Source organism: Protopterus annectens, chromosome 2.part2, assembly GCF_019279795.1.
Source record: "Protopterus annectens isolate FY-2018-M chromosome 2.part2, PAN1.0, whole genome shotgun sequence".
NCBI lineage: Eukaryota > Metazoa > Chordata > Ceratodontiformes > Protopteridae > Protopterus > Protopterus annectens.
The window spans coordinates 357,736,227-357,880,405 of NC_056730.1; positions in this window are offsets into that span (position 1 = coordinate 357,736,227).

Sequence of the window (144,179 nt, forward strand, 5' to 3'; positions counted from 1 at the left end):
GTGTCAGTACTGGGGTACATTGCTGCAGGTGGTCATAGCTGTGTACCTGGCTATTGTCCACAGAGAGATGGGTTGTGTAGGGATGTGTGTACAGTGGTATCCTGCCACCTGCCATGTGTCAGCAGGCAATCTATTGACAGACACCACTGTGGTGACCCTCAGGGTGAGAATGACATGCATCAGCCAATCCTCTGGGTGCCTCCTGCACATGGCCACTGAGGTGATCCAGTTGACATATAAGCAACATGTATTACAGCACATGGTTAGTGCCTATGATGGAGACCTGTACCCAAGCATGTTCTGTTGACTGTGGTAGTGTAGTGGAGGTATCCGTGGCATGTGGTGCATACAGGGTGTTGTCTCCTATATGTTCGAGTTATTACACAGCTGGGCAGGCATGTCAGTGTCAATCAAGCATAGGTTGCCTGTACATATCCCAGCTGGATACCTGCCATCTGCATATCTATACAGGGACTGACAGTCATCAGCTTGGCAAGTAGCTATGCAGTAGGATGAATGTGTTGACAGATAGGCGTTTGACAACAATATGCATTCCATAACTACATATTGGAAGCCCTCACTAACATGTGCTGTACAGACGGTAGTCTACGGTTACATTCTACATGTCGGATCATTATCCAGTAGGGGATATATACTGTGACACATCTCACACACCAGGAACACAACAGGGAGGCCACAGAGTCCAGCTATGCCTGCAGGTGTGCTTGTTGTCAGTATTATATATAGTACTCTACTCTTGCCTGGGAAAGCACTGTCAACAATAGTACCACCATGATATACTACATGCCAGTGTGACAGCACATACCCTGGGTTACTACCCATGTATGTATCACATTCACACAGACAGTGCTGTACAGGTCTCATATACTTGTGCGTCCCAGACATAACACTCACACCCCTTGATACTGTAATAACAGCACATAGACGCATGTATTGTACATGGCGTTATATACACTAATTACAGATGTCATTAACCTGCTATGTTATCAGACTGGGTGGTGATAACTGGCTACCAGGGCTAAGCCATGCTTAGCAGGTGTCAGCATTGCTCCAATATAACAGCTTAGCAGATTTGCGCACTGGTAAGCGAAGCCCACACACTGTAAGTGTACATATGTTTAACCGTACATTAGCACTGCTTAGCTTCATGCAAACCTGTGCAAACCTGCTTAAAGCTGTTCAAAACTGCCTTAACCACTTTGTATCTGACAGCCCTTGCTCTGCTCAGCAACAAAATAAACAGCCATTGCAGAACTTGAACCCAGGACCCTGTAAACTATAGTCACAACAGTTAACGACTACACCAAGCCCACTGTGAAGAAAGTTGTTGTTTTTCCAATATATCTGTCAGTACACATGTTGATTACTATTGAACAATTGCTTTTACTTCCACAATTGTGTTGTACTTGCTATTGATATTACTGTTGCATCACATATGTTGTTATATCATAATGTACACATATCAGATGCATACAGTGAGATGCATTTGGGAAGGTATACACAACCATGATGTTTACACATGACAGGAATATGGATATATACATATGTTGATATATGTCTACGTGTACATACACATGTATATTCATACATATATCTGTCTACAATATATAGAGAGAGATATGTATATATAGATATATATGTATGCGCATCCTATGTGTACAGATATACCTATTTATGTTGATATATATGTAGATATCTATAACAATATGTGCATACATATCTATTCAGATATATATCATCGATATATATGTAGATATCCATAAGTATATGTGCATATGAATCTATATCTGTGTATTTGTAGACATATATTGCTGTGTATATGTATATATTTGAGTGTATATATATATATATATATATATATATATATATACACACATATATATATATATATATATATATATATATATGTATCCATCTATGTATGTCGATATGTATATATTTATATAGATATATGGATAAAGAAATATACATATATGTTCACAATATGTCCAGAACATGGAGTGGAGTCCTACCTCAGCATCAATAGTCCCAAGCTTTTAGTACAAGGGGATGTCATTCATGTATTATAGGTATATATGTAGATTGTTGCTACTATAATAGGGTTGTCTTAACAGACATGTGTGTGGGAGGTCACATCTGCTTTTGACATGTGTGTGGGAGGTCACATCTGCTTTTGACATGTGCGCCATTGGCTACTGACAGACATCCTAAGGACATCATAGTACAGTGACACTTCTAGCACAGTAATGATCCTGTGGACTACAGCAGAGATATGACCAATATATGTGGACAGTCTGGCACTCTGTGATCAATCCAGAGGTGTACACATATCCCCTTCATGCAAGACATGTGGACCACGCCTCCCAATGTGGATGTTAATAGCCATGTACATGGGTATATCTTGTAAATACTGGACTTCCTATGCCCACACAGTTTATGCATGCACACACGCCAGTCTGTCCTGACACATAATACCTGGTGGTGCAGAGGTCACATGGCAACATACTACCCAGTAGTTAGTGACTTGCATCTGTACAGAATCCCACTGCTTTGTCAGAAATACACAACAGTTATGGTGGCCTGGCAGCAGTATGTCTTGCAAATAACTGGACATATCAGCACACTGGGTAATTACACTAGGCTGCTAGGTATGTCACAATGCACTGCACAATCTACAGGCAGACTGCCACAACAGTGGACTACATTTTGTATGGGGGAATACACATGTACCTGTGATTATAGTGGGCTCTGCATGCATATCACAACACAGATAACAGACACCTGTGTGAAACTGCATACCCACAACCAATGTAAACACAGCCACAGCCACATATGGTACACAAGCTTAATATGACACTATATAGACTGTCTGATAAACACCATCCTCATATGTGCCACTCACACACTGACCCTACATACACTGGGTCATGGCACTGTGTGGTGCGATGGCTGTCTGTGGTATGGGACACGTGCATGTCTGGCTCTTCAGACATGTGAGCCAATAGAGTACAATATACTGGAGCAGCATGTAACATCAGATAGAACAGGACCGACAACAATGGCATCTACCACAGTCTTGCACATGCGTACCTTGGGCTGTGCACATACACATACTATCGACAATCACCCTAAGTACACAGATACCAGTACTGTGCACACAACCACAAATGACCAAGCTATGTCCTCAGAAACAACCCCTACTATACATAACATGTCTAGCAGTCTGATATCTGACTGGCTTGTTATCAGGTTTGATGTCAATAAATAATAATGTACAGGACATATGCACCTCTTACTGCATGACATATGTACAAAGGTTGACAGACTTGTGGCTGGAGCTACAAACACTGACCCAACATTGGCATGTTGCTGTGATAACTTCATACATTTACTGTCGTCCCCGGATTTGTTGTGACATATGTCCTATGAGGGATATAGAGTCAGTAACTCTCATGGCTGTCACCATGTACTGACTGCAGTCCTCAAACTATACATCTGCAGTTCTCAGATAGGTATTCTGTGAGTAATACAAGAAACAAAAGGCTCCACACACTGCCCAGTCTGCAAATGACCCTAGAGATGGGAGTTTCCTCAAAAACATAGCACTGTTATGACAGGTATTAAAACATGTAGACCAGCCATATCCACACACAGCCTGTTAAACTGACACTACTCCAAATGCAGAATCGCAACTTACATTCTGTAGTCATGTCAGGCACATCCCCCTCCCATGTGTTGGCCTGTTTCCACAGTGTCTGTTGTTAGAGGTAAATCCCAAATCCATCTGTGATTCTGTTTGCCAAACACCAGATCTAGGTCCTGCTCACAAAAAATGAAAAGGCCCGACACCAACATGATGTCCCTAGATATTGCAGTGTGTTTCCATGCAATTGGCTATGGGAATGTTACCACAGCTGTTCCACATGCAATCAGCTAGAGGAGGGCTGCAATTGATGCAAAGGCCATCAGCTGATCATGAGCATCACTTACAAAATGCAAGCTGCTGCTTAAGCAAAGCAGGTGTAATTCTCCACTTCCACCAGAGAGGGAGTGAGAGAGACAAAGTAAGTCAGCGAGGGAGTGGGAGAGTAAAACCTAAGCATGTTTGTGTCACACATCTACCAGTACAAGGTTTCAAACCCCTGACTGACTATGTATTGCTATCACATGTCTATGCAGTTATTGCATGCACCACATAGCCTACATGAGAAGGAGCTGTCCAAATGTATATGTGATGGTGAGTGACATCTGCAACAGTGATATGGTAGCAATATGGTAGGTGTAGTACATGTGCCTGTCCACATGAACAGGTGTCAGTGTCAACACAGCCACACTCTCTCAGGGACTCACACACATTGACGCACTTGGCAGGATCAGGGATATACTTCCTAACTAGTTAGTTTGCCACAATACAGTAATGCGAAGGTATCACATGCACAACAGGGATTATCTGGAGGTTATATGGGCAAAGGGTATATGAAGGTGTATGACATCAGATATCATGCTTCTGTACACCAGTGGGAGTTGTAGTGAGTGTGAATGTGGTCAAAAGCATCATACACCGCACACACAGACACACGGTGCCAGTACTGCACAGACAGACACATACACACATACACACACACGCACACTGTTGCCATGTTAGAACTCCTTCCTAACTAGTTTATCACACTACAGCATTATGCAGTTATAGGGTGCACCACAGAGATTACTGGTATAATTTTTTCCAAAAAGTGTATTTCAAAGTGAATTACATCAGCAGGCTTGCCAAAGTAAGGCATTTGAAATGTAGTGAATGTGACTAGCCTAAAAAGCATTGCTCCCTACACAGCCAGACATACACACACAGTTTCCATGTCTGGGATTAGAACTCCTACCTAACTAGTTTATCACACTACAGCATTAAGCAGTTATAGGATGCGCCACAGAGATTACAGGGCTATTTTTTATCAAAGTGTCATGACATCAGGAGGCTTACCAAAGAAAGGCATTTAAAATGCTGTGAGTGTGACCAGCCTAAAAAGGCATTTCTCCCTACACAGACAGGGGCACACACACACACACATACACACACTTGCCATGTTTGGGATTAGAACTCCTGCCTAACTAGTTTATCACATTACAGCATTATACAGTTATAGGACACACCACAGAGATTACTGGACTACTTTTTTCCCAAAGGTGTATTTCAAAGTGAATGACATCAGCAGGCTTGTCAAAGTAGGGCTATGGGGAGGGCAGTGTGTATCCATGAGCCATAACCCATTCATCTAGAGGTAGACACACCACACTCAGGCACACGCAGGTTTATATTCCGCTGGTACGTGTCTACAACAGCTAGATGACTACGCCTTGTACAGTCATGTTGCACAGCAACACTTGCACCACAGAGTCTTTAACGCTGAGGGATACCAGTGGCTAATTTCTACAGTGAGTGACATTTACACATCATGTAATTGTAGCCATTTGGCTGTGTGCTGGGTGGGGCAGGCCTCATGATGGAAGGCTCTTTATCACGGTCACTCTCTTCCACACATCTATGTATGTCTACTTTTGGCATATTATAGTGTGCTGTCCTTGGATATATGTGTGCATTACTATCCAATGTGTGTGCAAAGTATGACTGGTGCATACTGAGGGGTGTATGCACTAACATCTGCAACTGTCAGATATGTATGGTCCACTGTTGTTGGCAGACATGGGCTTCATTTGTTTAAGTGTGTGAGCATGCCCAGTATGACCTTTCAGTATGTTGTCTGACATTGCCTTCATTTCTTTAAGTGTGTGAGCATGCCCAGTATGTCCTTCTGTGTTGAATGTGTGGGTCCATTCCAGGTAATTTGTACTCCAGTGCAGACCATTGTGTTCTACACCTACAGCTAGTAAATTGTGTTGGCAGAATATCTGTAGATCAGTTGGCAATATGGGGTCAAACTGTGCAAGAGATAGTGTGTACTGTAGGTGATTATGTATGTGCTGCTTCTGCTACATGGTACTGGTGTCAGCAAAGATATTCAGACATCTGTACTGTTCTACATTGTGATATTTTATGTCCTTAAGTACTGCCAGGTGGACATTTTTGCTCGCCGTGATGTCCTGGGGAATACGGGGTGAATGCAGCTGTGTTCAGTATTGTCGTTAAATGCCTACATATTCATGGAATGTTATGCCATACTGGAGGGGGAGCTCAGACACTTGCTGCTGGGTCTGTGTATCCAGTTCAGCACCTTGGTACAGTGATGGCAGAGGATCCCATACTTGTACATCCATCAATGTGACAGTATGAACTTATCTTGCTAAGGCAATACCTCATAGCTGTAAAGATTCACACAGGTTATCCAATAGCAAGGATCATAAGTCAGGACATTACCCCTTTATGGTGTACTGGCAGGTTTGCAGCCAGGGATAGTATGTGCACACAGCTGTGTGTCAGACTTTGCACATTCCGTGCTGCCCATGCTCCCACCCCCACCTCTATTATTCTACCCTCCTTCATACATTATGCATACATTCTCTGATACTTTCCCTATAGTATCACCTCATCACAGCTGTGTTTTGGTGTTGGTCCACAGTTCATGCAGTGGAACATGGTGGACATGTTACTGTGGTTTGTCCACATGGCCTTGCATATGGCTTATGTGGAGTATGTTATGTTATTTGGGTGTGCATGACATAACATATATTGGCAGTACAGGTGGGATGCAGGCCTTTGGCAGAGGCCTGTAGGGCATTTGGTGGTGATGCAGGCCAGCTGTAGCAGGCCTTTGCATTCTGTCAGTCCTACAGTCCCAGACTACCATACAGTATATTCCCCTGTGTGACAGGGTAGGTGTGCTAGGTGTTCATGCCAATACTTTCTGTCAGTATCAATCACATGGTGTTGATGCTGGCAGGGTGCTGTTTACAGCTAAGGGCACACCTGCATGGGACACCTGCACTGCTTGCTGCATTCTTTCACTATTGCCATACACAGGTAGGGGTCATATTGTACCCATTCCCAACAGCAGGGATAAGACTGGAGAGGTACCTGTGGGTGGTGTTTTGGTGAGCTGAGTGCATGTCTGCTATGTACACTGCTTGCATCTGACTCACAGATATGCAGATATGCATGGAGAATTCCAGTTATGCTGACTTGTACAGGGACATCAGCTGTTTCCCAATACATCAGTCCTATCACCTTTGTAATCTGCAAGTATTTGGCCAGACAACATCAGTATTCCCTACTACAAGCCCAGATAATGTGATGCATACCTGTATGTACAGTTCCACAGATGTGTTCATTTCATGGTTACACATTATATACTGTATGTCTAGGGTACTTTTCTCTGTGTACTGCTTGTATATCTAGCCCAACAGTCATGCCATGTCCCTTTTTCAGATGGTGACACATATTACCACCATACATTTACAATGGCTTACTGCTATCATGTGTTATACTGGGGAGCATTGTCTTTGGCACTGTAGTTGTGCGGACTTGGCCCTGTCATCGGCAGTAGTGGACAATGGGCATCAGGTCAAACCTCAACATGCATACATATTGACCACTCTCATACAATATGAAACACACACCAACCTAACACACGCATACCTGCATATTGTACAAATGCTACAATCTATCCTGCTACCTTGGCCACCTCAGGTCATCTGTGCTCCACTGGTAATATACCCACACATACATGTTACTACATGTCTACATCGGACTGGAGGGGGGGCACAACTGACTGTTACTACATTTCTACATAGAATAGGGGCACACGTGACTGTTACAATGTGTCTACATCAGATTGGGGGGGCACACCCGACTGTTACGACATTTCTACATAGGATGGGAGGCACACCTGAGTGTTTCTACATAGGATTGGTGGGGCACACCTGACTGTTTCTACATTTTTACATAGGATTGGGGGGGCACACCTAACACTTGTACACATTTGCTATGACTGGTATGTCAGGTACTCCATTTCATTCTGTATTCGAACCTATCATGCTGACTAGAGGCATATCAGTGTACTATAGCTCTTAGGTCTGATTGACATGCATATCAGTTTTTGACTTCCTACCTTTCATAACTAACATCCCACTGCCTGACCTGCTCTAGTCTGTCTGTGTAGCATGGGGGGGGGATTAACCATAGCCATCATTCAGAGGCCTTAGCACAGCCTTTGTTTGTATTTGTCTATACCTGTCCTGCTGTCTGAGACTGTTGTTGGGTACGTGAACCTCCCTGACTAGCATGTGTGTGTCATATGGACACATGTGGCCCAGCACATTTCCTGCAGTGGGATTTCTCACCATGTGCAGTACTGGCTACTATGGTGACACCAGTATTTGTTACAGATCTCATGCTGCCACTATAGGTGTCTACTATCTGCTGGCATCCCATTCAGCCACCCAATTCCCTTACATGCTCACATCCATACCATAGATACAAGTAACAACACATACTACTCCATTCTGCAATTGATAAGAAGAGTGACTTACCTTGTGGGTGTGCCAGTATTGAGAATGGTGCTGGAGGGCTGCCTATGTCAGATGCATGTAGTACACTCCCTATACATGGTTGAGCACAGGTAGTGTCATGTTTGGCATCCCTTTTACTGTATGTGCAAGTCAGAGACAGGTGTCATTCCCTGTGTCCCTCCTATGTCAGTGTATGTGCTATGCATTGCCTCGTTGCCAAGGCCAGGGAATATTGGGCACGCCTCCTTCTGCCTACTGGGGGAGGCTTAGGTTGTACCTCCTCTGAGTCACTCTGTGCCTGTGCAGGCCTTGGCAATTGTGGGGGGCTGTGTGGTCCTGCCCCGTGTTTATCTGCTACAGCTGTTTCCACAGGATCATATTGTGCAGCATGGCACATACGATGACAATTTGAGTACATGTAGCTAGGGAGTACTGCAAGGCTCCACCGGATGTGTCCAGGCACTGGAACTGTGACTTGTGCATCCCAAACACATGCTCTATTACAATTCTGGTCTGTGTGTGTGTGCGCATTTCTGATGGGTGTCATCAGCCATGGTTCTAGTGTGTTACCAGCATCCCCCACTAGGTGACCGTAAGGGATGTCCCCACTGGCAAATCTCTGGTACAGCTGCATCAGATGCCAGATGTGGGAATTGTGATAGCTTCCAGGGCAGCCAGCATACACATTCATTATTATGCCCTGGGCATCATACATGACCTGGCAGTTGATGGAGGGGAAGCCCTTGTGGTTAATGTAGACCATACCTTGCTCAACTGGTGGTTATTTGATGCATATGTGCATGCAGTCTATAGCACACACTACCTCAGGGTATTCTGCTATTTGGTGGAAGAGATACATATTGCTGGCCAATGCCTCATGGGTGTTGAGGAAATATACGTACTCACTGGCATGTGCTGACATGTCATGCAGGAACTGGTGGAGTACCCTGGATGCTGATGCATGTGAGATCCCCATGATATCCCCAGTTGGCCTTTGGAAGGTACCTGGGATGCCTACACATACCTTGGGATCCACTGGGATGGGTTCCCCGCTGTTATTTCTGTGTGTCAGGCGTGGCCGGCACAGCTCAACAATTTGCTGTAGGAGGTCCCTCTCCACACTATAGTGCTCCACTATCTCCAGCTCATGTAGCCTCTGGTAGGTTACCCTAGGTCTGTCCACTTTTCTCCGTCTCCAAACTGTGGCTTGGTCAACAGCATTCTCATCCTCACCACTCTCAGCCTCTTCCACATGTTGATGTATGATAGCTTTTGCAGCTCCTATCATTTTGTTGTTTTTGTTTGTTAAAATTCCCCCACTTGTATACACCAGTGGTGTAGAGTATGTGGGAAAAACCAGAGAGAAAGGTGTTTGCATAGTTTATAGGAGTGTTCTGGGCTGGGCTGGTCTGCTGCCTGTGTAACTGGCTGATTCTGATACATTTCACCTGCCAGCTATGCTAGTTCTCCTAGATTACCTTCCTACTGCTGTTTTCCCTTCTCATTGCCTTCCTGTTTAAGCCTGGGGGTGCGCCACAGAAACACAGTGCTCAAATGTGAACAGAGCTGCTATTTCCTGATTTACCTTTTTTTTTTTTTTTTTTTTTATGTTTAAAACCCGGTGCGCGACGCGCACACCCACTTAAGCAATGTTATGAGTACTAGGCAGCCTCCGACACACCCCCTTGCTTAGCTCTGCTAAGCTAAGGGCAAACACGAGCCACAGGGCTCCAATCCTCTTACAGTATGCATGACACCTCCCCATGATGTCAGCTAACTCCTAGGCTTGCACCAAATTATTCCTGCTTTTACACTGTTGGGTGCTGACTAGCACTGAGGGGAAATCTGGGATTCAGTATCATTCCCATCATTTGCATAGGATTGCCTGCTGATGCATAGTTACAGGTCCCACACTGAGCCTCCCCCCTTAGCAACCAGTATTCACTGGCCATGTTGTCTTCTGTCTGCCATTGAGTATAATGGCAAAATAGTGATTTTGGTTAGAATGCTTATTTTAGTTTTTTTTTTTTTTTCACCCGATCCCATTTGCGTGCCACTGCCCTACAACAGCCGAAATCAGCTAAAAAAAATAATTTTTTTTTTTTTGCAACTGTTTTCCATGCCAATGGCCATATATTTGGCCATTGGCATTCTTTCAACATAATATCCACCCTTTATTTGGAGCTGTCATGGCTCCATTTTGTAGTTACTAACCGAGTACATTTCTGCAGATTACACTAGTCCTGCACGGCCGGCTGCCAACTTCCTGGATTGCAAATTCACCTCATTTGCATGGATTTCATCTGTAAATGAGGTAATTTGCATACAGGAGCTGAGTCCATGCAGGACTAGTGCAGGAGCACTCGTGCACATCCCTACAGCTTATTCCTGGATCGCACGGCAGACATATTGTCTGCTGGAGCTTCTGCACTAGTCCTGCACACCATGCAGAGCTTGCTGAATCCAGGGGATACACTTTGCATGTAAAAAATCAATTGTAAAAATCATCTTCTATTTTCATAACCTATTGTTAACAAAGATTGCTTTCGTCCTTCTAGACCTCTTCAGGTCAGTGTACAAGAACCCTAAAACTATCTATAAAAATATATATAATTGTATAATTAGTTAGTATTGTTATTACACATAATTTTGAATAAAGTGGAAAAAAGAGAACCATAAAAAGAAAAAATAATAAGAAAAAAATGTATGATGATGGAAACAAAATATACACTTAAATTACAACTGATTTAAAATGGTATTTAAAACTAACTGATAGAATAAAATAAATTAATTTAAAATTAGTCATGTAAACAAAGGGATATGAATTTAACATGTGTACCAATAACACTTTTGTTTTACAGCAAAATAAACCACTCCCTTGTCTGATAAAAAGTATATATTTATTTAGAAAGCTTGTGAGGAAACTATTACTCTATTTTTGTTTTACTTGGATCGCTTGTCTGTGCACTTAAAGGATTTTCAACTGGAAACAGACTGCCTGCCTTGCTTGGATTACTTTTGAACACTTAGTAGTTCTGTATAATTTGTTATATATATATATATATATATATATATATATATATATATATATATATATATATATATATATATATATATATTTTTTTTTTTATTTTATTTATTTTTTTTTACTTAAGACGAGTTTAAGTTCGCTACTTCTACTACTTTTGGCTGATCTGATTAGTATACAGTGATTAACTACAGATATATGGACTGAAAATCTTCCACACATAGAAGTTTCTTACACTGTTTATTTTTGGACCCACTTCACTTGTTTAGTTAGTTGTTATGAGACTTCGGGGATACCACAGAGATTACTTGTTTTTTTTTTCCAACACAAAACATTCAAACATTACTAACATTAGATAATAACATCCATACCTGGAGGTGCTGAAAGATATGCCTTCCCTGAGGTCACATGGCTAGTCACAGACTCTGTCCATTATGTTTGAAATGTAGCCATACACTTCTTCCTTCCTTCTTCTCAGAAGTACCCAAGAGTCTAATATTTTTGCATCTGTTCTGATCCTCCAAATCGAATAGCTTGGCTTCCAAATTTTCACTGCGGGCTTCCTCAAACTCCATTCTCTGTTTCACGTAATTTGTATCAGAGGTCATTTCATTTAGCTGATCTGAATTAGCGGTTACCAGACATTCAACATACTTTAGTCTAGTGTAAGATGTTGCCATGTAGTACATAAGCATGACATTAATCATCTAAAGCTATGATATTAATTGTTCAGATTTTTTTAATCTACTCTAGCCATTAAATTTGTAAAAAGGGGTCAATGTACCTCTGAATGGAATAGATGGAGAAAGCCCTGGCTACATCCCACCTGACTTGAGTTCACTTTATTTATTTATTTATTTATTTATTCATTCATTCATTCAAGGTTTGTTTATTGGTAAAGTATAACTGGGCATGGATCCCATTTTCAGTGGAGGCCCAGGGAGAAAAGCTCCACAATCATGCCTAGGGTGACTGATGACGTAGCAGAGAGGGATGGACATGCCAATTCCAGAGAGAAGGAGAATTATGTGGGTGTCTGCCATCAACAATCTCTGGTGGGAGGCCAGAAAAGATGAAATTGGGAGAGTAGTCCTAAGAGGGGACAGGCTGGGGGCATGGCTGAGCTGCTGCGGAAACATGACAAAATGCCACACAACCCAATTACATGCCTACCCCTCAGGTGCACCATGTAGTCCAATGGTGGGTGGAAGGGGAAACAATTAGGCCATAAGTGAAAAAATCCCCCCAGCAGAAGGTAGCTGCAAGACCTCCCCCCAATAATGGCCTTAGGTTCTTCAACTGGATCCAACTCATTGAGTAAACCAGGTAAACTGGTAGAGTCCTTGAAGGAGTTGGTAGATCCTGTGTGGCTAGGAGCACAGGTATAGAAGACTGCAGGATGATGTAAGTGCAAAAAGAACTCAAAACAATGGGTCAGTATTATAGACTGTGCTTTTCTACCCCTATTTAGGAAAAGTTTCATACAACATTTCACTAAATCAGTAGAGTGACACTGCTTTCCACCGCTATTTGACTTAATTGTAACAACCGGTGTGAACTCAGTTCCACAGCTCAACTTCTCCATTCTGACTCCTCTGAATTTTATCTCCTTCTCCGCCCACAGATCACCTCACTCTTCCTCTTATCATAACCTTGTTTCACCACCCTTCTGCACCCACACATTGCCACATTCTTCCTCATAACATGACCTTATTTCACAATCTTTCTACACCCATATATTGTCTCACTTTTCATCTTACCATAACATTACTTCACCATCCTTCTGCACCCACAGATTCCCTCACTCATCTTCTTACCCAGAACTGGATCATGGTCAAATGAGGCCCTAGGCTGGGTTATGTACCAGGGACACCCTTCTCTGCAGCCATTCCAGTGTCCCATTACTTGGCTGTCTCTCCTCAGTTGCTATAAACACAGTTCAAACCTGTCATCATGCACACTATTTTCTTCCTTACTTCTACAGTGACTACCGAGATTTAGATTTAATTTAAAACTTTAATTTTGAGTGTTATAGCATAAACACTGATGACCACTTGCTAAACAAAACAAAATGGTCCCACAATGAAAACAGACTCAGCATGAACAGCAGTAAACTTTTCTTCCTTTGAAACTTACATTCATTGAAATGCACTGAAACTAACATAGGTGATCAGTTTGAAGATTATTAGAAGCCAAGCTCAATAACCTGAGGTCAGAATGAAACCCTGTACCTTGTGTCTATGAGGTGAAGACCTTAGCTATTATACAAAACTCACACCCATTGAAAATGCATCTGGACAGTGGAGGCTTAAGTACCTTGGGCTCTGGGCTGTTTTCAAACTATAGGCCCCCTGCACACATTTTTTAGGACCATACACAAATGCATGCTTTCTTTAATTCACCTTCCTAATTATTTAAAATATTTCTTGTTTAATACAGCCTGATAAGGAATCCAAACACAAAAAACAAACTAGAAAAAGAACTGAGACAAATGAACACACCCTCACTGCACCACTTCTGTTAAAACAATCCAAATGGTATCGATATCCACCTTCAATGGACCAAGCAAAACATAAAAGTTTTAAAAGGTAAAGCCTTCAGTTTTAATTTCCGCTTTTTGTCCTGCTCCTAGCAGGACTTCTTCAGACAAACAACAAGAATCAACAAATTTCCACTTTTTAAAGTAAAATCACATTTCAATTACAGTTGAAATCACATTTCAATTAATATGCTTAGTTTCCTGTAACGAGATTTAAAAAGGCCAACCCCCCAAAAAATAAAAGACACAGCACATTTTGTAACTTTCAATAGTATTTGACTTTGTAAACATGTAAAACATGAAAGTAAGAAATGAAAAATAGTAAAAACAAAAAGCAAAAGAAATAAATATTCCCTTCTATATTGACAAGTTACCAGCAGTACCGTTCAAACATACAAAAAGTGCAAAAACAACACACAGTGCCTGACTGTGTGTTTGTTTACCTCCTTTTTTCACTTATGCCTGACATGTTGACTAAACTTACTTCTTCACCTAAAATGGCTCTTCGGCAATCCTTACTTATAAAGTTACCCTAAGCAACTTCTCCTATTTGTATGAATACTGAGAAACATTGCTCATACAGCTGCTTTATATACCAATACATAAAGGTTCCGTGACTCATGTCTGCATTTGAATCTGTATCTTTATATTTCCAGAACTCACCTTATGTTGCTACATATTAATGTGACCCAAAGTTGTTCAAGGTATTTCACCTCCCTCTTGTTGCCACATTAAAGACACCAGTGTGGTGGAGATGAATCACTAAACGTCCAATAAAGCTCCATGCTTTAAACAATTTCCAAAGTTGTTTGCTAGTTCATCTTATTCAAGCCTCCATAGCTCTTTGCTTGTGTAGTTACCCTAAATCACCACCTAGTGGTGTTTGTTGGTATATACCTTCACAAGCTGCAATGGTTTAACATGTTATATAGGTTCATAGGTTCATAGGTTCATACTAGGCTATCTGCCCAAGGGCATTTATAAGCCTAGCCCATAGTTATGTGGCTTTCGCCACCCCTTTAGTTTGAATAAAAACTATGCCTATCATTTTGCTGTGCCTCTGTCAAGCAATGACACTGAAGTAATCCCTGGGGTATATCTGCAATCTCCCATCCATTGGTCAAGATTCCTCTTGAACAAGGCCAGAGAGGTGCTCTGCCTCACATGTACCGGGATTTTGTTCCACAGCATAGGGAGTCTCTGGGTGATGAATCTGTCCCTCCAGCACGTTCTATTTATAACCGTGTCAAGGTTTAAGTCTCCCGCCCTTGTGGTTCTGAGGGATCTAGATTTTTTGAGGTGAAGCATATTCATCAAATCTGGGTTTGACATGGCCTTATATGTCAGGCACAGGTCACCTCTGAGCAAGCGGTATGAGACTGAATAGAGCTGGAGTTCTTTCAGTCGGGCAGCATAAGACATATTTTTGAGACCCTTTATCCTATTGGTGAGGAACTTTTGGGGCCTTTCAAGCTGCAGCAGGTGTCTGGTCAGATACATTCGAACGGGCATTGTACTCAATCATAGGTCTAATAAGTGATGAGTACAGGGGGACGATGACCTCCCTTGATCTAGATGTGAATCCCTTCATGATCAGGTGGGTGATATAGAAGGTTTTCCTAACTACTTTAGCAACATGAGTGTCAAACGAAAGGCTACTGTCAACCTGGGTCCCCAGATCTCTGATGACTTTTTCTGTGCTCAGTGGATTGCCACCTATATGGTAGCTAGGGGTAACCTTGTTTTTCCCAAAGGGTATGACTATGCATTTTTTGGCGTTTAACTTCAGGCCATGGCTCTGGCACCAGTTATCCGTTTCTGTGAGGCCCTTCTGGAGGATATCTGTGTCAGATGTGTTTTCGACTATGGTGCCCAGTTTGCAGTCATCTGCAAACTTTGTCAGCCATCACACAAATAAACTTCCAAAGGGAAATTTTATGAGTGGGGGGGGGGCATGCCCAACCATATGCAAAATGACCTGGTCTATGAGGCCATACTGTTGTATATATATGAATGACTGGACATTTTTCCTAAAATAATAATAAAAAATATATATAATATTATAAATAAAAAGTAAAGGAACACGGTAATTTACCTTGTGAGGCTTTTGAGCTTCAGTATACAAGAAATAGAATAAATTTCATTCAAGCCCGGATGACAACAGGCTCTAGTTTGGAGTTGCCATAACAACTCCCTTTTCTCCAACAATAAAGAAGTTGGACCACCCCTCAAGTCACAAATTTGATTGTCTATGGCTTTAAATTTAAAGGAATGCTGTGGGAAACTTTCCACATGCCTGGCCAATGCGTTTTCCTTTTTTAACTTTCTAATACTGTATAAGTGTTCATAGATTCTCTCCCTCAGTTTCCTGTCTGTTTTGCCTATATAAAAGGCAGGACAGGTATTACACTGAGCAGGATAGACCACTCCCTTTGAATTACAGTCAAACTTCTTGTTGATTTTATAACTGACATCTCTAATTGTAAAATTTTGGCCAGCATCTACCTGTGGACAATATGAACACATGTTGCATTTCCACATTCCATTTCTACTCGTTGGATTTAAAGATTTCCAGCTTTTTTGTAGTATACTTTTTAAATTGGCACCTCTTCTAAAGGTGACCCTGGGCACATCTCTCCATATAGAGGACAGGCTATAGTCAGATTTTACTAGTTCCCAATTTTTATAAATAAAAAAATTAAAAAAAAGAATTTTGACTTGAAGCTTATGAAATATAAAAAATTGCAATTAGAAATAACATACTTCAAAGAGTGTGTCAACGAAGGAATTGTGCCGAAGGGCCTCAGTTCGTGGCAATACCCCACTGGTCTTATTGAGAATTCTTTGTTCCATAAAGACCTTCTCAGTTTGTTTAACAAACATGGACTGGAACTATTGGATATTATAATTAAACACTACCAATTGGCAGCCGATATCCTAATAAAAGAAATTACTGTGTTGGATGAAAAATTAAAGGTGACTTGAACTTTAACCGGTACAAATATGAATATGATAGATGCTTTTCTAGCATTAATTCATACTTGGCTAAATTGAAGAGCACTAAAGTGAAGAAGCTAAATAGAGACAGGGAGGCATACCAAACAGAAACAGCATATCCTAAACCTCCTGTCTCCCAAACTGGAATATCAGACCAATGGAAGGAACCAGTTAATAGAAGAGATTACCAGCCAGCCATCCAAACGGATTATGAGATCATGGCAGCCATCAGGAAAGCCAACGTAATGAACATTCTGAGGGGGGTAACAACAATCAATCATCTAACAGAGACAGTGAAAATGATCACCAATTATGGTGGAATGGAGCAAAATTTAACCAGAATTTTCGAAAACAAGCCTCAGGAGACAACCTGAGGCAAGGTCTACCACATGTCTCATACAAGACACCTGTGCAGATGTACCAGTAGATGAAACAACGGAGTACAGACCTGAAGTGGTGAGACTCATTTATAATTCTAAAGGTGACTTTAAAATTTTTAATTTTTCTTCATTAATTATTGACACCTTGTTGGCAGACTTATTAGCAAAAGGACAAACTTTTGTACCATTGAGAAGGGCGTCCTTTGCCGAAACAATTCTGGACCTGAAGTTGTTTACTAGAAAACTTAATCTTGGCTATATTTTTGGCTCATATAATCCAACAAATGATCCATTTCATGTTTCCAGTACATATTGTCCACTAATGCACCATACTTTGGGTTTGTTTGAACGTGTTTGTGAGCTAGATTTGTTTCAACTTCTGTCACAAAGACAAACTAGGAATAATATATATAATATCACTAGTGAAGAAAAACAGGCCCTACTCCTTGTCAGGGAGTCTCATGTTAGAGTTATGCAACCAGACAAGGGGGGGGTGGATTAGTCATCATGGACGTTGATGACTATATGGAAAGAATGAAAAAAATAGTCATGTCCGTAACTTATGAGGAAGTATCAAGAAATCAATTAAATATAGCATATAGTAGAATTTGTTCCCACCTTGAAGAACTGTTTATTGAAGCCAGAATAGACTCACCTAGGCTCCCAATATTATTTGGGATACCTAAGATACATAAATCGATTGAAGACCCCCCCCCCGTGAGACCATTGGTAGATGCTAGGAATAGTATAACATACCCCCTAGCGAAATTCATAGATTTTTACCGTAAAAAAATATGTACAACAGCAGACCCAAAAATGTAAGGATTCTTGGTCATTTCTAGCAAACATGCAAAAAATAGGCTTTAGAAATGACCTTAATTTCCTTACAATCAATGTCAAGGATTTATATACTTCCATTCCACAGGATGAAGAAATAGAATGGATTAGGTTATTGTTGGGTGAATTGCCCCCCCCCCCAAATCACTTTACTATGTGAACTTTTGGACATAGTGTTAACTAACAACTATCTTATACTGAACAACAAGTTGTATATACAGAAAACAGGGGTGGCGATGGGGTCCCCCTGTGGAGCCAGTGTTGCTAACTTAGTGATGGCATATTGGGAGAGGGAGTCTATTTTAAGGAAACCTGACATCCAAGGGAAAATATCCTTTTACACGTGCTTCTTGGATGACATATTTATGTTAGTGGATGGTGAAGAAAAGAGGCATCCAAGTTAGTAACTTATTTGAATAACACTACTAATTTCTTAATTTATTACACATGTGTTTGAAAAGGAAAGAATAGCATACCTAGATGTAGACCTTAGTAAAGACCATATAAACAAACGTTATATTGCAAAGATCTATAGAAAAGAGACCTACTCCAATGCCTTACTTCACTTTACTAGCAACCATCCACTTTTCCAGAAACGATCAGTGGTTAAGGATCAACAGGTCAGAGCAGCCTGTATGGTGACCACTGACGTGGACTTCAACATGGAGTGTAGTAGGTTGGAAGATATGTTTGTTAAGAGAGGTTATCCATCCACCTTAGTATTAGACCTTATAAGTGAAGTGAAAGAAAAGAGAACAAGAGGGGTTTACCAACCTATTTTGGGAGGCTCAGTAGGAGCAGATAGCCTCTACAGTTATTCTACTGAGGTTCAACCTAGCACTAACATGGAGAGGGATATCCATTCATCAAATTTCATAACTACTTTTAGTATGGATAGATATGGAATTAGGTCTATTATTTATAAAAATTGGGAACTAGTAAAATCTGACTATAGCCTGTCCTCTATATGGAGAGGTGTGCCCAGGGTCACCTTTAGAAGAGGTGCCAATTTAAAAAGTATACTACAAAAAAGCTGGAAATCTTTAAATCCAACAAGTAGAAATGGAATGTGGAAATGCAACATGTAAACAAAGTAACGAAGCTGGATACTGCTCAGATAAAAAGTGTGATTTATTTCCAACTAACAAACAGTACAAAATGAGCGCTTTTTGATGTAGTCCCCCTTAAGCCAACATTAAGTAAAAGGCGGGTCTTTTATTGAGTTTTGATTGGTTAACAGTTATTTAAATAGATGTTTTATCAGTAAAGTTTTTATCTGATGAAGGGCAACCGCCCGAAAGCGCTCATTTTGTACTGTTTGTTAGTTGGAAATAAATCACACTTTTTATCTGAGCAGTATCCAGCTTCGTTACTTTGTTTGCTTGCTTTGGTTTTTACGTTTGCTGGGTTTTGGCAGAGCAACACCCTTCATTCTTTGGAAATGCAACATGTGTTCATATTGTCCACAGGTGGATACTGGCCAAAATTTTACAATTAGAGATGTCAGTTATAAAATCAACAAGAAGTTCAACTGTAATTCAAAGGGAGTGGTCTATCTTGCTCAGTGTAATACCTGTCCTGCCTTTTATATAGGCAAAATGGACAGGAAACTGAGGGAGAGAATCTATGAACACTTATACAGTATTAGAACGTTAAAAAAGGAAAACGCATTGGCCAGGCATGTGGAAAGTTTCCCACAGCATTCCTTTAAATTTAAAGCCATAGACGATCAAATTTGTGACTTGAGGGGTGGTCCAACTTCTTTATTGTTGGAGAAAAGGGAGTTGTTATGGCAACTCCAAACTAGAGCCTGTTGTTATCTGGGCTTGAATGGAATTTATTCTATTTCTTGTATACTGAAGCTCAAAACCTCATGAGGTAAATTACCGTGTTCCTTTACTTTTTATTTATAATATTATATATATTTTTTATTATTATTTTAGGGAAAATGTCCAGTCATTCATATATATACAACAGTATGGCCTCATAAACCAGGTCATTTTGCATATGGTTGGGCATGGCTTCCATCCCTTCCCCCCTCTCACTCATAAAATTTCCCTTTGGAAGTTTATTTGTGTGATATAACATGTTAAACCACTGCAGCTTGTGTAGGTATATACCAACAAACACCACTAGGTGGTGTTTTAGGGTAACTACACAAGCAAAGAGCTATGGAGGCTTGAATAAGATGAACTAGCAGACAACTTTGGAAATTGTTTAACGCATGGAGTAACAGTGGAGCTTTATTGGACGTTTAGTGATTCATCTCCACCATACTGGTGTTTTTAATGTGGCAACAAGACGGAGGTGAAATACCTTGAACAACTTTGGGTCACATTAATATGTAGCAACATAAGGTGAGTTCTGGAAATATAAAAATACAGATTCAAATGCAGACATGAGTCACGGAACCTTTATGTATTGGTATATAAAGCAGCTGTCTGAGCAATGTTTCTCAGTATTCATACAAATAGGAGAAGTTGCTTAGGGTAACTTTATAAGTAAGGATTGCTGAAGAGCCATTTTAGGTGAGGAAGTAAGTTTAGTCAACATGTCAGGCATAAGTGAAAAAAGGAGGTAAACAAACACACAGTCAGGCACTGTGTGTTGTTTTTGCACTTTTTGTATGTTTGAACGGTACTGCTGGTAACTTGTCAATATAGAAGGGAATATTTATTTATTTTGCTTTTTGTTTTTACTATTTTTCATTTCTTACTTTCATGTTTTACTTGTTTACAAAGTCAAATACTATTGAAAGTACAAAATGTGCTGTGTCTTTTATTTTTTGGGGGTTGGCCTTTTTAAATCTCTTTACAGGGAACTCAGCATTTTAATTGAAATGTGATTTCAACTGTAACTGACATGTGATTTTACTTTAAAAAGTGGAAATTAGTTGATTCTTGTTGTTTGTCTGAAGAAGTCCTGCTAGGAGCAGGACGAAAAGCGGAAATTAAAACTAAAGGCTTTACTTTTAAAAACTTTTATGTTTTGCTTGGTCCATTGAAGGTGGATATCGATACCATTTGGATTGTTTTAACAGAAGTCGTGCAGTGAGGGCGTGTTCATTTGTCTCAGTTCTTTTTCTAGTTTGTTTAATACAGCCACATTTGTTAGAGTGCACTTTAACTTTGTAATTTAATGTGTTTCCGGAAATCAGTGAAACAAAATGTACAGACGATAATGACAAAAGTACTCATGTCAAAACATGTCAACCATAAAAATCCACTCAGACTGTTGTTATTATAATCCACTAGTATCCATACTCAACAATTACCTCCACTTTATCGACTGTGTGCACAGCATGTCTGATTCTGATAAAAGTGGCCAGAATAAAGTATTCCAATTTGCTTTATACAACTACACACTAGTCCTACATAGACAGAATAATAACCTTTTCACTTCATCAGTAAAATCAGTCATTTTTATCCACATACATCCACCAAACCCAGCAATCAGAGCTACACTGTTGACTGCATCCTTCTCAGATGTCTGTGTAAAAAAAAAAAATTAATGGCAATAATAATTACCAAAGTCCCATTTCAAATTTGTTTCACACAAACGCATAATAACCAAGGTATTCCAACTTAATTCACGCACACACATATGCACAATAGCCTAGCAATGCCAGATTAAAGACTTTAAAATGACCAGATGAAAAGAGCATAAGGTGCTTCATCCACATAAAGACCTTCATCCCCACCAACAGTTATAGCCACTTTGTTGACACTGTACACCCCTTATTTTTATGATGAAATAAATTAACTGTACTTTATCATATTTATACCATAAGATCCATCCGTGTTTAGCATAGTCTAAATAGAAGAGTATTTATGAGAGCATAAGAACATATGCTAAGTCAATACGCACAATCTCTATGGAAGTAAAAGCTATCTGAATAATTCCACATTAAAGTGAACTGTTACTAAAGCACAGGTTATTAAGCATTTCATTGCTTCATCCAGAAATGCAGGGATCACAGCCCTTGTGAATAAATTGCCTATGTTGCTTTAAAAATGGTGTGCTGTGATATTGCCATAACAATTTATAGACTAGATCAGCTATCCCATACAGAATCCCTGGCAAACAATAGCAGGTTCATAGTTACTAGGCATACAGGCCTGATTAACATTAAGGAGCCTAACACAAATTGCTTCAAAGCATTATCTGGTTAAGTGACTTGCTCAATGTCACAGAGTAAGTAAATGAAGGCGGAAATATTCAAATCCTGTACCCTTGCCATGGGAAGCAGCTCATTCACAAGTCAGAGCTTCAGTCCTTTACACTAACTGCCAGAGTAACAGTGGCAGTGCAGTGGTGCAGCAGTTAATGTTGTTGCCTTACAGCAAGAGGCTCTCCAGTTTGATTCTCTGCTGGGGTGCCTTCTGTATAAAGTCTGCATGTCTTCCCTGTGTTTGTGTGAGTTTCCTCCCACATTCCAAAGACATGCATCTGGAGTGTTTTTCCCCAGGCCTCTGCTGAAAATAGGCTCTGTCCTAGTTGTACTTTCCCGGTCAACAAATGTTAAATAAAGGCAGGGACCCTTAACAATCCAATTTTGTAGAGAAGATTATATCATGATACTATCCAACAATGTCTACATAATAGATGCTGAAGATCAGATGGTTTTGATCATTACTCCCAACTATTGCAGACTATATGACCTGACAAATGTCAACTCCATTGCAGGTGCTGGAGGCTGTAAAGAAGGTACTGCAAACATATATTACTAAAATGCAATGTGCTTAGACTATTAACATGGAACATGTTTAGAGTATATTATTCAATCCAGGCCTGTTAATTCATTCTTTGGTGCAACTAATAAAAAAAAAAAAAAAAAAAAAAAAAAAACAGACAATATAAACTGTGCAGCAACTTTTGTTCAGCAACCCACAAGTCACACAAAAATCAGAAATATTACTGCATATAGCATATTTTGGTTTTGTTGTTTTTGTGGGGGGAGCTTACATCACATTTTTTGAACTCTCTACATCTTGTCTATCATCAAAAATAGCTATCCCCTCTGATATAATTCAGTACAGGTTGATCATACTTGAATGGCTAATAATTTTTTATTGTTGCAACATGCACCTCTAGAGTCAACACTGCCAGAAAATTGACAAATGAGGCCCTGTGCAGGCTAATGAAACAGGTCTCCGCCATCCATACCAATAGCTCATTGTTTGGCTGTCTCTTCTCAATTACAAATAAACATTGGGGGGAACTTAATAAAGCCTACATGGTCTTTTTTACTGTGCAGGCATTGTAGCACGCTGCTTACATGAAAGTAAGCAAGTTTGCCAACTAGTAAACATTGCTGAGAAGCGAGCATGAGCATGCCAACAGTAGAAGTTCTGTGGAATCCAAATGACCTCATAAAGAGCTGAATCTCATGCGAATGAAGCAAGTAGAGTGATCCAGAAAGCAGATAGGTAGCCCTGAAGACCCCTTGTCGATGTCCTTAGTGTACATGGAAAAATTCCATGTACAAGATTTCAGACAGACAACAGGAGTTGTAAAAATGCAGGTAGATGGACATAAATGGCATAGCACATACAAATATGACCAAAGCTATCCATTGTGTGTCAAAAACTTAAGGGAAATAATTTAAAATAATGTTATTTTTTTAATGATCTGGGTATGTTTGCACAGCATGGACCAGTGAGCAAACATGCTTTTATGAAAAAAAAAATAAACACAATTAATAGTATGTGACAGAAATGTATTATAAGACCCTGTATGGAGTATCTACAATGGTGGAATGGTGCTGTTGCTAATGAGATAGGGCTTGGAACCGTGTAGTTTGCAGGTTGTGTGCACGGATCCCTATGCAAATGAGGTGGGGTTACTAAATATCAAAAATGGGTATCTGTGTTGACATATCCCTTTCGTGTAGGCACAGAACCATGTTGGTATTCACAGAAAAGGTAGCTGACATCAAGAGGGGGGCATCTGAGGACTTGTAAGCTCACTGGAGCTCAGCTGTGCCTGTTTGCATGGCACACCACTGTGCTCAGCAGAGGGGTGTGTACACTGGCTGCTAAGCTCTATTTAACTTCAGGGTGTGTGTTACTGTATGTTTGTGTAGCGCACCACCATGCTGAATGTGACCTTTCAAGGGGTGTGTACAGTGGCTGCTGAGGTTTGTTTATCTTTGTACCTCTTGTTTCCATGTGTTTGAGTGGCAAGCCACTGTGCTGAGCGTATCTAAAAGCCAATGATATATAATTAGTAATGACCCCTGTTTCATTTAAACTAGGGCCATTAAATCTTCTTAATGATGTAATTGGCAGGTGGAATGCATCATAAGTAGCCAATCACACAGTCAGCACCTACAGCAGAGCACTATAAAGTATGCATCCACCCTACATTCTGTTTTTCACCCATACTCTGCACTAGTAGAGTACACACTTGGCAATTTTAAGTGAATTAATGCTAGGGGCTGCTGCAGGTCTGCTACATCTGTATGTGCTAGATGCTGAAGTCAGTGGTGCTGCTGATGCTGCTGACAATAGGCCTAGGCAGTGAAGGAAAAGAATGTTCAGGCCCAGGGTAACCTTCCAGGAGCTACATGAGCCGGAGACTGTAGAGCACTACAGGGTGGACAGGGACATACTACAAGAACTCACTGAGCTCTGCTGCCCTCAACTCAGATCCAGTGCCAACAGAGGGGAACCCATCCCAGAGGAAACAAAGGTGTGTATGTAGCCCTTAGGATAATAGCCACATGTACCTTCCAAAGACCAACTGGGGACATGAAGGGGGTTTCACAGGCATCAGCATCCAGGATATTCCACTAGTGTCTGGATGCCATGCTACCACATGCCAGTGAGCACATTTATTTTTCCATCAACCCTGAGGTGAGGGCCAGCAATATGCAACACTTCTACCATGTAGCACACTACCTTGAGGTACTGGGTGGCATAGATTGCACTCATGCACACATCAAGGCACCACCTGGTGAGAAAGGTAGAATCTACATCAACTGCAAGGAGTACACCCCATCAGCTTCCAGGTTATGTGCAATGCCCAGGGCATTATCAAAAATGTGTGTGCTGACAGGCCTGGCAATTATCACGACTCCCATATCTGGCACGCATCACAGCTGTACCAGATATTTGCTAGGGGGGCATCCCACATGGCCATTTACTGGGGAATGCTGGCTATGCCCTGGAACCATGAATGATGACACCCATCAGAAATGCACACCGACCCACCGAAGAATGCGATAATGAGGCACACGCACAAATTAGTAACATCATAGAGCATGTGTTTGGGATGCTGAGGTCATGGTTGTGGTGCCTCGATGTATCTGGTGGAGCCCTGTAGCCACATGTGCACATATGTTCACAGTGTGTGCCATGCTACACAATATGTACCTGTGGAAAGAGATGCAGCAGGATCAGCAAAGGGAAGGGATACACAGCCTCCCACTAGTGCCTAGGTCACCACAGGCACACTCACAAGATGACTCAGAGGAGGAGCCCCCTGATGATGTCCCTGTAGGCAGACATAGGCATGCCCAGTACGCCCTGGTATTGGCTAAGAGACAAAGAATAGCACATTCACTGACAACCTTAGGGCCCTAGGGACTGACACCTTATTTCTACTCACATACATATAGTAAATGTGTTGATAACAGGCAACCCACACAACCTGTACCTATCCATGTATTGGTTGTGTATGTCTTGCATCACATAGAGTCAGCCCTGAGCCACAGGTCTTCCAACTGCTATATTCGCAAAGTAAGTTTCTAAGCTACACACCAATTGTAAAGATTACTATAATATAACATATGTGTAGTTTTGCTGCTGTTATACATGGAAAGACAGTGGGCTAATTGGACAAATGTAACATCCACACAGGGCTACAGATACCCAGTCCAATAGTATGTGTCCCATAAAAGTCACTAGGCTTCATGGTTGGAATATTCACTATGTCAATCAAGGGAGATGTTAAACAGTGGGCTCACATGATATTTGGACTACTGTATATCCCAGCAGATCATGTGCCATTGTTCCCCCACCCTCAACACAGCAGTGTACCCATACAACTGCTTTAACCAAAAATCACCTATGGTATATCAGTGGACCAGGCAATCTCAGGGCTGTAACACAGATATTGCTCACACCATTGTATGTCTCTCCTCATGCAGGTTAACAATGTCACATATTTTGCATGTGAGGTAGTATTATGTTGGTGTTTTCACAGACTGTCATACCTCTTACTACAAAAAATCTGGACAAAGCTAGCAAGACTGGGGGGACAAAGGCCCAAACATAGGATCAGATTTCAAATATTGTCCCTATAAACCTAGAAAGTCACTGGAAGTAAAGGTGTTGCATTATTACATATGTTCTGAAGGTTATAACATCTGAAACACAAATGTATGTCTTTAAGTAGTATAATGTAGTGACGTCAATATTCAATACTTCACCAGAAGACCACAAATGTATGAGGAACAGACCAACCATATCAGGCAAAACCCTGGGCAATCTGTGGAAATCAGAACAGTTGAGAGGCATGCAGACTGTCAGTCTGTTGGTGGTCTAACATTACCAACCACAGTCACAGATTAAGTAAAGCTCGCAGCTGGGGAATGCTGTGGGCAGTTTGAGTGAAGTGCAGTACTGCAGAAACAGGGATGGATGTTAATGTCTGTAATATACAAAATCCCAGACTGGAGTATAGGTAGGTGTGGACTGGAGTCACTTTATTAGTACTGATAGTCCCACTGGGCATGCCCATACACTTAGTTAAAATGAGGGCAATCCTGTTGCCCCTTCATCAAAATGACCTGTTATGTATAAATGTCTATACAGACAGATATACGTATAGATATCCATCTGTCACTATCCAGGGGCGGCCCGTGCTGTTGGACTGACAGACTGCAGGCCCCTCAGCTGTAAAATAAAGAAAATAAAAGAAAAAGAAGAAAATAAAAGAAAAAGAAAAGATAAAAAAAATTTTAAAAGTCGCGGACTTTCGCGCATGCGCACTAGTCCGGACTGCTGCTGAGACAGTCTGGAGCATGGAGCATGCGCAGACTGTCTCAGCAGCAGTCCGGACTGGGAAACATGTCAGAACAGAGCTCCCAGAAGTCTATGCAGTTTTAACTGCATAGACTGTCGCTGGGAACAGGTCGGACCCGGACTGCAACGTCGGCAGGCAGGCTGGAGATCTTACGGGTATGTAATGGTAAGGAGTCTCATCGGGGATCTCGCGGGGATGTGCTCGAATGCACCAGCTATGGGATGTATGTAATGGCCCCAGCTATATGGATCGCAGACAGGGGAAGGGATCTACATCGCACTATGGGTGTGTGGAAGGGATCTACATTGCACTATGGAAGGTAAGAGGAACAAAGGGTGTGTGTGTGTGTGTGTGTGTGTGTGTGTGTGTGTGTGTGTGTGTCTGTGTGTGTGTGTGTGTATTTTATATATAGAGAGAAGATTTAAATGTTTTTGTTGACAATCTATTTGATCAACATGTGAAAGAGTGAAAGAGCTGGTACAAATGTCTGAAAATTAGCTGATATTGTACTGACTTTTTACACCACAACATTGTGGTATGGTAGGGATCTGGGAATGTGCCTTTTCCTGACAGAAGTACGACCTCAGAACTGCCATATATAATTTGAAGGAGATATAGGGGGATCAGGTGGGCTTGGCCCTCATTCAAAAAAAAAAGTTTGCTTTTTTTTGGTGTTTTCAATCCTTTGTGGATCAATGATTATTTTTTTCAATTATGCGATGTCAATCATTGATGGATCAACAATTTGGGTTTTTAATGGAGGGATAGGCTTACATATATATATCCACATACATGCCAACTACAAGAGTATAGAGACACAAGGAAGGAAGAAATCTCCCTAAAGAAAGGCATTATTGCCATTTCATACTCTGAAACTGCACCACTATTTTTTATCCCAAATAATCAATCACATTATATTTATTGTGTGGATTTGTCTAGCAATACTTAAGCAAGGCAAACAGAATCTTCTGCTGCCCATACATATATATATATATATATATATATATATATATATATATATATATATATATACTCATGTACCTCGTACTCTCCACATTAGTTGACAATCACACAGTTAAATCACAGGTGCATCTAACATTCTTTTGTTCCATTTGGTATTTTCTTATGCTGTGCAAAGCTGTCAATATTATGAACATTCAGCATTTTGCACTACACAAACCCACATACTTCTCTGCAAATACATTCCAATTTCACATAGGAATAACATATATTTTCCTAGTATCATGGTGTGAAAATAACTTTTAATCAACCCCCCACCTGCCATGGCATAGAGTTATGAAGCCATGAGTGCACCCCAGATGTCTCATGTGCAATTTGTTGCAGTAGCACTTAGATAAAGGGGGCAGGAAGGATATGATTGAGTGGACATTGTCAGTTCACCTATCCTGCAGGATGGTGGTAATTCTGAGATGCAAACTTCCCATGGCTATCAGCATTAGCAGAGCTCCAGTGAGCCATCATAGGAATTATGAGCACCAAGTAAAGAAGAGTCTACCAAATTTGACAGCATGGACTGCTCTCAGCTACCCAGCTCTTGTCTTCCAGGATAACAAATATGATGACTAGGCTTTCCAGTCACAGAATGAATAGACCCATAGGTCTGTCACCCAGGCTGGAGAGGGACTGCCTCTTGATCCCAGAAGAGGAACAAATGAACCTAATGGATTGAGGAAGGGAATCAACTGGGCAAGACCTACTGGATGATGGAATTGATTTCTACCATGACAATGCAAATATACAACACAGTCACTTATTAGTTCTCTAGCTACGAATTGCTATAATATCTTCATTATTTAATATCATTAGTTTAAATGTCTTTGATGATGCATCTTGTTCAGGAATAAACAAAAAAAATGTGTGGTCTCCTCAGACTCATTTCTGTTACTTACAATATATCTCAATTTTATCTAATGACATGTTCGGCTTGCTTATCCAAGTCTTGAGACTTCCTGCAATTGCTTTTACTACTATTGAATGCTGCATGATTCTCACTGCAATTCAGGAAAGTGTGTGTGTGTGTGTGTGTGTGTGTGTGTGTGAATACCCCAGTTGTTAGGTGGCTAGAACAAACTTATGGTGGTGTGGTAGGGAATACCTCGGGCTTGAACCCTGTACCTTGTATGCAGGTGTTAAGGACCTGAATTCCCTACCCACCACCATTTGTAAAAAAATTGCAGATTTTTGCCTCATATTTGATCTGATCTGTTCCTCATAATATCTGTGGTTTCTAAATGTTGCAATGCTTGATATTTGATGGTGCAGTGGTAGCATTGTTGCCTCCCAGCTGCAGGTTCTCAGGTTTGATTCTTGGCTGGGGTGTGGGGTCTGCATCTTCTCCCTGTGTTTGTGTGGGTTTGCTTTTGTGTCCTCCCATGTTACAAAGACATGTCTGCATTATTTCTTCCTGGGCCTCTGCTGAAAATTGTTTTTTTGTTCCTAGTCAGACTGTCCTGATTAACAAATGTTAAATAAAATTGACAAGCATTTGAATTTCAGACTTCAGGTTTCTGAATGCTTAAATCCTTGCATATGTGATGGTGCAGTGGTAGCATTGTTGCCTCACAGCTGTAGGTTTTCTGGTTTGATTCTTGACTGAGGTGCCTTCTGTGTGGAGTCTGCATCTCATCCCTGTGTTTGTGTGGATTTGCTCTGGTGTCCTGCCATTTTGCAAAGACATGTGTCTGCAGTATTTCTCCCTGGGCCTCTGCTGAAAACTGTTTTTGTTCCATCAGAAGTAAAATTGACAGGCACTTGAATTTCAGACTTCATATTCTTCAGAAAATACATAGTTACACAACCTTTTATTCTAGCAATTTTCTAAGTTTATAAGATGAATATTTGAAATTTGTCCTTAATTTTGTGACTGTATTACCCCATTATTGGCCTTGTCCAGGTTTTTTGTGCTAAAGTTGACAGCTATGGCAAGAACTGAATTCACTGAATATGTCTGAGGGCTGTATTCCCTCATTACTGGGTTTGTCCAGGTGTTTTGTGCTAAGAGGTTGACAGCTATGGTGAGAACTGAATTCATTAAATGATAGCCATTTAAGTTTCAGTCTTCCGCTCTTTCACAAAGCAGCTGATTTGGCGTAGTGGTATGTTGCTCTAACTGTTTTGCACAGGGACCTTGGCAGTAAAATGTATGGTGGTAACACATCATTTTTCTTTCACAAAGCAGGTGATTTGGCATAGTGGTATGTTGCTCTGACTGTTTTGCACAGGGACATTGGTAGTAAAATGTATGGTGGTAACACAGCATTTTTCTTTCACAAAGCAGATGATTTGGCATAGTGGTATGTTGCTCTGACTCATTTGCACAGGGACCTTGGCAGTAAAATTTATGGTGGTAACACAGCATTTTATTCTAGCAACTTTCCAAGATTATACAAGGAATGTTTAATGTGTCCCTGGTGTTTGGGCTTTTGACCCCCCCCCAATAAATTTGATTTCTTCCAGATTTCTTGTGTTGCGAAGTTGAGATGCAGTTGAGTATTGAGTAGATTTTACAATGAGTTGAGAGCTGCAGGGGAAGAGAAGTTTAGTTCTGCTTATACAAAGCTAGCTTGCATTGTTAATAGCACAACAGGTTGTATACTTGTTTTTGATGCAGAAGGTTGTTGGTTCTACTCCCACAAGGGGTGAATGCTGCCGTACTGAAAAAGTTAAGATACTAACTATGAGCCTGTTATCAGTTTGCTATCCATTTCCTATTGCAATATTACTAGCTTATCATTTTAATGGAATATAGGCAATTTATTCTTCAGGGGCATCAGACACTTTATTTTTTGATGAAACCATGAAATATAAAGGTGTTTGCTAGCAGCAACCTCTTCATTAGTTACAGATTTATTTAATGTGGAATTATTTAGATGACTTTTTTATTTCTTCAGAGATTGTGCATATTTACTGATAATGGTTGGCTGTAGAATTGTGCATGTTTACTGATAATGGTGGACTGTAGACTTGTGCATATTTACTGATAATGTTGGACTGTAGAAGTTTGAGTAGACTTTTATGATGGAAATGTTCTGAACTGGGCAGTTTTGTCATTATGGGTGCATGCATTTTGTTTCATTGTTTACTGGAAAGATGTTCTGAATTGGGCAGTTCTGCCACTGGTAAAATGTATTTTTCTTTGAATGTGGGCTTCAATGCTGTTTCAATGAATGTGAGTTTCAAGGGCAGAGAAGTTTTAATGCTAAGTTTGCTTAGCAGATGTCTTAGTGTTTGTGCTGTAAAATGCAAAATAAAACTTTCAAATGAAGTCCAAATCATCATAGAAGTAAATCAGTATGCACATTAGTGTTTATGGTAAATGGAATGAAATAGACAATTAATGGATCATTGGAATGGCTGCAGGGGGAGGCTCCATTCGACCATGATTTTGTGAGGGGGAAGGGCGGCAAACTTAAAGACAGCCCCAGCTGAACTATACCTCCCAATTGTCCAGATTTTCAAAGAATGAATAGATTTTTGCTTCTTAATTTTGGCTTGTTCCTCATAAAATTTGTGGGTTTCTGGCAAATCATTTAGGAATTAAGTCACTAAATAATGACACACTGAGTTTCAGACTTCATAACCTTCAGAAAAATGCATGCTAAAGTAAGACCTGTTTTATCAACTGTCTTAGTTTATACAAGAGCAATTTTTAGTACTGTTTATATGTTCAGCCAATATATTTGGCCTTGTCCAGATTTATTGCATTAACAGGTTGAGAGGTACATGCAAATAAATTGCTTTATAGAATTAGGCATAGCCAAACCTCTCAACTGTCCCTGATTTTGGCTCAAAATTTTGCTCTTCCCCCTAATAATCCTTCCGCAAAATAGCAATTTTGAAAGAAAACATGGAGGGTTTACAATTAAGAAATCAGAGTTATAGATTACTTTTATTTCAGAAATGCATGTAGATTCTTTTATTTTGTCAGCTGCTCAAGTTAGCAGTACTAATATAAAAGTGTCCCTTCTTTGACAGGTTCCCAGCTGTATTGAGTGGCTATTTTATATTTTTACATCACATTTTTGGTCCATTTTTCATAAAATTATGTTTTTTTTGACAAAATTATGTTTTTTTGGCAAATTAGTGACAAATCATTAATGACTGAAGTTAGAAAATAATGACAGACATTTGAGTTTCAGATTTCATACCATTCAGAAAATTCATACTAATGCAAGACCTGTTCTATTATCTTTCTAAGTTTATAAGAGCAATATTTAAAAATTGTCCTTATTTTTGGGCCTTTGCCCCACTTCTTTGCATGGCTTTGTCCAGATTTCTTGCTCTGAGGTTGAGAGGTATGGCAAATGTGTCAGGGCCATCACAGTCAGCCAGAGACATTTCAAATTGTGACATACTTCTTGCACCCCACTCCCCCATGTAGTGACTCTGGATGTGTCCAAGCAAGGCAAGGAGTAGTTATGCAGTGTAAATGTGCAGAGTATCCCCCCATCCAAGGTAGACACAAGTACTAGAGTGGCTTTTCATCTGTCCTTGATTTTTGCAGAATGGTCTGGTTTCTGTCATATTTTTTGTACTGTTGATTTATGCTTATTACTCAAAGTGCCTGTTGCTCTGTGTTTAAGTAGCAATACTTTAATGACCATCAGGTAAGCTTGGCTGAAATCATAAGATGGAAGTAAGCTTTAATAAGCATACAGTTAAAGAATTGCCAGCATTGAAAGCCTTTCTGTTGTTGCCATGTTGAGAATACTTAACTAGATAATGTATAAGCCTTGGGTATTGAAATGCATATGACCGTATTTGTAATAAAGGACAGATTACATTATTTTAAGAAGCTCATTACACTTGGAGACTTCCAGTCATCTCTGCAGGCTTTACCCATAAACTAAACAGAATGTCAATCGCGTGGTCCATAACCTGTACAGTAATCCTTTTAAGCAATGTATCTTGAGCTTATTTCTTGTTTGCTTTTCATTTTTTACTTTGATCATGTTTTCCCCATGAAACAAGTAGATAGTTGTCAGGCAGCAGGTCATTTTTTAGATAAGAAACATTTTTACAAGTGGGGGCATCAGAGATTTCTACTTTCAGCATGTTACTTGGTACTTTAATAAAGCTGAATATAAATTATAATTAGAACTGCAGTGCAAGAAGTGGTTTGAAATGAGTGCTACTTGATTTTGACTGGCATTCCATTAATGTATTTAAAAACGAATTTATTTTTTCATGCCTCACAACCTTTTTGTTTCCATCTACATATTAAGTAAGCTGTCATGCAGCCAATGCATTAAATATGTTTGTGCTTCTACACTTCATTTTGTCTTGATTGGACTCTCATAATTATGGTTTGGCACCCAGGGCAGTGTATTTAGTTAGTTGTTGTGGTTTTGAGCATAGCTCCTCCCCTTTCTAGTTGGCCACACCGCTTCCCATTGACCTCACCCATTTAGCTGTCTCCTGCAGCCCCCCCTTTGATTTGAAGTCACCAGCCACCACTGCCACTATCTCTCCCTCTCACATGCATAGTATAGCTATCGCTATGTAGTGACAAATAGATATGTACTGATACATATAGCTATACATATTAAAATGGTACATACACCCCCCTATATATCTACATAACACATATACATATCATACACACATGCAGATACAGTTATACATCCCTGTTATATACAGAAAAATGTTTGTGGATGTCTGTATTGTCCAACATACCCTAATAATGGTGAGTAAATCTCCACTATCACACAGCCATACTGTTGATCAAAGGATCCAAGCTGAGGGTGCAACAATACAGACTCCACTTGCCCACAGACCCCTGAGCCTGCTGGATGTCACCACATAGACAGACATGGGTGAGCAGGTGCTGTAATCTATAATGCTGTCAACGCATGTATGGACAGGGCAACTTGTCCCTGCCACAGGTATGCCTATTTAACTGCAAGCAGCTACATATGGCCATACTGCTAAATGTACACACATAGCTAGGATAATTACAGTTATCCCACTGCTAGGAAACTAGATGCAGATAACAGTATGAAGTAATATCACACTGCAGGCCACAGATGCCGGTCAACATAGGCAGATGACTCTGCCCTTATCTGCTCAGGCCACTCCCCACAAGAACTCCAACACAAAATGCAATCATCATTCCAAGACTTTGAAAAGTACCTCACCAGCCACCAACTCATTGTAAATCCAAATAAGATCAAACTCATAATTTTCTTTAGTAAATCTTCCAAACCCAGTACCAATCCTTCTGCATATAATGTAACAACGGTACAAAAATCGAACCCACCAATCAGACCAAGCTGCTAGGGGTAACCATAGATGACTCACTAAAATTTGATAAACACATCTATCTGACCATCAAAAAAAATCCATTTTAAACTAGGCGCTTTATACAGAGTTAAATCTTACCTTACACAACAAGCTAGACTGGCCACTGCAAGATCCCACTTGCTATCCTCCCTCCTATACTGCTCTGAGGTATTTGCTAACCTATCAAAACCAACCTAAATAAACTATACTCCTGCTATAAAATCATAGATAAAGTTATCACCAACCAACCCCACAGAACACACCACTGCACTGCTCTCTGACAGCTCATCTGGCTAGAACTTCCCAACCTATCATTACTAAAACAACTTTCACATGCCCATAAAATCATATTCAGCCCTACTGACTGCCCAGCTCTATCAAACCTAATGCAGCCAAATGCAAACTGTGGACTCCTCAGGTCATCCAACAAACTAATGCTAAAAGTAACCCAGTCTACAGCTATCATAGAGACTCCCTCTACTCCCATAAAATAGCCAAACAGTGGAACACCCTTCCTCAACAGATAACTAAAAACCCCAACCTGTCCACATTTAAAACTACCCTGAAAGACTATTTAAATGATAATTGGCTATGCCACTGTACTGCTCACAACTAATATTCTTCCTATTTTTTCCCACTCATCTCACATGTTAGCAAAAATAGTGCTCATTCCATAAAGGGCTATCTCACTATCTGTCCTATCTTTATTAATCTTTGTTCCTTCAGATGACCTAACTTGTAAAACTACATGGCCAATTTTGGTCTTTCAGAAGTGACTCACCTTCCAAAGTGACATGACTTATGTACCTCATATATACTGTCAAAAAATTGTATTCCTGTATGCCTGAAACATGCATACTGTATTCTGTTATTATATTTTGCTATAATACTTTTGTTAAGCTCATTTACATACTGTTAGCAATGTACTACTTAAACTTAATTTACCACTTGTACCTTAATAATGTCGGGAGTGTCAGAAAAGTATGTAAGAGTGGCACAGAATATGTACGAGGTTAGTGTGACACCGGTGAGTTCTGCGGTGGGAGTGACGGAAGCGTTTAAGGTGAAGGTGGGATTACATCAAGGATCAGCTCTGAGCCCTTTCTTATTTGCAATGGTGATGGATAGGTCGACAGACGAGTTCAGACAGGAGTCCCTGTGGACTATGATATTTGCAGATGACATTGTGATCTGTAGTGAGAGTAGGGAACAAGTGGAGGAGACCCTGGAGAAGTGGAGATATGCTCTAGATAGACTAGGAATGAAGGTCAGTAGGACTAAGACAGAATATATGTGTGTGAATGAGAGGCAGAATAGAGGAATGATGAGGATGCAGGGAGTAGAGGTGGCGAAGGTGAATGAGTTTAAGTACTTGGGATCAACAGTTCAGAGTAATGGTGAGTGTGGAAGAGAGGTGAAGAAGAGAGTACAGGCAGGATGGAGTGGGTGGAGAAGAGTGTCAGGAGTGATTTGTGACAGACGAGTACCAGTAAGAGTGAAAAGGAAGGTCTGCAAGAGGGTAGTGAGACCAGCTTTGTTATATGGGTTGGAGACAGTGGCATTGACAAAAAGGCAGGAGTCAGAACTTGACGTGGCAGAGCTGAAGATGTTAAGATTTGCACTGGGTGTGACAAGGATGGACAGGATTAGGAATAAGTATATTAGAGGGTCAGACCAGGTTGGAATGTTTGGAGACAAAGCCAGAGAGGCAAGATTATGTTAGTTTGGACATGTGCTGAGGAGGGATGCAGAGTATATTGGGAAAAAGATGCTAAGGATGAAGCTGCCAGGTAACAGGAAAAGAGGAAGGCCTAAGATAAGGTTTATGGATGTGGTGAGAGGGGACATGCAGGTGGTTGGTGTGACAGAGCAAGATGCAGAGGACAGGAATAAATGGAAACAGTTGATCTGTTGTGGCGGCCCCTAATGGGAGCAGCTGAAAAAAGAAGAAGAAAACCTTAATAATGCTCTTTTTGTTGTGGAGATTTTCTCACCAATTCTCCGCTGAAAATGTGCTTTTTTTTTCAAACCAGTCAGACACCATCTGGTTAGCAAATGTAAATAAATAAATAAATAATTAAATAATTAAATGAATAAATAAAAACAAAAGTCAAAGCATCAACTAGAGCAAATGCCTCTCTGTAAGTAACCAAGAAGTATAACACAAAGACAGCAACAAGCAAACGACAGAGGTAACCAGGTAGAATACTATCAGCCAGTCTTCTTCAAAATAGCAGTCCTTTATTGGTATACACTGGTAAGCACTTTCACATACTGCTTCATCAGACCAAAAAACACCTGATCCTCATATCCTGGTCTTATATAGTCATCATAGTCATGTGACTCGACTTGTTCTATACCTTACAATTTATACAACATTAAAAATCATAATTTTTTTTTTTTAAATCACAAGCAATAACATAATTAAACATGTATCAGCACTAAACAAGGCCACATTTATATCTCATTAATAAATATATAAAAATGCATATAACTAAGCTTATAAAAAGCGTAAGCAGCTGGGATAGAGGACTGATACAAGCTATAAATTAATGAAAAGACACTGAAACAAAAAGCTTCCCCTATTTTTCACAATGATAAAAACAACCTTGATAAATTGGGGGCACTAATATCATCCTGCAACTAACTTTCTTGACCTGAGAACTGGTTTGAGGGATTCCCTCTCATTAAGGCCCATGCCCCTGTCCACCATCAATTTCATAATCCAACCCATCTCCTTCTTTTCAGTGCCATTCCTTATGTTCCCTTCCCTAATAATGGGTTTGACAAGGTCAATAACCATAAAATAGAAAACATGCTCTTGACCCATAACCTTAACATGTTTTGCCAAGGCATTATTGATATGTCCTATCCTAATGGCATACAAATGTTCCCTTATTCTATTACGAAAAGCCCTCTTGGTCTTATCAACATAGAATGAGGAACATATTTGACAAACTGCCAAATATACCACATTTTGGGAACCACAGTCTGCAGCTATCTTAAATTTATATTCCTGTCCTGAGGCCGGATGAACAAACTGGTTATTGACCTCAATAAAGCCACAAAAGTTACAGTGCCCACATAGTCTAGTTCCAGAGTAAATAATTCATTTCATACTCATTGACAGAATGACAGAATTCTTTTCGAATTAGGTTTATTCCTAAACCTAAACATTGGTCTCTCTCCAACTATGCTTCTAATATCTTTATCAGTGGTGAGAATCCTCCAATGTTTGCTAAGAATGTCAAAAATAACTTAATTGTCAGTAATATAAAGCATTGGGATTCTAATACCAAGTGGTATACTTTTTGCTTCACTCGTAGATACCAGATAGTTAGAGAAATAAGGTGCAGCCCTCCCTTCTCTAATCAAATCCAGGTCTAAGAGGCCCTTCTCTATCTCTGCATGATTGTAGCCTCGTTCAATTAATCTATCTTTAAAATCAAGCAACTCATGTTGGTATCCTGAATCTGTTGCATTAAGATGAGAAATCCTTACCCTTGTCCCCTAATAATGTTTCTAAATATATAATAGGTTTGCATGCTGCGTCTGTATAACAGGGTGTCTCTATATACTCCAGTGTTAACACAGCAGTCCATCACCTTCTCTACATAAACATCTAAAAACTCTATTCTAATGGGGAAGAAATTCATGGTAAACTTAAGATAATTAGTCATGTGGTTCATCTCAAATACAAAAGACTCTAAAGCCTCAGGTTTGCTATTCCAAACCAAGAAAACATTGTCAACAAAATGAAGATAAAACAAAACATCATTCCTGTAGTTGTCACTCACAAACAATACCTCTTCTTACCACAGTGCTAAAATCATGTTGGTGTAGCTATTGGCACGTGAAGTGCCCATAGCTACGCCATCTCGCTGCAGGTCGAACTTCTTTTCAAATACAAATACATTATTCTCAAGAATCACTTCCAAAAACAGGCATACCAAATCCACCTGCTTAACATCATAGCTACTATGCTTATTCAAATACTGCTTAACTGATTCTATACCCAAATCATTGGGAATAACCGTGAACAATGACTGCACATCAAGTGTTACGAAAAGTGTATCTGGATTTAACTGAAAGGCACTAATGTAACTTTTTTAGATGGACATGTATTAACTTGGCCTAGATTTAACCACTCCAATGGCTGTATGTCTCTTGAAAGAGCTCATAATCAGAATGACCCTATTGATCAGAATAAGGAAGATGGGGCGATAGTGAATGTAATCTTCAATGAAGGAGCAACAGAAGCAGCTGTACAATCCATGCCTGCATGAACTGGGGGCATTGGTGAGCCCTCTAATAATATTGGTGTAAATGTCTCTGAGGTGACTGGTGGTCAGCCTATAATACGGCCTAAGTGGTCATTGCCTTCAAGGGCAACTACCAACATTGAAGGTGAACCAAGAGGTGTGGGTTTTCGTCAATTCCCCCTCCCCATAACTATGGAGAAGGGGGCGAGGAGAGATCGTTCTGCCAGCCAAGGCAGGCAGAAACAAAGACACTCAGTTTGATTCGATTGTCTCTCTACTATCAAAAAATGTGGAATCAAGAGGGGAATGTTTAGTATGGAACATCTCAGAAAGAACTCTGGACTCTGATGAACTTAATGTTTTGAAGAAGGGACTGAAGTTTATCCTGACTAGTTGTAATAATTTGACTGAAGTGTTAACTGATGTGAAATTGTTTATAAGAAATGTCATGCTGAACTGTAAGATTGGTAATAGCAGCACTGAAGATTATAGGGGTTTTAAGAAACCCAGTTTATCTACACCTAATAACCATCCTTTGGTGGAAACTTTTTAAAAATTGGTTGAAGATGATATACATGCTGTATACAATGATAATGTTTTTTAAGTGTAAGGGTAGGAATGGTAGGAGCAATCTCAAGTTTAGTGAAAGAAAGGCCTTAAACAGGTTACGAGATGACCACACCATAGTCATCAGACCTGCAGATAAAGGCGGGCCTGTTGTGATTATGGATAAAGAGAGTTATCAAGAGGCTATGCTTCTAATGTTGAACAAAGATAAATATTATTCAAGGATTACTAAAGAGGATGTTGATGCCATTAAGTATAGGCTTTCTATGATGGTTGATGACCTAATTAAGAATTTTACCATCTCTCCTCATTTAGGTATGTTCCTGGAGGTAGAATACCAGATGATTCCAGCAATACAGGGCCTACCTAATATACACAATAATGGAGTAAACCCTCCCATGAGGCCTATAGTGTCTGGGAGGGGGTGGTGTACTGAGCCCTACTCCTTGTATGCTGAAAAGTTGCTTCAACCTGTATTGGACAAGAATATCATAATCCTTAAGGACACTAAACAATTCTTGTTGGATTTATACAGTTACACTAGTGCCTTTCAGTGAAATCCAGATACACTTTTCGTGACATTGATGTGCAGTCATTGTTCACAATTATTCCCAATGATTTGGGTATAGAATCAGTTAAGCAGTATTTGAATAAGCACAGTAGCTATGATGTTAAGCAGGTAGATTTGGTATGCCTGTTTTTGGAAGTGATCCTTGAGAATAATGTCTTTGTATTTGAACAGAATTTCTACCTGCAGCGAGATGGCATAGCTATGGGCACTTCTTGTGCCAATAGCTATGCAAACATGGTTTTAGCATGGTGGGAAGAAGAGGTATTGTTTGTGAGTGACAGCTACAGGAAGGATGTTTTAGTTTATTGTCATTTTGTTGATGATGTTTCCTTGGTTTGGAATAGCAAACCTGAGGCTTTAGAGTCTTTTGTATTTGAGATGAACCACATGACTAATTAGCTTAGGTTTACCATGAATTTCTCCCCCATTAGAATAGAGTTTTTAGATGTTTATGTAGAGAAGGTGATTTTTTTTTTTTTTATTTATTTTACATTTGTTGACCGGGCTAGTCTAGCTGGAGATATTTCCATTTTCAGTAGAGGCCCGGGGAGAAAAGCTCCAGATACTTAATAATAATATAGAAAAAAAGCAATCAGAGGCAATGCCACATACATTAGGAAGGAATTAACGTAACATTTTAAAGTAAACCATCGGGTTAAAAATGTGGAAGATAACAATTACATAACATTTGTTGGCAGAGTAGTAATGTAAAGGAAGAGAGAGAAGATAGGTTATAGGCTAATAGTAGAATATTAGTCAGGGTTACAGCAAGGGCATAACCATTGTAGTTTTAGGTGATTTTTAAGATTAAGTTTGAAGAGGGGAAAAGAGGAAATAGAGGTTAGGTTGGGTGGCAGCATGTTCCATTGCTTATCTGTGGTGGTGGAGAATAAGGAGTCCCCAGCTAAGTTGTTAGATTTGGGTATATAAGCTAGGAGTTTATTAGAGGAGCGTAGGGAATGAAGATTATTATAGGGTGTTATAAGATTGTTTAGTGTAGGTGTGTTGTTAGGAAGGTAGAAAATTTTGTGAGCAGTAGTTAGTTGAGAGAGTAGCAGCGCATTTTGCAGTTCAAGCCAGTCTAGCTGATGTAGGTTAATGCAGTGATGGGTTCTGTAGGGCTTACCAGTTACAAACCTTGCAATACTGTTGTAGGCTTTGGTAAGTTTGTTGAGATTGTTTTGCTTTAAATTGGTGTAAATGGGAGAAGCATAGAGGAGGGTAGAGAGTAAATGAGAGTGGGCAACGGTAGTTCTTGCTTTTGGGGTGAGGAAGGGTCTTATCCTATACAAGGAGCCTAATTTTCTATTAACGGACTTAATGGTGTTATTAATATGATTGTCAAAAGTGAGTTTATTGTCTATTGTAACTCCTAATAACTTACAGGTCAGATCAGGTGATATAAGGGTTCCATTACTAGCTAGGATGGAGAAGTGTATGGGAGGTGTCTTGTTGTTAGGAGTAATCAGAAGTAATTTGGTTTTGGCATTCAAGAGTAAGCACCGGTTTTGGAACCAAGTTTCTACTATGGAGAAGACAGTTTGGCTTACAGATTTCAGCTCAGGAAGAGACTTTGCAGAACAGATGATAGTAGAATCATCAGCATACTGTATGCAGGTGGATTGAGGAATAGCTACATGAAGATCATTTATGAACAGAGAGAAGAGAAGGGGTCCTAAAATAGAGCCTTGAGGAACTCCTAGTAAAACAGGGAGATATGAAGACAAGTGATTTTGCCACAAAACAGCTTGTTTTCGGTTGCTGAGGTAAGACTTAAACCAAAGGATAGAATTAGAATCCAGAGAGAGGGATTGTAGGGTATTTATAAGTAGGGAGTGATTGACCATGTCAAAGGCTTTTGACAGGTCAATGAAGAGTGCAGATGAGAGGTAGTTATTGTTCCGGTTGGTGTTAATAGTATTGGTGAAAGATAGAAGGGCAGTGGTGGTGCTGTGAAAGGGTCTAAAGCCATGTTGGCAGCTGGCCAGGATGTTATTTTTAGTAAGGTAATCTATTAGCTGATGATGGATACATTTCTCCATGATCTTAGCTAAGGGTGAGAGTAGTGCTATGGGCCTATAGTTGGAGTACTCATTTGAGTTGCCTCCTTTATGTAAGGGAATGATGTGTGAGATTTTCCAAAGATTAGGGATAGTGCTTTCAGAAATGGTACGATTAATGAGAATAGCTACAGGATGAGCAATTGCTCTGGATGCAAGTTGAAGGTATTCAGCTGGAAGGTTGTCATCAGAGGGTGTACAGGGTTTTAGCTTGTGAATTAGTTTCTGGATAAAGGAGATTGAGATGGGTTTTATCTTGAAAGTAGGAAGATTGTCATGTTGGGAATTAGGTAGGTTAGTGTTTGTAGAAGTTAGATTTGTGGCCAGGGTTTGAATGGTCTCTGTAAAGTAGGTATTGAAGGCATTGGCAATTTCTAGATTGTTTTTGTTATCTGACTCTAGGGGTGGAGGGGTACTAGAATGGCCGGGCTGAAGAAGGTTATTAATGGCAGTCCAAAATTTTTGTGGATTCATAGTGTGAGACTGTTGAAGTTTACTGTAATAGGCTTGTTTGTCAGAGAGTATGGCTTTTTTAGTAGTATTACGTAATTGTCTAAAGTTCAGGTGTTCTGAGACATCTCTAGTTGCTCTCCATTTAGCCCAGGATTTGTGATGGAATGCCTTGTTAACAGTGGAGTATATAGAAAACAGTGTCACAGAAACACCCTGTTACACAGACGCAGCATGCAAACCTATTATATATTTAGAAACATTATTAGGGGACAAGGGTGAGGATTTCTCATCTTAATGCAACAGATTCAGGATACCAACATGAGTTGCTTGATTTTAAAGATAGATTAATTAAAAGAGGATACAATCATGGACAGATAGAGAAGGGCCTCTTAGACCTGGATTTGATTAGAGAAGGGAGGGCTACACCTTATTTCTCTAACTATCCGGTATCTACGAGTGAAGCAAAAAGTATACCACTTGTTGTTAAAATCCCAATGCTTTATATTACTGACAATATGGTTATTTTTGACATTCTTAGCAAACATTGGAGGATTCTCACCACTGATAAAGATATTAGAAGCATAGTTGGAGACAGACCAATGTTTAGGTTTAGGAATAAACCTAATTTGAAAAGAATTGTTTGTCATTCTGTCAATGAGTATGAAATGAATGATTAATCTGGAACTAGACCATGTGGGCACTGTAACTTTTGTGGCTTTATTGAGGTCAATAACCAGTTTGTCCATCCGGACTCAGGACTGGAATATACATTTAAGATAACTGCAGACTGTGGTTCCCAAAATGTGGTATATTTGGCAGTTTGTCGAATATGTTCCTCATTCTATGTTGGTAAGACCAAGAGGGCTTTTCGTTATATAATAAGGGAACATTTGTATGCCATTAGGATAGGACATATCAATAATGCCTTGGCAAAACATGTTAAGGTTATGGGTCAAGAGCATGTTTTCTATTTTATGGTTATTGACCTTGTCAAACCCATTATTAGGGAAGGGAACATAAGGAATGGCACTGAAAAGAAGGAGATGGGTTGGATTATGAAATTGATGGTGGACAGGGGCATGGGCCTTAATGAGAGGGCATCCCTCAAACCAGTTCTCAGGTCAAGAAAGGTAGTTGTAGGATGATATTAGTGCCCCCAATTTATCAAGGTTGTTTTTATCATTGTGAAAAATAGTGGAAGATTTTTGCTTCAATGTCTTTTCATTAATTTATAGTTATCAGTCCTCTATCCCAGCTTCTAATGCTTTTTTTAAGCTTAGTTATATGCATTTTTATATATTTATTAATTGGATATAAATGTGGTCTTGTTTAGTGTTGATACATGTTTAATTATGTTATTGCTTGTGATTTTTAAAACATTTTTTATGATTTTTTAATATTGTATAAATTGTAAGGTATAGAACAAGCTGAGTCACATGACTAGGATGACTATATAAGACCAGGATATGAGGATCAGGTGTTTTTTGGTCTGATGAAGCAGTATGTGAAAGCGCTTACCAGTGTACACCAATAAAGGATTGCTATTTTGAAGAAGACTGGCTGATAGTATTCTACGTGGTTGCCTCTGTCATTTGCTTGTTGCTATCTTTGTGTTATACGTCTTGGTTACTTATGGACAGGCATTTGCTCTAGTTGGTGCTTTGACTTTTGTTTTTGTTTGTTTTATTCTACTTGCACCTTCTAAAGACATAACTGAGAGTTTGGTAAACATAGAATTGGAATATCGACCGTTAGAGCCTGTGAGAGGTGTTGTGAATACTGACAGTGGAAACAGACCATTCGGGTCTTTTGTGTCGGGAAATGAACTATTTGAGTTGGCTGGTGAGAGTGGAAGTCTATCACAGAAGTTCACTACGTGCATTACCAGTGACAACAATCCCCTGCTTGCGTATGAGGTGAATAGTAAAGGCATGACGGCATCTGCTAACATGGAGGAGATGGAACAGCTGTGTGTCACCCTGCAGAGGCTGGAAGGGGATTCACTTAAATTCAAACGTTTAGTGGTACAGCAACAACATTCTGAAGTGTGCCTAAGCAGGGAGATTGTACCGAGGGGACTGCGGGTATTGAAGGTGCCCACATATGTTGAGCAATACCCGGACCTCCTAGCGAAGTGGCAAAAGTTGAACTTAGCAGTGAACATGAACTATCTTAAACTGTTGATAGAATACTTTAAGCCTGAAGAAGAAAGACTTAGACTTTCTATTTTGCAACAGCAACAAGCTCTTTATGTGCGTTTCAGTTTGGTTAATGTTGACAATGCTTTGGTGAATTTTTTCGATGGGATTATGGCATATGAGAGACACTTGCTGCAACAGAAGTGCAGCAAGATTGATAGGGATACTAAGGACTTTTTAGATGGACATGTCTTTACTTGGCCTAGAGTTAACCACTCCAATGGCAATGTGTCTCTTGAAAGAGCTCATAATCAGAATGACTCTATTGATCAGAATAAGGAGGATGGGGTGATAGTGAATGTAATCTCCAGTGAAGGAGCAACAGAAGCAGGTGTACAATCCACGCATGCACAGACTGGGGACATTGGTGAGCCCTCTAATAATATTGGTGTAAATGTCTCTGAGGTGACTGGTGGTCAGCCTATAGTACGGCCTAAGTGGTCATTGCCTGCAAGGGCAACTACCAACGTTGAAGGTGAACCGACAAGAGGTGTGGGTTTTCGTCAGTTCCCCCTCCCCATAGCTATGGAGAAGGGGGCGAGGAGAGATCGTTCTGCCAGCCGAGGCAGGCAGATTTATCTTCTGGCATGTGCAGTAAGTGCCATGAACTAGATAGGTAAGGTTTCTAATCTCACTCCAGCCCATTTGGTGTGTGTGTATATATCCATATGGTATAACCTTGATAGCCTAGACATATGTACGGTTTTGCAGTGTTTTATTTGTAGTGGGTGATGTGCCCCCCCCCAAAGGACTGACCTCAACATGGCTTGTGCATGTCATCAAGCATAATATGTCCTAAAATGATAGTACTAGCAGACATGAGGTGTGTTGCGTGCACCACATACTGCGATCTGTAGTATGTACCATTACATAGACAAGTGTGCACACCTACATACAGCCAACCTGCACTATGTGTGTCCATTGGCATGTCCTGTAAGTACTAATTGTAAGTGGTGCTAGCCTCAGTGTAGCTATGTGTTTGTGTGAGCCTGTTAGATTATTTTACAACATGTTATGGAATCATGGAATGTATAGATTGAACACAGGGAGTACTGTAGCCTTTGATTGTCACTGGTCGGAAAGATGTGGAAACATTCACTGTGGTACAACCAATATGGACAGGTTTGGGATACACATCCCAGGCTGGCACTGGTATACTGAATGTGGCAGTCATCACAGCTATCATTGTGTGCAATGGTATCCTTGTCATGTCACTACAAGGCATATCATACAACTGTAGCAGCCACACAGGTTCTAAGGTACACCAACACACATTGTAGAGAACATGTCTTATGGAGTCCATGTCAGAACCGTACATGTGTAATCTGTCTCTGAAATGCTTTGGAGGGTATGTGTATGGCTGCATACAGGGGTGGTGTCAGTTCCTTCTATGTACCTCTTGTGTATCCATGATGGGACTAACACATATGTCACCTGCGCTACACACCAGCAGCATTAGTGTGGTATGCATAGCATATGCTGGTGAGACAGGTATGCAACACAGGCAGTACACCCTGCATGAAACACCCCCCATGCATGTCATGCACACATCTGATGTGATACACATCATGTGCAAGTTACACATTGGGATACAGAATGCAACAATCATAACTGTTGCCGGGCAACTGTTGGTACTGGACACAGGATATATGTAGATGTGTTGTCTCCATCAGAACCCTGGTGGCACTTATGAAGGGTAGCAGACCTTCTCACTGATTAGAGATGCATGAGTATGCTGAATGCTAACATTGTCCTTGTTTGCTTGTTATATACATATGAACCTATGGAGCAGTTATAGTGCTGTACCTGGCTGATGTCATATGTCCGTTGTGCTGACATGCCATCTTGTGCTGCTTTATTTCTGCTGTGTATGCATAGGTTATTCCAAGAGACTCCTGTAACAGAAACATAAACAGGCCCATGACACACCTGTCATTGTGTAGCTATACAGCCAATTCAACAACATACAACATAAGGACCACATAAGGTACACAAATGTGTGTGGCATATGTGTGACAAATGCCAGTATACCATATCTCTCATTAACCACTACAAGTGGCATGATTAACCAACACTGTGTTACACAAATACATTAAGTAAAATAGTCACCCTGTGCATTAGACACATAGCTCCATTTCACAGCATCGATGTTAAGGATGACAGGGATGTGGCACAGGTATCAACACTTGCACAGAGTGTTGTATGGGGATGCAGAAAGCCTAGGCTGGCCCAAATGGTAGACAGCATGTGTGTGAGTCAGGGCTAGCATATAAGATTGACCAAGGAGAGGTGATGTGTGTGTCTGTAGGTGACCTGCATTTGACAGTTGTGTGTAAGTGTGTGCATGTACACAGTTAAGCTCAGTGCTAGCCCTAGACATGAGTATGTTGGACAGCTGTGGACCATACATGGTAGAGTTGACAGTTCACTGTCTCTGTCCATGAACATGGGAACTGGCTCTGCCAGGAGTTTCACTGGCACCTCCATGCCCAAGGTCAGAAGTGGTGTTAGTACCTGATGGTGACTGCTGTCTGCTGGGACCTTGTCCCCCACGGGACCACCCAGGACCATGAGCCTGTGGCCTGCCATGTCATGGTGTGGACAGCACACTCCCCTCTGTAGCACTGGATTTACTGCCATTATGGGAGCATGAGTGTGCATGGCCATGGAAACTCTCACTAGATGGTGCACCTGCCCTACATCCACAGGTCTGATGCTCATCTCCAACCGCACATTCCAGCACAGACAATGTGCAGTCCAAGACAGACACTGTCTCAGCCCACCAACTGTCCACTGCATCAGTCAACCAACCCAGGATGTCCCCAGTGTGGTGGAGGCTGTCACGGATGTCAGACTTTGCTGCATGCATAACCCTAAGCATATGCCTGGTGTTCCATTCAGAACATGTCTGTGCCTCCATGATGGCCCAAAACATGACCCATGATGTGACACCTACAATGGGTGGTGGACAGACAGCAAGCCTCCTACAAGCATCCCTGCCAATCTGCCTGTGTGGGGTCTTGCCAGCTCTCTGGCTATGAACAGTGTCTAGACTCACTGGAGCTATAGTTGCCACACTTTCCTGTTCAATATCTCCACCCTCTCACTGTCCAATATCTGTGGCCTCTGGGGATGGGGTATGTGTAAACATACAGACTGTGTGAAGTGATAATGGTGGCAGAAGAATGTTGTCTACCCCTGGGACAGATTCAGCCCTCAATACCCCCACCTGTGCCTCACTGTGGCCACTGTCATTATCAGTGTTCAAAGAGTCAGTGACATCAGGCTGTGTAGGGGACAGACTCCAACCCCCATGGTCACCTGAAATAAGAATGAAAAAAGCAGTACATTATACCTGCATTATTTTGTCTGAAAAGCATCCAAGACTCCTAATGACAGCCCACAAATGCATTATTGGTCAAACAACTGCCTTTTCTCTTTCGTCTGCAAAATACTACCTCAGAACACAATTCACATTCAACTCTGGACCTTTATAACCATCACTTGAAGTAAATCAAGTCAAATATGACCAGTAATATTTACCATTTACTTACTCAGAGTGACGCTATAATTGAAAAACAACACATAAATCCCAGTACAATTCTCTTTAAAATTATATGGAAATAAACATTTCACTGCCTAATGTATTTGTCTTTAACCTGTTGTATATTAAAAGGCATTTTAGATTCCTTGCCTCATTTAAATCAGGATACTTATCTGCTCTTACCTGTAACTCCAATGTGTATTTGTTTGTTGAACTACACTCCTGTGACTACCCCCTCTCAAAACCTTAGGTACTTCTTCCAGACTGGCATTTAAAAACATCCTACACTGTCTACACACCTAATTATGTGTACATAGGGCATTATTCTGGCTCTTAACCATACTAAGCTATAATTGTTCCTTCACAAAACAAATGTCATACTTATCAGTGGCAGGACCATGGCCTTGAGCAATACCTGATGGACCTATGAAAAGTTGAAGGTAGGGTAATGTCAGTACCACTGCATGTTGCACTACAACAAGGTAATATGTCCATATATCTCACAAAAACAGTAGCTACTCTGTTACTTGTTGTATTGGTTCCAATCTGCATATGAGTGTATGCCTGAGGTTACAACCCCCAAAGAACAAAGACTGACCCCCAAATAAATGTATCTACAGCCTGACACACTGAGTGCTACAGCATTACAATGCTGATCACAGTAAGCTTACCTGTATGCTCCTCAGCTGTGAAAACTGTGACCCCCCCACCTCCACGATGTACAGTGTGATGGATGCATGGGAGCTGTCACATGTGCCTAGGTACACCAGGAATTCCTCAATGGTTGAGGGTTATTCCACTGCAAGACCTCCACCAGTGACAGCATGATCCCTGGCTATATATTCTCCCCGTCAACGTGCAGCATTAATAATATCAGTTGCCCAGTGTCAAACCTGCTCATATGTCCTGCTGGCCTATGGCATTAATGTCACAGACAAGGTCTGACAACAATGCAGCCCACTGTTCCCTATTATGTCTCCCCATGGATAACAGGATGTCATGATGCTGCCTTAGTCCTTGCAAGATTATCTCATTCTCTGCATCTGAGAAGGGTGGGTGCCATCTGTGGTAGATATTTCCTAAAAGGCAACACAAGGGGTACACATTGCAGGAGCAGATACTTGGATGTCCAGTATGTACAGATACAGTAAAGGCAAAATGGCTGGCGCTATCCACTGCTTGCTCACACATGGCATAACCCACAGTCTAACAACATACTACGTGTATGGATACAACTGAGATAGTACCATTACGCTGTGTGCCATGAGAGCTTCTGCAGTATGATCACACACCCAACACTCCAGTCCACTGTGGTGTGTCCCCTAAGGCTAACACAATAATATGTCATAGATGCAGTGTTAAACAAATAGCAGTGTGCTATAACAACCACTATACAGGGAAAGTCTGACAACAGTGGTGTGCTACACTGACAAAAGACAATACCACCCTAATGTATTGTACATCCCCTGTAGGTGTAAGTCAGCAGGGAATCACAGACATGCCATTACCACAGGTCTATGACAAGATTACTACTTTAATCCCTATCCCCATACCTCTACCCTCCCTGATGAATCCCATTATACACAAAAAATAGTTACATACCTGCTAGAGTGTAGTACTCTTCTGTTGAACTGTGTGTCTGGTAAAGTTCTGCAAAGGTGTGCTCAATGTGAATAAGGTCTCGTACAGAATGGTTCCCCATAGCTAGCTGCCTGTCTTTTAAACATGCTTCCCATTAGCAGCTGATTATCTCTAAACCAATCTTTGGTTCTGGAATGCTAATTGCAATCAAAGCAGCTGCATCACACTATCATTACCCAATGGCATGCAATCACTGTGCAAAATGTAAGGCCTTTATGTGGACCTGGGCCCATTTTTTAGCTGTTGAAATGGACACTACTGGGGAGAGGAGACTACATCATCACAGAGGGGAGGTCCATAGCAGAAACCTTTACACAGAGCTGAGTACCACAGGCTGCAGTTGCTGCTGCAGGTAGTAGACATAGGCAGAGAGTGTGGGCACTTTGGAGGACAGTAAGCTTTAGGTGAATCTGTGTCAGCTGTGTCAGTCCTGTTGTAGAGGTAGTGCCAGAGGGAGGGTACACTTTACACTCCAATTAAGGCATGTGTTTAAGGTACCAATATTAGGCAACTGTGTCAATAACAGAGTACTAAGTGACATATTGTACTGCTATATGGATATGTGAAGTGTGTCCCTACCTGCAGGCCTCTGACTTCATGCACTGAAAGCAGAAATATAATTTGTAATGCATTGTGTGGATAAAGAGTGTGCTAGTGGTACATTAATTTCTGTCTTCACAATAATGTAATTGAAATGCAGCACAACACTGGATTTGAATCCAGGACTGTCTGTGGCAAAATGAACTGTGTGCAAGTCATTTAACAGACTGAGCTACTGAGTCACTACTACAGCAGGTGTACTTGTAAGATATATGTGCACACATACAGGCTGTGACAAACATTGTCTACATCCATCAGAATGTGCATGGCTTTATATGGATGTGTTTTTGCACCAGAGTTCCAGTTGGACATGTATGTTTCCATGAATGCCCAAGCAGGTGACTTTCTACATGTTGCTGATAAAAGGGCACATTTACCTCCTATCACAGGCATCAGTTACATCAATTATCATGAGTTTAGCTGTCTAGTGGTGTACAACTGCATCAGAATACAAGGTACACTCCCATTTTTTCCATTAATGTTTATTCCAGTTTGTGCTGTGCAGTGTGGCACGCAGCTCCGCTGAAACACGCCTAATGACTGTAAGTAGCAATTATTATGTTTTGTTAAAACCACTTGTTTTAATTAAGGGTTGAGTTGTGTGGTGGGTTAATGCAGTGTGTTGCAAGTGTGATGGGTTTGGGTTCAAAACATGGCAGGGGTGTTTATTTTGTACATGTGACTTACAATGTTAAAAACACATATACCAAAGCTGTGGGCCATGCAGCTCTGCACTTAAAAAATTCAAGAAAAGAAAAAGGGGAGATAGGAAAGTAGTAAAATGGAGGCAAGCAGGGGAAAAAACATACTGAAAAGCAGGGAGGGATATGCAGGAATGGTGAAGGAAACAACCATAGCTGTCCATTCCTTGTAAACCAACAACTGTGCTCTTTGACAGACTTGTACCTGAATTTGGATTCTCAAACACCAGAAAAAGGGGTGAGGACAACATAACTGTGTTGTCAAGCCAACCGGACTGCATTATGTGTGTTCAGTGAAGACTTGTGCAAAATGGAGAGCTATGTATCAGACGATATTTTTTTTAGGGACAGGTGCCCTTATAGTTTCATAGGTTCATAGGTGTGTACTAGGCTAATTGCTCTGGAGCCTTTACAAGCCTAGCCTATAGGATTACCCTGGCATTGTGCCATCCGACCTTAGTTCTCAGTGCCTCTGTCGAGTTGAGCCACTGGAGTAATCCTCGGGGTGAATTTACTATGTCCCATCCACTCATCAAAATTTCTCTTGAAGTGGGCCAGTGAGGTGCTCTGCTTGACCTGTATGGGAAGTCTATTCCAGAACCTGGGCAGTCTCTGGGTTATGAACCTGTCCCTCCAGCATGTTCTGTTAATTGTGGTAATGAGGTTGAGGTCTCTGGAGCTTGTGGTGTGAAGGGATTGGGATTTCTTTAGATATAGCATTTCTAAGAGAGCTGGGTCAGACATGGTTTTGTAAGTAAAGCAGAGATTGCCTCTAAGCAGGCAATATGAGACAGAGAATAGTTGGAGGTTTTTTGAGTCTGTCCATATAGGACAAGTGTTTAAGGCCTAGGATCCTCTTTGTGAGGTACTTTTGTGGTCTTTTCTTAAGGTGAGAGTTGAATGTTGGGGAAGGGACATAGGTACGTGTGGGTGAGGTAGGTTGAGTAGTTGAGGATGCATTTGCAAATAGACAAGAATGACAAGACAGCAGACAGGGGTGGTGTGTGACACATGAGGGGCAGGGGTGGTGTGTGACACATGAGGGGGAGTGAACACCTTTGATAGGGAGGGTGTTGTGGAATCTGAGTCCTGTGTGCCTCCAGATGGCAGCAGTGTGACTCACAACCCCGCCCATGGCACCATCAGCACTGTTTCTTCAATGCTCTGAGGATGGCTGTGATGAAGGCTGGGCAACAGGGTGATGCTGCCCCACCAGGTTGGCCATCATGTCCTCAATCCATTGCAGGCATTGGTTATAGCCATGGTGGACTATCCTGTGCACCAGGACTAATAGCTCATAAAGGTTGACCACTCTACCTCTGCCACTGCTCCCAGAGGGGACTGGGCCCTGTTCCCTGAGATGGTACTACCTGATGCTGCAGGTATTGCAGGAGCAGCAGAGGAAGCACTACCAGTCAAGGCCGGTTGAGGCACATGGGGGGATTAGCTGGAACCAGCCTACCTTGACATGTGTGGGACATGAGGTAAAGCAATATGTTATGGTTAGTAATAACCAAACCATTGGTAGTATTAACAGAATGGAACTCATATTTATTCATCCAAATACATATAAATGTATATTATGTGCAAGACAACACAATGTAACATAACAGTTGGTATGGTAACAGCATGCCAGTGTGAAATAAACCATATGGCCAACAAAACAGTTTAATAAAATATGTTAATATTGAATCATCATAAAACATGACAATGATCAACCACATTTTTGCAAAATATAGTTAGTTAAACAAAATATTTTAATACAATAAAACAGGGAAAACCCAGTTGAAAAAGATGCAGGAAAAATTACACCAAATGGATCCAACCAAAACAAGTAAAATCCTGGCACCATAAGCCAATGGAAGAAGCAGTATTAATGTAAAAAACAAAAATATTTGTTGTAGAGATAAGCGCTTTTGCAACCTTTCCTGGTTGCTTCTTCAGACCAAAATGACAAACAACAAACTAGAATATTCATATTTAAACAATTCACTTTTTAAAACAGCCAATCAATGATTGGTATTCAAACAGAAATTAGCTTAAAGGCATATGAAAGTATAAAGTACAATGCGTAAAAACAATATATAAAATGCATAAAAACACATTTTTCACATATCAGAAAGTAACAGATGATCATATAAACGCACTAAAAATATATGTGTATGCAGAAATAATAATAATTAATCTCAGGTTAATTTCTTCCTGAGTTTCCTGCCTTTAAGGACAGGCTTCAGGGATATATAGTAATTAAGCCCTGGTGGTCTATGTGCTGCTAATGACATAACCCATCTCAACTTTTTATGCTCTGTATTATTAGTTATGTCTCCATCACTGTGTCTATGACCAAAACAATTTAAATAATGACTATCACCCTTACGCATCATATGCTTAGCTATGTTACTATGTTCCTGTCTTTTCCTAAAACAGTACTAACGATTGTGAATCTTTTCTCTAAGCCATCTGTTGGTCTTACCAACGCAGAAGGCAGCACAGCACATGCAGGAGGCCAGATAAATCACATTCTTGGTCTCACAATTCGCTATTACTTTAAACTTATACAGTCTGTTTGTTATAGGATGGACAAAATTATTACTTGTTTCAATAAACTCACAGAAGGAGCAAGTGTTGCATCTTCTTGTGCCTAGGTCAAGCATAGGCTTATCCACATGTTTATCTTTGTAACAAAGCATTTGTTTGAGAGATTTCTTGTTTTTATATATAAACTTAGGCTTATTTCCTACTATCTCTCTTATTTGGTTATCAGTAGTAAGAATATTCCAGTTGCGGTCTAAAATATTTTGAATCAACTTAGTGTCAGTTGAATGTGTCATACAAAAATTTAAATTAGATTTATTATATTTCCTGCTAATAGAAACATTCCCCTTTCTACTGGATGGGCTTGAGAAATAAGGTTTACCGTACTATTCCTTTGGATTACAGCTAACTCAGAGGCTTTGACAATCTCTTTCTGCCTATAGCCTCTTTTTTGAAAATCATTTTGTAGCATGTTCAGACTATATTCAAAGTCCTGATTTCTCACATGCAGCCAGGAAGTACATATGGCTTGATTATTTATAACATTTTTGAAAATGTGGGGTGGGTGCATACATGTCCTATGCACATAGCTATTCCTATAGCAGTCTTTCCTGTGTAACTTAGTGTATATCTTATTAGTTATATCATCCTTCAGGACCCTGATATCCAAAAAGTCAATGTGAGTACGTGAAGTATTCATAGTAAATTTCAAAAAACTAGAACTATCGTTCAAGTATGCTAGAAACTCATGTAATCTACTTTCACTTTCTCCCCAAAAAATAAACAGATCATCTACAAAATGCCGAAAGAATAGGATATCAGTCCTAAAAGTTTTATCATTCAATAGAAAGTTCTGCTCCCACTGAGCCAAGACCAGATTTGCATAACCATTGGCTGTGGGGGGTACCCATAGCTACACCTGACACTTGTAGAAAGTACTTCTCATCAAATGTAAAGATGTTAAACTCTAATATGAGTTGCAAAAGGAAACATATTAGGTCAATTCTATCTGTAGTAAAAATATTGTCCTTAGTAAGAAATTCTTTCAGAAGAGATATCCCTTCTGCATTAGGAATACTTGTGAAAAGAGAGGTTACTTCAAGTTTAACAAACAATTCATCACCATTGCATCTATACTCTTTTAAAAATAAATATAAATCTGTAAACAAATGTTCTGAGTCCCTTAGCATATATTCATAGTTAATTATAGACTGTTTTAATTGTTTCTATACATAAATGGATGCCGGTTCATTAATCCAGCAAGCCCCTGATACAATAGGCCTAAAAAGGGGGGGGGGGGTCAACGTTAAGCCATTAAATGTTGGAATCACAGGAGTCTCAACAGAAAAATATTCAAAAAGATCTTTGGGTATAGCATTTTCTAGGAAACAATTATTAATTTGTCTATTGTAGCTTCCTGTCATAAAATTAACAGTTTCCTTAACTGTATTCCTATATGTCTCTATGTTATTCAACAGATCATGCATGGATGTAAAATAATTCATTTTGTCCATAATAACAATAGAATGCCCCTTGTCAGCTGGTTTTATAACAATTTCCCTGTCATTTTTAAGGCTATTGAGTGCCTGAGTCTCATTGAAACTCATATTATAAGACTGATTATCTCTGTTATTAAAGAAAAACATATCATATAGTTCATTTTCACAAGCTTTCACAAAAACATCTATGCATGCTGGCATTGCAGTTGTAAAACTACTCGTTTTTTTAAAAAGGTTAAATGCAGTATTGTGTTCAGTTTCACTTACACCATATAGCATTCTGAGCATTATATTCCTGGCAAACAGTCTTAATTCAGTTAGAGTATCTGCTAAATCTGCTCAAGCAGCTGGAATAAAGCTTAGACCTTTGTTCAATACACAGAGTTAATTTTTTTTTAGTTTCCTTTTTGAGATGTTGTATACTAGGTCGTTTGCCACATCTTTTTCAGAGTTTGGACTTGCCCTTCTCCAAAAGACTGTTTTCTCTTGAATTTCTGCATTTCCACTCCCATATCTAAATTCTACATCGATGCACGATCTGTTGAATAACATGGAGACATATAGGAATATAGATAAGGAAACTGTTCATTTGATGATAGGAAGCTACTATAGACAAATCAATAATTGTTTCCTAGAAAATGCTATACCCAAAGATGTTTGTGAATATTTTTCTGTTGAGACGCCTGCGGTTCCAACTTTTAATGGCTTACTGAAAATTCATAAAAATGAGATGACCCCCCCCCCCCCTTTAGGCCTATTGTATCAGGGGCTGGCTGGATTACTGAACTGGCATCCATTTATGTAGAGAAACAATTAAAGCAGTCTATAATTAACTATGAATATATACTAAGGGACTCAGAACATTTTCTTACAGATTTATATTCATTTTTAAAAGAGTATAGATGCAATGATTATGAATTGTTTGTTACACTTGATGTAACCTCTCTTTTCATGAGTATTCCTAATGCAGAAGGGATATCTCTTCTGAAATAATTTCTTATTAAGGACAATATTTTTACTACAGATAGAATTGACCTAATATGTTTCCTTTTGGAACTCAAATTAGAGTTTAACATCTTTACATTTGATGAGAAGTACTTTCTGCAAGTGTCAGGTGTAGCTATGGGTACCCCCACAGCCAATAGTTATGCAAACCTGGTCATGGCTCAGTGGGAACAGAACTTTCTATTGAATGATAACACTTTCAGGACTGATATCCTATTCTTTCGATGTTTTGTAGATGATCTGTTTATTTTTTGGGGAGGAAGTGAAAGTAGATTACATGAGTTTCTAGCATACTTGAATGATAGTTCTAGTTTTTTTAAATTTACTATGTATAAGTCACCTACTCACACTGACGTTTTGGATATCAGGGTCCTGAAGGATGATATAACTAATAAGATATACACTAAGTTACACAGGAAAGACTGCTATAGGAATAGCTATGTGCACAGGACAAGTATGCACCCACCCCATATTTTTAAAAATGTTATAAATAATCAAGCCATATGTACTTCCAGGCTGCATGTGAGTAATCAGGACTTTGAATGTAGTCTGAACATGCTACAAAATGATTTTCAAAAAAGAGGCTATAGGCAGAAAGAGATTGTCAAAGCCTCTGGGTTAGCTGTAACCCAAAGGAATAGTACAGGTAAACCTTATTTCACAAGTCTATCCAGTAGAATGGAGAATGTCTCCTTTAGCAGGGAATATAATAAATCTAATTTAAATTTTTGTATGACACATTCAACTGACACTAATTTGATTCAAAATATATTAGACCGCAATTGACATATTCTTACTACTGATAACCAAGTAAGAGAGATAGTAGGAAATAAGCCTAAGTTTATATATAAAAACAAGAAATATCTCAAACAAATGCTTTGTTACACAGATAAACATATGGACAAACCTATGCTTGACTTAGGCACAAGAAGATTTAACACTTGCTCCTTCTGTGAGTTTATTGAAACTAGTAATCATTTTGTCCACCCTATAACACACAGACTGTATTAGTTTAAAGTAATAGCGAATTGTGAGACCAAGAATGTGATTTATCTGGCCTCCTGCATGTGCTGTGATGCATTCTACATTGGCAAAACCAACAGATGACTTAGAGAAAGGATTTGAGATCATTATTACTGTTTTAGGAAAAGTCAGGAATATAGTGCCATAGCTAAGCATATGATGCTTAAGAGTGATAGTCATTATTTAAATTTTTTGGTCATAGACACAGTGATGGAGACTCATAGGTTTGGAGAAATAACTAATAATACAGAGCAAGAAGAATTGAGATGGATTATGTCATTATCAACACATAGACCACCAGGGCTTAATGACTATATATCCCTGAAGCATGTCCTTAAAGGCAGGAAACTCAGGAAGAAATTAACCTGAGATTAATTATTATTATTTATGCATACACATATATTTTTAGTGCATTTATATGATCATCTATTGCTTTCTGATATGTGAAAAATGTGTTTTTATGCATTTTATATATTGTTTTTATGCATTGTACTTTATACTTTCATATGCCTTTAAGCTAATTTCTGTTTGAATACCAATCATTGATTGGCTGTTTTAAAAAGTGAATTGTTTAAATATGGATGCCCTACTTTGTTGTTTGTCATTTTGGTCTGAAGAAGCAACCAGGAAAGTTGCGAAAGTGCTTACCTCTACAATGGTGCCAGGATTTTACTTGTTTTGCTTAAAATATGTTAATATTAAATCATAGTAAAACATAACAATAATCAACCAAATTTTCCAAATTCTAGTTAAAAAAATATGTTAATATTAAATCATAATAATACATTACAATAATGAGTAAATTAAGATAAGGATTGGGAATAGAGAGAAAAACATTCCATTAGTGAGATTGCAGATGATATCCCTGACAACACTGGTCATACATACTTCTATAGGTGTGTACTGACAGTTGCGCTTATAGTGACTACAATTTTGCTATAGCTGTTGTAACACATCCATGTCTCTCAAGCTGATAGCATGAGACAATAAGGGGCAAGCACTAACAAATGCAGGTACAGAACTACTCTGAATGGTTTCACGTCATGTGGACTTATATAACTTCCAGGGTATTTTGTAAACAGATCTGGTAATGTCAAGGGATACGAAGACCACCAGCCAAGTGACAGTGAAGGGTGTTTATTCAAAGAAAACAGATGTTCCACAAGCACATTAATGCTTCACAAATACAATACATTTTCATTCAACACAAACATCATCAGGTGCGGACTGGAAACATAAAATGCACTTATATATCATCCTACATTAACACATTTAACAATCAATTAAGCAATTAAGCAAAACAAAATTATAAAATCCTTCTTTAGAAACTTGATAAAAGGAATAAATATATGTTTCATTTATTTGAATACAAGTAAATAGATAAAAATCACTTTTAGAATAAAAACCTTAAATAATTGTTAATAAATAATCCCTTTCCTTGTAAAAAATACTTATTAATAACCTAAAATCATATTTAGTCATTGGGCATGTTTATTCATAATTTTAATCCTCCATCTTGTTGCTAAAAGCTAGTACTACAGACACATTCCAAAATGATAAAACCACTCATGTTCCCCATTTCTTCCAAAGATTTTATCTGTTTGAGTAAACTGAATCATAGGGATGTGTGTCAAAGGAAGGTGTTTGAAAAAACATTTGTAGAACCATGTAAAGTTAGAATGTGTTATGAACCCGCATTATAATTTACAATTTAGCAGCTCTTAATTTTGATAAGGGAGCTATGGAAATATTCTCATTCAAGGCTGGTAATAAATTTGCTTGTAAAGTCACTTAGCATCATAGCTCCCTGTACTCAATACTTTCTTCCCACAACCCCCCTCTTATATCCTTCTTAACCCTTTCTAGAACAAAAATAAGTCATGGGCATTTGTACAGATTTGTTGGTGTTTGTATTGGTCTCTTTTTTAGTGCATATGTCATAATAATGCTCATATAGTCTTTTCTTAAGTTTACTTTCAGTTTTTCCAATGTAAAAACTGGAGCATATTTCACATACTGCTAAATATATTAGACCACTAGAATCACTGTTGTAAAATTCTTTTCCTTTCATTTCCAAATCCCTCCCTTCTACAACTGTTTTCCTTATTATATACATGTGTACATTGTGAACAGTGTCCACATTTGTATGTTCCATTCCTTCTCATAATTTTTTCTCTTGCCTATAATCATTTTCTATTAATTTCTTTAGGTTGTGGGAATTTTTGTAGACAATTTTTAAGTTGTCCTTTGATATTTTGTCGAAGTCTGCAAAACTTGTAAACCTTTTCCATTCAGTTTCCATGACTTTTCTTATCATGTTGGCACTGGCATTATATTCCAAAACCAGTGCCCTTCCAAAGTTTTCTTCTTCATATTGTTTGTTCCTATTATTTTAAAGGTTAACACCTAGAATGGGTTTGAACCTATCCTTTCTTCCATCCCATACTCCCTTCTTATTTTTTTCAGTCATAAACTCTAATTATTTCCTGGTTCTAAACATTGTCTCTAAAGTCTGCACCTCCTTTTCAAAATCTTTATCAAGTGAGGTCATCCTGCATGATCTTATAAATTGACCCTTCACTATATTCTTTTTATAATGCCAAAAATGTGCATTGTTAAAGTGCAGATATGAATTTGAAAATGTGCTTTTTCTGTATACCTTAGAGTTAAATGTTTTATTTTCTTTATATATCTCCACATCCAAATATTGTAGTCTTTCCTGGGAGACTTTGTGTGTGAATTGTAAAAAGGAGGTACTGCTATTAAAAAAACTTAAAAATTCTTGACTTTGTCATCCGGACCAACCCATAAAATACATATATCATCTAAAAACCTTCTATACATAGACCAGCATTCCTTATAAATTGATTTTAAAACAACCTCTTCTTCCCATCTGGCAAGGATTAAGTTCATGTAGGTAGGGGCACATGCTGCCCCCATCGCTACTCCTTTTAATTGGTGGTAAAATTCCTCTTTAAAATGTATAAAATTATATTTAAAACTAGTTGCATCAACTGTAAGCATGTCAAACAATCATTATGTGTCAGGGCTTTTTCATTAAAAATAATTTCCTCTACTATTTTAATACCTTCTGAATGAGGGATACTAGAAAAAAGATCTACTACATCAATAGTTAAAAACAACATGTCATCTCTGAATAGGTCCCCTTTTATTTCTCTTAAAAAATCCCATGAATCCCTCAAAATATTTTCATCTTTAACCAAATACTTTTTAATTTAAAATCAATGTATTTAGCTAAAGGTAAAGTTTTGGATCCTTCTGATGAGAAAATAGGCCTCAGAAGTGGATCCAACCCATTTTTGTGTGGTTTAGAGATTCCAAATATGGATGGAATGTTTGGCTTACCCACCTTGAGAAAATTTAATGATTTTTGGTCTATTAGTCCTTCCAACAACATGTCTTCTAAGGCCAGATCTGTTCTACTATATGCTATTTTGATTTCATTCTTTGACACACTAGTATATTTAGTGGTATCCATCAAAATTTCATTCATTTTTCCTTCATATATCAAGTTGTCCATAAGTACTGCTCCACCTCCCTTGTTGGGTTTCATAACCCTTACATTTTTATTATTTCTTAGTTCATTTAAAACTTTGTTTTCATTGGTGTCCAAGTTGGCCCTATATTTTATCTTAGAAAAACCTTCTCTTATTTCTTTTTCCACCATGAGTTCAAAGTTTTTAATCTGCGGATCTGCGGATGTAAGGGGGGGGGGATGAACACACTTTTTTTCTTTAATTCATTACCTTGATTAATAACCTTGTCCTGTGGGAAGAATAGTTCTAAATTCACTTTCCTAGTAAACATCTTCACATCCATCAAACTTTTAGCTAGGTCTCCCTTTCTTAATGGTATGAACTTCATACCTCTAGAAAGAAGGCTAAAATGTTCATTTTTCAGTTAATTTCCTCTGAAATTATATATACTGAAGCCATCCTTAGTAAACCTATATACATTGTTTTTATCTTGCTTAATCATGTTGCCCCTTTCCAAGTCGGGGTGCGGGATACTTAAAACATTAAGTATCTCCCCCTCCCCCTTCTCCCCCCTCTGCAAAAATTCTGTCTTTGATAATAATTGTTGCTATCTATATTCTTTATTCTTTCAGATCTCCTCAAAGGTGGGGGTTCATTAAAATCATCTAATTCATTCATACTTTCACCTATTTGTACATTGTTGTTTTGATCTACCTCGTTCACCTGGTCCCTACCCACTGTTTCCCAGGTCCTGTAAATGTACTTAGGTTTAGGGTAGCTCAATTTATTCTAGTATTCATTTAAGTCTTTCTCTCTAACTTCTTCGGTTTCCTTTTTATCAAATCATCACATTTCTCATAAATTTCAGCCATTATATTATAATATTTACTTTGTTCAGTAGGAATAGAATGGATTAAATCATCTTTAATACACTGATTTAAAACCTCAATACCCTTCTGTAGTTCACATTTCAATCTATCATTTTCTTTAACCATAGCCTTAAGAATTTCCAGTCCACATCTGTTAAATATATCCAGTAATTCATTATGAAAATCACTATCAGGTATTACATTATTAGGGTATTTCCATACCCTTAATCCCTTAAGAACAATACCATCCAAAATACATTGTTTAAGATATGAATTCTCAATATCTAAAGTCCTGTATTTATTTAAAAGTTTAGACAGTTTGTGTAATTTAATATTGTAAGAATCATTGACTGGTGCAGGTTCAAATGTTTTAGATACAAATTTACTAGTAAAACAACCAGTCCTTCATGTCCGTTTTTTTGTTATTGACCTGTACAGATACCTGGTTACTTTGTTTGTCTTTTTCTTTTAATCCACTTGCCAGTGCTGCCGAGAATGTCTGTTGCTGTTGGCCACAAGGTATAGTGGAAGGTCCACTTCCTCCCAGTTCATTTTCCAGATTTAAATCCTTGAAAATCAGTGGTGTACAATTAAAGTCGGATACTTCCAAAGTTATTACTCCATTGCTTTTCTTAGGCATTGAAGTTATATTATTTTTGCACAGATTTGAGCCGGCAATGCAAATAGCTTCCTGGTTCTGCCTCTCTCTGATGTTCATCACCAATTTGACCATAGATTGGCTGAGTGGGGTAAGGAGGTCTACCAGTTGTGAAAGTTGGCCAATTAACTTCCTGGCCTGTCCAAGCTCCTCCTTAGTACCCCTTCCTTCACTCTCAAGGCTAGATTTTACATCCATAACGTAAATCTACAAATAAATCTAAAAAAATGCCAGCAAGGCACAAGAAATACTGAAAAACTGCAAAAGGTGCCAAGGGATATGAAGACCACCAGCCAAGTGACAGTGGAGGGTGTTTATTGAACCAAAACAGATGTTCCACAAGCACATTAATGCTTCACAAATATAATACATTTTTGTTCATCACAAACTTCATCAGATGCGGACTGAAAACATAAAATGCACTTATATATAATCCTACATTAATGCATTTAACAATCAATTAAGCAATTAAGCAAAACAAAATTATAAAATCCTTCTTTAAAAACTTGATAAAATGAATAAATATATAAGTTTTGTTTATTTAAATACAAGTAAATAGATAAAAATCACTTTTAACAGATTAAAAACCTTAAATAATTGTAAATAAATGATCCTTTTCCTTGTAAAAATGCTTATTAATAACCTAAAATCATATTTAGTTATTGGGCATGTTTATTCATAATCTTAATCCTCCATCTTGTTGATAAAAGCTAGTACTACAGACACATTCCAAAATGATAAAACCACTCATGTTCCCCTTTTCTTCCAAAGATTTTATCTGTTGAGTAAACTGAAGCATAGGGATGTGTGTCAAAGGAAGGTGTTTGAAAAAAACATTTGTAAAACCATGTAAAGTTAGAATGTCTTATGAAAACACATTATAATTTACAATTTAGCAACTCTTAATTTTAATAAGGGAGCTATGGAAATATTCTCATTCAAGCCTGGTAATACATTTGCTTACAAAGTCACTTGCCACCATAGCTCCCTATACTCAATACGTTCTTCCCACAACCCCCCTCTTATATCCTTCTTAACCCTTTCTAAAAGAAAAAAAAATAAGTAATGGGCATTTGTACAGATTTGTTGGTGTTTGTATAAAGCATTGGTCTCTTTCTTAGTGCATATGTCATAATAATGTTCATATATTCTTTTCTTAAGTTTACTTTCAGTTTTTCCAATGTAAAAACTGGAGCATATTTGACATACTGCTAAATATATTAGACCACTAGAATCACAGTTGTAAAATAATTTTCCTTTCATTTCCAAATCCCTCCCTTCTACAACTGTTTTCCTTATTATATACATGTGTACATTGTGAACAGTGTCCACATTTATATGTTCCATTCCTTCTCATACTTTTTTTTCTCTTGCCTATAATCATTTTCTATTAATTCCTTTAGGTTGTGGGAATTTCTGTAGACAAATTTTAAGTTGTCCTTTGATATTTTGTCTAAGTCTGTAAAACGTGTAAACCTTTTCCATGACTTTTCTTATCGTGTTGGCACTGGCATGGTATTCCAAAACCAGTGCCCTTCCAAAGTTTTCTTCTTCATATTGTTTGGTCCTATCATTTTAAAGGTTAACACCTAGAATGGGTTTGAACCTATCCTTTCTACCATCCCATACTTCCTTCTTAGTTTTTTCAATCATAAACTCCAGATATTTCTTGGCCCTAAACATTCTCTCTAAGGTCTGCACCTCCTTTTCAAAATCTTTATCAAGTGAGGTCATCCTGCATGATCTTACAAATTGACCCTTCACTATATTCTTTTTGTAATGTCAAGGATGTGCACTGTTAAAGTGCAGATATGAATTTGAAAATGTGCTTTTTCTGTATACCTTAGAGTTTAATTTTTTATTTTCTTTATATATCTCCACATCCGAATATTGTAGTCTTTCTTGGGAGACTTTGTGTGTGAATTGTAAAAAGGAGATACTACTACTTAAAAAACTTAAAAATTCTTGTACTTTGTCATCCGGACCAACCCATAAAATACACAGATCATCGAAAAACCTTCTATACATAGACCTGCATTCCTTATAAATTGATTTTAAAACAACCTCTTCTGCCCGTCTGGCAAGGATTAAGTTCACGTAGGTAGGGTCACATGCTGCCCCATCACTACTCCTTTTAATTGGTGGTAAAATTCCCCTTTAAAATGTATAAAATTATATTTTAAAACTAGTTCCATCAACTGTAAGCATGTCAAACAATCATTGTGTGTCAGGTCATTTTCATTAAAAATAATTCCCTCTAGTAATTTAATACCTTCTGAAAAGTATTTGGTTAAAGAGGAAAAATATTTTGAGGGCTTTGTGGAATTTTTTAAGAGAAATAAAAGGGGACCTATTCAGAGATGACATGTTGTTTTTAACTATTGATGTAGTAGATCTTTTTTTCTAGCATCCCTCATTCAGAAGGTATTAAATTACTAGAGAAAATTATTTTTAATGAAAAAGACCTGACACATAATGATTATTTGACATGCTTACAGTTGACAGAACTAGTTTTAAAATATAATTTTATACATTTTAAAGGGGAATTTTACCACCAATTAAAAAGATTAGGGATGGGGGCAGCATGTGCCCCTACCTATGCAAACTTAATCCTTGCCAGATGGGAAGAAGAAGTTGTTTTAAAATCAATTTATAAGAAATGCTGGTCTATGTATAGAAGGTTTTTAGATGATATATGTATTTTATGGATAGGTCCAGATGACAAAGTACAATAATTTTTAAGTTTTTTAAATAGTAGTACCTCCTTTTTACAATTCACACACAAAGTCTCCCAAGAAAAACTACAATATTTGGATGTGGAGATATATAATGAAAATAAAAAAAATAACTCTAAGGTGTACAGAAAAAGCACATTTTCAAATTCATATCTGCACTTTAACAGTGCACATCCTTGGCATTATAAAAAAATATAGTGAAGGGTCAATTTGTAAGATCATGCAGGATGACCTCCAAGGAGGTGCAGACCTTAGAGATAATGTCTAGGGCGAGGAAATATCTGGAGTTTATGAATGAAAAAACTAAGAAGGAAGTATGGGATGGGAGAAAGGATAGGTTCAAACCCATTCTAGGTGTTAACCTTTAAAATGATAGGAACAAACAATATGAAATAGAAAACTTTGGAAGAGCACTGGTTTTGGAATATCATGCCAGTGCCAACACGATAAGAAAAGTCATGGAAAAGGTTTACAAGTTTTACAGACTTAGACAAAATATTAAAGGACAACTTAAAAATTGTCTACAAAAATTCCCACAACCTAAAGGAATTAATAGAAAATGATTATAGGCAAGAGAAAAAAAGTATGAGAAGGAATGGAACATACAAATGTGGACACTGTTCACAATGTACACATGTATATAATAAGAAAAACAGCTGTAGAAGGGAGGGATTTGGAAATGAAAGGAAAAAAAATTTACAACTGTGATTCTAGTGGTCTAATATATTTAGCAGTATGTTAAATATGCTCCAGTTTTTACATTGGAAAAACTGAAAGTAAACTTAAGAAAAGAATATATGAACATTATTATGACATATGCACTAAAAAAGAGACCAATGCTTTATACAAACACCAACAAATCTGTACAAATGTCCATTACTTATTTTTTTCTTCTAGAAAGGGTTAAGAAGGATATAAAAGGGGGGTTGTGTATAGGGAGCTATGGTGGCAAGTGACTTTGTAAGCAAATGTATTACCAGGCTTGAATGAAAATATTTCCATAGCTCCCGTATTAAAATTAAGAGCTGCTGAATTGTAAATTATAATGCGGGTTCATAACACATTCTAACTTTACATGGTTTTACAAATGTTTTTTTCAAACACCTTCCTTTGACACACATCCCTATGCTTCAGTTTACTCAAACAGATAAAATCTTTGGAAGAAAAGGGGAACATGAGTGGTTTTATCATTTTGGAATGTGTCTGTAGTACTAGCTTTTAGCCACAAAATGGAGAATTAAGATTATGAATAAACACGCCCAATGACTCAATATGATTTTAGGTTATTAATAAGTATTTTTTACAAGGAAAGGGATCATTTATTTACAATTGTTTAAGGTTTTTAATCTGTTAAAAGTGATTTTTATCTATTTACTTACATTTAAATAAATGAATATATATTTATTAATTTTATCAAGTTTTTAAAGAAGGGTTTTATAATTTTGTCTTGCTTAATTGATTTTTAAATGTGTTAATGTAGGATGATATATAACTGCATTTTATGTTTTCAGTCCACATCTGATGAAGTTTGTGATTAACAAAAATGTATTGTATTTGTGAAGCATTAATGTGCTTGTAGAATGTATATTTTGATTGAATAAACACCCTTCACTGTCACTTGGCTGGTGGTCTTCATATCCCTTGGCCATTTTCAGTATTTCTTGTGCCTTGGTGGAATTTTTTTAGATTTGGTAATGCATTGCATTCCAGGTATTCATTTATCTGGTAAATGTGACAGATGGATTAGACAGTTCTAATTACATGAGAAATCATGACACTTGAGAGGCATGTTTGTATACAGTGATTAAACAAGACAGCCGTCATGGCTTAGTTGGCAGGCATGGGAGTAGAACCCACTACCAGTAACTGCAGGGAACATCTACAAATAAATTAATAATTGACTGCAGAAGCTTAGTATGGACAAGCAAGAGCTACAGCCATACTGGGATTATACAATTTTATTTCTGAATCAACAAAACTGATGCACTCATTCTTACTATTAAGTGTAACATTCTGTGAGATCTGAACAAAATATATTCACATAATATGGGCTAACTCACCCATCACATTCTGTGTTCTTGGGGAGTGAGAAATTGTGAGCATTATTGTGACTAATACTGGAAATGTAGTGCTATATGGCATTGGATTCGAACCCAGGACTGTGTGTGGAAAAAAGTGTACAGTGTTCAAGGAATTTAACAGACTGAGCTACTGAGGTACTTCTGACTACAGTGTGACTGATACTTGCCTGGAGACCACCTGGAAACATACTATGAACTGTACAATACAAGCTGCAGGACTTTCCTCTGGTACTCTAGTACTGTAACAGTGTTTTGCTAGACTGCAGTCCCAACAAAACACACATGCATGATATACAACCATACTGCATATATTACTAGAGCTTTATTTCACTTTCAACAATACAGGTCAACACATATTACTGTTATTGGTTTGCAAAATCAGTGAAGCCAACACACACAATATCTGGCTGTGGAGTGGACTACGTCTCCCATATACCTTCACTCCTGATGTCTGTGGAAGACAGAGCATTATGTGACCAGTATTGGCCTAGAGAAAGCCTTGAACATTACTATGAGTTAAGCAATACAGTTTGCAGCCATTAGATTTGCATTCTACAGCTATTACAGTGTTATACTTGACTGCAGCAACCATACCTTACAGACTCAATGCATTCAGCTCTACTGTAATGGTTATGACAAGACAGTTCTGATGTACACCATTTTCATTGCTGTTATTGGTATTGTTTCTTATTTTTGTTGAACTACAGTTGTTATTCATTTATTGTAATATAGCTCTAATTCCAACTTTATTGCACTACAGTTATAATTCCAACTTTATTGCACTACAGACTTTATTGCATATACTTTATTGCAGTTAATGTTTTACTCTTTCTTGCTTATTGCACTACAGATGGCATAATACATCCATACTCACCACACTCATGGCACAACCTTGCCAGGTGCCCGGCATGAGATGTGACATTGTGAGTCCCATCAGCTGCAGCTGTTGGGAGAAGCACACCATTATGCATGCCAGTTTTGCAGACATTCAGATTACATATTGGTAAAACAGTGGAAAAAGTACCTACATACTTGTGGGGCATTCCCTGCCCTCGCTTCTTGGACCCAGGTGTACAAGGTTCCCACTTTCATCTTTTCTGGTCATCATGGTGGTGACAACACTGCTCACCTGTACAGGGGATACCAGTAACACTGCTGGGTTCTCTTGCCAGCCAGTACCAGGCCTTGGCCTTACACTCAGAGCCCTGGAAACCACACTGTAGCAGCCTATCCTCATGTTTTTTTTTTTTTACTAGGAGCCCAACCATGACCCTGGACTCCTGAATGCCTCACTGCTGCACTGAAAAGCACACTCCTTCTCCAACACTGCCAGCCATATCGACAGATGATAGACTCCAATGTTTTCTGCTGAATTTCCACCTAGTGCACTTTATATAGGCTGTTTTCCCACCCTTACAAGTCATTGAGCAACATTCAAAAAGGTAACACATTGCTTAGCAATGTGCAAACCAGCCAAGCAAAGCTGAGCACTGCATAAACAAACAGAATTGTGGTTTTAGCAAAGCTGAGCACCACACAAACATTGGCAGCCATTAACATGTTTATGCGGTGCTTAGCATGAATGAGCAGTGCTTAACAGAGTGCAGTGGAGCCATATTTCAAATGTTTGTCCATAAAGTGTGCAACAAAAATACAAACAACTTCTGACTTCCATCTATTTGAACGCTGGACTTACTACACTTACAGCCATAATTCTACCCATTAAGCTATGTGTATATTAAGAAATTCAATATACCTTCACATATACCACTGAGCTACCTGCTAGGAGTGCTGAGCACCAAGCCATGTCACACAAACACACTTAAACACACTAATAAATAAATAATTAATTACAACTGGTTTCTATTTTTAGATGTCTGGCAGGTGTCTGCCATGTATGTATGAGATCTGCTCAGTTTAGCTGTATTCTCCACTACACCATTCTGTGCAACCCCCTTCCAAAAAAAATACAACACATAAAATGTCATTATGCTTATTAACTACATCTGGTTTATATTTTTCAATGTCTGGCAGGTGTCTGTTGACTACATGTGAGCACAGTTTGGCTCCATGTTGCACCATGGAAGCATGTATTATTTTTAATAAAAAGAAAATATCCATGTTCCTTGGGTCTCCCTCTGTAGAGTGCCTGCATGGCACGCTGCTGCAGGGGGACAGTGGCCATGCACACAGATACATTCCATGTAGGCTCTACATGGTGCCTACACAGAATTTATTAAATTTTGGGGATTGTTCAAACCTCTCAGTGCACAAATTATTTTCTTCCTTACTTTTACAATTATTCAGTTGGGGTGCCTTCTGTGCGGAGTCTGCATGTCCTCCCTGTGATTGCGTGGGTTTCCTCCGGGTGCTCCGGTTTCCTCCCACATCCCAAAGACATGCAGTAGGTGGATTGGACACTCTAAATTGGCCCTAGGTGTGAGTGTGTGTGTGTGCCTTCTGTGGAAGGTTGGGCGCCAGGCTGGCAACTCGATACCGTAAAACTTCACTGCCAATCATGAGCGGACAGATGATCCCCTGTGGCGACCCCTAACTGGGGAAAGCCGAAAGAAGAAGAAGAAGACTTTTACAATTATTGCAGAGATATGTATTTCATTTCAAACTTTTATCTTAAATTTTATAGAAAAAACACTGACAGCATTCTTCAAAGGAAAAAAAACACACACTAAAAACAGACTTAAGAAACATTGAACTTCTCATTCCTTAAAATAATAAATCTGGAAACCCATTAAACTGCAAGATACATGCTAGGATTCATACTCAAATGGCATATAGTGAAGCACTAATTAATGTCCATGTGAAGGGTGCAAGAATTCAAAAGACAAATGTATAAACCATTTGATAACAACATGGGACAGCCCACTGGACATAAGTGTCCCATTTCAGGAGCAGTCCAGGAGTACTGTCTGGTGCCGTAAACTGACAGGGTTATACAGAAGACAAATGAAGGCTGTGAGAATCAAACTATATACAACAGGTGACATATTTCATAGTTCATTGCCTTATACATCTGCACTAAGTGATTGACACAGTGCATTTCAAGCCAATCTGCCTGAAAGAAAAAAAAATAAGCTACATTAAAAATGCAATGATAGTTAATGTTAATATTAACATTAAACTTATAGACTTCATACAGTTAAATAATAACACAGTTGTCAACATTAGGGAAACAGGATAACATCCAAAGAACAAGGTTCATGTGATGATGCTTCTGTGTACTACAATCTATTTCCCTCCTGCACACCACAACTACTCCAGTTTATAGGCAATCACTAGGCATGTAATGCAGGGACCACTGAGAAGCCTAATTCAAATTTCAGGTTGCCCCAAAGCACTATCTGGTTTAGTACTTTGCTCAAGGGCAGGGCATAAATATGAAGCAAAAGTCAGAGATGTTCTGCAAAACTGGGAAAGATAAGAGCAGACTACTCTAAATCACTTAAAAAGTTAACAGAACAGGTTTTGCAGCAACATATATTTTGTGAACTACAAAAACTATGAAACTCTACTAACTGAGATTGACTGACTGTAATCTTTGAGGTTGGGGAGTTGATGTGGAAGATTAAGGATCTATTTAACTAGCCATTTGGGGCATTACCTATACACACATGTATTTTCCCAGTACCTGTGCCCTGAGGAAAAAAAAATAATGTATGCTCGTTGCAAATAAGGCTTTCCAGTTACCCGTTCCTTCTCTGCAAGGTGTTTTACTTTCCCAGTCCATCTGCTGAGAATCATAAAAAGAAATTTCATGTTTTATCCAGTCTGTGTCCGGAAAACACAATTATTTTCCTGTTCACTCATTGGACACACACAAACCCTTTCTAAGTACCTGCATCGTGAAAAAGAATCTTATGTGCTCCCTGTAAATAGGGCTTTCCTGGTACCTGCTGTTTTTCTGTCTGCTGAAAAGAAAAAGAAATGTGATGCTTTCTCTAGTCTGTGTCTGAAAAAATGTTTGTGCTTTCCCATCCACTCACTCACTGTTTCAAGTACACTGTGCAAGTTAAATCTTGTGCTAGTTCTCAGGAGATTATTCTTTGCTTCAGCTTCAGTCTCAGATACTGAGCCATTGTGACTGGAGACTCGAGCTAGTATGCAAAGCAGAAAGTCATCATCTGTTTGGACAAGTACTATCAGGAAACTGTTTTATTTATTTATATATTTATTTTTATGTAGTATGACCAGGCAGGCCCATCAGCTAGCACAGGGCCCTAGGCAGTTGCCTAGGTGGCCTTGTGTTGCATCTGGCTCTGCTCTTAACATAGCCTTATTTCAATACACAACCACTGCTAACCCTATTTCATTCTACCCGCTACTCCTTCACTCTTTGTCATTTCCAACCTCTCATTTAAACCTCTATTCAGTCCTTTTTCCGGTCTTATTTCTACTCATTATACCTTAATGCCTGTAGGAACTCAGTCCTGTCTAAATATTCAACATATTCATTTTATATGCCTTGTTTTTACTTTCCTATGATTGTAATACCTCAAGATTTCACAACTTTGCAAATCTGCTCCATAAACTAATCTCTGTAAGCATAATTTATTTCATTATGTAATAAAAGTACTCCAACACCAGTCTCTACAAACATATAGTATTTCAATCATTCACTGTGTTGCAAAACTGTTTTGGAAACTACTCTTTTTAAATCCATTGTGCTTTTGCACCTACTCTGCGCCTGAAACTGGTCCTCAGTAGATCAGTACTCTGCCCCAGTTAAGAAATCCAAATAAATAAATAAATCATAATCTTCAAATAGTCTTGATTCTTCCCCTTCAAATGACTTGACTTTGTGGTATGTCATTATGTTATTACAGACTGCTTTATCATGACTTTTATGAACTATATGTTAAGTCAATCAAATAAATTATAAATGACAGTACTGTATTTCATTCAAATTTAGCACTAAATAAAGCTTTTGAGAAGGGCTAAGGACAGAAATGCAGACTTGCATTGTATATCATACCTGTCCTGGCTTAAACTCCAGGCAATTTATACTTTAGCCATGGTGAACGTTGCTGTTTGATCACAAGGGTGTACTCTTATTCACCAGGTGAGATCCATGCACTATGGAAAAATATACGAAGTACTCATGACCTTGTAATGGTGTATTGCTGTTACACAATGACTTTATTTTAAGATTATGTTTACCTTTTTATTATAATGCCACTGTTAACATGAACTCCACGGTTATTCCATTACCTCTTAACCTGCAGACAATGAAAATCAGGACAGAGGGCTTCTGAAAAGAATGCACATCTGCCCCAAAATTACATTGATACTTAAAGAAAATGTAAAAAGTGTTTTGTTTATTATTTAAGACTCACTTATTGCCATATTAAATCTTTATTTGTTTTAATTGATTAGGTGTTAGAATTTTTATCTGCAAGAACAGATTTTAAATGTTGGTGTTCTACTAAGCATCTCACATTGCTATAAAAATATGCTGTTAGACTATAGTATCATACATAATAGTTTATTATGGGAATAGATGCTTTTGCATATTTTCTGGCTAGAAGAGCATTATTGCCTATTTTTATATACAATGTTTAATTTGTTGTACACTGGTCTCTTTGTTAATGTCAAGATTTATAACTTCCATGTTTTGCTAGTATGCATGGGGTTAGGGTTTGGTAGTGGGGTTGAGATTTGTCTTAATTGTTAAAGCATTTACTTCACAAAGTTCAGGGTTTGATTCTCACCTGTCAAAAGGATATTGGCTAATCTTAAAATGACCCACACAGGCAACTTACCTATGAACTATGTATTTTAACTTTGGTATGCTGTAGCTCATTTAGATTGGTTATTTGTTATGAATTCACATATCACATTTGTGGAATGCAGTAAAAAATCTACATTTGACTGCTGACATGTTGTGTCTCCATTCTTTCCTTCCTTCCTGTGAGCATTGCACTGTTTTATGCATATAATAAAATATTTAATTAAAAACTCCCAACAGGAACAATGTATAGTAACTAAACTCAAAAGCTATTATTGTCTTTTTAATCTAACATGTTTTTAAAAATCTATATAAGATCTGTTATATTTTGTGATTGCTATTGCTAGACTGTTTTGTTGCAGTATATAAATTGCATATTTTTCTCCTCAGCTGCATTACTAAATGAAACAATATGCAACTATGTAACATGTATGTAACTTTCCTTACTGACAATGTGGAGCTTTTCTCCCCGGGCCTCCGCTGAAAATGGATATGTATCCAGTCGGACTATCCTGGTCAACAAATGTAAAATAAATAAATAATAAAATGTCAACCTCTGGTCATTTTTATTTAATCATGTTTATGCCTTTCCTGCAAAATGTGTTTGAAAATGCATTGTGACAGACATGCCAACTTTAATGGTTAACTTCATGAAGCTGTATATAAAATACTATCTTGACTTAAATATGACAGAAGCATAAAAGTAGAGTAAACACAATAAACATGTTGTGCATACACATAAGTTGCTGCCTGGCAAGTTCTTAAAAGAATTGATCCATTAACCCTAAAACATTGGTGTAGATACTGTTGCTTTATTGGAAAGTTTATACTTAGCTTATCGCTTAGCTATCAAAAGTGCATATGGTTTTAGAACCTGTTCTGTAGTTTTTTCCTTAACAGACTGACTCCTTGACAATGACTGTAGGTATGTGTGAAAGGGTAGGGAAGTAGGTGGTTTGGATTCTAGTCATTTGTTTTGGTACTCTTTCCCAAGATTTACCCACTGTGAAATTCCATTGCTTCCTTCAATTCTGAGGGGTTTTTTTCTAATCTCTTTCTGAGGTTGATATATTTTCTTGAGAAAATGGCAGTCTGAAAAGCTCTCAGCTCTATGCAGATGCTAAGATCCTTGGAGAGGTAGGCTGCTGTTGTAGTTTGTGCTTAATCTAAATCCAAATCACAATAATTTCAAGTCATAATTTAGAAAGCAGCAATGCAAAGAGGTCTGTCACTTGTGGTCCAATGTGTGTGTGTGTGTGTGTGTGTGTGTGTGTGTGTGTGTGTGTGTGTGTGTGTGTGTGTGTGTGTGTGTGTGTGTGGGGGGGGGGAGTTAAAAGAGAGACCTAACCATTTGTTTAAATGCTGTTCTATGTATGCCCCCATTAATGTAGATTTTGGACAAGCTTATATGTATGTTTTTTTACAGAGCAGTATATTGTGCTAACAGTGCGCAGTAAAACTGTATTCAGATGCCACAGTCCAGATCAAAGTATAGCTTAGAACACTGCAAGCTTTACAGTCCCAGAAAAAAAGTGAGCATCTGAAATGTAATGGGAATAGCTTGGGGTTTCCCTGCAATGACAATAGGTTTCCCAATTATCATCAACAGAGTGGTACTTATTTATCTACAAAACCTTAAGTAAAATATGTGCATTCTGCATAAAACATACAGTATCATATGCAAGTTAGTTGACATGCAGCGCTAGTTTATTCATCACATCATACTATGAGACATCTATAATATTTATTATAATCATTGTGAAGATTTTAGTTTCTTCTTCATAAACTACAAAATTAATCACAATGTTACATATGTATAAGTGTATATTTTATATCTATTCGACATGCATTATGAATAACTGCTTTGTTATAGGGTACAGTTACATCCATAATGGCTATCTTTTCATTAATAAACCTCATGGTGCAAGTAAATTGCATAGTCCTTACTAAAATAAGGAAAGCGATTAACCTCATGTTCTTGTTGATGTGTTGTTATTATGTTTCTCTTATAGGAATGTCTAAACTAAACGGCTCTTTTAAAATACAACAGCAGAGTACACAACCTGTCACAGAAAACATGAGCTGAAATGTCATTCTGCTGCCGAGATAGTTCTCTGGCTTGTCAGCTACTAAATTAAATGTTTAATTTGTTTCCCTACTGTATTCATCTGGAAGATGATTGTCCAGGGCCATCCCACAACCTATCAAATATGTCTCATTGCAATAATGTCAGGATGAAAGACGAAGGCTGGAAAGGATGCTAACCATTTATATTGGCATTTTGACGTTATCAGTGTTAATATTCAAGTAAATGCCTCCAGTGAGCACCCTTAATAACCACTTTTTTCTTTCTATCTCTGCCCCTTCAGTGTCATAGTTTCCTTCTGTTAAGTGCTGTTTTACTCATTCAAAGTCTTGATGGGATCTATCTCCTTGAAATAAAATAAAAAAGGCAACATGCAAATCATTCGGTCAACAGGGGCAAGAGAGCTGTATGACACAGACTACACAATTGAGTATAGAAACAAAGAAAGTGCCAGTTCAATGGAAATTAGGAAGTGCAGGAGAGGAATGACTTTTAAAATACTGACGTTTTATTAATCAGTAGATGATCTGATGAAGGGAGTATAAGTCACTCGAAAACACTTATCTTTTTATTAAAGTTCATTTTTATTTTTATTCTAAGCTTTGGCAGCCTTGGTACTTCTTTTTTGGTAAACTACTTATTTGTTTATGTACCTGGCCTCAGTGAACATGCTCATAGTTTTTATTTGTATATATTTATATATATATCTATATATATATATATATCTATATATATCTATATATATATATATATATATATATATATATATATATATATATGTCTATATATATATATATATATATATATATATATGTGTGTGTGTGTATGTGTGTATGTATATATATATATATATATGTGTGTATGTGTATATATATATAGAGATATATATATATATATATATATATATATATATATATATATATATATATATATATATATATATATATAGTGATGCCTGTGCACTGGCCCAGCAATCAAGGAGCCTCAATCCTCACCACTAACACCAGTGAGGGGCGTCAATATAGGGAAAGGATAATAAATACACACAAAGTACAATTTCAGAGATCACAGTCAATCTGGGGATGGTTTCTGCCTTTCTCTCCAGGTCCCCAATAAGACTCCCAACTGGCACAGCTATAGGGTCCAGATGTCAGCCTAGTGGGGAAGCTAAAACCTCCAGCACCCTCTCTGTCCAACCAGTGCTTTGTATCCCTGCCCAAGTAGCTGACACACACACACTTTGAGATAAGAGATATATATGACACAGACACTCCTGGAGAAGGCTGGCACAGGTTTTCCAGCTGTGTCCGTTTTACCCAGACTATACGGTAGTACCACTTGCCACCACCCACTAATATTTATCAGCTACTAAAAAGCCCTTATGAAAGGGTGTCCAATTGTACTGTGCAATATTATTATCCAAATGGTAATTGTGACTGAACAGCAAGGCTGTTGGAGTGGCTTTGTACAATATCACTAAATACATGCAATGTACTCTTAGAACTTAAATTATCTCTACACAAAACAGCCACAGTTGAAAGGTTTGTAAATAGTTAATAATAAATAATAAAAACACAAGACAATACTTCTTACTAGACAGTGTTAGTCAAGAGTTTGGAGATCACAGAGAAATACTTAAAATAATACAATAGAAAAGTTCTGACATCAATACAAAAAAACTAATCTAATCTTCCTATTTCCTAGCTATATCTAAGAGAAACACAGTTCTAAAATAAACGTACATATAGAGCAAGACAGAGCTGGTGAGTTGGATGTTCTCAAGACAAATGCTAAATGCCCTCATTCTTTCTGTCCTTGAATTGATAACACAGTACCACTGACTCATTTCAGATTATATAATTTATTTATGGTTCCCAGGCTAACAGAAACTCAGAGGTTAATAGCCCTTTTGATTTTGTAGCAGGTCAGGAAGCCAGAGCAATAAAAGAAATTATACATGTAAATTCTAGCCATTCACTCTGGCCTCAAAACAATAGGCAGAATGCCTCCCTTTAAACATCTCAGCTCTGAGTTTTAGATCAAAGAAAGTCATGAAATGCTTGACATATCAGTGTTCTTACAGCAGAGTGCACTGTTGTTACATTTTTTGCAGTTCAACGTCTAATACAGTCTTTTCACATTTAAGAGGAAAAGCCTTTGGCTTATATTAATATTTTCAATGAATTATCTACAAAATTCTATCTAGCTAGGCTGGCAGCCTTCACCTATCTTCACACCCCCCCCCCCAGAGAACTCAAGATAGTTTTTCAGGCATCCCTTGAGAAAGATTGCTTGAGAGGGTTAGGTCTAGCTGAGTCTACCTTACCCCATTCCCTGTCTTGGGAGCCTATCTGTGTTGGCATTGCTAATCCCACTGTGGTGCTGCACTGACATATCATATGCTTGCAACCCTAGGCTCCATCTTAGCAACTTATCATTTTGCTGGCTGGCTCTGTGTAACCATGTTAGGGGATTGTGATCTGTCACTACAGTGAATTTTCTTCCATACAGATAAGGCTGAACTTGCTGCAGTGCCCACACTATGGCTAGACATTCCTTTTCTACAGCTGCATAGCATTCATCCCTGGGTTGGAGCCTACATCTGAGATAAACCACAGGGTGCTCTTCTCCCTCGAAGAAATCTGGCTAAGTACAGCCCCACCCCATGGTTTGAAGCATCCACCTGCACAACAAAGTCTTTGCTGTAATCTGGACTGGGTAACAAAAGTGGTCCTCCCAAAGCTTTCTTAAGCTCCTGGAATGCCTGCTCACATGCTGGGGTCCACACTACCTTATCTGGCCTGTTCATCCTTGTCAGGTCTGTGAGGGGAGCAGCTATGGTACTATAACTGGGGACACACTTTCTGTAGTACCCTACTGTCCCTAAGAATGCCTTCATCTGCGTTTTGGCAACAGGTGTGGGCCAAGCCTGAATGGCTTCCACTTTGGCAGGTTCTGGCCTGATCTTACCACTCCCCCCTCTATGTCCCAGGTAGGAGACCTCTGTCATACCCACCTGACATTTGCTGGGCTTAATGGTCAACCCTGCCCTCTGTAGTCTGCCCAGCACCTCCCTGACATGTTGAAGATGTTCTTGCCAGGATTGGCTGCAGATGGCAATATCATCTAGATAACCAGGGCAAACCCTCCTGCTCATGCTAGGATGTGATCTACCCACCTCTGGAAAGTCATTGGGGCATTTTTCATCCCAAATGGCTTCTTAGTGAACTCATACAAGCCAAAATAAGTCACAAAAGCTGACTTCTCTCTAGCACTAGGAGTCAAGGGCACTTGCCAGTAACCCTTGGTAAGATCAGTAGTTGTAAGATACTTAGCCCTACCCAGCTGCTCTAGGGCCTTATCTTCCCTAGGCATGGGGTAAGCATCTGACTCTGTGTGACTATTTAATTTCCTGTAGACCACACAGAACATGGTGCTGTCATCCTTCTTTGGCACCAGCACTACTGGGGAGGCTGAGGGACTGTTGGACTCTTGAATTATCCCTAGTTCCAACATCTCCTGTATTCCCTTCATCAGAGTCCATTTGACTCTCTCAGGCACCCTATAAGGGGCCTGCCACATAAGCCTTTGGGGTCCTGTATCCACCTGGTGCTGCACCAGGTGGATGCACCCAGGATTCCCAGTGAACATGTTCCCAAACTCCTGTAACATTGCTCGGATTTCTTGAACCTGGGTAGGAGATAGCTGTTAGGACATTGCTACCCCTTCCACTGAGGTGTCAGTCTGAGCCTCACTGAGGAGATCATTCACCAGATCTCCCTCAGACTCCTCCTGCAATCCACTACAAATGTTCAGCACAAGGGCTTCCCTATCATGGTAAGATTTCATGCTAACATGGTACAATTCATGCCCCTGCCTCCTGCCTAGCAGTTCCACCATGTAGTCAACATCACTTACCTTTCTCACCACCTTGTAGGGTCCCTCCCAAGTGGCTTGCAGCTTGTTGTGTCTGACAGGAATGAGAACCATCACCTGCTGCCCTACAACATACTCTCTAGCTTGAGCATTCCTGTCATATCAGACCTTTTTCTGCTGCTGGGCTTCTGCCAGGTTTTCCAGGTCCAAGCACATGAGTTCTGTGAGCCTTCCCCTGAGGTTTGGGATATATGCCACAACAGACTCCATGTGAGATTCACACTCACCTTCCCACTTATCTCAAATTAAATCTACAGGTTCCCTCACCCTATGCCCGTACAGCAACTCAAAGGTTGAAAAACCTGTGTTTTCCTGGAGAACCTCGCTGTAAGGAAACAACAGACGGGGCAAATATTTGTCCCACTCCCTCTTAAACTGGTCTGGAAATGCCCATAGCATGGACTTGATTGTAGAGTTTAACCTCTCAACAAGACCATTAGTCTGGGGATGGTAGGGGGTGGTCTTCAGGTGCTTCACCCCACACTACTTCCACAGACAAGCCAGCATGTCTGACATGAAATTGGCACCTCTGTCAGTCAGTATTTCTATTGGGAAACTTACCCTGCTGAAAATCTCTAACACAGCACTGGCCACCTTTTCTGCCTCAATGAAGGACAAAGCCACTGCCGCAGGGTATCATGTAGCATAATCCACTACCACTAGGATATACTATTCCCTGTGGAACTTGGGGTACTCAGAGGCCCCACAATATCCATAGCTACCCTCTGAAATGGCTACTCAATCACAGGCAAAGGCATCAAAGTAGCTCTCAGCTTGTCTCCTGCCTTGCCTATCTTTTGTCACTGCTCACAAGTCCGGCAGTACCCTGTTACATCTTTGGAAATTCCAGGCCAATAGAAGTTCTGCATAATATGACTCTTTGTACGTTTTATACCCATATGACCTGCAAAGGGAATATCATGGGCTATGGCTAGAAGCACGAGATGGTAAGCTCTAGGCACTACCAATTGCTGTACCCTCTCAACTTCTAGCCCTCCCTTAGATGTCCACTCTCTGTACAGTAACCCTTTGTCCCAGTATACAGATTCCCCCTTCCCTTGAGAAGCAGGTGCCTCACTATCTACCTGCCTCAGGCCTTGCAATGTAGGATCTGAGAGCTAAGTCTGTCTCAACTCTCTCTTTGTATTCCTTCTCAGCTCCACTTCCATAGGAAGTCTGGTATCCTCTGATGGTGGTGCCTCACTGTCAGTCTGGGTGCTACTATTCACCTCTACCTTTGCAGGCACTCTGTCCAAGGGAACATCAGTACCCACAAGCAGCTGTGGCTCACCTTCAGTCTCATTGCTACAGTGTAGCTTCATCCATGAAGTAACCACCTCACCAGTCCTAGCTGCAAGTATGTGGTCTGTCTGGGTCTCCCCCAGGCTACCAGACCCACATACTTGTCTGCAAGCCTGACTGTGTGTAACTGCATTAGTGCATGGTACTGCCTCATCCAAATCCTTCCTTATCGGAACATCTGCAGGATGGTAGTGCTGTACCCCTGTTATCTCAAGACAACCTACTATTGGCATTTTGTCTTCCCCACTTACTGGCTCCCTCACCTTTTGTTCCCCACCTTGCCTCCATAGATATCTGTATGCCACATGGCCCCACTGGTTGCATTCAAAACATTTAACCCTAGGTCCTGGATGTATACCTGGACTAGTGGCATCCCCTGCTACTGGCAGATTCTGTTGGGGCAGTCTGGATCGCCCACCATGGATTCCTTTAGACCTATGAGCAGTACTGGGGGTGGTCCATTTCCTATGCAGGGATGCCCTGCTTGCTAGGTATAGGTCTCCCTTCTTCCCCAACTCATCTGAAGTAGCACATTGTCTTATCAGCTAACCAGATCCTCATGTCCTTAGGCAAAATGAAAAGGGCTTGTTCCCTCAGCAAAAGGTCTACCAGCCCTTCAAAAGTGGTGACCTGACATCCACTCACCCACCTATAAAAATAATTTCTCAGTTCAGCAACATATTCACACACACTTTCATCTGCCCTGCGTCTATGCTCATGAAACTTTTTCCTATAAGTTTTAGGTTTTGGCTTAAAAAATTCTAACAAACAGTTCTTAACAGTAGTATAATCAAAATATCCACAATCAGCATGTTTAGACAACACAGTTAAAGCTTTATCATGGAGTTAGGTGGTCATGAACCGTACCCACAGCCTTTGGTCAACATCATACTGTTTACATACCCTTTCAAACATATGAATGAAACTATCAAAATTATCTCCCTCTGTAAACTGTGAAAGAAATTTACTGACCTTTTGTGCTTCTGGGGTCTGGTTACTCCCTTGCCCATTACCTCCATAACTCTGGTGAAGAGTCAGCATTTAGCATCTCCTTTTCATGCTGTCTTTGCCTTTCCTTTTCTTCAGCTTCCAAGTGTAGCAGTTTCTCATTCTCCTCAGTCTGCAAACATCACAATTTCTCATTGTCCTCACTCTCTAGATGCCTCAGTCTCTCTGGTGCCTCTGTTTCCAAATGCCTGACCTCCAACTCAAGTCTCTTTAGCTCTAGATGAATTTTTAAGTCCTCTGCATAAATGTTGAGCTGTCCATTCTCTGAGTGTGGTACATCTCCACTGCCAGTCTGATCATCCTCCTGGTTGCTGTATTCTGATGCAGCTGTGACCAAAGCATAAATCATGTCTACCTTAGTCAGATTTCCATGCACCAGTCCCCTAGCCTGGCACATCTCAGCCAGCTGGCTCCTTGTCAGCTTTCCGTACTCCTCTGCTGACATGCTGTCTGTTCTCTCTGACTAAGTTAACAAAAGAAATAAAACAATTGTAATCTGAACTCTGAGTATTCACTTAGTGGCTGATTTAGAGTACAAAAACACCTTCAGAGATTACTGTACACAAGCTGCAGGAATTCACTCTACCAACACCACTACAATCCAATTAGTATTTGCCAACCAATTAATATGTGGTGTGGATATCTCACTACTGCCAAACAATTAATATGTGATGCTTGTGCACTGGCCCAGCAATTAAGGAGCCTTAATCCTCACCATTAACACCAGTGAGGGGCGTCCATATAGGAAAAGGAAAATAAATACATACACAGTAAAGTACAATTTCCCTTAATAGCACACAGAGATCACAGTAAGTCAGGGGCTGGTGGTCTCCAATAAGACTCCCCACTTACACAGCTATACGGTCTAGATCTTAGCCTAGTGAGCAATCTAAAACCTCCAGCACCCTCTCTGTCCAAAAAGTGCTTTGTGTCCCTGCCCAAATAGCTGACACACACACTTTGAGATAAGAGTTATATACAACCACACAGACACTCCTGAGGAAAGCTGGCACAGGTCCTCCAGCTGTGCCCCTTTTACCCAGACTATATGGTAGTACCACTTGCCACCACCCACTAATATTTATCAGCTACTAAAAGGCCCTTATGAAAGGGTGTCCGATTATACTATGCAATATTATTATCCAAATGGTAAGTGTAACTGAACAGCAAGGCTGTTGGAGTGGCTTTATACACTATCACTAAATACATGCAATGTACTCTTAGAACTTAAACTATCTCTAAAAAAACAGCCACAGTTGAAAGGTTTATAAATACTTAATAATAAATAATGAAAACACAAGACAATACTTCTTACTAGACAGTGCTAGTCAAGAGTTCAGAGATCACAGAGAAATACTTAAAATAATACAATAGAAAAGTTCTGACATCAATACAAAAAACTAATCTAATCTCCCTATTTCCTAGCTATATCTAAGAGAAACACAGTTCTAAAATAAACGTACATATAGAGCAAGACAGTGCTGGTGAGTTGGACGTTCTCAAGACAAATGCTAAATGCCCTCATTCTTTCTGTCCTTGAATTGATAACACAGTACCACTGATTCATTTCAGATTACATAATTTTTTTCTGGTTCCCAGGCTAACAGAAACTCAGAAGTTAATAGCCCTTTTGATCTTGCAGCTGGTCAGGAAGCCAGAACAATAAAATAAATTATACATGTAAATTCTAGTCATTAACTCTGGCCTCAAAACAATATGCAGAATGCCTCCCTCTAGACATCTCGGGTCCTAGTTTTACATCAAAGAAAGTCATGAAAATTCTTGACTTATCAGCTTTCTTACAGCAGCCTGTGGCTTACATTAATATTTACAAATGAAATAAAAATTTCTACAAAATTATATCTAGCTAGGCTGGCAGCCACTAAATATCGAATTATGGAATCCCGAGACTCAGAAAACCTAAAACCAGAATCTCGAGATTCCGTAATCTCAAAAGTAAAAAAATATAATAAATGTCAAAAATAAAAGATTTAAACAGGTGTATGTAGGTAGGTAACCTTCCCTGCACCCCCCAAACCCCCTGCAACTTAAATATACCAACTCTGAGATCACACTACAGTGGAGTGATTAGCAAAATTTCCGTTCCACTCTGCATGGCACTATTTTGCCATTCACTCCAGTGTGGTGCAATCTCGGATTTGGTATATTTAAGTTTCAGGGGGTGTAGGGGTGCAGGGGGGTCTTGCACCCCTGCATTTGCTTTCTAAAAAGTTTTTTTTTGTTTTCGAGATTACGGAATCTCAAGATTCTTGTCTTCGGTCTCTGGATTCCGTAATTCGATATTTAGTAGTGATCCCATATACGTATATGTGTATATGCATATCTTTGTAATGTGGGAGGAAATCAGAGCACCCAGAGGAAACCCATGCAAATGCAGGGACGATATGTAGACTCTGCACAGAAGGCACACCAGCTGTGAATTGAACCGAATAACCTCTTGCTGAGAGGTGACAATGTTAACTGCTGTACCACTGTGCTACCTGTAGTCAGCATACTCAGGAGAAGGTCATTTTAATACCCCAGTGAAAACTGAGAATATCACAAAATGTCAGACTATGAACCCTATATGTTGTACTTTTGTATTAAAACTCATAGGTCATTCCCACTTTGAGATTTCATTAGGAAATGTTCCATTAGTACCAACAGGATGTTCACCCAAAAAAGTTGCCATATCACTATCATTCTATTCTTATAGTTTCATAGGTATACACTAGGCTAATGTCCACCAAGGCCTTTATAAGCCTGGCCATGCAACCCTATCCAACCCCTTATACATGTCATCTTAATGGGGAGGGTATGTTAGTTAGGGGTTTGCAAAAAGTTATGTGGTGGATATGTTAGGATGTGATTCTGTTGCAGGTTAATAAAAAAATCCTGCATTTTTACCACAAAATGTCAAATTTGTTCTGGAAACTGATTTTCACTTCTACTGAAATGAGAATTTAGTAGACATATATTACAAATTACTTTCCTGCCATTTGAACAGAGGTCAAATAGCCCCACAATGGGAACAGGGAAAAATACCTCCGTGAGACAACAAAATATCTTTGATCACTGAATTTGCTGTCTATGTATCTATATTACAAAAAAAAAAAAAAAACTGAGAAATACCTGGAACTGGAACAGAAATACAAGCAAAGAACAAACAACTGACCAGAAAGCCAAAGACCACACAAATGAATCAAACAATGGTATAAACCACTTCAGTTCATGGTTGTTGTAGAAAGAAACAATCCTTTATTGGTAAAACCACTGCAATTTATCGTTAAGCACTTTTGTCTAAACATAGACTTCTTCAGAACCATGAAAACTCCTCTAAACACTGAATTTAAAAGCTCAGAGGAGTAAAACCACACCCCTGGAACTGTCAATAAACATGGAGGCTGAATAAAGCCTAGAAAAGTTCTTAAAGGCGGTACACGCACCAAAAAACTTCCACATTAAAATAAGTAAAAATGGCTATAAACAAATCTAGAATGTCAAAATACTACAGAAATCCATAACAATTGTAAAATTTTGCTCAGACTATCTTTTAAGTTCACTAGCAATGGAAATATAGTCATTCAATCCAGGTAGATTAGCTGTGTTTAAAGCCAGCTGCCAATACATCTCATGATGTAGAAGTCTATTTTCCCAATCACCAAAAAAGGCACCTGCTTCCACCTGTTCAAGCCCCCAAAAAGTGAACTTCCTGAAATTGGAGCATGTACAAGCATGCCTAGTTAAAACATTCTTCATGTCCGTTTTGGATATACTATAATAGTGTTGGTATATCTTTTTGGTGAGTGCATTTTTAGTGTTACCAGTATAGAAGGCAGGGCATGACATACATTTCATGAAGTAGACTAACCTCTTTATTGGCAATTGAACTTACCACAGATGCTCATGCCATCATTTTTTCTATTATGTCACCTTCATAGCTGGTTTCAATATAAGTGCACTAATGGCAACATCCATGAGTCACTTTTTCTGGAACCAGATGGCTTCTCCAATAGCAGTTTTATGTTAGGCTTGTTCTTAAAGGTAAATGAAGGGAAATCAGAAAGATTTTGTTTGTGTGCGTCATCAAAATGTAAGATGGTCCAGTTTCTCCACACCACTTTTTGGATGTCTTTAGAGTCCAATGAGTAATATAAAACCATAATAGTGTGGCCAACAATATCCTTACTTTAGTTTGTCTTGTCTTTCAACTTAATATTCTCAGCATGCACTCAGGTCACTCCACAACAAGTACAAATATGACGCTGTCAGTGTCCATGTTGGTGTGAATGACCTGAGATGTACCTCCCTGGACTACATGAAAAGAGACATGGAGGAGCTCTCCAATTTTGTAGCCCAGGCAGGTATGACCCTAGCCCTGAGTAGCATCCTGCCATCACCCAGAATAATACCACAGTGCAAGGACAAAATGATTGACTTCAACAATTGGCTAAGCTTCTGGTGTCATTCTAAGGGGATCAAGTATTTGTCTGCCTGGAATGACATGATCGACAGACCATGATGCTTTTCCACAGATGGCCTGAACCTGTCGCCCTTGGGATTCTGGATACTGGCTAAGGCTCTTGCCAACCCTATAGTGCCTTTTTAGGCAAGGTTCAAATGACAAATTCACCACCATAACAGGTACAAGCAAGCAAAATCTGAGGGTAATGCTACTCAATGCTAGAAGTCTAAACCTCAAAATGCATTCACTCGAGGCACTCCTTATAATGGAGAACATTGACATCTGTGCAGTGAAAGAGACCTGATTCAAGGCTCCAGAGAGCACCCCTGCATTACCAGGCTATAATTCATACCACACATTTCGGCCACCTAACCTGGACCGAAACACTAAAGGTGGAGGAGTGTCCATATTCATTAAGGATGTCCACACCTCCAGGCTAGTTGCTCATCATAATGCATCCAAGACTATCCAACTGCAAAAAACTCTGGGCAAGACCACAATCCAAATCATAACTTGCTACAGATCCCCCACCATGCCCCAGGATTCCCACTACTCATTTCTTGATACACTGGAAAATATTGGGGTACAACCCAACACCCTAATTATAGGCAATTTCAACTACCCACCATTAACTGGGAAAACTACTCATGTACCAACTCTTTTGCTCAACGTTTTCTGGAATTCATAAATTTCAACGCCTTGGATCAACTTATCCACACCCCCACCAGGGGCAACAATATGCTAGGCTTGGTCATTACCAACATAGGCGACTGGTGTTCCACACCAGAGATCAGTTCCTCGTTGGTCAGATCTGACCACAAGCTAATTAACCTAGACATCCACATCCTGCCCCCCCCCCCCCATTAGGGAAACCGCCATAAAAAATTTCTCCAAAGCCAACTTCACACTTCTTAAGACAGAAGTCTCAAACTTCATGACACCCATGCAGACGGACAATAAAGGTACAACTGCTGAATCCTACACAAATGCACTTTATAAGCACTTACACAAGTGCATGGAGCATGCTATCCCTAACAGAACTAAGATACTATCCTCCAAAAAAAGGAAGCCAATCTGGTGGTCCCCTGCCATAAACAAACTCTACAACAGAAGAAAGAAACTGTTGGAAAAAAGAGTAAAATCCCATGACTGGAAGAACTCCCTGGTTAGCCTCAGTAAGAAGCTGAGATCCCTCATAAAATCCTCCAAAGCTAGTTATGAAAACAAAATTGCCACTGATTCTAACCACAACCACAAAGCATTCTAGAGCTATGTCAAGAATCTCAATGACAACACTCAGATCTTCTCTGAGTTACAGCACAATGGCACAAAATTAACAGAACCAACCTGATAGATCTGTTCAGTGCTAACTTTACCCCACTCCCACCCCCTAAAGGGCCCATCTCTATACTGGAAGAATGCAAAGTTCCTGTAATTATGGCTGCATGGGTAAAAAAACACACTCTTCAAAGCCAAGAACACAGCACCATGGGACCTGACACTATCCCAGGCTGCGTTCTACATGAACTACAGAATGAACTAGCACACCACCTAAGCACCATGTTCAATCATAGCCTCACCTCAAGTTTTGTGCCCACTGAATGGCGCATAGTGATGATTATGCCACTCCACAAAGGGGGAGCCACCACAGACCCTTGGAACTACTGCCCCATTAGCCTAACGAGCCTGGTCTGCAAGGCCATGGAACATATCATCATGGAACTTATAAACAAAGACATTGGAAATCTCCAAACTCTGGACCCCACCCAGTTCTGGTTTGTAAAAGGCAGATCATGTCTCCTAAACTTGATTGACATCTTTGAAGCAGTCACCAAAGCCATAGATGAGGGTAAGGTGGTTCACACAGCCTATCTAGATCTCGCCAAGGCTTTTGACACCATCCCCCACTCTGGAATTATAGATAAACTCACTAAACTAGGTATAAATCCCTATGTGACAAGATGGGTTGCCAACTGGCTCACTGACAGAACCCACACTGTGAAAGTAGCAGACTCCAAATCTGACTTCAGTCCAGTGACAAGTGGAGTACCACAGGGTTCAGTCCTGGGTCCTCTCCTGTTTGGTATCTACTTTTCTGGTGTACAGGCTAATACAGAAAGTCTTTGGCTAATGAAGTTCACAGATGACTGCAAACTAGGAGCCATAATTGAGATTCCTAACGATGTGGACATCCCACAAAAGGGCCTCACTGAGACAGATGCCTGGTGTCAAAGCCATGGCCTCAAGCTCAATGCCAAAAAGTGCATTGTCATCCCCTTTGGTAAAAACTCTGTACCCATGAGCTACCACATAGGTGGTAGTCTACTTAACACATAAAGTGTGATAAGAGACTTTGGGACACAGGTGGACAGTAGTCGCTCCTTTGATAATCACATTGCCACATTAGTCAGGAAATCATTCTACCTGGCACACCTTATAACAAAAGGTTCCTCATCTAGGAAAAAAGAGGTCATTGTTTCCCTCTACTCATCACTCATTAGAGTACAACACCCCTTTTGGTATGTACCTCACAAGACATCTACAACAACTGGAAAGGCCGCAGAAATACCTCACAAAGAGGATTACCGGCCTCAAACAGATGCCCTATGCAGACCGTCTCAAAAAAACTCCAACTTTACTCCTTCACTTATTGTCTACTCAGAGGTGATCTCTGTCTAACATACAAAGCTATGTCAAACCCAGAGCTGTTAGACATGCTCCACTTAAAGAAATCCCAATCCCACTGAGCTACACGCACTAGGGACTTAAATCTTGTCACCACAATAAACAGAATATGCTGGAGGATAGATTCCTGTCCCAGAGACTTCTCATACTCTGGAACAAACTATCTATCTATATCAAACAAAGCTCCTCATTAGCACTCTTTAAGAAAAATCTTGATGATTGGATGGGAAATTGGAAATCCACCCTGGGATCACCTCTGTGGCTCTGCTTGACAGGGCACAGGAAAAGAATTTTCTTGGATGGCGAAAGCCAGGGTACCTTTTTGGTTAGGCTTGTATAGGCCCTAAGGCCAATAGCCTAGTACCTACCTATGACCCTATGAACCTATGAAGGACATTCCTAATAATAGGTGTGTACCTATTCTCTCTCTACCCACTCATCCTTCTGAAGATTATCAAGAAGAGTTTCAGGATATCCTCTTTCTAAAAACATAGATTTGAAGGTGTCAAACTGTGTAACACAGTTGTTATCATCAGATGTCAGGCAAGAAATCCTAAGTTCACTTTTCACAATCCCTTTCTTTTGATGGAAAGGGTGACAGCTGCTGTATGACAAAAAAGAATTACAGAAGGTGGGCTTTCTGTAAATCTATGTGTTCATACCACCATAGTGGTCTTTCTTGATTTTGGTGATTTTTGTGTTCAAGTAGTGGATCTGAGCTCGGTCAGGGTGGCAGGTAAATCTTTAAAAAGTGCTATTAGACTGCAATTCATCCATAATAGTATTCAGTTGTGTCTCTGTACCCAACCAAAAGATCAGTAAATCATCCAAACAGCGGAAATACCCTACACATTTTTTGAATAATGAGAGTGTGAACAAAGTCATATGTTCCCATCTCAGCAGGACTATGTTTGCAAAGGTGGGGGGTGCATGCTGCCCCCTAAGGTACACCTTTCAGCTGTTTGTAAAATTCCCCATAAAAGTTCAAAATATTGTTCAATAAAACCATGAAATCACAAACCAGTGTGGTGTCTGAAAGTATAAGAGAACCATATTGTGTCACCATTTCACTGAATCATAACAGACCTTTCTCATGGGGAATCACAGTGTATAACCTATGGATGTCACAATCACAAGAAGGCATCCACTCCATGATCCAATTTTCTGAAGTTTGTCTAAAAGATCCCAGGAGTCGCGGACATTGTGTGGAAAACCTTGAACAAGATGTTTAAACTTGCAGTCTATGAATTAGCCATTGGCTCTATGACTGAACCACCGGTAGCAACAATGGGATATATGGGTGGATCCAGCTCATTTGAGTGAATTTCTGGGATGCCAAAAATCTTTGGAATTGTAGGTTTTTGCACTAAAAGATAATCATGCAGACCTTGAGATATAGTGCAAAATAACAATAGTTCATCCAAGAACACTTTGATTGCCCTGTAAGCAATATTGATCTCAATGATAAGAGACTATACAATACACCTCCTCATCATTCAACAATCTTTACATTCAACTTGTGTAGTTCATCCAGTTCATAATAACTAAACCCCCTCCCTTATAAGGTTTCATGCACCTGATGTTCTTGTCATTAATGATGCTGTTTATAATATCCCTGTCAGCCTTGGAAAGATTATAAAATGTCATTGTGTTGCTTCCATTGAATAGTTCTCTAATTTCTTTCTCACAAGACTTTCCAAAAATTGTATGACAGGGTCCAGTGGGGGGTTATCCAAACTCCTCCTCGTAAACTTGCTCAAAGAGGAATCAAATTCACCAAGCAGTACATAAAAGTTGAGTTTACATTTAAAAGTTTTAAATTAAGTATAGTGTCTACCATGTTGACCTGGGATGCTGGTAATTAAATCCTTGTACATGCTCAAATTTTAAGAAGTTCACTTTTTTAGGGCTTGAACAGGTGGAAGCAGGTGCCTTTGTTGGTGATTGGAAAAATAGACTTCTACATACGTTCATAGGTTTATAGGTGTGTACTAGCCTAATAGCCCTGGAGCCTTTACAAGCCTAGCCCATAGGATTAACCTGACATCATGCCAACCAACCTTAGCTCCTAGTGCCTCTGTCAAATAGAGCCACTGGAGTGATCCCCAGGGTGAATTTTCTATTTCCCATCCACTCCTCAAGATTTCTCTTGAAGAGAGCCAGTGAGGTGCTCTGCTTGACATGTATGGGAAGTCTATTCCATAGCATGGGCAGTCTCTGGGTTATGAACCTGTCCTTCCAGCATGTTCTGTTGATTGTGGTAATGCGGTTGAGGTCTCTGAAGCATGTGGTGTGGAGAGATTGGGATTTCTTTAGATGTAGCATTTCTAACAGAGCTGGGTCAGACATGGCTTTGTAAGTCAAGCAGAGATCACCTCTAAGTAGGCGATATGAGACAGAGAATAGTTGGAGTTTTTTGAGTCTGTCCATATAGGACAAGTGTTTAAGGCCTAGGATCCTCTTTGTGAGGTACTTTTGCGGCCTCTCCAGTTGTTGCAGGTGTCTAGTAATGTACATGCCAAGTGGGGGCATTGTACTCAATAATTGGCCTAATGAGAGAAGATTAGAGGAAGACAATGACCTCTTTCTTCCTGAATGCAAAACCCTTAGTAATGAGATGTGCCACATAGAAGGACTTTCTGACCACAGTAGCAAAGTGGTGGTCAAAAGAGAGGTTGCTGTCAACCTGTGCTCCCAGATCTCTGATAACAACTTCTGTGTTCAGTGGACTACCATCAATGTGGTAATTTAAGGGAACTGGGTTTTTCTCAAAGGGGATGAAGACACATTTTTTGGAATTGAGCTTAAGGCCATGGTTCTGACACTAGTCATTGGTCTCACTGAGGCCTTTCTGTAGGATGTCAACATCACTTGGGGAGTTAATAATAGCTCCCAACTTTCAATCATCTGCAAACGTTGTCAGCCAGAGTCCTTTCTTGTTGGCCTGGACTTCAGAGAAGTAGATACCAAACAGGAGAGGACCCAGGACCAAACCCTGTGGGACTCCACTCGTGACTGGTCAGCAGTCTGACTTGGAGTCAGCTACTTTCACACTGTGGGTTCTATCTGTGAGTCAGTCTGCAACCCACCTAGTGATATAGGAGTTCATGCCTAGCTTAGTAAGTTTTTCTATGATTCCTGAGTGGGCAATGGTATCAAAGGCCTTGGCCAGATCAAGGTAGGCTGTATGAACCACCTTAACTTCATCCACAGCTCTGATGACTGACTCAAAGAAGTCAACCAAGTTGAGCAGGCATGATCTACCCTTCACAAAACCAAACTGTGTGGGATCCAGAGTTTGGCGATTCCCTATATCCTTGTTTATTAGGTCCATGATGATGTGTTCCATAGCTTTGCATATCAGACTCATCAGGGTAATGGGCCAATAGTTCCCAGGGTCTGTTGTCGCTCCTCCTTTGTGGAGAGGGATGACTGTAGCAGTGCGCCATTCAGTAGGGACAAAGCCTGAGGTGAGGTTGTTATTGAACAGGGCACACAGGTGATGTGCCACTTCACTCTGTATTTCATGTAGAACACAGCCAGGGATACTGTCAGGTCCCATAGAAGCTGTATTCTTGGCCTTGGACAGTGCTGTTTTAACCTGTCCAGTAGTAATACTAGGTTCCTGGCAATCTACTAGCATTGTGATTGGTCCTTGGGGGGGGGGGTAAAGTTAGCACTGAATCTGTCTGCCAGTATATTTGCAATATCTGTTGGCTCGGTATAGGAGGTACCATTGTATAGTAGCTCAGAACAAATTTGGGTATTGCCATGGAGATTCTTTACATAACTGTAGAGGGCCTTGTGGTTGCCTTTACTATCTGCTGCAATTCTGTTTTCATTGCTAGCTTTAGAGGATTTGATGATGGGATCGCAACCTTTTGTTGAGGCTGATATGGGAGTTTTTCCAGTCTTGGGACTTCATCTTATTCTGCATCAGTTTCCTCCTTCTGTTGTAGAGTTTGTTTATGGCAGGGGACTAACAGATTGGTTTCCTTTTTTTTGGGGAGAGCATGTTACTTCTATTGGGTATGGTGAGATCCATGCATTTGTGTACGTGTTCGTACAGTGCATTGGTGTATGATTTGGTGGTCATGCAACTATTCTCCATTTGCATGGATGCTGTGAAGTTAGCCACCTCTGTTTTTAGGAGTCCAAAGTTAGCTTTGGAAAAGTTTTTCAGGGTGGTTACCTTTGTTTGGGGGGTGGAAGGGTTGCAGATATCCAAGCTGATTAGCTTGTGACTGGATCTAATCAGGGAGGAGTTGACTATTGGTGTAGAGCAACGGTTGCCCAGGTTAGTAATGACCCGGTCAAGGACGTTGCTACCTCTAGTGGGGGTAAGAATGAGCTGGTCCAGGGCATTGGAATTAATGAATTCCAGAAAGCGTTGGGCAAGTGTATTGGTACATGAGTAGTTTTCCCAGTTAATGGAGAGGTAGTTGAAGTTGCCTAGTATGAGAGTGTTAGGTTGGACCCTAATATTCTCCAGGGTACTTAGGAATGTGGAGTGTGAATCTTGGGACATGGTTGGGGACCTATAGCAGGCTACGACCTGAATCGCTGTCTTACCCAATGTTAGATGCACCTGAAGCTAACATTGGGAGATGTATTGGCAGCCGGCTTTAGACGCAGCAAATCAACCTAGATTGAATTACTATATTTCCACTGGTAGTGAACTAAAAGAAAAGCCAACATAGATTCAGCAGAATTTTAAAGTTGTTATGGCTTTCTGTAGCATTTTGACATTCTAGATTAGTTTTTAGACATTTATACTTGGTTTAATGTGGAAATGTTTTTGTTGTGTGTACACCTTTAAGAAGTTTCCCAGACTTTGATCAGCCTGCCTGCTGACTGACAGTTCCTGAGGGTGTGGTTTTACTTCTCTAGGCTTTTAAATTCAGTGTTTAGAGGAGTTTTCATGGTTCTGAAGAAGTCTGTGTTTAGACAAAAGTGCTTAACCATGAATTGCAGTGATTTTACCAATAAAATATTCTTTCTTTATACAATAACTGTGAACTGGAGTGGGTTCTACCATTGTTTGATTCATTTGCTGTGGTCTTTGGCTTCCTGGTGTGTGTGGGTGTGTGTGTGTGTGTGTGTGTGTGTGTGTGTGTGTGTGTGTGTGTGTGTATATATATATATATATCTATCTATCTATATATTATATGTACCTATATACATACATATATATATATATATATATATATATATATATATATATATATATATATATATATATGTGTGTGTCTGTGTGTGTGTATATATATATATATATATATATATATATATATATATATATATATATATATATATATATATATATATATATATATATATATATATATATATATATATATATCCATATATGGGTTCCCTATTTAATTTTGAAATACTGAAATCATGAATTTCAGTATTTCAAAATTAAAATAGCAAAGTCTTGAAATACCAATAAACCAGAAGCGTGAAGTTCAAAATCCCGAAGTACGGAGATTTTGAATTAGTGCTTCTGGTGTTGTGGTGTGTGAATGGTAAGATGTAAGTTTGGGTATGTATGTATGTGTATGTGTGTTGGTTAGGAGCTTTAGTGTATGTCAGTGTGTGTTTTCACTGTGATGTGTGTGTGTGCGAGGGTGTGTACATTGCGTGGGAGTGAATTACCTGTGTGTGTCTGATTGTGCAATCTCAAAGTTAGTATATATAAGTAGGGGTGCAGGGGGCTTGCCCCCCCTGCTTATCTGTAGTGTAGGATATTATATTTGAGTTGGGGTAGGAGTTGTGTGTATGAGTTTGTGTGTGCTGTATCTGTAGTGTACCATCGGGATTTAGAATTTTGCAGTTGTTTTGTGTGTTCGGCTATGTAATTTTGAAATACTGAAATTCGGGATTTCAGTATTTTGAAATTACATAGTGAATCCGTATATATATATATATATATATATATATATATATATATATATATATACATTTATATCTATATACATATATATATATATATATATATATATATACATATAAATATATGTGTATATATATATATATATATATATATATATGTATATTCATATATATATATATAATATACATATATATATATATATATATATATATATATATATATATATATATATATGTCTATATATATATTAATATATATATATATATATATATATATATATATATATATATATATATATATATATATATACATACATACATATATAAATATATATATATATATATATATATATATATATATATATATATATATATATATATAAAATATAAAGAAGACCATAGACCAGTTGCCATGTGGAAGTTTCTAGTAATGAAATTCAGTGAACTCTTCTCATTACAACCTAGTGCTATATCCATGCTTTTCTATAGTTACATCCTACGGATGCCTCTAGGCATCTACTATAGCCAGCTCATAGTTGTATTAATAATTCAAACATTGTGTTACATACAAGCTATTGAAAGATTTCACCTTAAAACTTACTTGATAAGCATCATAACTGCAATGATATTTGATCTCTGTCTAGTGCTGCTAAAGAGAAATTTTTGTTCATGTATTATCGATTTATGTTGATCTTTATTGTGATAATGTTCATGTTTTTAAATAGATTATCATCCAAGTAACAGACAGAAATGCATAACCTGACATGAAAGCTCAATGCTGTTGACAGTTCTAGTGTAGGTTCAGTGATTCCTGAATTATTGCATGTTTTTTTTACAAAATATTACAAAACTAACATTTATTGTGTTTATTGTGAATTACAAAATCTAACTTAAAACTAGAATCTAATGAATACTATCATTGTAACTATTTGTTTGCCACTTATATATCTTTAGTAACAATTATATCTCCAGAAATATGAGCATTTGTTTGAAATGTGAGGACATAATTTTGTTTAGTCAAAAAAGTCATAAAAATAGTCAATAAGCTCAGTATGCATTAATATGAGATTACAGTACAAACTTCCATTATTCCATTGGATTGAATGTGTAAAAGCACACTCAAGAATGCTGTATATATGTTAATACTGATTTCTGTGGTAGAGCACTACCTTTTTTCAATACATGGAGCTAAGACCTCACCTTCTACCTTGCATAGTGATTTGTTTTAATTCTGCTTTAATGGCAACTTAAAACATATATTCTACACATTAACATTAATTACCCTGCCTTTAGAGCCAATGAAATATACCCACTAGTGGAAGTGGGGCATAATGTCTTATCAGCATCAATGGTCCTCTGAAAAACTGCACTGTTACCTGCATCTAGAATTCCATAAATCAGTTCTAATATCAGACTTTAAAGCAAAACATATTGGGAATTCTTAATAAATAGCTTTGACACAAAACAAGCTCTTGAATGCTATTCTGTCCACATAGATATTTGCACATGTCAGTCTGGATTTGTAAAGCAGTACACTGTTTTTGTCATTACATAGACTTCCCTATATGGAAAAGGAGAAATGATTCACTGCCTGTTGAAATGTGTTTCTTATTGGTTGTGCATTGAGAACTTAGTGCCTATATATTTTGGACATTATTTTCACTCATCCTTTTGATCAAAAGTCAAATAGAATACCAACCCCCCCCACCCCCCACCCCTGTCAGCGGATGCTGGTATACAGTTGGACTGCCAGAAAAGTCTTCTAAAATGTTACATTTGATACCTTAGTTTAAGAGGACATATGTCAGTTCTTTTAAAGCAGTTCATAATAAAAAAGTTCAGGGAATTGTAACAAGATGCTTAGGTACAAAGTATACTCAAGTATGTTATTATGTCCACAAGGATTTTACTGCAACACAATGTGTTTTTCAAATCAAAGGGGTTTAGCTTTCATATATATAGATACATAGATAAGTATACTTCAGGTATAATGAGAACTTAATACATAAATATACTGGGCATGAACTTTGCTTCACTTTTTGAGTAAAAGTCAAATAGCCCTCAAAAGAAAATCAGGCATAACGTCCGAAAAGTTTCTGAAACACTATATTTTCTAATTGAGTTTAAGAGCCCATATGTTAGTTCCTCAATGACAATCCATAAAAATTCAAATAATGTTAATAGAACTGATGCAGAGCACAATCATGAATGGCATTCTAACACTAAGGATTTCACTACCTGTCAATCTTGATTTAACCTGATATTATACTGCCTTTAGGCCTCGCCCCATATGTAATAGTAAACATGCTGCTTTGCCTAGTAAAACATTTCTGAATATTTTCTGCTTTAATAAATTATACACATAAATTGTATCTACAGCTTGCGTCATGGTGATAATAAAGACAGAATTATTTTTAAGAAATATTAGTGAATTGTAAATTATATTCAGGTGTAAAACATGGCCTGGTATTCATTAAGAAGTATGCAGACATTACACTAAGCCTACATGCTTGTCTGACTTTTTCACAGTGACCAGCAGGGCTTATTGAATATGTAAGACACCAAGCAGCCCTACATGTTGAACAGCACCTGGTCATGGCCAGAACACTTGTTAGCAGTCACATTGAGGTGCATAATGTCCCAAGCACACAGTATAAACAACAAGTTATAAATAAGCTTAACTTCACTAAGTGAGCATACACTGATGGTGCAACACAAGGCAAGAGCAACTTGCAGTACATAATTAAGAGGCAAAGGAACCTTAATCAAGGATGTACAGTTATATATAAATAGAATATAAATAAATTAATGTAAAAAATAACCCTCATGATAATTAATGTAAAGAAAATAATAAAAGGCATATGTATATGTTTAAATTAAGTCATACATTAAAAAGCATTCCCTTTGAGGAAGAAAATCATGTCCGTAAGCATTTTCTAACATACTCAGAAGTTACACTTTGCCAGACTAGAATACCTGCCTGAGATCATACCTCTTAGAGCTGTATATCAACCACTGATGCCACAGAAATAATAATAGTTTATGTGTCATGAAGCACACATGTGAATGGATTACATCAGTATTGTGTTGGAATTATTATGGCTCCCTTAAAATGTTGTCTGAAGCCTCAAAGAATTGTGGCCTTGTTAGTATGCTATATCACCATTCTTTGTATAAGCCACTCCTGTCTGTCACTATTGTCTGAGAGCCATACATTACCAGATTCCAACCCCTGCCTCTCAAGCTACATGCTTTAGTAGGCAGTGTACTACCTGCTTCTACCACAGGAAACGTTAATGTACAAGTGTTGGAAAAGACACACTTCATGGTCTGAACTAAGCAATGTTTTGGATGGACAGATATCCCCTAAAAGTTATTTTGAGGAATCAAAATACTTTATCCATGTTACAGTTCACACATAATCAATAATTCTGTCTGACATACCCTCTGTAAATGTACATCCCAGTAGCAGGAGTGTTAAAGACATAATTAGTCATGCAATATTGCAAATGAGTCACATTTGCAAGGCATTAGCAGGCCAAAGTTCTGAATACTCACTCTTGTACTGTTAGTGTATCTGCACAGCATCATGCAATTCCTCATACCATGTTTACCCACCCATCACTTTGAGTAGACTGAGTGATTTGGGAATGATAATGAGAGCATACCTGATTTACATATTCACAGTATCCAGAAGGGTTAATCTACACAATATAAGCACAACTTGAGGCTAAAGAATTTCTGTTACAGTAGGGAAGACTGCTTGGCTTCACCACTTGCTCCAAAAGAATACAACTGTTTGACTGAATTGCCTCACTGCATTTGTGTTCTTTCGGAAGAACTGTATTACAACTCCTCTTAAAGTATGCTATGTTCTTTACTAATAATTATTACAGTTAGGATTTTAGTATGTTGCCTTAAACTGAGTGATGTCAGCACGTTGTACACTTAGGTTTGTAATGAGGTTTAACACTTACTATGGGAATGATTCTGGAAATATTTCTCTGAGAATGTTAGCACATTTCAAACTTAGGAGAAGTTCAACTGTTAAAGTGTCATTTATTGAAATGTTTTATTTTAAAAGGTTGTTGTATATGGGCAGGATTCACGAAGACTTGCACGGAGTGTAAGAGACGTGTAACACTCCATGCGAGCCTCGCGATCCAGGAACAGCCCGAAACTCCGTGTAAGAGACCAGCTAAAACGTCTCTTACACGGACTGGGCATGGATATGCTAAATACCTCACTTGCAGCCGAAAGGCATGCAAATGAGGTAGAGTAGCGATCCACGAAACAGAAAGCAGCCCGTGTAAGAGCCGTTTTAGCTGCAGAAATGTACTCAGTTGACAACTGAGTATGTTTCTGCAAAAATCACAATGGAGCCATGTCAGCTCCAAATAAAGGGTGCATATGTGTCAGGCAGCATGCCAATGGCCAAATATGTGGTACCACAACAAGAAGCAGCATGGATTAGCCATGGTCAAGTACCAGTGGCTGAAACCGCCTCCCAGTATATAGCCTGCTGCAGACTACTGTCCTAACACCAGGAACTGCACCTGGCCTATGATGAATACATGAATATATCAAGCCCCCCAAACCACATTATATTGGTTGACTGAAAATACCCAGACATACACTGGGAGCATTATACTAGCACCAACACAGTAGGAGAAAAGTTCCTAGAATCCAGAAACCAAAACGTCCAGGAACAACATACCACTCCCACAAGATGGGTAAGCATACTGGATGTGATAATCAGCAACATGTGTACTGGATGGCAAGATGAGAAGTGTATCCCTCACTGGTAAGACCAGACCATAGAGTAATCACACCAGATATACACATCCTGACCACAGTCCCTGGCCAGAAAACCACAGTGAAAGACATGTGTAAAGCATAAGTTGCACCCCTCCAAACTGATGTGGAATCCACTAAAGGCCTTGTGCAGGTGCAGAATATGGGACACACCGCAGAACCTGTTATACAGGCATTACATGAACACAGCCAGGAATGCTTGGATTATGCAATCACAAATAACAACAAGACACAATGCCATACACGCAGGCATCTGGCATGCTGGACTCCAGCCATTACCAAACCATGCAAGAGAATGAGGAAGCTACTACATGATAGAGCAAACATAAAAAGGGAAGTAATCACTGATCAGTAGTATGGCAACAAAATATGTCCACACATACAATCCACTAAGGCCAGCTACAACAAGTAGATTCTGTGAATCCTGAGGCAATGTTACACCTGCCCCAAGTGCAGACAACCCTCAACTCCCCCCAATAAATACAAATATATGTAAGAGATGCAACCATTTTTCCAAACCGGAGGCTGAGCTCCCCCAACTTAGTACTGTCAAAACTAGTCAGGAGGAGAAGGTAACCACACACACCACAAACCCAGTCCCACGTAGACCTATCACAACTGTAAACCAAACACATAAACACAGAAAAACATTCCCGGAGGCCCTAATTACAAACACACCACACCAACAGAGGCCTCCAAAGCAGACCCCAAGCAACCACAACCTCCAAACATAGCACATGCAACACATAGTACACAAAGCTGGTGTGCCAAACAGTCACAGGCCAGAAGGAGAAACAACATGCCTGATACAGTTGTAATAGGTGTCTGTATAGGCAGACACACTGCTGTCCCACTCATCAGACTGAACAAGGGAAAGGGTACATTAAGCTGCCTGTAGGCTGCTACAATATGCCACATAACACAAGTATGCAGATCATCCCAAAGCAAGCAGAAATACGATGCAGTCATTGTCCATGCTGGTGTGAATGACCCGAGATGTACCTCCCTGGACTACATGAAAAGAGACATGAATGAGCTCTCTGAGTATGTACTCCAGGCCGGTATGACACTGGCCATTTGCAGCATCCAACCCTCACCAAGAATGATGCCACAGTACAAACACAGAATGATCAGCTTTAACAGGTGGCACAATTACAGCTGTCAGTCCAAGAGAATCTAATGTCTGTCTGCTTGAGATGTCATGCATGACAAGCCATGCTGCTGTTCCAGGGATAGCTTGCACCTGTTACCCCTGGGCGTCTGGATACTGGATAAGGCCTTTGCCACCTCCATAGAGCCGTACGTAGGCAAGGCTGAAAAGACTAACCCACCACCCTAGAAAACATAAGTGGTAAGAAACATAAGGGTAATGCTGACCAATGCCAGATGTGTAAACTGCAGTATGCATGCTCCTGAGTCACTTCCCAGTATGGAGAACATTGATGTCTGTGCAGTGACAGAAACCTGCTGTAAGCCTACTGACAGCACACCAGCACTACCAGGTTATATCTCATATCATGCGTTATGGCCCCAACACCTGGACCAAAACATCAAAGGAAGGGGAGTATCCATATGCAGCACAGACACCCATACGGCCAGGTAAATGACAATGCACGAAGCAGCGGAGACCAGCCATGTGCACCTAACTGTAGTCAAAACTGCTGTACAGTCTGTAGCATGCGACAGACCACACTCTTACACACAGGAACCCCGCTTAGACATCCTGAAGACACTGGACAGTATGGATGTTCCACCAAATACCAAACAAGGTACTCACAAATTACCACATAGGTGGTAAACCATTATGTATGCAAGGAGTAATCAGGGACCTAGGGACACAAGTCGACAGTAACCTGTCATGTGACACCCACAATGCCAATGTGGCTAGGAAGACTGTCTATATTGGACACCGTATCATGAAAGGATTCACATCTACATCAACAGAGGTCACTGTGCCCCTGTACTGTTCTCTTATCAGATTCATAATCTAGTACAATGACTCATATGGGATGTACCTTACCTGACACCTGCAGCGGTTAGAAAGACCTCAAAGGTACCTCACCAAGAGGATAAACGGTGTCAAATATATGTCATATGCTGCCTGGCTGTAGACACCCCAGCTGAATGCAGTCACAGACTGCCTACACAGAGGCATTGTATGTCTGTTGTACAAGGCCATGTCCAACACAGGAGTAATGGACATGCTCCACCCCAGGAAATCAAAGCCATTGGAGCTGTGAGAGTGACAGATGTCAACCTCAACACATAATGAAATAGGATGTGCTGGAGGGACAGATACATAACCCAGAGGCTCCCCACACCCTGGAACAGGATCCCACTCCATGTTGGGCAGAGCCCCTCACTGACACCCCTCAACAGGAATATTGCCAAGTGGATGGATGATCGTAGATGTACACTGGGGGTCTTCACTGTGTCATGTCCAGACAGAGGCACAGTAAATTAAATCATAAATGGCCATAATATTCACATAGCAAGGGGCGGTGAAAGACACACACACTCTGGCTAGGCTTACTAATGCCCTAGGGTGGATAACCTAGTATGAACCTATGAACTTATGAAGATACAAATTGTACAGGACACTAAGGATAATCACAAGGCTTACTCAACTGATGGTAGGAACCATGTTGGGAATTCACAGATATGCTCCGAATAACACAGATATTACAAACAACATACCAAACACACACACATATTGCCAACATACAACCTGACAGGTGCAGTGCAACCCCCCCCCCCCAGAATGCAAAATATCTATCCCAGCAGACTGCTGGCCCCCTGACATTGCAGATGCTGGGGTAACAGCCATCATCTACAAAGCAAAACACACAGCAGCAAAGGTATGAGATGGTGTCCTGGGCTGAGGTCAACATGGACTCCAAGAAGAATGGAATGCCAAATCACACTACTGCTCAATGTCAGCCTTACCACAGGATATGTACCCAAAGAGCAGTGTACAACAACAGTGGTCCTTCACAACAAAGGTGTTGCTTGAATGGATACTGCAAACTACCACCCCAGGATCCTGACAAGCTTGGTCTGCACAGCTATGGAAAGGATCAGCATGTACCGCAGACAGAAGGCTATTGTGGACCTACTGATACTGGACCCTACACAGTGTGTCTGTCGTAACTGCAGATCCTGCCCCTAAACATGTGTGACCCATTTGAAACAGTCATTAAGGTAATCGATGAGGGCAATGTGGTCCACACAGCGTAGCTGGACCGTGCAAATGCTTCCAGACAATACCCTACGTGTTCAGTATGGATATGTTCACCAGCTTAAATATAAACCCCTATGTCAGTAGAGGGGTTGCAAACCAGACCAAGGACAGAACTGACATGGTCAGACATACTGCATCCATGTCAGACTACAAACCAGATATAAGTGGCATCCCACAAGGCTTGGTCCTGGGACCTCCCCTGTTCCGTATATATGTCCCATAGGTACAGGCCAACATGGAAGGACTGTGATTGAACATGTATGCAGAGGAGTACAAACTGCCCACCATGTCTGACCCCCAGCTGACACAAGCAACCCACAAAAGGGCCACATAGAAACAGACAACTGGTGCCATAGCCATGTCAGCAAGCTAATTGCAGAAATGTGTATAGACAACCACCATGGATATACAGTAAGTGCCCACCAATTACCACACAGGTGTTAACCCATTATGTACCTAACATGTAATGAAAGACCTGGGGACACAAGGTGATAGATATCCTGCATTGGACAAATGTGGCTGTAGTGTTCACAGAAACATACCATATACCCACCCAATCATGAAGGTTGTCAGATCTAGATAAGGGGAGGTCACTGTGGCTCTGCAGTCATCCTTCATCAGTGTCACAATTGACTACAATAGCCCCTGTGGGATGTACCTCAGCAGACACCTCCATCAACTGTAAAGTCCACAACAGTACCTCACCAGGAGTAGCAAAGAGCATGAACAGATGCCATGTGTTGCCTGATTAAACAAACTGCAGCTCCACACACTGCCATACTGCCCACCCAGAGGCAAGCTGTGCCTGATGTATGAAGCCATGTCCAAGCTGAAATCAATGAACATGCTGCACCTTGTACAATCTGAATGGCAGTGAGCTATGCACATGAGAGACCTGAACCCCAGCACTGACATACATAGGACAAGCTGTACTGAATGATCCATAACACAGAAGCCACCCCCACTCTTGAGTAAACTCCCAGTACAGGTTAGCCAGAGAGTCACCCATCGACACCCCTCAAGAGGAATCTTGATGAGTGGATGGGAGATGGTAGGTTTACCCAGGGTATCACTGTTATATCACAGGTAGACGGAGGCACAGTATACTAACCATGACATATGTCATGGCAAACTCCAGTTACAATGTGTGTCAAAGGACAAACACACTCTCTGACTAGCATCAGAAATGGCCTAGGGCACATCGCTAGTGTATGCCAATGTCCACCTATGTTGTGGAATACACTACCAATGTTGGACAAGCCTGGTGTAGGTAGTCCATATCTGAACATAATGCAGCATGGTCATATGTGCACAACTGGCCCCTACACATTCTGTTGTGCTCACTATGAAAATGTCAAGCAGTGATAGGACTAAAGCCCAGGATACTGTCCACCACAGTGAAAGTACTGAACCAGTACACTATACGGTACTACAGTGTTAGGTCATTATGAAAGGATGTTGACAACTGTATGAAAAGTATCCCATGCATTCCCTGCAGGCACAGTATAATCCCTGTTGTGGTCAGACATGAAGCAGTTGGCCAGTAAGTACACAACATGACACCCAACACACAACCATAAACGTGAGATATTGTTGAAGTTCATACTCACCCAAATATGTGGTGGACTGCAGAGTTCAACATATGGAAAGCTCACACTGGGCATGCTCGCACACTTTGATAAATGAGGCATATGTCAGACAACATGCCATGGAAAGGCTGAACTGAGCATGCTCACACACTTAGGCCATATCTCCATTTAGCAGTTGGCCACACATATCTGGTATTTGTACGTGTCATTCCAGGAACCAACCACAACACAGCAATCTGCCCAGTGCACACAGTAAATGACTACAGAGACATAAGTGATATAGTGGATCGCCCTCATATTCAAACATCTTCCACAGATACACAAGTTGTTCATAGGAACAGGGAATGATATGGCAATAAAGACCTGCAAACAGTCCAACAGCAACAAATATTGTGCATCTGACAATTAAACATATGGGTGTAGAGGTCAATACTAGGCTGTTTGCCCTAGGGAATGACAGCTTAGCCAGAGTGTGCTTGGCATCTGCATCCCCAGTACAGTAGGTGACTGTGCCACTGTAAAGTAGGTCACATAAGGCAATGTGTGAGGCTAGTGTGCTGTGCCACTGTCAATTTATTTATTTATTTATTTGCAGTTGGTTTACCAGGATAGTCCATTGGGCCAAAAGAACCCGTTTTCAATGGAGTCCTGGGGAGAAAAGCTCCAGCACAGACAAAATTAGGTACATACAAGATTGCTAAAATAATGATAATTATACAAGTAGTAGATAAAACATTTTGCTCAAAATTCAAGAAGCATTCAACATTACAATAAATGAAGATTAATGCGAAGTAAGTGAACTAAGACAGTAATGTGATTTACATAACAGAGTTGTGATTGAGAGGGAACATAACATACATTACAGAGTAGTTATTCTGAAGGAGCACAAGCTTTGTTAGGTAAAGTTGAGTATGAAGGCATAGAGGAGGTTGGATGCCATATATTTATGAGGGGTGGGAGCAGGAACAATCCCATTGGGACCTGAGATGTGTATGGAGGAGTTTTTGAATATGTAGTGATTGGAGCTGGAATGAACGGATGGTGGGAGTGAGTTCCAGAGACGAGACAGGTTAGAGAATAATAAGTGTTTACCTGGTGGATAAGATGGTTTATGAACTTTGAGTAGATTTTGATTGTTGGACCTTAAGACTCTATTTGGTAGGTGCATTTTGAAGGCAGAAGACAGGGAGGGACAAAGAGAGGGGTTAAGAATGAGCTTATGAGCTAAAGTCAGCTGTATAAAGATAAGATGATTAGGTAGTTCGAGCCAATTTAGTTTATGGAGAGAGGAACAGTGGTGGGTGGAGGACCTATGGCTATTTGCGAATTTGGCAATTTTGTTATAGCAGGAGGAAAGCTGGCTTTTAGAGAGGTCTGAAGATTAGTCAGTAGTGGAGCCCCGTAAAGAAGAGAGGGATGAGAAAGGAGGAAGCGAGAGTGATTTTGGATGATCTAGTAAGATACTGATTCTGCCGGTAGAGCATACCTAGTTTTTGATGAGTTTTCTTAATATTTAGTTGTAGATGGGAGTTGAATTTAAGCTGATTGTCAATTAGAACACCTAGTAGCTTAGTTTCAGATACCAGTTCCAAGGGTGAGTTGTTTTGGCTGGTAATTGAGAAAGAGTTTATATCGAAAGAAGTAGATTTGGAGGGGGTAAATACCATTAGTTTTGTTTTGGAGGCATTGAGTGCTAAGTGATTTATTTTCATCCAATGCTCAGTAATTGAGAAAGCTTCTTGAGTAAGTTTTGGAGCAGAGAGGGGGAGGTGGCAGAGCAGATAATGGTGGAATCGTCTGCATATTGGATGATATTTGCAAATGGGATAGATTTGTGGAAGTCGTTTATAAATATATTAAAGAGGAGGGGACCAAGAATAGATCCTTGGGGAACTCCAGTGGGGGTGCTAAGGAAGGAGGAAGTGGCTTTCTTCCATTTTACAGCTTGGTATCTGTTTGATAAATAACTGGAGAACCAATTTATGGAGGAGGGAGAGAGATTAAGTTCTGACAGTTTGGATAGGAGCAGGCTGTGTGAAATAGTGTCGAAGGCCTTGGAGAGGTCTAGTAGTAAGGTGGAAACAATGTGACCGGAGTCTCGTGCTGTATTAACAGTCTCAAGAAAGGACAGGAGGGCTGTCATAGTGCTATGATTTGGCCTGAATCCGTGTTGTGTAGGGGTTAAAAGGTTGTTATCTAAGAGATGTGGTAGGAGTTGAAGCTGGATACACTTTTCCAGAAGTTTAGATATGGGCGACAGGATAGCAATAGGACGGAAGTTATTGATGTTGCAATTGTTGCCTCCTTTGTGGAGGGGGATGATGAAGGCTTGCTTCCATAGTAGGGGCACTGTGCATTCTTGGATGGAGCGGTTGATTAGAATGCTGATGGGATAGGCAATAGCTTCTGCGGCTATACTTAGGAAGTAAGAGGGAATGTTGTCAGGAGCATTGGTACACGGCTTCAGTTTCTGAAGGAGTTTCTTTATGGTGGAAGTGGGAATAGGTTTAAATGGGAATAGAGAAGAGTTGGGAGAGAGAATTTGAGGAAGATATGGGTGAAGAGGGAGTTAGAGTAGTGGAAGAGGTGGAAGATGGAATTTGAGAAGATGAGAGTGAGGAGGAAGTGGTGATGATGGGAGGGTTGTTTGTGGGAGAGATTGGGGTGTATTAGGTAATGAGGAGGGTGTGTGAAGGAGGATGTGAGTTTGCTAATAGAGTCGATGAAAAGGAGTTGAACTGTGTAGCTAGATCTAGGTCTGGGATATTTGGGTCTGGGGTTGGGGTGTGTGGTTTGCTGGGGTTTAGGAGGGTAGAGATTCCCTTCCAAAACTTTTGTGGGTTAGTTTTATTGTTGTTTTGGAGTGTGAAGAAGTATTTTTGTCTGTCAGAGATTATAAGCTTTTTTACTTTATTTCGAAGGGTTTTGTAAGCAATATGTTGTTCTGGGGTCTTATTTCTCAGATAGAGTCCCCAGGCTTTGTCTCTAAGGCGCATGATTGATAGTGTGGTTTTGGTTAACCAGGGGGCAGAATTTGTTTTTATTCTTTTTGTTCTTAGAGGAGCTTGGGAATCAAGTATGTCTAAGAAGGTTAAGTTGAAGTGAGCAACTGCGTCTTCTAAAGGTAGTGTCTTTAGATTGTTCCAATTTATTGCTTTTAGAGAATATATGAAGGTTGATGGGTTGAAGTTTTTGTCATTGCGGGTAGTGATGAAATTATGGGTTCGGTAAGAGATGCAAGGGAGACGGCGAGTGAAAGTAGGCAAATGATCACTAAGAGGGTCTGGAAGAGTACCACTGTCTGAGAAATAGTGGGGATGTGACACTAGAATCCAGTCAAGGATGGTGCCACAGGAGGGGTTTGTTGATGGGTGTGTTATTGTATTGATTAGCTGGGAAAACTTAAATAGGTTGATGTTAAGAGGGTTGGTTGAAGACTGGATGGAGGCCCAGTTGATGTTTACATCTCCTAAGATTATGGTTTCATTGCTGATATTGTTAGAGAGCCATGAGAGGATGTTTTCAAGTGTTGAAATATTGTCCCCTGGGGGGATGTAAAGGGATGCTATACAGATGTGTTTGTGCTTGTTAACTTGTAGGAGAGTGAGGAGTACTTCAGCATTGTTAAATTTTGGAGTGGGTTTGTTATAGGGGGTAACTAGTAAGGAAGAAGAATATAGGAGAGCAACTCCACCACCTTTTTTTTGGGTCCTGTCTTTTCTAAGGATTGAATAGCTAGGTGGAGTAATTTCAGAATCCTTTATAGAGGGTTTTAACCATGTTTCTGAAATAGATAGTATGTCAGGTTTGTTGTACATGAGCCATGCGTGAAGGGTAGGGACTTTATTGACAATACTTTGTGAGTTTAGAGAAGTAAATAATATTGGCCTGTTTGAGGAGGAAGAGGTGGAGGGGCCAGGGTTGGGATGGATGTCACCAGATAAAAGGCTGGTGATGAGATGAGAGGTTGGGTTAGAAAGGAAACTGAGTAGAGTGAGGAAGCGATTAAGATATGTAGTGATGGTCAGAGGGTCTTTAGCTACTATAGGGATGGGGTTTCTCAGTGAAGGGAAAACTTTGAATGAGAAGGTTAGAAGTTGTGTTATTGGGTAGAGATGGGGAGAAATAGGAGAGTTTAAGGGTGAGAGAGGGGAGTTCAGGTGGTAGGTTGTGTGATAAAGTTGTGAATGATAAGAAGTAGGAGGCTGGGTGAGGTAATAAAGATATGATAGTTTAAGAGATAGTAATAGTAAAATAGAGATAGAGGGGGGATTTAAAGCCATGACTAAAATGTTACTTGGTGTTACGTGATTTGGTTGTCTTATGTGTTTTGTGAGTTTATAGTGCAGTGGATAAGGAAAGAGCAACAGGGTTGGGTGGAGTAAAGAGTAGTAGGATTAGTGCTAGGGGTGTGAGTTTAGAAAAAGAAGTGTAGTATTTTGGGTTAGCTGTAGGTGTGGTTACAGTAGGATGATATGCTGATGGGGGTGTGTCTAGGGAGTTGTGGCTGATTGGTGTAGGGAGGAAGTGGGTGTCAAGCAGGGACACAGTGGAGATCCCAGGGTTTGAATGTGCTAAGCCACATCCATGTTGTTTGTGTGTGCTGGAAGAGGGTTGCTGAGGACCTCTAACAGTAAGTGGGTGTCAATAACAGACTGAGAGGAGCCCTATCTGCATTGTCTGGACAATTCCACTGTCAACACTGTGTTGTGATGATTATGTGGGATTGAAGTGTCATGCCGGTACTGTTCAGAGATGTCCTCCCTCTGTGGGCTACAACTCTGCAATGTATTAGCTCACTCTGTCTGTTGGACAGCTCATATATGGCTGGTGTACACCTGACAGGTGTCCTGTTGTGGAGCAGTCATGGGTATATGTGGGATAGCATGATCAATGCAAACCTTACACATGCTCATAGAATGCAATTGTCAAGCATTTTGCAGAGTGGCCAGTATTGTCCCCCAGCATGGGTCCTTTGAAGTTGTCCACCCCAGTCTTCACAAGTGTAGAGTCTGCTTGTGCTAAATACAGTTTGTTTGCAGTGACAACCTTACCTGGGGGTGGGGATGGGATATGGATGTCCAGGGAAAGGTGGGTATGGTCAGATATCAACAATGTTGGTCTACCTCTGGTGTGGAACAGTGAGTACCCATGTTGCAGATGGACAGGTGCAATATGTATTCCCCCATGTGGCTGTGGTGAGTGGTTCTGCCATAGCACATGGACCCACAAATTGTAGTGGCTGTAGGGTAATGTTGTAGAGGCCTGAGTAGTTCCCACACACAATATGCCTGTACCTGATGTTAACAACTGGAATGGTGTATGTGAACACCTGCATATCCCGGCACTGTTCCCAGGGAAGCAAAGTGTGTGTCCTGGATGTGGTAGTGGTGTTCTCGACTGGTTGTGTTGTGTGTTACAGGTCCTGTGGTCACGAAGCATGGTATAGAACATAACCTGCCAGTGCGATGTGCATATCTGACCCTGAAGTAGGTGGCTGCAAATGCATATATATGCTATCCCCCACCTGACAGGTAGTATTAGATGTACATACCTCTGTAGAAATAAAGATGTCAGCACCCTATAAATACCGCAGGTGCAGAACAGATGCCCAGTAATTCAGATAGCGTGCTCTGCTAATGCGTCTCCCTTAAGTGCCATAATATAGTTAGGTAGGAGTTTGAACCATGCAAATGCTCAGTGTGTGTGTGTGTGTGTGTGTGTGTGTGTGTGTGTGTGTGTGTGTGTGTGTGTGTGTGTGTGTGGGTGAGTGGGGTTGTTGTGTGTGCAAGTCTGTGTGAGGGAAGTGTCCCTTTTGGCAACTGGGAAAACACTCTACAGGATGCACATTCCCATTTCTAAGCACTGATGATGTCAGCACCCTATAAGTACAGCAGGAGAAGGGAAACCTCCCAGTAATGCAAATAGCGCGCTCTGCTAATGCGTCTGTCACGTGTCATAACATAGTTTGGTAGGGGTTTGAATCCTGTAACTGCCCAGTGTGTGTGGAGGGGGGGTTAATGTGTGTGCAAGTCTGTGTGAGGGAAATGTCCCTTTTGGCAACTGGGAAAACACTCTATAGGATGCACATTCCCCTATCTAAGCACTGATGATGTCAGCACCCTATAAGTACAGCTGGAGAAGGGAAATCTCCCAGTAATCCGAATAGCGCACTCTGCTAATGCGTCTCTCCAAGTGTCATAACATAGTTAGGTAGGGGTTTGAAACCTGCAAATGGCAAGTGTGTTTGTTTGGATGAGGGGAGTTTGTGTGTGCATTTCCGTATGAAAGACATGTGCTTTTTGGCAATCAGGAGAACACACTACATGATGCACATTACCCTTTCCAAACACTGATGATGTCAGCACCCTATAAATACAGCTGGAGAAGGGAAACCTCCCAGGAATCTGACTAGCACACTCCGCTAATGCGTCTTTCTCAAGTGTCATAACATAGTTAGGTAGGGGTTTGAAACCTGCAAGTGTGTGTGTTTGGATGAGGGGAGTTTGTGTGTGTGCAATTCTGTATGAAAAACATGTGCTGTTTGGCAATCAGGAGAACACACTACATGATGCACATTACCCTTTCCAAACACTGATGATGTTAGCAACCTGTAAGTACAGCCGGAGAAGAGGAACTTCCTAATAATCCGAATAGTGCGCTTCGCTAATGTGTCTTTCTCACGTGTCGTGACATAGTTAGGTAGGGTGTTTGAATCCTGCAAATGACAAGTGTGTGTGTGTGTGTGGGGGGGGGGGGGTAGTAGGGTGTGTGTAATTGCAAGTGTGAGAGAACAGATCCTTTTGGCGACTACTACAATACGCCAGATGCTGCATATTCCCCCAGTAAACACAGGGGATGTCACCACACTATCAGTACAGCCAAACAGGGCTACTTTCCCAGTAATGCCAATAGTGCACTCTGCTACTGGGTCTATTACCACTATCAGAGCACAGATAGGTATGTTTTGAAAACCCACAAATGCCATGTGCGGTTGTGTCACACAATATGACCATGTGTGGGTTGTTGTTCATAACAATGCATGCCATTGCCTAAACCAGCAATGGCAGTGCACACATGATGTATGTGTGTGACACATACACATATATACCTGTGACCTTCAGTAGTTACCATGTCTGACACGTGCCTCAAGTGGATAAATGGTATTCGCAATGCATAACATTATGACTGTATCTTACTGTGCAGGGGCCGCATGCGGTATGTGTATATACAGTGTGAGTTGTATATGGTATAATACCAACAGCAGGGGATACACATCTGGTCTGGGCCATATAGTCTACATGTAGTCGATGAACAGGTGCTGCATGTTCCCACCTGTTGTGGGAGTGGTAACATGTTGTTCCACTGCAATTCAGTGACTACATGCTGGGAAGCTTTCAGCTAGTGTGTTGTAGCTACAGTAATGCTCACGCACAATGTTTGGCTGGATGCAGTCCAGCCATATAAAGACATTTCTGGAGACTGTCATATTGCCAGTGCTGTTAGGGAGGACAGGTGGGTTTCCTGTGTATGGGAGGGTTGTGTGTGCCAGGCTATGAACCAGAATGCAGTCCAACACACTGTTAGCTGCTCATGGATAGGCCCTGATGCTTTGTGCTGTGCCAACAACCTGGAGGTGTGTGTATCTGTGGTGCCTTGAGATACCACCCTCTGTTCATGTGTGTTACATGTGTAGGGGACGACAGGCATGGTATGAGGTATAACCTGGCAGTGATGGGTTGCACCTGTGAGCCGTGAATCAGGAATCTGGTGCTGCACAGATATTGCAGTTCACCGTGCTGAGGCCAGTGTCCAGTGCATTCATCTTGCGGTGTACACTGCTGGTGTTGTGTAGCATCACTGTTAGTGTCCTTACCTGTGTGATACCTGCGGAGGTGGCTATGTAATCCATGTCCTGCAGCAAAAGGCACTATGTGTGTATCAAGGGGCTTCGCCAATATACAATGGCCCATGTGTGTCACGTGCAAGCTGCCCCTCGCAAATCATTGTGGCTTCCCTAGCATGTAAGCACACGTTGACAGCCATTGGATACCCTATGAATGACATTGGAGATTGAGCAGAATGTAGACATAGAACACCCTTCCTACATATTGTGGTAGCATACCTGGTGAGGGTATGATGGCAATCAAGATCAGGCTCATACTGGCCCGTGCCACATGCTGAGAGATCCCTTCTATGTTCCCTATCATGTAGTCCAGGGAGGTATGTCTCAGGTCAGCCATAGTGGCATGGACAATGACTGAGTCATATGTGTCCATGCCTCTGACTGACCTGTATGCATGTGTTTTGTGGTGGATCATAGTACCCCACGGGCATATCACTGTGACCTTCACCATGTACAGCCTGTTGAGCGGGACCTCACTGCAGCGGCCAAGAGAGGTACCTGACACATCTGTAGCAGGTGTGTTGTGTTGCCCTACAGGCTGTGAGTGTGTGGCACATGGGATGTGTGTGCCATGTGTGGCATGTGCTCTGTTCCGACGTAACGTATGCCTGCGTGCCAGCTGCGGAGGTGTGTGATGCTCAGGCAGGATGCTATTCTGAGTCTCCAAGTATGCCCCAGTGTGTTCGGATTGCTGTCAGTGCGGGTCTATGTCAAACTGGTATTGTAGTCACTGTAGTATGTCATGCAACCTGACAGGGTATGGCAGTACTGGGTTCAGAGTGCTCAGTCCCCAGATTGGCTATGTGGTGGCATCTCACACATGTGTTGTACGTTCCTGGCCAGGGGAGAGGGTTGACTGCATACATGTGGCAGCTGTGACATTGCCACATGACTCACATAAACCACAACTGGGCCATAGAGGTGATTTTCAGGTTACCTTTGCACATGCTACCATAGTAGTGTGATTGCGATGGTGATTACCAACACATAGGGCCAATGGGGAACAACATACTGAAGGTGAGTATGTGTGGGTGTACTGCTACTGATTTCATAGCGCTGGCATATATGACTGCACACGTGGGTAAATGTCAGGTAAGTCATGTGCAATGTGTCACAGGCAACGTACATGTGAACAGGACAGACAGTGATGTTCTGTCATGTGGAAAATTGACATACGTATAGTACGCTATGCAGATGTCAATAGGAATCTACAGAAGCTCTGTAACTCTGCATTGCAGGTGGAAACAGTGTTCCAGGGAACCCCAAGCAAACATGCATGCAAACAAAGCTACAGTAAGCAGGGCTGGAAGTAGTCCATTGTACAACAAAGAAGGGGTAACACAGTAGGTAACAGTGCAAATATGCAGGCACTATCAACATGTACCCTGGAATGCACAGCTCAGATGTCCATGGTAGAACTGATATTATGTCATAGTTAATTGTGAGTTGTATTACATTGGTACTGCACACATATCAACATGCGCAAACATCCACATTGCATAGTCGTTGTGGGCAACATGCCACCATTACTGTACATGTCCATCATTGTGTATCACTACTTGCATTAGCTTCTCCCCTGTGCTACCTATGTATGTGGCTATCTGTTGACATCCTTACCACCGGTATGCAATAATGTGCAGCTGTTACACTATGGTACTTACTATGGGTGTAGATAACAATTCAGGACAGTCATACAGTTACTGCATCAGGCATGCTGGGATATACACACAGTCATATCAGCACACTGTACTGTTACCAACATGATACTAGTAATACACTTCTATGTAGTCACCCTGTGCATCAGCAACATGTTTACCTGTTCCTGCACTGATGTTGGAGATTGCAGGAGGTGGCACAGTTTCATCATATGCACAGGGTGTGAATTAGGTATGCCTGAGTCTGCCACTGATACCACCAAATGGCATGTGTGTGTATGTGTGTTGGTGAGGGACAGCAGTACAGGGTGGGGCACTGTTGGTGCAGTGTGTGCGTGTATGTGGTAGCCCTAGGTGTTAAAATTTTGCATGTGTGTATGCATGCACACAGTTCCACCTCATGGCTGCCATATACTGGAGTTTGTGGACAGCCACAGACTGCACCTGGCAGGTCATACAGATCAGTGTCTGTGGGCACGGACACGGTACCTTGCCTGGCAGGGGTGCTACGGACCATATCCAGTACTAAGCCAGACTGGGTACTGTCATCAGAAGCGGGAGTGTGTTGACTGGACACAGGTCCCTGTTGGGACTGTCCAGAGCCAAGTGCACGTGGTCTCCTGGGGTGGTCCGATGACAGCACAGACCCAGCATTGCTGGGGCTGCTGCTGGCACTATGGGGGCATCCGCGGGCCTGTCGTCCGCGCTGACTGCCAGCTGCTGCTGTTGCTGGCATACGGCCACGTCGATGCCGCAACCGTCCACCATTGCCCTGGCTCATGGACATGTGGTTGTGGAACTGCTGTAATATGTCCCCACAACGTCTGTCTATGACATCAGTGAAATTACGGATAGCATCCACAATGTCACGCATACTGTCAGTCATGGCTGTGCGACATGCTCTCAGCTCCCTCAGACCCTGTCTGGTGTACCTTTCCAAATGCGACTGTGCCTGCATGACAGCCCAAAACATAGCTGAGGTTGACAGACCTCTTTGGGCACGTCTGCCAGAGGCAGTACGCCCATGGATGCTCCCACAAGAACCCATGGGCAACTGTCTGTGTGGTACCATCGCAGGACCCTGCCCATGGCTGCTGTGTGGGGAAGCATGTGCCACAGATACCACATTACCCTGGTCAATGCCCACTGTATCCTGTCCATCACCTAGGGACAATGGTGACATAGGATGTACTGGCAGGATGACTGTGCGCAATGATGGGGTTGACAGCTGTGTACTGTCAATTGGCTGACCAATGACAGACCCTGACACACCTTCCTGTGCCATTACACAGATATCATCATTATCAGTACCTGTGGCACCAGATTCAGGTTCCCTGCTGCAGGACACCAGAGCAGCACCAGAACCTGTGGGAGGAAGACAGGAAACACAGTTTACAATGTCTACACAATGTTACCAGTGATGCACTAATGCACACATGCACACATGCACACGTGGACACATGCACACATGCACACATGGACACAGGCACACATGCACACATGCACACATGCACACGTGGACACAGGCACACATGCACACATGCACACGTGGACATGTGGACACAGGCACACATGCACACGTGGACACAGGCACACATGCACACATGGACACAGGCACACATGCACACATGTGCACATGCACACGTGGACACAGGCACACATGCACACCCTGCAGTATACACACAGAGCACTACTGAGTTACACTATTATTACTAGCACTATCAGGACTATTATAGGTATTGTTAAAACACACTCACCAGCATGGATGGGCTGCCTTGCTGTAACACCGGAGGGACCTGCAGAAATGAGGGGATTAATGTCAGTGGGCACAGCTGTGCCATTGATACTGTGTATGATACAGTGAAGTAGTACACCAGTTGTCTTTCACATGTCAGCTGCTGATATTGGCAATATCACACCTGCACAATTACATACTATGTTGACAGCTACATACCACGGACATACCTTACACATGCATAAACTAACAGTGTACAGAACAGTCAGGTGTACATATGGCATATTTCCTGCACGCTCCATGTCATGTTGCTGTGTGGATCCAGCCTCCATCATAATGCAGGTGTGTTGCTGTTGATGTTCCTGGGCTGGAGCCACAACACTTAGGAGTAGCCCCTCCAGTCTGGTGAGGGAGGCATGTGTGGCCACCCCACCTCCTGTGGCGACCTGTTGCCTGTGGATATCCGACGCACGCTGACAGACATTTCTGATTAAATCACTGCAGTGATGTCGTACCTGCTCATGTGTCCTATTATGCGTGCCAATGTCATTAACCCAAGGGCAAGGTCTTGCCACAGTGCAGCCCTCTCCTGCTGATTCTGGCTGGTGCGGGAAAACAGTATGTCATAATCCCGCACCAGGCTCTGGTGTATCTCTTCATCTTCTGCAGCAGAGTAGGCAGGATTTTGCTGATGCGCCATGTCCCTGGAAGAGAACACAAACAGGATATCAGCAGACTATGTCAGCAATGTATGGCACACATACTATACATGATACTCAATGGTAGTGATATACTACTACTCCCATATGTAGCACGTGTGTGTCTCTTGGTGGATACACAAGTACATGGCCAGATATCAGTGCTCAGCCAACACCTGTGCAACAATACCTGCCACATTCCATACAACATAGTAGCAAGCCCCATCGGTCAGCACACTGAGTCAGGTCCAATGCACAACCTCACTCTGGGGGTTCATACCAAGGTACTGTATGTGGAACGCCATCCACTAGTGTGATCTGGACACAAATTACTCGGCCTGGATATAGATATCCCACCACCACCACCAGCACAGTAGACTACTTTGATATATATGTGATTAGACAGATATTCACTTGTTAGGACTGACATGGTATCCATGCAGCCCACTGGGCCAGTGGAAGCCACAACCCACACTGCTGACCCCTTTGCGAATGCTTCCCATGGACATCCCAAAGAATGCATGGAACATGCACACACATTTCTAACCCAGACCCTATGCACAAAGGTTAGGCATCCTGTCTGGTGGACCCCAGCCAAAGGCAGATTGTATAACGATAGAAGGAGACTACTGCAGGACAGAGCAGATTCACATAAAGGGAAGGCATCTGTGGTCAGCACTGGTAATAAGCTACGGTCCCTCATAACAACATCCACGGCCTACTCTGAGAGTGAAATGGCCACGAACACTATAGATAACCACAACTCCTTCTTCAGTTATGTTAGACATATGGACCAAATGCCTCATATATGCTCTGAGTTACTACACACCTACTTAACATTCACTGAACACACAGATATTGGCAACATTCTGGCAGACAGGTTCAGTGCACGTATCCCCCCTCCTTCTCCCCCACACTTAGAAATACTTATCACAGCTGAATGTAACCTCCCTATCATCGCAGATGTCCAGGTGAGGGCCGCTGTCAGCAAAGCAGAACACACAGCATCAATGTGACCTGATGGTATCCCTGGATGTGTGCTACGTGAACTCCAAGAGGAGATACAACAACATATAAGACTGATATTTAACCTTGGTCATACTACGGGATATGTACCTGAACACTGGCATACAGCAACAGTGGTCCCACTCCACTAAGGAGGCACCTCTACTGACCCTGGGAACTACTGCCCCATAAGCTTAACCAGCCTGGTCTGCAAAGCTATGGAATAATTCATTATGGGACGCATATACAGCGATATTGGGTACCTGCAGACACTTGATCCCACCCAGTTTGCCTTTGTGATGGGCTGATCCTGCCTTTTGAACCTGGTTGACCTTTCAAAACAGTCACTACAGCCATTGATGATGGCAACACAGTCGATACAGCCTACCTGGACTTGCCTAAGGCCTTCAACACAGTACTCCACTCAGGCATCATAGACAAGCTCATTAGCTTACATGTTACTACATATGTCATATGATGGGTTGCACACTGGTTGCAATACAGAATCCATAATATCGATATTGCGGGAGCCATGTCAGACTCAAAGCCAGTCACATGTGGTATCCCACAGGGCTCTGTCCTAGGATCCCTCTTGTTTGGCATTTACTTCTCAGATGTGGAAGCAAACATGTGCGGGTTATGGATGACAAAGTTCCCAGATGACTGCGAACTAAGCACCATAGTCGTTACACCAGCTGACACACACATCCTACAGACAGGCCTCACTGAAATGGAAAACTGGTGCCAGGATCATGGCCTAATGCTGAATGGCATGTAATGTATAGTCATCCCCTTTGGGTGAAACTACGTGCACACAACTTATCACATGGACATACCTATAGATACAGACCAATGACACATATGGAGGGTTCACAGTATGTAGACTATTAACTTGTTACTTTACATTACCTGTGTTTGTCGCAGCTGGTTGCATTACCGTTACTATAGCTTCCTGCTGCTGCTAGCCCAGCTTGATACTGACACTGATGACAGCTTCAACTTAGTTTGTTTAACGTGTGTTTTTGTTTGTGTTCTTATTTTCTTTTTTTTTTTTTTCTTTCTCTCTCTCTCTCTCTCTCTCTCTCTCTCTGTCTGCCTCCAGATGGTGCAATGAAAGTATTACATGTGTGGAGTGGGAGTACAGGATGCTTTTGTAGGTATCTGCATAAGTCCATGTGATGGCCTCTGCACCAATTGTAAGCCAGCATTTGCTAATTGCATGCAGCCACTTGTGTACTGATTGCAGTTCTCACTGTGATTTCAGGACAGTGCTATAAAAGGGTATGTGAGATAGGCATTTCCCTTTCAGATTGTAAGGGCGGGGACCATGCTGGTATGCTGTGGACACTGTTCTGTGAGTGTAAAGGTTAGTATCTCTCTCATGATTCAGGCTGTGTTGTAGATTCACATTTCTCCATTCATCACTCCTGTTTCCTGTACTAAGTGTGTATGCACACTGACACCTACAACTATATATATATATATATATATATATATATATATATATATATATATATATATATATATATATATATATATATATATATATATATATATATATGTAAATATACATACATTTATATATGTATATTAACTGACATTATTACCTACTAGCTACCAACTAGCATGGCTGTTTCTGTTCACACACTACTATTATAGAAATCCACTAGATTTGACAGTAAGTATACATGACATGCTTTGTGTACTACACATCCTATATTCCCTTTACATTCATTCCTACTATTACATGGTATATTTACTTTAGCACAATGTTCTTGTATAACAGTCATGGCTTAGTGGTAAGTCATGCAGACTACTGTTTCCAAGGTCCTGGGTTCGAGACTGACAGTGGGATTTTATTTTGCTTTGGAACTGACTACAGGACCTGTCAATCAGAGTGACTAAGGCACTTTTAAGCAGTTGTAACCGGGTTAGTGCTGGTTTGCGTGGAGCTCCCGCATGCGCACTGGCGTTCAGCTCCACGCACACCCGCTTACAACCGCTTAACAGTGCTTATTCTGGTGCTCACCAGCGCTATTTTCTTTGAAAGAAATGAAAATGGGGAGACAGGAAAGTGGTGAAAAAGGGGTCACAAAGAGGGTAAGACAGTAGGGAAACAAGCTTGGGTTTTGCAGGAGGGATGTAGGTAAGGCCCATAGCTGCCCATTTCTTCATCAGCAACAGCTGTGCATATGTTTGTAATTTGGTGTGACATTTGAAACCTTCCACCCCTGTGACAGGTGTCAGGACAACACTAATACTTGTTGTTCAGCCAATTGTAATTGATAGTTTCCATGTCCAGCAGACATGTGTGCAGAATGGGCAGCTATGTATGGGGCGTAATTTTTTTGTGGGTACAGAGTGCCCTTTTTTTTTTTTTTCAGGTGAGAGTGGTATGTCAGGTAAAGGAAGTCGGTATAGCTGGGGAGGTAGGTTGGGTACGTCAACAGACAAGACAAACAAGACGCATACAGGGGCGGTGTATGACACATGTGGGGGGGTTACACAATTGACGGGGATGGATGTTTGGATATCCAGAGCCCATGAGCCCACAGATGGCAACACTGGAACTGATATCCCCACCCATGGGCAGTTGCCACTGTTCCTACACTGCCCAGGATGGGGCTGTGCTGGGGGCTGTGTAGGCTGGGCAACAGGCATGCCCGTAAGTTGTGCCACCTGTGCCTCAAGCTGGCGTAGGCGCCTAAGAACAGAGTCCCAGATCTCCCTACGCATCACAGTCTGGACGCTACGGAGGGTGAGTGGTGGTTCTCCTCCGGCCGCACTTGCAGAGGGGGGACGGGCCCTATCCCCTGCAGTGCTTCCACCCGCAGGTGGCACAGGGCCACCGGAGGAGGGTCCAGACTGGGCACTAGTGCCAGGTGCACTCGCCAGCTGAGGTGGGAAAGGTGGGTCCACTGGAACCCGCCTTCCCTGTCGTCCTATGTTTTGCATTATATCATGACAGTTTGGGTTAGTAACATACAATACCATTTGCAATTAGTTGTAACAGCTTGCATTAGTATTCCCATTAACCAAACACCCAGATATTCACACCATTGAACAATGAGCATAACACATGCATAAACTGAACAGCAATACACAGTCCAGCAACATGCAGGGTTGATTGATGGCAACAGGCCATCAGGTTTGGATGTATGAACAGGGCAGATGCATCAACGTACATGCAAATATTTATGACCCAACAGGACAAATGTCCAGGGGTGTTAATTGTGATTGCACATACCAATTTCACGTGGAATGGATTATATGTGGTTATAGGGTGGGGTGAAGAAAATATTATTAACACCTTCGAATACCAATACATATGCTGTACATGATAGTTATGACAAGAGCTATACCTGAATTACATGGATTTTGAAAAAATTGTTCATACAAATTCTGTATTTCGTGGATAATAAGGTCATTAACCATCAGATGTATTTTGTATCAAGGGAAACTATATGACCTGGCTCTTGATACAGGCACATACACATTGTGGATTGTTTTGGGTCCCATAAGTATTGATGTATACAGCAGCAATTTTTACATTGCAAATTCTATATTGCAATATTGTGAAGTTGTTGGGACATTAGCTCTTCTCTACTTTATGATTTATCCACTGGCACTTTTATATAATTACAAGGTTATTATTACACATCCACCTTCGCTGCATGGTCCTTTAAATGAGTGATTATACATTGGTGGCGCTGGTGGATCTTTCAACATATAACCATCAATCTGGGTGGTGACAGTCCACTGTACTAGCCGCACCTCATTATACTGTATAGCCAGGTATCAATCAATATACTTAGATTATACCGACCAACACAATTAGGCTTATCACCCAATACTATTCTGGCTACTATCAATAAGGACCTATTCTGGTCTTGACATCAGTACCCTGAACATTGTGAATATATTTTCTTGCTTTCTCTCATCCAGCTATATATGTGTTAGTATTCCTCTGATCAGGCAGTATTATTATTTACCTCCTTAGGAATATTGGTATATTGTTGAACCTTCTTCCCACATCAACCTTCCTGGGTTTTCTGGACGGTGTACCAGATTGGGTACTCTGTTGGGGCGGCTGGGGAGCCTCTTACCAATCTCTGCCAATATTGTAGTAAATACACAAAAAATTATTTTCTGGGTTTGCCAACCATTGCCATTCTCTCTTATTATTATCATCTTTTTGGTTTATATTGCACATCCACAGCATGGACCTAGAAAGCATATTATCTGGATTATGTGCCAATCGGGAGGATATTGGAGTGTTTGGGATCAATACCTCACCAGGCAGTAATTCAAGTAACATGGATCAACGTATCTCACCTGACTGTGATATGTCCTTCCATTCTCTTACTAAAGGACTCAAAACTTTGAAATCCAACATATGGCATCTGAAACTATTTAGAGCATACTCCAAGAAGAATATTGCTCCAAGGGGCTTGAGAATAAGGCTCCAACCATTGGTAGGAAGACCGGATGACAAACTAAATTGTGATTGGAAGGAGGCCTTACGAATTGGGTCCATGTTATTTGTGAATGTCCTCTTACAATATTATGAGAGAATGGTGGATGTGAATATTCAGGAGGTTAAAACATTGTGTTGTGATTGTAAAAAATTTGACTCCCTACCTAAATTTCAGGATAACATCAAGAAGTTATCCAAAGAATTGACAAACCACGAAAAAATTATCAAGGAAAGAAAGATTAAAAAATTTCACAGAGATTATTCTGATTATCAAAGGGGACGACCCTTTGAGCTTAATCGTTCTGTCAGATTTGCAGATACTGGTCAGGGGCCTGCCTCCGGTCACCCTAAGAAGAGACCCAGATCTATTCTCAAGAATAGGGATGGATTCAACAATAGCACTTCAGGAGAGGATTCCTCTCTCACAGATTATGACAGTTCAGGGGACAGGGGATCACCAAACAAAAAGAAAACGAATAAAAATATCCCTTTAGAAATGGCTCCAAACATAGAGGGGGTAGGAAACACAAGAAAAGACCCATTAGAGCATTCCCTGGAGGGTTTGATCCAGAACTTTCTGACATAAGCCAAGATGAACAATTAAACCGAAATGTTTTAAACTTATCCAATGTACAATTGTCTGGTGATCAATATACTCTTTTGAATAAAGGGCTCAGTTTTATACCTGGTTTCTTCTCTAATGAATATCACATAGTTACAGATGTTATTAACTTTTGTCATAGCCTTAACCTTAAGTTATTTTTTGCAGATGACACATCTCAAAGATCAAATAAATTCAGATTTGGCAAATCTGAGTTCCAGCCCCCCATGAACAAGCATGTGTCAATTTTTATGCAGTCAGTGTTTAGGGATCTACATTTTCAGAATTATGGACACACTATGTTGAAACATAACCTATCACAACAGGAGAGCATTGCACTCCAACAGTTACGTAACAACAAGGATATAGTTGTATTACCAGCAGACAAGGGTGGGGCTGTGGTTGTACAAAATATGAGTGATTACCTTCAAGAGGGTTTATCCCAACTATCAGACACAGCATGCTACATGAATATGGCCATTGACCCAACCCCGAACTTTAAGGATGAAATTGGTTCCTTTCTGAATTTAGCATGTGAGGAGGGCATCATCAGCAAAAAATGTGTTACACAACTTTTGATTAAAGAGCCCCGCAAACAGATTATGTATCTATTACCTAAGATTCACAAATCACTAACCAAACCTCCAGGAAGACCAATAGTTTCGGGTATTGGGTCTCTGACTGAACCCTTGTCCGCTTTCCTGACGCAATATCTTAAACCTCTTTTGGGTTTGGTGAGAACAAGGCTTCAAGATACCACACAGTTCCTGAAAATCATCGAGGATACACAATTGGAGCCAGGGTGGCTCATGTGCTCACTGAATGTTAAAGCCCTGTACACGAGTATACCACATTGGGCTGGATTACAAGCCCTTAAATATTGGTTGGACAGGGCAGGTTTATACTCACCAGGATTTAATATGCTATTGATATGCATGTCAGAATATGTACTCAACAAGAATGTTTTTTATTTTCAAGGACAATGCTATTGGCAACTACAGGGTACAGCTATGGGAGCATCTTTTGCTCCCATTTATGCTGACCTGTTCATGGCATTTTTTGAAGAGTGCATGATTTATGATACGTCTCATAATATATACCTGGTCAAAATGGACATCTGGCGTAGATACCTGGATGACTGTTGGATGGTATGGCATGCGGATGTGGGTTATTTGCATGAATTTGTGGATTATCTCAATGGCAACATCTGGGGAATTGAATTTTCTATTACTTATGATATGCAGGTTATCAACTTTTTGGATGTTACGATCTCCAGGAATCATGATCATACTTTGGCCACCAGAGTGTTTCGCAAGTACCCCCAATATAATACCTTACTACACGCATCCAGCATGCATCCACGTCATACTATCAGAAACATCCCGGTTTCACAATTTATGCGCATGAAATGCCTTAGTTCCACCCAGTCAGACTGTGACATCGCTAGTCTTGATTTATGTCGCAGATTTGCTAGTAGGGGATACAATCTCTCAGATATCAATACTGCATGGACATGATCCTCCCACATTAATAGGAACAGTTTGCTAGATTACAAGATCCCTTCTGGTGATTCCAGATCAACCACCATTAGATTCATCACTACATATGTGTTAGAAAAATCTACATGCTGCCTAGAAAAATATATTTACAATGTGTGCTGCTTAGAAAATATATTTACATACATGCTGCCTAGAAAAATATATTTACAATGTGTGCTGCTTAGGAAGATGTGTATTTAATCATTCAAACATATATAAGTTGTGTGATCAAATATATAGAGAAATGTGTGCTTTAGTTAGGAATAAATGTACTTAAATCCATAATAAAGAATAAAGGTTAGGTAATGCATTTAATTCTGTCTTACTAGAATAATAGTAGAAATAAACCTGCATATTATTGCTTGAAGCACAAGCTGCAGTGTAATCAGAAATTTGACCTTGGCAGCTTGCAGATGCAGTCTGGCTCATGTCTTTCAAGTAAAGATTATTTTGCAAAGTTAGAAAATAATAAATCTGTTCGCATGTGTGTCCTCTTTCCTGCCTCCACCAGGAGAGTAGCCTTGTGCACTATCTCTGATAGTGCAGCTGGGAACAAGAAAGACAAAGGGAGGCTTTAAGGAAGACATACATCTATTGTATTTGAACTAATCAGAGAACCTTGAATTGGCTACATCCTCAGGAGGTCATCGTGACTGACCAGCTGCTTGCAAGGCTGCAACATTCTCATGGGAAAAGGACTTTTTGAAAAACACAAATTCAGCACTTTTTATGAATTACTATGATGTAAAGACCCTGTCACTAACCACACCAGTGAGGTGGGCAAAACTGATAATGAAATGTATATAACCAATGTGTTTTGGTCAATAAAGCAGTCAAAATTCTATACAAACTTTGTGTATGGTTTTTTGCCTCCTAATGTACATTAGAGCTTTAAGATACTCAAGCTCTCCTGCATTATTGTTTGTTATTAATTGACATTGTGTTTGAATAACTCAATGATTTTTACAGTCTGACTCTAACGAATTTATTTAACATCTTGGTCCTTCGAGCCGGAATTCCCTTGGTAAGCTACAGGTCAGAATATATAGGTGGTATTTAAGTCTGCGCAGAAGAAGGAAAGACCTCCGACTGAATTGTCGTGCCCAAAGAGGCTGTCCACTTGTCTGATCTGTGGCCGAAAAGCAGAAAACTGGGTCCTAAAAAGCCTATCAAACATAAGCAGGAGGCTCGGGTAAGCAGAATTCCTCTCTTTGTTTTTGTTTTAGATCGGGGACCAGGTTACACTGTGCTATTGCTAAGGTTTGTGATAGCAGGGAGAGAGGTAGTCGAAGTATTGTATCTTGAGTCATAGATCAGGAAATAAAGCAAAACAAAGTAAACAGTCATTCTAGACACTACTGTGAATACGGGGAATAGAGATACCACGTGGTACAAGAGAAAGGGTTACGTAACAGTTCTGTTGTTTTTTTCTCTCTCTCTCTCTCTCTCTTCTTTTTTTCTCTTTCAGAGACATGGGAAATGAATGCACTAAAGGGTCACGTGACCCGCCCCTAACAGAAGATGCAAAATATATGCAATTACAGAGAGCAGATAATGTGAGATATTTTGCAACATGGGTTAACAAGTATGACTTTGATGGTAAATTGGATAAAATGTCATTAGTAAAACTTTTGAGACAGTTAAAATCTGACGCAGAAGGTCAGGCAAAAAAACAACGACAGTTGGGTGTTCCTCAAGCACATAGGTGGATTGAGGAAGCGAACCGAAGGGAACAGAAAAATAAAAATGCAAAGGCATTATTTTTAGACAAAGAGGATAATAATGTAATAGTAGCATCGGTCCCTCCCCTACCACGCCCACCGATGCCTTACTCAGAATATGAAGCGGAGGCGGGCTGACCCCCCCCCACGTTACCCAGAGACAACAGGGATATTAAGACAACCATTTGTAAGAGAACCTATCGGGACTAGATCCCGAACACGTCAAACACTTGTAGATGTTCAACCAAGCGGGAATTTATTAGATGAGGGTGAGGAAATCTGTCCATTAATAGAAGTACCAAACCCGCAGGCAGGACAGGAGGGCCAGGCCTCAACTCTCTTAGTATATAGACCATGGACACCGGAAGACATCCGAAAGCTACAGAAGGAATTCCCCATCCAAAAATTAACTTTGAGAAATTTCTACAGGATTTACAGGGTATGAGATTGAGTTACCACTTAAATGGGGAAGAGGTAGAAAGAGTAGTTAGACAAATTTTAGGTCCAGACTGGCACATGATTTGTGGCACCTGGAATGCCCGTGACGCACAACACAGGCCACTCCCACATAGTGACGCAGAACTAGATACTAGATTAAAGGGTCTTACAGACCGCATTACTGAAAAATGGAAACCTAGGGCAGACTGGACTTGCATTAACCAGTGTGTACAACGAGATAATGAAACTGTGGATGCATACTATGGTAGATTGTTAGAATGTTTTAATAACCATAGTGGCATGCCTGTTCCTGAAAATCAAAAAAATGATAGTTCATATGAACAACAATTGAAGAATGCATTTTTGAAAGGTTGTATTGCCCCTATCAATAGCTTCATCACGAAGCACATGATAGATCACCGAACAAGTAGGCTTCAAGCCTTGTTAGAGTATGCTAGACATGCCGAAAAACATTTTAACAGTAAAAGAAAAGAAAACGCAGGTCTTCACAGCTGAAGACGGTGCGGAAGTTTTTGTAGTACAAGCAGCCAAAAGGGTAAGCAAAATATTCAGGGTAACAAACGCTCTGACAAAAACTCAGAAATTTATGAGAGCAGAAAGAAAAAGGTGAATGCTTCAATTAAGGTAAGAAGGGACATTTGGCAAGGGATTGCAGGAGCAAGGCACCTCTTGGAAAAAGGATAAGGAAGATGAAGATTGACTATATGACAGTTATGCTGCTCAGCAGCTATCAGAAGAGACTAATGAGCAGGGGATGATGTAAATACCTTAGAAGAAGCAGATGACATGCAACTGGATGTAGAAGTTGGGGAAAGTGAAGTTTTAGATCTGGCACTACTGAGCTTAGAGCTCTATTTAGCAGACACGAAACCGAAGTTACACTTCTGGTAGAAGGGAGAGAAATCAAATTTTGTGTGATTCAGGAGCATCACGAACTTTGATACATCCTTCAAAGTTACCGAACATTCTGAGTCACCTGATTACATATTAGTGAAAGCAGCAAACGGACAGTTGTACAGGGAACCACTTTCCCATGATATAGCAATAACTGATCCAGTCTCGGCATGACCCAAAGAAGTAAAATAGTACTTTCTGCCAAATGCCCCATGAACCTATTAGGAAGAGATCTTATGCAACTTTTGGCATAGCAGTAGTCCCTACCATGAACGGTATGGAGGCACAGAGACAAACTGACACCTTTGTAGTACGGTCGGAGGGGAGGCTTATTATTGGTACAGCCAGGATCTGGTTACAACCGACCAGGGGCAGTGACCGAGGAACTGATGAATGTAGCCACCAGCAAGGTGCCTCCCTCGATACTGACCAGCAACATTTATTACATTGTACCCTATATTATTGTAGCACACCAGGACCTGATAAAGAATACGAACAAAAGTTGTTCAGGAATCCTGCAAATAGACTGATATTATGGACCCTATACTGGGACACTGAGGGCAACAGTGTGGTGAGTTGTTCGTTACCTCAGGAGTTTTGGAATTGTACAAATCCAATAAACTACCACACGTTAGCCTAACCAAAACAAGAATGTTAGGTGGGTAGACTTGGGTGACAAAGTGACAGGATGGGAGAGACTAACTGACTCAGAGTTATCGGACTTAGGAGTACAGAAACAGAAACTGAATTGGTTAACGCAAGAACGCCCAGCTGTACACTTACAACAGAGTGAAGACAGCTGAATGGCGTTCTTGATAGAAGAAGAAGAAAAGCTTTGAGTGAAATACCAAATGTTCTTTGGTCAACAGGAAAATCAGATGTAGGACTTATTCGTACAGCAGGGCCAGTAGTTATTACACCAAAATCAGCCTTTAGACCAAGAAAAGACAATATCCTTTGAGCAAGGATGCAGAACAGGAATCAAACCTATTATTATGGCATTACTCAAGGAAGGGATACTGGTGGAATCTTTAGATTCACCATGTAATACTCCTCTATTTCCTGTAAAAAAGGCAAACGGGGAATGGCGGATGGTGCAAGATTTACAAGCTGTAAATGATGCGGTAATACCAAGAGCACCTACGGTGCCAGACCCACATACCTTATTAAATGATTTGAAGCCACAACAGAAATATTTCACCGTGGTAGATATTAGCAATGCACTTTTCTCAATACCTATCCACCCTGACAGCCAGCATTGGTTTGCATTTACATTTCAGGGCAAAAGGTATACGTACACCCGACTACCACAGGGATATAGTGAAAGTCCAACGATATTCGCACAAGAGATGGCTAGCAACCTGGCAGGGTTTTCTCCACCAGGGGGCAGCCAAGTACTACTTTATGTAGATGACATCTTGCTTGCAGCCCCTACCCAGCAACAGTGTAGGGAAGACACAATAGCATTATTGAAATTCTTAGCTGAGCAAGGGCATAAAGTGAATAAACATAAATTGCAACTTTGGAAAGAACAGGTTAAATACCTGGGATATGTGATATCCAAAGAAGGCAGAACATTAGATGAAGAACGAAAAACAGCTATTTTACAAGCACCCAGACCAACTACCAAGAAGGAAATGATGTCCTTCTTGGGAACGACTAATTTTGTCGGTTGGATACCGAATTATGCTTTAGAAACGGCTCCATTGGCTGATTTAATATTTAAAACACCAATGGCAGCACAAGAAACACTACACTGGACTCCGGAAGCAGAGGCAGCCTTTTGCAGACTAAAAAAACTGATAGTTTCATCATTAGTTTTAGGGCTTCCGAATTACCATAAGAGATTTTTCCAAACTGTAGATTGTAGGCGGGATATATGACGTCAGTACTGATGCAACAACATGGCGGCAAGCAACGCCCATAGCTTACTATTCATCACAGTTAGATCCGTGGCACGATCATTACCGCCTGCGTACAAGCAGTAGTCGCAGCAGCTATGGCAGTGCAAGCTTCAGCCTCAGTGGTGTTGTTTCATCCTCTCACGTTGAGAGTACCTCATGCAGTTGCGATAATTTTACTGCAGGAAAAATAGCATTTTATCCCCTGCCAGACATCTTTCTTGCATGACCATACTATTGAGTCAACCCCATATGACAATTGAACGTTGTACAACATTAAATCCGTCGACATTACTTCCAATTCCTGTGGATGGCATACCACACAGCTGCCTACAGGAAATGGAACAAATAACCACACCCAGACAAGATCTTACTGATGTACCTTTAGCTGACGAGAGGTGACATTTTTGTGGATGGGTCCTGTAGACGAGGTCCTACAGGGAAGAACCTAGTGGGCTATGCAGTAGTGACTGATGACGAAATCATAGAAGCACAACCCCTGCAACATAACCTGTCAGCTCAAGCAGCAGAATTGATAGCTTTGACACGTGCTTGCACTCTAGCGAAAGGCAAATGTGTTAACATATATACTGACAGTCAGTACGCTTTCTCTACAGTGCATGTCTTTGCACAACAATGGAAAACAGGGGAATGATAACATCTACTGGCAAGCCGATTAATCATGCAATTAATTCTGAACCTGTTAGATTCTATTCAGTTACCCGCTAGAATAGCTATCTGTAAATGTGCAGCCCATACAAAACAACAAGACAGAATTTCAAAAGGGAATGCTCGGGCTGATGCAGCTGCGAAGCAAGCTGCCTCAAACCCAGAAACTGTGCTTTTGAATGAAGAACTACAACCTTCTGAGACTCTAGATTTAGAAATGTTAAAACAATGCAGACATTAGCTACAAAAGCAGAAAAGCAAAAGTGGATAAAACGAGGAGCAATCCTTGAAGAGGGACTGTACATCTCCAAAGAGAAAAGCCCATATTGCCATCTAATTTATTTAGATATGCAGCTTTGTTGAGTCATGGGCAGAGCCATGTCTCAACAGGGGGGATGGTACAGTTAGTTAACAAAACATTCCAAACATATGGATTTACGAATTATACACAAAAATTTTGTGCAACATGTCATATTTGTAGCAAACATCATGCACAGGGAGCATTTAAACCAAAGCGAGGGAGTTTTCCAACACCACCCTATCCGTTCCATACTATTTGTATGGATTTCATAGAACTGAACAAATGTGAAGGGAAAAATACTGTTTAGTAATCATAGATATGTTTTCAAAATGGGTAGAAGCTTTTCCAACTAGAAATCCGGATGCAGCAACAGTGGCAAAGGCCCTAGTGAAAGAAATCATTCCTAGATTTGGCATACCGGAAAGAATTTATAGTGACAATGGGACACATTTTGTTAACCAGACGATACAGCAGCTTGGGAGATTTTTGGGATTTCTTTGAAAAACCATTGTGCTTATCACCCTCAGTCAGCAGGACTGGTGGAGAGGTACAATGGAATCTTGAAAAACAAGTTGAGAAAATTAATGAGTGAGACTCAAAAGACTTGGATTTGCTGTCTGCCTTTAGCACTGCTGAGCATGAGAACTGTTCCAAATGTAAAGGGCTTGACCACTTTGAAATAGTGTTTGAAGGGCATATTGTGTGCCACAATGGAAGGCCCTCATGCCTGCAGAGCTGGAGGCCGATGGCTCATTAGCTAGTTATATGAAAAAGTTATTAACAAATAAGACTGTTTTGCAGTTGAACTCTTTTCCAGATAAACAAGAAACAAAACCAGAAGCCGTGCTGACCCCGGGGTCCTGGATTTGGCTGAAAATCATAAAGAGAAAGAACTGGGCGAGTCCAAGGTGGGAAGGTCCGTACCAGGTACTGTTGGCAACACCCACTGCAGTGAAAATTGCTGAGAGATCATCCTGGGTTCATTTAACCCACTGTAAACCTGTTAAGAAATTCAGTTTGGACATACCACAGGAACAGGATGGCCAGAGGCAGAATGAATAAAAATGTGAAACAACCCCAGAGACACTGGTTCACTGGCCTACTGATCATACACTTAATAACTATGTTTGTAGTAACTTTTTTGTTGTTATGGTTTTTCTTGCATATAACTACAGAAGTGAAATTAATAAAACGTGATGAAGGACTGGCTACAGACTGGCACCCAAACTTTAACACATACCTGGCTATGAAACGAGTTTATGTAGAGACTATGAACGTTTCAAATTGCTGGGTCTGTACTGCAATACCCACAGCATATGGAGGACTTTTGATGTCTGCTGTCCCCTTGGGAATAAATGCAACTTGGGAAAACCTGTTATTTGACACAGGCACTGTGAGATCACAAGACAAAGTGGCATTACATTTGCCTGTTACTCAGAAAGGAATTGTTTGTTTTGTTAAAATGATACACTCCAGGTTGGTTGGAGTAACTGTAACATAACTGTGTCTTACAAATGTTATATAAAACCTATAGACCAAGGTACTAGTTGCAGCACGAATTATGATTCATATTTAAGCTTGATGAAAACAACATTGAGAAATGTGCAAAATCTCCTGAAATATATAGACAATTCTCTGTTATAGATAAGAAAATGTTTCATTCAGGGTTAACCCGCATCAGTACAAAAGTAGAAAACTGTTATTTTGTTTGTGGGAAAAAGGCCTATAAATGGTTACCTGAGAATTGGTCCGCAGTTGTTTTTGGGTTATCTGGTTCCAGCCATAAGACATACTGCAGAATTGCCCTGGGTAAAATACGTAATGTAAGAGATGTAGCTCACCGAGCTGAAAATACAGTCAGAAAACCTACTAATCCAGTGGGTAAGATTGAAGCAAGCTGGAAGGATCATTCGTCTGTGAAGGACAAAGAAAAATTGACCCATATGGACTTGAGTGACAGTGTTATATCCTGGGCTGGAATATTCCCAACCTATGGAGCAGTCAAATCGATTTGGGAATTGAGAAAATTGTCAAAACTTCTCAAGTAATGAGCAATGCGACTTTTTCCGCTCTTGAACTTGTGACTGATGAGATGAATGCAATGAGAACAGTTGTATTACAGAACCGAATGGCTCTCGACTTCACCCTAGCGGCGAGAGGTGGTAATGCGTCGCTTATCAAAGAAGAATGCTGTGCGTACATTCCAGACAACCAGCATGAAATTAATGATCACCTGGAGGTAATACAGCAGGTGTCAGCAATGGCAGAACCAGGCCCAAACCCACTGACGAACTTTTTCCAGAATCTGTTTGGGGGTGGGGTCGGTCCTTATGAACATTCTGATTGCAATTTGTGTGGTACTGCTCATAATTGGAGCATGTGTCTGCTGCGGATACCCTGTGTGAAAAAATTAGTTAAAGACTTAGTTGATGTATCAGTGACTGAAACTATGTACCAAGATATAGAATTGAATTTGTTGATACCAAGTGAAAGTCTATCTGAAATATAAAACAAATGACTTACTTAGCTGAAAGTCCTTGAAAGGAAAAGGCTAAGAAATGAACTAATACTGTTTATGTTTCACATAGTATTAAATGCATTAAAAGGAGGGAGAATGTTAGAAAAATCTACATGCTGCCTAGAAAAATATATTTACAATGTGTGCTGCTTAGAAAATATATTTACATACATGCTGCCTAGAAAAATATATTTACAATGTGTGCTGCTTAGGAAGATGTGTATTTAATCATTCAAACATATATAAGTTGTGTGATCAAATATATAGAGAAATGTGTGCTTTAGTTAGGAATAAATGTACTTAAATCCATAATAAAGAATAAAGGTTAGGTAATGCATTTAATTCTGTCTTACTAGAATAATAGTAGAAATAAACCTGCATATTATTGCTTGAAGCACAAGCTGCAGTGTAATCAGAAATTTGACCTTGGCAGCTTGCAGATGCAGTCTGGCTCATGTCTTTCAAGTAAAGATTATTTTGCAAAGTTAGAAAATAATAAATCTGTTCGCATGTGTGTCCTCTTTCCTGCCTCCACCAGGAGAGTAGCCTTGTGCGCACTATCTCTGATAGTGCGCAGCTGGGAACAAGAAAGACAAAGGGAGGCTTTAAGGAAGACATACATCTATTGTATTTGAACTAATCAGAGAACCTTGAATTGGCTACATCCTCAGGAGGTCATCGTGACTGACCAGCTGCTTGCAAGGCTGCAACATTCTCATGGGAAAAGGACTTTTTGAAAAACACAAATTCAGCACTTTTTATGAATTACTATGATGTAAAGACCCTGTCACTAACCACACCAGTGAGGTGGGCAAAACTGATAATGAAATGTATATAACCAATGTGTTTTGGTCAATAAAGCAGTCAAAATTCTATACAAACTTTGTGTATGGTTTTTTGCCTCCTAATGTACATTAGAGCTTTAAGATACTCAAGCTCTCCTGCATTATTGTTTGTTATTAATTGACATTGTGTTTGAATAACTCAATGATTTTTACAGTCTGACTCTAACGAATTTATTTAACAATATGGTAGGAATTATTACGTTATTAGGGATATTATCAATAGACACTGGAATATACTAATAGCCAATGAACAACTTAGATCTTTTTTGGGTGAGGAATGTCAATTTTCATACAGAAAAGGCAAAACATTGAGGTCCCATCTCTCCCATTACAAACATATTGGTAGTGGTGGAGCAATTCACAAACAACTCACAATAATGGGACATGAATTATTGGGTACACACCCATGTGGTCACTGTGGGTCTTGCAAACAGATCACCAAGTCTCAGAACTTTTCGAGTCGCAATACCAGTAAAGTCTTTGACTGCAAAATTTTTGGAAACTGTAGCAGTGATTGGGTTGTGTACCTGGCATCATGCCATTGTGGGGCATTTTATGTGGGACAGACTTCCCGGCAACTCAGGTCACGAATAAATGAACATCGCAGTGACATTAAAAACAAAAGGGAGACCAATGCCTTATATCGACATGCATCAAAACATCTACAAGCACAGTTCATGTTCATGATTATTGACCGTATAGTGGGTGATCGTAGCAACCCACAAGGGTGGCATGGTATTCTCAATCATAAAGAGAAGTACTGGATAATCACTTTGGGCGCACTTTTTTCACCTGGTCTCAATGATCATCTCTAACATTTGCCATGAAAAGGCTGTATTGCTTTGTATCTTGTTCAACAACTATATCAGGTATAATAGTTTCTGAATTATTTATTTGTATTTTTGCAAGGTATCAGGTATTACTAAGAGAGATACTGGACAATTATTTTGGGCATCACGCTCCCACCTGGTCCCAATGATCAGTGTTAACTGTTAGCCAATGCAGTAGGAGGTACTGAATTTCATTTTATCTATTAACAGTATTAGGCCTAATATTTTCTGAATGGTTTTTTAGATATAGATATATATTCATATATATGTTTATATATACATTGTTAAAAGTAACCAGAATTATTTTTATGTCTGGTTTTGAAATATGCCCCACATAGGTTTTCCTTTATTTATTTTTTCAAATATCTAGCAGAATTATGACTATGGAGTTACATATTTACTATGTATATTTATAGCCCTTAAGGTTCCATAGTACACTATTGTTTTTTGTGATGTTTGGAAATATTGATTTAGGGCATCATATACTATTTTACCATGTTCCTAGTTTTGTGTTTGCTTGTACAGAATATATCATACATTATTCATGAGGTCTAACAGCACATTCTTGTGCCTATTGGCCAATATTTTGTATAAATTTGCATTCTTATTATGTTATTTGCTCAACACTGAAGAAGGCATTTTATTGCCGAAACCGGTCTGTTTTATTTACAATAAAAAGTCTGATTATTCACTATCTGGTCTTTGGCTGCATATTCAACTGCTAATCTTGCTGGCCATCTTTGTTTCTTCATAGCTTGGTTTGTATCAACTTCACAAAACCTGCTTTGTCATGCTCCACTTTCTATTCATTCCTATATATTTGCTATTACTGCATTTCTAAGTACAGCTGTCATGGCTTAGTGGTTCAGTACCTTGACTATGGTGCATGGTATCCTGGGTTCAAACCTGGCCACTGCTTTTTATATTTTATGACTGTCTAGACAGGCTAGGGGGTGTGTCTGTGTAAAGGCAGTTTTGTTACAGCTTGCTCAACGTTGCCCATCGGTTAGCTTGTTGGCGCGGTGCACAGCTCCGCGCAAACAGGTTACGCTGGTTTACGCTTCATTTGGCTGTCAGCATGCATATTACGCTCAGCTCAGCTAGGGGAACACAGTTTCAGCGTGTTCGAAATCTGCTCAACCCCTGACACTCATTTTGCACCTGTTAAACCACTACTCACCTTCAGGCACTCATTTTACATCTGTTAAACCACTGAAATGCAGTGAGTTCCAAGACAATAGAAGTTTCCTTCAAAAACTCAAACCCTGCACCCCGTCTGCTGATTGCCTTCCAGCAGAATACCTACAAATAGCAGCTAAAGCCATTGCCTACCCCATCTCCATCCTTATAAATAGAACTATCTCTGAAAGCAAAATCCCATCCATATGGAAAGTTTCCCACATTATCCCCTTACACAAAGGCGGCTCATCTACTGAGCTATCTAATTTTAGGCCTATAGCCTTACTCTCACCCATTGCTAAAATAATGGAGAAATGCATACATAGACAACTACTTGACCACCTTATGCACAATAATCTGCTTGCCAATTGCCAACATGGCTTTAGACCATTCCACAGCATTACTACTGCTCTACTATCCTTCACCAACTCTATTAATGAAAATCGCAACAACAATACTTTCTCTTCGGCCCTATTTTTAGACCTCTCTAAGGCCTTCGATATGGTGAACCACAACTTACTCATTGAAATCCTAAAAGCCGAATCACTTGACTCACAATCACTTCTTTGGTTTAAATCCTATCTTGAAAACAGACAGCAGGCTGTCCTTTGGAATAATACCCTTTCTTCTTCCCTCCCAGTGACAATCGGTGTACCTCAAGGCTCTATTTTAGGTCCTCTTCTCTTCTCATTATTTATTAACAATCTACATACCAATATTCCACAAGCCACTTGCATCCAATATGCAGATGACTCGACATTAATTAGTTCTGCCAAATCCATTCACTCTCTCCAACTCCAAACCCAATCAGTATTAAACACTGTTGAAAATGGTTCATGCAACACTGCCTCCTTCTGAACCCCAAAAAAAATAGCTACTACTCTTTGCTCCTACTCCTAAGTCATCTGTCCCTAACTTCACAGTAACCTCTAGCAATGGCACTAATATAGTCCCTGATACCTCTACCCGCTTACTGGGAGTCACAATTGACAACTCCCTTACCTTCGATGAATGCATTAATTCAACAATAAAAACTGTCAACAAAAAATTAGGCACTCTCTATAGAATCAAGCCCTTCCTTACCCCTCCAGCCAGATTTACTCTTGCACAGACCCACCTTTCCTCTACCCTCTTCTATGCTTCTGCTATTTATACTAATCTATCTAGAAATAACATGAATAAACTTTCCACCTGTTATAACAACATAGCTAGATTTGCTACCTGTTCCCCCTATAGAACTCACCACTGTCATAACCTCAAACAATTGGGATGGCTTGAACTGCATAATAAGCTACTCTATCAGCAACTTGTGATAACCCAAAAAATCCTCTATCATCCCAATAATACACCAATCCTCACTAATCTAATCACCCCTACAAAAATCTCCCTACACTTCGCTCAGCTAGCAAACCTCTAGTTTCTAATGTCAAATCAAACAACAAAGCAGGGGACTCGCTCTCTTCCAACACAGTAGGAAAAAGCTGGAATCAACTTCCAATTGAACTGTCTTCACTTGCCTCCACACATCTATTCAAAAAGCATCTTAAAGAATATCTAAAGAATCATTGGCTTTGTCCCTGCTCCAACCCTGACTGATTATACCCAGTATCCCTTACGAAAATTGTTACTAAGGGTTTTTATTTCATGTCATTTTTTATTGTATCTAACAATTTTTTTTGTAAACTTGACTACTGTTATATTGCATACTTGTCTTTGTAACTTGTAGGAGCTTTTCTCCCCGGGCCTCTACTGAAAATGGACATGTATCCAGTTAGACTAGCCCGGTCAACAAATGTAAAATAAAAAAATAAATAAATAGAATGTCAGTCTTGAGTATGGCCCAGATTCATGAAAGCCTATGCATCACATTAAGTATGTGCTTGTTAGGATCAACAGTAAGAGTGTTGTTTGCTATTCATTAAACAGCTGCAAAACAAGGGTAAGTGGCAGAATATGCTAATCAAGCAATAAGGAATTGAATTGTATGCTATTAAGCAAATATGGTGGTGATACAGGAATATATAAAATGCGACCCTACATGCTGAATTTCCTTTAGCCTTGAATTCCCAATACTCTCTGGAATACAGCCATGGACACACTTGGTGGTTACTGCTGTTATCATTAATCCTTTTGTGCAGGAGGTTTTAATATATATTGCTGCTGCTATTGTAGACCTTGGCCTAGAAGGCATAGAGTGCTTAGATCATATTTGACCTATCACGGACCTCATGAGATTGAAATAATAGACCACGACAGAGGGGTCAGGGAAACCCTAGAGCAGATAATCAACATGTGCTGCCCTCACTTGAGGCCCCTTGGAAATTGTGAAGAACCCATCCCAGTGGAAACTAAGGTATGTGTAACATTATTTATACTAGCTACACGCACCTTTAGAAACCCACAGGAGACACATTGGGTGTGTCAAAGAACTCAGTCTGAAGAATATTACATCAATTTCACAATGCAATACTGCAATGTGTAAGAGAGCATATCAGATTCCCCCAGTACCCCATAGGAGAGAGCTACCACCATGCAACATTTCTATGTCATAGCACATTTCACTGACACTCTGGGGACCTTAGACTGCACTCATGTAGAAATAAAAGCTCCAGCTGGTGAACAGGGAAGGCACAGGGAAGGAGGCACATTAACAGAAAAGGCTATCACTGTATCAACTTTCAGGTGATCTGTAATGCCCTCGGGATCATCTATAATATGTATGCAGGTAACCATGGCAGTTTCCATGACTCCCACATATGGTTTAAGTGTGACCTCTATCTAAGATTTTTTACGGTTGGCTTCATACAAAGACCTCTAGTGGAGGATGCAGGTTATGCATTGGAACCTTAGGTTATGACACCCATGAGAAATCCACACAATCCCATTGAGCAAGAGTACAGTGATGCACAGCCTCAAATTGAGAATATTATACAGTGTGTTTTTGGCATGCTCAAGTCACATCTCTGATGCTTAGAGACATCTGCAGGCACCCTGCCATAAGAGCCAGCCACCCCTATCAAAATACTGACAGTTTGTGCCGTGTTGCATAATGTTTTTGTTAGGAAACTGTTGTAACAGAGAGAGCAAGTCCAAGTACTACAGTTCAGATCCAATAGAGCCAGCCGACACAGATGAAGAGTAAAATGAAGAACTTGCAGCTGGGTATGATCCTGGTAGATGAAGGCATACACAGTATATTATAGTCCAGCCTAGGATGTTGAGAATTGAATACACACTTAAGACCTAAGAGAAAAGATAAGAAGCTAAGCACATACAAGCAGTAACAATGATAAATGCAAAATTATTAGCATTTCCTTACCCGTGAACTAGCTGTGTCTGTGGGCATCAGACAAAGGTAAGCCCAGAGTATAAAACTTTATCAGCAGCTTTAACCAAATGATGAATCTGTAGTGAAGAGATAAATGATTATCTTTATATGTAAATAATTGTACTTCACTAAGATAAAACATTGTTTAGCTGTACAGGAATCTAGTATATAAATGTAAATTCTTCAACGTACACTCTCCGTGACAATCACAGAAATGAATAAGGGGGAAAAATGTACTTTTTGCCTGGAATATATAACAGGATTAGTAATACACACGTGTATGAAATGGTACCTATAAAATAAAATAACATTCTAAATTCAAACATCTGTTAACAATCCAAAAAAGGACATGTGAGCAGAACACAACTTTGCATGTTAGAGAAGTGAATGACTATTATAAAATCAACTGTTAAACCTTCCTTAGAAAAAGAACATTACAAAGTGTAGACGGCACTCAGTTGTGTAATAAAAAATCCAAGAACTCCTACAAATAACTCATTCCCAACCTCCCACCCAAATATAAATGGCATGAACATAACTCGCAAATGCTATAAGAGTTGATTATGTCAGGTATAGACAACAACCTCAACACAAAACATTGGGACTTAATGCTTAGCCTCGCCTAGATAAAACCTTTCAAATTAAGTTGTCATTCATAAGTACATTACAGCTATGATTCAGCACCCCCCCCCCCCGCAACTGGGACCCAAATGCATCCTGAATTTATATAAGAAATCCTTTTCCAAAATGACCTCAGCCTCCTGGAACTTCCTATATCAATCAAAAAGAAATTGCAATTTATATCTGTTCTTAAACACACACACACACACACACACACACACGCACGCACGCACGCACACACACACACACACACACACACACACACACACACACACACACAGATCATATTGCTGATATATATGTGTACATCCTTTCAAAGTGGTGGCTGGATTTCTTCCTTCTCATAGCTCAAGTTATGCAAATGTTATAGCCCATACAGACTTGTGTAAACTGAAGAATCTGCTCATGCATCAATACTGCATATGTCAAAGTCAATAATTATTACACCATTAGTCCCTAATGCTCTGCTCATACTTTAAAAGTGTACATATCATGTACCTTATCTCTAATAAGGTGTTATACATTTAACATATAATCCATGCATTTATTTCTGTAAATTTCATTTACAAAAATGTATTTTTGCAGTGTGCTGTTCCTCCATGTAATGCTCTGTTTCTTTTGTGTTTTGCTTTGTACTACTGGTGCATCGGTCTAGCTGCCTGAATTATACTGCATATCCCTGCCTGATGGCCTGGATTGCGGCTGAAAAGGATTGTTGGACCAGTCCACTTACCCAGTTAACAAAAATAAATACATAAATAAATATTCTATAAATCAGTAAAATGTAAATTAAACTCTACCTTATTTGTGAGATTCAGTTTCAATTTACCGTTTTCCACCTATACATCTTGTCAGTATGAACCCATGTCTCTTCCAATTCTATAGCCCTAGATGAAACCTTTCAAATTAAGTTATCATTCATAAGTACATTACAACTATGATTCAGCGCCCCCCCCCTGCAACTGGGACCCAAATGCATCCTGAATTTATATAAGAAATCCTTTTCCAAAATGACATCAGCCTCCTGGAACTTCCTATATCAATCAAAAAGAAATTGCAATTTATATCTGTTCTTAAACACACACACGCACGCACACATGCACACACACACACACACACACACACACACACACACACACACACACACACACACACACACACACACACAGATCATATTGCTGATATATATAAGTGTACATCCTTTCAAAGTGGTGGCTGGATTTCTTCCTTCTCATAGCTCAAGTTATGCAAATGTTATAGCCCATACAGACTTGTGTAAACTGAAGAATCTGCTCATGCATCAATACTGCATATGTCAAAGTCAATAATTATTACACCATTAGTCCCTAATGCTCTGCTCATACTTTAAAAGTGTACATATCATGTACCTTATCTCTAATAAGGTGTTATACATTTAACATATAATCCATGCATTTATTTCTGTAAATTTCATTTACAAAAATGTATTTTTGCAGTGTGCTGTTCCTCCATGTAATGCTCTGTTTCTTTTGTGTTTTGCTTTGTACTACTGGTGCATCAGTCTAGCTGCCTGAATTATACTGCATATCCCTGCCTGATGGCTCGATTGCGGCTGAAAAGGATTGTTGGACCAGTCTACTTACCCAGTTAACAAAAATAAATACATAAATAAATATTCTATAAATCAGTAAAATGTAAATTAAACTCTACCTTATTTGTGACATTCAGTTTCAATTTACTGTTTTCCACCTATACATCTTGTCAGTATGAACCCATGTCTCATAATTTATACAGTTTTTGTTTAATCCAGCACATCAGTTTTATATAGCATTCTGCAGCAAATTCTGTGTTTGTTCTGGGAGAGTTAATGGTCATTCTGTTGACAGAATACACCACCACATCCTCCTATAATGGAACTGCATGATTGTTTGCTGTTTCCATTGAGGTCAATGTGTTACTGCTTGATCACATTAGTCTGCTTAGACAACAGTCTCTTTAGTGTGTCTCTGCAACATATGACACAAAAACATGTCTCATGTAAGTTTTCCAGTCTTCATCTAACTGCAGTGCTCTGCTAGCCTATGTAATGTCACCACATATTCCATGAATACTTTTGTAATTTATTTGATTTATTTTATGGAATCTGAAATTATTTGAAACTTAAATGTCTTTATAAAACCTTTGCTTTTATTTGAATGATTTTATACTGTTTAGCTGGTGCTATCATACTGAATAACAACCAGTTTGTTTTGACACTTCTGTTCAGCAAAAGTCGCACACTTTTGTCACTTGGGATACTGTTATCTGTGTAGTACAGTTTTACTCTCTTATTAAAGGTTATGTATTCTTCCATGGATGCTTATAATCATGTATGCATGCTTTCCTGGCCGGGAACTCCAGTATAATTCAACAGTGCATTATTAAAAATATATGCACAGTAACTTTGACTCTTTGTATTGATTATGTTCTTATAAAGTGATGTCATTGGGTTAAAAGTCAGTAAGCACTCATCTGAATGATACAAACAAATGGAAAATCATGCAGAGAGCACACTGGGTGTCAACCTTCTATAAAGCAAAAAAAAAAAAAAAAAAAAACTGCACTCTAGAGGCATAACACAACACAGGTTTAGAAAATCACCTTAAAAAGTCTCTTTAGTTCACTCGCAGTTCGAACATACAAGAAAACAAAAAGCTAATAAAATGCTTAACTTAAATCACAGCATTTTTGATCTCATAACCCTTGAGACTTCATCAGATAATATTACAATTCATCACATTCATTTAAATATAGACCTCAATTAGTTATTAAAATCAATTAACTAACTCACAACCATTATATTTTTAAAGCCATAAACCACCCAATAAAACCTATTACAATAAAGAGAATACTTCCAATGGAAGGACAACAAACGTACATATAAAATAACATTTAAAATAAGAAATAGAGTCACCTGAAATAAATGCAAAGTAAGAAATATGCATCTATATTAAACTATGTAAATATATAAAAAGAATGTAAGTACGTAAAAGAGGAAGAGGCAAATCACTACCATAAAATGTATTAAATTACTACCCCTACTGGCTAAAATACTGTATTAAATATAACTAATAATATAAATAGAAATAGAATAAATATAGAAAAAAGGATACCTAAGAAATTTGTTTAAAAACAAATTTAAAAATACCTCTCTCATTGATAAAATCTAAAGTAATACCTTGGGAAAATAAACTAATTTATTTAAAGCCTAGCTGCTGTTAATTTCAAAAGTGGGGGTATGGAATGAGCTGAATATACTCATCCAGTTAGACCTCATTAATAGTCAGCTCACACATGCTCATCCCTTTTGCATCTGTATTCATATTCAGCTATCTGTATTTTACTTACTGTTTACAATATGCGAACACATGTTCATACAGTGGTACTGAATGGTGTCAGTTTAATTCCAAAGTACAGTTATTGCTTGCTTGATTGTTTTTATTTTTCATCTACAATATCATAATATAGTACTTTTAACTTTGTTTTTCTTATCTGCAACTTCTTTGCTCTCATTGAAAATAGTAGATGTGTTTATTTTTGTTTCAAAACACTAGATTTTTTTTTTAAATTAAGTAACAACAAATTACTTATTAAGCTATTTCATGATTGTGGTCAGAAAATTGGCTTGTTAGTAGACAAAAAATAATTATGTTAACTAAAAGATGTGGCTATTTAAGCTTGTTTGTTTTTATCTGAGTTAGGTAGCTTCCCAGGACCACCAAAATGCCCCACTCTTTGTCACATGACTGTAGGGAAAGGAAGGACTTATCAGAATTCCTGACTAGGAATGAATGGAATATAAGACTCTTGGCCAGCGTGGGAATGGCTGACCCCAATGCCTCTAAAATAAATGGGATGACTGGGGGTCAGTAGTGGAATCATTAGGCAAGGTCTTAGGATTGTACAAAAAATTGTTTAGACAGGCAGTCAAACATTCATCTTAGTCAATATAGCTGCTTCTTATTCACCTGCTGCACTTTAGAGTACATTTCACTATCTTCAGTCAAATTCTGCTATTTTCTGCAATCATGGTTGGTTCAATTCATATGATGTGGCCTTGTTGACAACTTGTTGGGTACCTGAATACAATAACATCACATTATAAGAATGCAATCAATACAAAGAGTCAAAATTACTGCGCATATATTTTTAATCATATACTGTTGAATTGTAAGGAGTTTCTGGCCTGAATGCATGCATACATGATTACAAGCAACTTAGCAAGTATTTACAGCTATAATTATTATCAAATAAACTGATAGCTAATGCTTGTCAGTACTACACCTTTGCACATCACTCTTTTCATATTCTGCTATGGAATATTGAAGTCTGGAACTCTAAGTGGTAGAATTCCTGCAATATAAGTCCAAATGGAATAAACAATTCTGGCAATTATTCTCAGTTGGACAACACTCCTCTCCCCATAGGTTTACACTGAACTCTTTATTTTATTCGTATCGCCGAGTTGCTGTAGTTCACAGCTAAGAATAACATCCATTTTAAATATTCTGCATTGAAATTCCATGATGCATAATTCAGAGTGAGTTCTCTTCTTCATGCACATGCATTGCCAAAAAAGCAGAAATTACATTTTAGAAAATAAACACTATGAGATGTTGGTTTTGTATAATATCTGAATGTTGACTATTTGACTGCGGTATGTATCCAAATGGACATTCAATAAAAAAAGAAACAAAAAACAGAAGTCAGTTTGATACAAATGCAGGGAAAATAATCATGGGTCATGTTCTTTCATCCAGCTATATAAATGGCTATGTCTTCCACAACCTACTATTTAATAAAATTAACCCAAGGTTGCTGTTTTAGGAGAATGAACAATAACTCTGCAGACCCATATCCCTTTCACTGGATTATTACTGAAATTACCTGATTCTGTGATTTAAACAAACATTCCTCAGTCAAGTCATCTATTCTCATAATATCTTCTTACCTGAATACTTGAAGGGATGATGCAGTGAAGGAAAATATATATACAATTTCATAACAAGCTGCTGTTATTGCAGTATATTGCAATGTAATTCAGTTGCCTAGCACTCAGTGTAGTCTCACACAATCAGTATACTATAGCTCAGCAGGAATGGCAGATGAACTAATAAAATGGCACAGATGTAATTTGTTAAAAAGGGTAGAAAAATATACTCCATAAGCAGAAAATTCAAAGACCTTTCTTATTTCCTTCACCCGATGTAACGATGAAAAGCTAGATATTTTTGAAATCAGAGTACTTTATAAGTCTCTTCAAATATATGTGGAGGAAGCATTACATTTAAAACGTTTCTTTGTTTATTCTAAGTTAAATACACCTTTTTATTTTCCTTTTATATATTACACAAATGAAAATGTGAGACAATACAATATCAGAGCTGATGCCATTGCTGTATAGCTGTATGTCACTGTG